The following is a 144,179-nucleotide window of genomic DNA, read 5'->3' as shown; positions in this document are numbered from 1 at the left end:
CCCCAGTAGTTGCTGCGCCTGATAGTAGCCCCCTACACCAAAGTGGCAATGTGCCTTGTTTGGGGTGAAAATGTAATAAAAAAAAAAAAATTAAGACAAGATTGTTTTTCTTTTAAAATAAATCTCACTTACATTTCGTTGTCATTAAAGCCATTTGAAATTTTCATAACCGATTAAAAAGAATCGGCGATTGGTATGCAAAATAATAAAACAGTTTGGGAATAAAATAGTTAACAAAATCTGTCCTATGTCATGAATGAGTTTCTACATGATAATGTTACTATTTAGAAAACCATTCTTAACATTGAGATTACATAGATAGAAATGTTGTGAAAATAACAATCAAGATGAGAATAGCAGTCTGAATAATCAGAATTATCAATCCTCATTTCAAAAACGTAAGACTTGTAAGACTTTAAATGAAGTAAAAAAAAAAAAAAAAAAAAAAAAAACGACAATGCAACAACAAAAGACTTTAAAATAAAAATATACTGAGACTAAAAAGTTGAAAATAAATTTTGAATTTTAGACAAAAAAAAAATTTAATAAAATTTAGACTAAAAACTTTAAAAACAAAACTTATTAAAGTGTTGAAATATAAAATAAGCCTTTAAAAAAATACAAATCAGATTTGGGATTAAATGATGGTTTGGGGCAGGCACGTCAAATTCAAAGTCTCCTTAGGGCAATAGTAAGTGATTTGTATTGTCACGAGGGTTGCAAAAGTTGACCATAACCAGCTCAAACCAATTTTTTTCACCAGCAATATTTAAAACTCATTGCTACCTGTAAAAATGCATTTTGGGCCTTTATTTTTATTTTTTTTTTTAAATAAAACTAGCAATGATGAAAATTTTAGTAAAAAGGTTTAAAAGAAAAATATACTTTAATTTTTTGAATAAAGGCTGTTAAAAACAATTGAAAAAATTAAATTTTATCACTAAATTCATATTTAAACTATAAAAATCTAAATACATTAAAAAATATACTTATGTGACCAAAATTAATGACCAATAAGTGGCTTCATGCTTAATTTACAAAAAAAAGCATAATTCATCTTTCATAAATTTTTAAATAAAATCATTATTTTTTAGAGACAGATTCAACAAATAGTTTTTTTTACCGCATTTTTAAAGGGGGATAATTCTCAAAATAACTGTCTAACTTAAATAAAGGATGGTAGCACCCATAAGCTAAAAAATATCATTTTAAAAATATAAAAACTACACATTAGAATAAGGAAATCTTAGTTAATTCTAGTAGTTAGGCACACTCATACAAAAATAAATATAAAAACATTTCGCCTAAATTATTATTCAGCTTAGATTTTTTTTTTTTTTGTAAGACTTGACTTGAATGAAAATTATTTCTTCACTTCTACTGCATCGAAACATACCAAACTCCATGCAAATGAGTCATGAGAGAAAGGAAGATTATTTGCGTGGGCTGCAAACATGTTTACGATAGGCCACATGCAGCCCACGGTCCGCTTGTTTGACATGCCTGGTCTAGGGACCCAAAACAGGATAATCTTGCCAAATATTATTTAAGCTGGTGTAATTTATTTGAAGCATTGTGTGTGCATTTACAGATAATTTATAGAACATTTGAATGCTTACCAAACACTGTCCTTGAGTGTCTAAGGTCTCAGGAATGAGTGTAGTGAGTTGTAAGTTTTGGTTTTAGTTAATGGTACCAAAGTCATTATATATATATATATATATATATTAGTTTTGATCTCACTACTATATACAGGGTGTCCGTAAAGTTACTATACAGACACCCTGTAATATATTAACGGTACAGTAAGATATTGTATTAAAATATTTATTTGTAACAAAATAAAACTGTATAGTAACTTTACGGACACCCTGTATATTAGCTTCAATATAATAATCAATAGAGAATTGTCTCTACAATAATGAATACGTAATCTACATGAATTAAAATATATTTAAGCATATCTTACGACTGAGCAACACCAGGCAGTCTGGTAATCTATATATCTATAAAAGTGAACGTGTCTGTCTGTGTGTCTGTCTGTCTGTGTACATTTCCCTACGCAATAACTCTGTCAATTTTTAGTCTATAGACTCGAAATTTGAAATACCGGGTACTGAGATTTGGGAAAATCGATGTGACAGGTGTCAGCCAGAAATTTGGCTGTTAAGGGGTCATATTTCAACGATTTGACCTTTAAGAACTCTACCAAACTCCTCCGACAATTTTTGGTCTAGACACTTGAAATTTTAGATATAGGTTCCTTGAACATGGATCTAACTTAATAAAGTGATTTGAGCCTGAAACAATAAATTTTAAGGGGTCATAATAGGGGTCAAAGTTTTAAAAAATTAACCATTTTTTTTGTTTTTTTGCTTTTTTGCACAGCATACACCTCCAAACACCCGAGCAAGGGGTCAAAGTTCAACGATTTGACCTTTAAGAACTCTACCAAACTCCTCCGCCAATTGTGGTCTAAACACTTGAAATTTTAGATATAGGTTCCTTGGACATGGATATAACTTAACTTGATTTGAGTCCAAAACAATAAATGTTAAGGGGACATAATAGGGGTCAAAGTTTTAAAAAATTGACCGCTTTTTCTTTTTCTTTTTTTTTTTCTCAACATACACCTCCAAACACCCGGGCAACGCCGAGCTGAAATACTAGTTGTTGATAAAATATAAAATTCACAAGCTATTCTGTAATCCAATAAGACCAAGATACGAATAAATTGAAGTCTATGCTCGGTTGTCTTCCAGGTTTGTTTTTTTGTTTTTAATTAAAAAAAAGAAAAATTTTTAAAATAAATCGCTTTCAATCATATGGCTGCAAACGTGCACCTCTGCACTGCAAGCATATTTGGACACAACTGATTTTGGCAGTTCAGAAATAATCTGAGGATTATTTTGAAAGCATTAGCTTTGAATATTTTTCTTTTACTTGAAAGTAACCACTTATCAAGGCCAGGAGGCCACTCAAGGATAAAGATTAAAGTGTTAGGTAGTCTGTGAAACAACTCAGTGATGATCAGTAATGGCGGAACTTAGGTAGAGCTTAGTTATTTAAGAAGAGAGATCAAAAAAAAAATTATTTACATTGAACTTGAAATTGACCATGTTATAGTCAGTCAGGAAGTAGCTCCATGGTATAGTGTTCCACAGATGGACAATTCTAGGAAAAGAACTTTGCCCATAGAATATTTAATTCTAAGCATGGATAGAAAATAAAGAAATTTGTTGACAGTTGTTATAACTAAATGAGTGTTACAAACGTTTTACAGGGTAAACCATGGATTGGAGCTCAGGCGAACACCTACCATGAGAGTAATGATAGAGTAGAGATAGACTTGCAATGTCTCTTCCGTGAGAAAAGGCAGTAGGAAGGCGAAAAGGTAGTCATTCACTAAATTCCAAAGACAAGACAGAAAAGGGTACGCTTAGAAGCTCCTCCCTAGATGTCGCAGCAGTACTCCATCTTGGATCATATTTAACTCTTGTACACATAGAGGATAGTGTTGGGAGTGGGATACTTTCTGAAGTGGTAGAGTGATCCAACCATTTTTCCAGCGATTCTGGCAATGGACCTGATGTAGGTTTTCTATTTCAAGTCAGAAGTGAAGATTAGTCTCAGAAGTTTGTCAATGCAAGGTAAAGCAACAAACAATTTTTTTAAATGGAGTTTTTTTTTTTTTAAATAGTTTGGTGAGGGTGGTCCGTTTAGGATGATAACTATTGATGAACCAAACTCTTCTCACATATTAAATGATAAAACAAAGACTGTTGAATATTCAACTAAGACTTGGTTGATAAGTCAGGCATCACACATCTACTACTGGATCATTTATCATAATTTTTGGAATTTATACTAATTTCCCCACGACATGCAAATACATAATGTTATCACCTGAAATATGTTGGTTTTAAAAAATCATCAAAGTAAACAAGTACCTAATATTCCTACAATAGATAAAGACGTTCATACATTAAAACCTTTATAAGGGGAGATAATTCGGTTTGTTGATTCTATTTTGCAGCATATTTTGAGATTGTGGAATGCTAAATTCAGTTATTTTGTTAAAAATGGTTATTTTAATTTTTATGTCTATAGGATACCAGAATTATCTGATCATTTTGAAAAATTCATGGAACTTGCCCAGAATTTCCTCTTATGAAAAAAAACAAAAACAAGGAAAAATGTGTATGATGTACCTATCCGTGACAAAGAAAATATACACCAAAAACCATGTAAATTGATCAATAGTTTTATTTTTATGAAGAGAATCATCCAAGTTTTTTCAATGCCCCCTCCCTATATTAAAAATGGCTATATGAAATCTCAATTTGAAGTTATCTCCCTGATTCTTTCAAACCGTTTTCATGATGGAGTCACAAGATCGTCGCTCATAGTTTAGGCATAAAATTTGATTTTCTTATTTGCACGATTTTTGGTGTACGATATTTTCTTTCTATCACGGATACATACATCATAAACATTTTTCATGAGGGAGAATTCAGGACAAACACCAAATTCCCCGAATACAAAAACTGAAATGTAATGAAAACTGTTCTAGACACCAAAACTCTCAGAGTCTAGATGAAACTTCATTAAGTTCTTCACCTACTCTACAGACCAGAGTTTCCCAACCTTCAGGACACCATGGAGCGAGCCCCTGAGGGCAATGGTTTTTCAGAGCACTAACAAGATAATTTCTAAAATAAATATGAAAAACATTTAACATTTTAACTTATACTTGTTCATTAGTTATTCCTGTTCATGATTTATAACCATTTTTTGTTTTTGATTAATCAAAAATTGTTTCATTTTTTGTTAATTTATTTAGTTTTTCATGAACCATCTTGAAACTCTTTACACTTCTAGTTATGTATCATATCTATTTCCAGTAAAAAAAAAAAAAATAAAAAAATAAAAAATTAAAATGTCTGCAGCCATTTAATTTTTCAATATACAGCACTTGATCCTCTTTTAGAAAGGGCTTCCAGAGCTCCTCAGTCTCACTCACAGAGCCCAAGGCTCTATGGAGCCCACTTTGGGAAACGGTGCTATAAACTCTTCATGCATGAATGTTAAAAACAGTTAATAAATAGTCGTACTTGCTACTGAATTACTTTACTAGCATCCATTGCAGCAAAATTTAAAAAAAAAAAAAAAAAATCACTTCTGTTGCATTTTGATTTTGAAATTGAGATGACATCAAAGAGTGTGGCCAAATAAAATGGTAACATATCAACCAAGGTTGAAACAAATCAATTTTTTTTTTTTTAACTGACCTTGAATCCAATAGCCAAAGCTGATCGGATCTTTAACTTGGAACAAAGCAAAGTGTCTAATCCTGCAAGTAACATAGCTGGACAGCATCGTACTGCACTCAATTCTGCCAAGTGTTTCACTATAATTGGTGGCTGAGCCGATTTGCAAACTAGAACCAACGACAATTTGTCTTTCTCCAAAAGTTTTGTTACTTCATTTACTCCAACAACAAATTCCGACCTAATCAGAAGAAAAAAAAAAGACATAAAATAAACAAATCATAGCACAACCAATTGTACAATAAAATCATGAGAGAAAACTTGATCTTTCTGGCAAACTAATTTACTGGATGACCCAACAGATGCTTTTGTGTATAACATGCCATCAATTTGATTACAATGCACCTGCTGATGGTAGTCTCCTTTTATTTTGATAAATAAAACCTGCCATGCACATTTGAAAGTTGAACTCACACCTGATGAAAGGAAGACACCCTGAAATATCCATGCGATGCAAATAAAAACATCCATGTAAAATATTGTATTTAAAAAGAAATAAATAAATATAAATATATATATATATATATATAGTTATACATATGAAATGGGTCAATAAAAGTGAAACTGTATAGCTGGTTCCATTATTATATCTTAAGTTGCATCAGTTTGAGTCCATCCGTCACACTTTTGCATTGTTCTGCCTTCTATAAACTTAAATTTCTTTTTATATACACATTAAACAATGCTTCAAGCAAACTATTCTAACATTACTTTTAATTTGAGTTTATATTTTACTTTGCTTAAATTTAACTCTAGTTCATATTATTATTATAGTATTAGTTTATAACTGATCATTCACTGGTATGTAAATTCAACATAAGATATTCAATAGTCAGCAAATATTTAATTACATGTACTTAGCATCATACAAGAATTTATAAGCATTTTTAAATGGACAATAATGACTAAACTAATGAAAGTATTTCAACATTTAAAAATGTCATTTAATTGGTTTGGTTGTTTTGTTTTACGGCATATCAATCCTTTTCGGGTTATTTAATGCAGAATCCAGTTATTTTGGAAATAGTATTCATGTTGCATCCAATTATTTTGTAGGTTTTTTATTCTTCAATCTCTTTGTATCTTCAATCACTAGTTTGTAGTGTTTGGTTTGGTGGTTTTATAGTAGATTTTATCGTTTTTGTTCCCTGCTCTGCAGAACATGAATGAGTTTTGCAACGGGTGAGGGAAAAGGGTTACAGTATTAATGTTTGGTACATTTTAAGTTCAGAAACAAGTTGGGAAGTGAAGGAGATAGAAAAAGAAAGGGAAAATGGAAAACGGGGAAAAAAGACAGGTTGTTTTTGTTTTTGCAGAACACAAGTTTTGCAAAAGGGAGCAGAAAAACAAAAAGCATCAATTAGGTGCATTTCGTCTCAGGAAACCAATATCTTCAGACAGCCTGATCTGGTATCACCAGAAAATGTCATTTAATGATTAACCGAACAGCATGTAGCGCAACATCAGTTTGTTTGCTTACATTACACCTGCAGGTGTTAATCTCCCTTTCATTTTGAGATTATATCTAATTTAAGTCACAGGCAAATTCAAATGATAAATGTAAACATTGGTCTATTTCCAATTTCCTGCTTAACATGACTGTTTCAGTTTCTAGCAATCCCTGGTGGTTTACAGACATGGAAGGTGTATAATTAATGGTTGAAAAGTGTATTACTATTACTGGTTGACTTGGTCGACTGGTTTCTCTGCACTCGATTTGATCAATTGCCAATACTTCTGTTAACCTAGGTACTAATAAATTATTAAGATGAAATCAGATGGTACAACAGAGTGGCTAATTCAATTCTGGTATCAATGGTGAAAAAATTGCTGATGCATTTCCATAAAAAAAATTCTCCATCTGCAAAAAAAAAAAAAAAAAAAAAAAAAAAAAAAAAAAAGCACTTGCAGTTCAAATTCAAACTTCACTCTACCAGCTCCTCTCCATCGTCATGATTCAAGGGAACACTTTAAGTCTACCAAACATGTAGGACATCTGATCAAAAACGCTTGTTATAAATTTGACTGTTGAAAAAGATTTTCTCAGCATTATCCGGGATCAAAAACTCTTAAGATTACAAAATTACTTTTAATAAGTGATATATAATATCGCTCTTCAGAGTATTGTCTTAATCAACATTACAGATTTTCTTAATATTTTGACAGAAAGGGATAAGAGAATAAATTAGGAATCTGTTCTATTTTGCGTTGTCTAGAACCATAAATTGTAAGATTGCAGTAATACTTTTGGTAATTAAGAAATTGGGTAGAATTTGATTATTTAAAGACAATAGTCTAAATAAGAGTTATATATATATATATATATAACTCTTATTTAGACTATTGTCTTTAAATAATCAAATTCTACCCAATTTCTATCGCTATTATTAGAATGTCTCACCGACTATTATATTATGACTGGGCAACATCGGATGTCCCGAGTAGAGAGGTGAGTGACCGACATTTGAACTGGTGAACAGGTTATGGAAATAAAGTGTTTTTCTAACAGAAAAATGTTTTGAAATAGGATTGAAATTTAATGTAGAAATAATTAAGCCAGAAATATGTAAAACAATAAAATGTTTCGAAAGATGTTTAAAAAATATTGGAATGTTTGGTTTTAATAAACAAAGATACGCGACAATAAAGCAGGTAAAGATTTTTGATTACATAGATACATGACATAATGAGTTTAGAGACACCTTAGAAAGTTAGTTAGTAGCAGTCTGTAATGGGCAGCCGAGAGAGACGGTTGACAGACTGGATTCCACCCAGCAGGGGCAAGATCTATGATTAAGACATAGGACTGTATCAGCGTTTAATCTTTCAAAGATGGAAACAACATTCAGGAATAAAAGGTTGCCGAAATAAACCCAAGGTCTGTTGTTCATGGTAGAATTTTTGTTGCAGCTTTTCATCCAACAAGATCAAAGATAAACCAAGTGTTGCATACATGTGTACATATGTACAGAATATATACACAATCCTATGGGAATACAACATGACCACCTTACACTTTCCTATGAGATATTTGCATTGCAAACAGTACTGCCTTAGGAATCCCCAGCAGATAATCGAAAATCTAAAAATTTAAAAAAAAAAAAAAAAAAAAAACTCAAGAGGAAAAAAAAAGACTAATAGATAAAAGAATATTTTGTTATGAAAAAAATTTTTTCATACCCCCCCTTATTGAAAGCATCTCATATCAATCCTCATCACCAAATTTCTTAAACCATTTTTAAATATTTAACATTAATATATTTAAACTTAAACTACAATTTTATAACAATTCATCAAATTTGGTTTGATCAAAATGGAAATATTAAATAAAATTGTTTTTACTAAGAAGTAAAAAAATATTTTCTTGTTTTAGATAAAAAAAAAGTTATCAACCTAATTTTCACAGCTACGGGATCAGCTTCCTTCAATTCTTCAGTTTTCTTCCTGTCTTTGCACACATCTGCACCGTTTAATGGCCGTAAAAATCTGTAAGTAAAAATACAATACTATTTTAAGCTTTTAGTAAAACTGTGATATTCACAAAATGGGGATTTGAGTGTTCTGTTTTACAGTATATCAACCCTCTTTGGATTATTTAATGCAGAATACAGTAATTTTGGCAAAAAAACTTTTTATGCTTCAAGTTGTTTAGATCTTCAAATATTTATTCATGGTGTTTAGTTTGGTTCTTTTGTCGAAAAAATTATTTTTTGTTTCGGCTTTACAGAATATAAGTGAGTTTTGCAAAAGGAAAGAAAAAACAAACAACATCAATGTTTGGTGCATTTGAAATCAATATCTTCAGACAGCCTGATCTGGTAACACCAGACAAAGAATATTTAAAAACTGATTAAGTCATGCATTACTTTATCGAGTTTTTTGTTTTTTACTTATCTGATCGAGTTAATTTGTTTTTTAATTAAAATCTAAAAAGATGATGAAATGAACTCTTTCTAAATTTAATATTTTTTAAATTATAATCTGGAGATATGATTTACACCGAGACATAAGGTTAGATTATAAACAAAAATTTACTCTGCCTAAAACACATCACTCAATATCTTCCAGATTTGAGATATAGATTGCGCCACTAAAGAAAAAAGAATTGGAGAGTGCTTATTTAGATTGGCACTTCTGAGGATAAACAAAAATGAAGAAAAACTTAACGTGTACCTACTTGTCACAGAATGAAGATGCCATATTCCAAAAATCACAAACATTGATTGAGTAGTTTTTTTGTTTCGAAAAATAAATTTGCTGTTTTTACTGATAGGTGAAGGCTGAAGCCATTTTAATATTCAACATAACAAAAAAAATTTTAGAATCGATATGCAACAACAAATGAAACGCGGATTCATTTTGGAGTCAAATCAGCTGCAGGTGAAAGCCATCCAAAGCGACCAAAGATGCAAACATCAGCAGGAAAGGTTTGGGCCTCTGTATTTTAGGATACACAAAGTATTTTGTTCATCAATTACCTTGAGAAAGGAAAAACCATTAATAGCAAATATTATATAACAGTATTGGTATGCTTGATTGGAGAACATGCCAAAAAAGGTCACAAAGTGTTTTCATCAAGACAACGGACAGTGTCACAAGTCAATTACAACAATGGCAAAAATAAACGAATTACACTTTGAATTGTCTCCATTTCAACCTTTTACTTCAGATCTGGGCCCCCAGTAATTACTGACCATTTGCACATCACAAAAGAATGCTCCAGGCAAAGAGATTTGGCTCCAATAAAATAACATATAATTAAAAAAAAGCTTCAACTCAATACAATATATATTTTAAGATTTAAATTATCTTTAAATTATATTCCAAAATAAAGTTTGTATAATGATGTCCAAGTTTATAGTTGTTTCAAGACATTTTCACAATCAGTTAAATAAAACAAACCAAAAAATATGTCAGTCTTTGACAGATTTGGGTTTCAACCAATCGCTGTGGAGATGAGTAGAATGATAAGCCTCTTTTACGTGCAACTTCCTCAACAGCTTTGATCTGTCAATGTCATGGCGCACTGAAGATCAGCATGAATTGGCCTTACAAGTGCCACTCCATCACCACTATTCATGGGAATGCCTTGCACCTGCCAAGCCACCAGAACATCCAATGAAACTTCAATATCTGCATATTAGTTTCGAAAAATGATAATATGGCAATTTTCATCATCCTATCAGGCAAGTTGCCCGGACCAAAACGACTCTTTCCCTTCAGAGGTTTACTTCCATGGCCTTGGGAAAATCTTCAAGTTGTAAGCTAGTGTTTTCTGTCAATAATTTTGTGTACATCTTGACAAGTCTTCCTACTTTAAAGGTTTCGTGTTTAGGATTCCACAATACCACATCACTGACAAACTCATTTTTTCTTCTGTAGCAATGTCTGGCATATCATGTTCTTTCTCTTATTATTGAAGAGATCCTGGGCAGGCAACCATACACACACAGGTTTGGTGTGATCAATTTTGATACCTCCAATTTTGTTTCATAAAGATTATCTATACATACAAGTTTATTTTTGTTAGCAATTGGAGTGTGTGAACGCTGCTTTATGTATTCAAACTCACTAAATGGTAGAGTTTTCCTTCCTTGCATACAAATGCCTGCATTACATCAACTTTTTTAATAGGATGCATTTTCTTAATTTTTATTATTTTTTTACATGGATAACTTATATAAGTAAAAAAAATAGAGATATAATTGGAAAATATGAGACAAGAAAAGTGTTCTTAAGAGATTAAATAAAATTAAAAAAAGAAGATATCAAACAGCGCCTTTTATCAGAGTGGAATCTGATAAAAAGATATTCAGTATTCCAGGAAGTGATAAAGAAAGCCTTATCAAATGAAGAAACATACTTAGTCATTGTTGCATGTCAGATTTTCTTATAATTGGTTAAACTATCAAGCTCTATTTTATCATAAAATATTGAGCTTTTAGTTGATTTTTGGAAGCTGATAATTATATTTGCATAACTGTAAAAGAGTTTTTCCATGCTAGTGAGATGCTGAGCTTTTCAAGATATAGTTCAATAATCACTTTCATGGTAATTGTCTGTATTTTTGAGAGGAGGCGTTTTCATTTATTGAGATTGTCGGACCGACTTCCTAATCTTGGTTGTTATAGTCACAACGCTTCGGCTGTTTTGCCCTCCGGCCTTCATCAGGTGTTTTGTATCGAACTGGGGAACCGTTTGTTAAGAGTCTCGAACCCAACCCTTCATAATTATTACGGTGGTACCGTGTTTGGACTCCAGCTAGGCTCTGGGACATAGTTGCTGATTCTTTGTTTTGAATGTTACTTTTCACTGCCTTCATTCAGGATTGAACTCAGCACCTTTGGGTAACTAAACTTCGATACGTCTCGGACCACTCGGCCATATGTCACTATATGTTCGATACAAAACACCTGATATAGGCCGGAGGGCAAAACGGCCGAAACGTTGTGACTATAACAACCAAGATGAGGAAGTCAGTCAGACAATCTCAATAAATCACTTTCATGGTCGCACGACAATAAAAACAAATTATTGGTAAAACTCAGTTGAGGTTTTGTGGTTGTGTGACAGTCATGCAGAATAGAAAAATGAAACCGCGTCATCCATTAATAGATGTGTGTGGTCACATCAGTCCTCAGTAACTGTCTTCTCAGCCCAACCTGCTCTCATCCAACTTTGACTACAATCTGTTTGGTCTCTTTTGGGGGACCTCTGAGCAGTCAACCATCATCAACTCCTGGAAACTGAAAAACTGTTACAAACTAACAAATATTCTAAATATATTGACTTCAGGATTAGAAATTCTATGTCCAAATCTTTTATCTTATTCAGCTACTCCCATCTGACTACCTATCCCACCGTCTCTTTGCACCTTGATGAATCATTTCTAACTATTGTTATTCCATTAGTTCCATACATGTAGGTACACGTTTTTGTTGCAAGTGAAACAGTTACATTTTCAAGTAATTTTTCCAAGTGGTGACTAGAAATAAAACGCTTATCTTCTGGTGATTGTGTTTTTACACAATCTTTCAACTGTACACTCTTTAACCCTTATCCTTTAGTGGCCTCTGGGCCTTGATAATGTGGTGACGCCTTTGTAAAAAAAAAAAAAAAAAAAAAAAAAAAAGCTCATTACCAAGTGAAAAATATCTTTTCAACCATTATTTTTTTTTTTAATAAAATGAGCAAAGTAAAAATATTTACACACAAATAGGTTTAATAGAACAATATATTCTTTTTTAAAAACAAAAGCTGTTTAAAAAAACATCTGAAGACATTTGAATTTTTATATCTTCAATTCTCAACATAAAATTTGGTGCATATTTAAAATTACATTTATTTAAAAAAAATAAATACAAAAAAAATCTTTATGATGTACATACTCGTCATGGAACGAAGATGTCATATTCCAAAAATCACATGGGTTTCATTAGTGACTTTTCTATTTGGCTAGTAAATGGAAATATTTAGTATTCAAAGATCAACTAAAGATAAATTGGTCCGTAGAGCTCTGCAGGGTCATAATGTTTATTCAAATGACCTTTTCGTACATTTGATAATTATTTTGTTGTTTCTTACATTTTTCGTCAGGTGTACGTTTTTGTCAAAATCATTTCCTGGTAGACACAGCCTAGATTTTTAACAATTGTATTTTTCTTTTTACGAGTGTTGTACCAGAGTTAAAATTCTATCATTTTGTAAATATGAGCAGAGTATCAAAACAACCATACACTCATGAGCAAAAAACAAAAAAAAAAAAAAATGGTCCAAGCGTGAAAGGAAGAAATCGATTTTAATATTTTTCTTTAAATTTTTGTTAATTGTAACTGAAAATTTCTAATTTGCAGATCAATAATAATATAGCATATAATAATAAGTGGAAAAATTAATCCTAAAAATCTTGGCAAGGAAAAAAAAAAAAAAAAAAAAAAAAAAAAAAACGAATTGCAGGGTTATGCAGTCGAAAATGATTTACAAGCAGATTTTTGATATTTTAAGAAAAGAAATGTGAAAACATCTCTTTCTGTAGTGAAGTGAATTGGTCGAATGTTCGAAGTTGAATGCTTGGTAAAAGGAAAATCTGGATCTGATCGCCCTAGAGCATCCACTTTGAAGGACAACCACAAGTTTAAATTAACTGTTCTGAATGAAAGAAAACTTATGTTGACCATAGCAAAGAATTCAAAACAAGGGCTGGAAATTCTCTTTCTAGATATACAATATCTAGATGAATGAAAGAAATGGGATTTTCTTCTAAAAAGGTGTGCAAAGAAGCCATTTTTATCTAAGAAGAACATCAATGATAAAAAGAGATTTTTCTCCTCGTGTTATGGTAAAAAAGCTACAGACTGGTTCAGAAATGTTTTCTAGTTAGATGAATCAAGATTTTGTCTTGTTAGTGATGCTCTCGATGCTCCCGAACGGTGCAATCGAAGAACTGGAGAAAGACTTTCGCCAAGTTGCATAAAAACGACAGTTAAATACAAGAATGGAAGGATAATGGTATGGGGGACTTTCACTGCAGCAGGAGTTGGGGGAACATATTAGATGTGAAAAGTCACTCAATGCAAAGGAATACATTCGAATATTAGAAACAGGACTGTTACCAAGTATCCAGCAGCTGGGAATATCCCAGAAGATTATTTTTCAACATAATACCCCGGCACACACTGCTGAAGTCACAAGAAAATGGTTTTCTGATAATTCAATTAATGTGATATTTTGGCCAGGTCAAAGCCCCAATTTAAACCCAATCGAGAATATTTGGTCCATAATATCTCGTGCATTGGCTGGAAGTACTTTATCCAATAATGACAAACTATAGGAAGCTGTGTAAAGCTAATGAAATAGCATCTCCTCTTCACAGTGTTTCACTAAAATGATTGATCTTTTAAAGAAATCAAAAGGGAATATGTTTCTATCCTAAGCATTTATTAAAGTAAATGTCTTGTTCTGTGTTATTAGTCTCATTTAAGTATCCTTGTTCAATTGTTCATTGTTCAATATAGCTTTTAGTGCAATAAAATTTATAAAATTTGTTTCGCCAAATATTTTTTGCTCACAAGCGTAGTGTAAAATATGTACATACCGTTCTAAATGCTCTAAAACTTCTTGCTGTTTTGTAAGAGTGATGCTTGGCCTATAAAAAAGGAAAAAAAAATACAATAAATCTTTATCTTTATAAATAAAACAGTAGATGCATGTACGTGAATAAATATTTAACCAATAAATTCTTAAACTATTGATCAAATAATACTGAAATTAATAATAGTAATCATACAGCAAGGATGATTTATAAAGAGTAAAATTTTTCTTTGGAAGAATAAATAACGCATATCGAAATATGTCGGCAAGTTGAAATGCAAAAATGTTCATCTTAACTTGCCAACATATTTTAACAATTACAACCAATGTTTTTTTTTTTTTTATATCTGCTATGATCATTTGCAAATTTTAATATATTCTTTTGTTTTTTGTTTATTTTTATCAATTTTATTTTTTTTTTACTTTTCAAAATAGAATTAATGTTCAAGTGTACTATCATACTTTATCTTTTCTGTTCTTGGTCAGTGAAGGAGAAATGCTTCTAGACTGAGGAAAGTTTTATTTTTTGTCTCAATTTAGAGTGTGCCTTTTTGAGGAAGATGGATTTTTCTCACATTAAAACCGGCCTTGTGTCTAACTCTGGTCTTGTTAATTAGATTTTGAAAAGTAAAAAAAAAAATATTTTTTAGAATAGGCACAAAGTCGTTTTTTATTGTGAGCAAACTGCATTTCCTCAAAGAGGGGCACTCTGGATTGGGACAAAATTAAACAATTGCCTTGATCCAGAAATATTTCTTCACTAACCAAGGGCAAACAAGAAAACATTGTATCAGAACAGATACTACATTTTAACAGTTAAATATCAAGATCACAGTTGGAAATAATTTCTTAAAAAATGAGAATAAAAATTGTGTATAGGCAATAATTAAGATTATCAAGAACGTTTATGAGTTACAATCAATTTAGTATTGAGTACTAATACGAAAAAGAAAAAACATTTACATTTTTGCATTGTAAACAATAGAAAAACTGGAATATAACCTACATCTATAATTTCAAGTATTTAGACCCAAAATTGGCACCGGTCCAACTCACTGTTCACATTGGAAAAGTCGACTTTTATAGGTTTTCAGGTATGCTTACAACAAATAAACGCCCCAACCTCCCCATGTTAAGAACGGTATTCGGAATAGACAATCCCAACCTTGTCAGCATACTTGGAAACCTATAAAAGTTGACGTGTTGAATGTGAATAAGGAGTTGAACGTAATGTAAAAATGTACTTTTTTTTTTCGCTAAATTTTTACGACATGCCCTAACTTTTTATAAACACCTCAACCTCCCCACGTTAAGAACGGCTTTCAGAGTAAAAAATCCCCAAACTCAAAAGCCGTTCTTAACATGGGGCGGTTGGATGTGTTTATACTACGCTGGGCAGGTCGTAAAAAAAAAAAAAAAAAAAAAATACTGTTTTCTTTTTTTAAGTAAAAGTGCACTATATTTCCACCCTCAAAAAAATCCTTTAAAATTACCACTATTATAGGTTTTCAGGGGCGCTGAAAACGAAAATAACGTTTAAAATTCCAACAAACAAATAGTTTCTAAGATATGAAGAAATTATAGTTTTAAAAAAATCTAGTCGAAAATCTATAAGTGATAAAAAAAAATAAGTAATAAAGCAACAAAATAAGTGGTCATGTTAAAGAAAATTGTGAAGGTGGACCTAATGTAAAAATTTACCAAAAAAAAAAAAACAAAGCCGTTTCGTTTCATTTTGATAAGAAATCACTGAGAAAAATGGAAAAAAATAATACAAAAGATTTCGTTTTGTTTCATATGTAGATTTCTGGTTCAAGGTTTTGCTGTCTTAATTTGAATTCAAGGTAAACTATTTCCTTGGGTAGAATCACACCCATGATAAGGACTCGGTCAATATTATCGCATTCCCTACCGTTTGAGCTATCGACAGGTAGATAAGAAATATTTAAAATTAAACCACTTCAAGCTACAAACGAATTTGCACATGCACAGAAGTACAGAGATATATGTTGGCAAGTTGACATGAACAGTTTACATTCCAACTTGTCGGTATACATTTCTATATGCGTTATTTATCGATCCAAACAAAAATTTTACTCGTTATAAACGATCCTTGACTTATGATTAAAATTTCCTGTTAATTCCAGTATTATGTGACCAGCAGTTTAAGAGTTTATCGGTTAAATATTTATATACACACAGACATACATCTGTTTTATTTATATAGATTTTGGTGGAAGAGTTCGGCAATCGGCGATGACTAGCAGTGTCAGAAAACGCCATTTAAAATGCATGATAAAAAATTGAATAATTCAACCTCTTATCTTTCGAAGCTTATAACTACTTGAAAAATGTAATTCAAACCCTAATTTTTTTTTTTCAATTAAAGGAACAAAGACCAAATTTTAAAAAAATAACAGGTTTAATAGCAAATTATGCAATATTTGTTTTGTTTTTTGTTAAATCGGTTTTCTTTAAAAAAATTTAAAGAAAATCAACGAATTTTAACTTACTTCGAATATAATAAATATATATAAATTCCAAAAAATCACTTACCTATAAAAAATACTAATCAATGGGTACTTTCATTCTTCATTGTTAAGAATTTATCCATATTTATATTTTATATTCCATGTCTTTTTTAAATAAAATACTTTTTTTAAGAGAGTATTAAAAAATACCGCGACATGAGATGTTTCACAATTGGAATAAAGGCAGACAAACGCCGCCTTTTCTTCAAGTTAAGAACCGGTGACCTTAAGCGCCAGAATTAATCTCCCTTTCTGTTGCCGTAGGTGAGAAATAATCCCATTTCACTTATCAGTTTTTGATAAAGAAAAAAAAACCAGTCGACAGATTTTTTACTTTTTTTTTTTTTTATTCTCTTAAAGAAATACATAAGTTTTTGATTTATGAAGTGAATATTTTTTTTTTTTTTTTTAATATCGGGTTTGTATTACTGTACACATAGATTCGAAAAAGTTGTCAAAAAACAAATATATAACAAATAAATGTTATCAAAGGCAAGATAAGTTACTTTTCTACCAAACTGGATATAATTTTCGTGTTTTTATTCAATTTAACATGTTTATTCAGCTCGAAAAGCATACAGTGTTTACAGATGTATTGGAAAATTCAAGATGGCGGCCGATTCTCTCTTTAACACGGTAAGTTTGGAAAAAGGTGTAATAAATAAAAAACCGGTTAAAATACTGTTAAAAACTCGCTCAATATATGTTACCGTGACATAGGTTGACATATATTCGGCGGGTTTTTAATAGTATGTTGTATAGTTTTTTATTTATAACACCTTTTCCCAAACTTACGGTGTTAAAGAGGGTGTGAGGAGTAGGAGACGCCATCTTGAATTTTCCAATACATCGGTAAACACTGTTTTTCGAGCTGAATAAATGTTACATTGAATAAAAACACAAAAAATATATCCAGTTAGCTAGAAAAGTAACTTATCTTGCCTTTGATACCATTTATATATTTGTTTTTTCGACAACTTTTTCGAATAAACCCCAAGATTATAGGTATTACTTTAAAAAATTCAACGTGTTTTTTTTTTGTTTTTTTTTTTTTTTTTAAGGTTTTAAACTTTGGACTTTACAGGTAAATTTGCAAATAACTGTTCTTTTTTTTGTTGTTGTTTTGAATTAGCTTATTTTATTTATTGATCTTTTATCTTCAATTTGTGATATATAAATTTGAGGTAAGAAAATTAATTTTCATTTTAATAGACATTTCAAAATGGGGAATGAATTTAAAAAAAAAAACAAAAAAAAACGCTTGTCTAGAATATTATATTCGATTTATTGAAGAGAGCGTAAAATTTCACATTGAACCTGAAAATATCTTAAAAATTGAACCAATAGAAAATGTATTTCGCTAGAGGGGCCTCCGCGCCTCCGGCCTCACTCGAGTACGTCCGCCATCAGTGTTTTAAACTAGGGCCGGCTGAAGCAGTGAAGCAGAAGCACGAAATAAATAACAAAAAAATTAAACTATATAATGCTTACTTCAGAAAGAACTAATTACTGCGTGCCCAGTGCCCCAGTGTACTATATAAACACACTCAACCTCCCGATGTTAAGAACGGCTTTCGAGGTTAGGGGTGTTTATTCCGAAAGCCGTTTTTAATATGGAGAGGTTGTGGGTGTTTATACTACACTGTGGCACGTAGTAATTAGTTCTTTCCGGGAGTAATCATTATCTAGTTTAATTTTTTTTTTTTTTTTTCATGCTTCGATTACAGTTTAAGATATTTTCGGCGATAAACTGTGTAGTAGTACCAAAATTTTAGCCGCGAAATCGGAATAGCGGCGTCTAATTCAGATAATTCAATAACACCAAAAATGTTTAATCCTAATCTAATCCTTTGCATACTTGTGTCGTCTGCCTTTTTACCATTTTTCTTTTTTTTGCCGGCTTTCAAATCATAAATTATTTTGGCCATTCCCGGGACTCGAGATTACCCGTCAGGCGACTGAAATGCTATTAATGCCCATAGATTACAAGTACGGAATGTTTATTTATTCCGACATTAAAAAATCACGTACGATAAATGCGTAAAAATACATTAAAAAAAACCTGAGTTTCCGAATAAAACAGACACGTTGGCGTTTAAGTCATAGCATTCGCTGAAACCACGTGTCTTATTATTGCGTATTTTTATTTAATGATGGGACACGACGAGGTTTAATCAAAGAATTTGTAGAAAAATAATAAGAGAAAGTTATTAAAGTTAACATAATTACCAGGCAGTTTTAAACGGGTTTTGTAAAACAGCTTTTATGGCCGGTTTCTTTCGCTTTTCGGCTTTTTCTCTTAAAGTTTTCTTTTTGGAAGTATTTAATGGAACAGGTTTCGCCATTTTGAATAGGGAGTAACACTTCCGGTGTATGCATCACTCACTTAAAAACACTTCCGGTTTTTGGTCGAATTGAGTTGTCTGTCCTTGTATCACGCCCGTTTTCTTTTTCTTTTTTCTCTCTCTCAATATATATATATATATATATATATATATATATATATATATATATATATATATATATATATATATACTTTCTATTTGTTTTACATAAGCATTAATATGCCGCTACACATTCATGAGCATGTTTCGGTTAGTTAGTTACAAGTAATTAGAGACCTCTTCAGGCGATATTGCTTAAGACTAGGTACGTGCAAATAGGTGTTGGAGGAAATTTTGATACCCCTAACAGAAAACTGCGAATAAAATATAAAAACTTGTAATTTCTCTTTTTAAAGTGAGGTGTTTATTTTCTGTATGAAATAGTTGTTTAAAAAATAATATAAATATTATTTTTTATTTAAAAAAAAAAAAAAATAGTGTTTACAATATGCCGGCGTGCCTTCATGCAGCCATTTTTTTACGTAATAAAATCAATAGAATTTTACAAGTTAAATATTTTTCAATTTTTAAACTTTTAAAATCTATGAAAATTTTTCTATTGGTTCAATTTTTACGATTTTCAGGGTCAATGTGAAATTTTATGCTCTTTCCAATAAACCAAATATAATATTTTAGAGAAACGTTTTTTTTTTTCAAATTCACCCCCCCATCTTGAAATGTCTATTAAAATTTTAATAATTAATTTATGTGCCAAAATGTTATGTATCACAAATTGCAGATAAAAGATCAATAAAGAAAATATTCTAATTTAAAACAAAAAAAAAGAAGAGTTTTTTGGAAACTTACCTGTAAAGTCCAAAGTGTAAAACCTTCTTTTATTTTAAGAAAATCACGTTGATATTTTTTTTTTCAATGAAAGCTCATATTATGCTTACATCATCAAGTAAATACCAGACGCTGATGGCAAATATTTCTATTTCATTGAATGTTTTCGTTTTTTAGATATTTAAAAAAAAAAAAAAATTAGTCGATAAAGAAGTATTAAAATATATCAATCAAAAACTTGTGTATTTCATTAAAAGAATTTTTTAAAATCGATGAAGCGGATTTTTTGTTCTAGGGGAAAAACTTATAAGTGAATGTGCGTTTCTTTTTTAAATACGGAGGATGAAAAATACTAATTTGGTTAACACACACAATAAAAAAGAGACATTATTTATATCCCTTGGACAAATCCGTATTTCATAAATTTCATTTTAGCAGGAGCAGCTCTTTACAGCTTCGCGCAAAACATGTTGCGAAAATGCAATTTTCTACGACCCTTGCTTTAAAAAATCCTTTTATTTAAAAAATACATGGAATTTAAAATATAAATATGGATAAATTCTTAACAATTAAGGATTTAATAGTATATTTTTTTAAGTAAGTGATTTTTTTGGCATTTATATATATACATATATTTATAAGCAAGTCAAAATATGTTGATTTTCTTTATATTTTTTTTAAAGAAAACAGCTTTAAAAAAAACAAATATTGCATAATTTGCTATTAAACCTGTTATTTTTTTTTAAATTTTGGTCTTTGCTCCTTTAATTAAAAAAAAAATTAGGGTTTGTATTACATTATTCAAGTAGTTATAAGCTTTGAAAAAATAGTAAGTTGAATAATTAAAGTTCTGATCATAATTTTTAATGGCCACTTTCTGATACACTCTATGCCAACGCTCAAAATGAATAAACATTTTGACCCCTCCCTCTACTTAAAAATTCACCAAAAATCAGGAAATCAACCAATTTTAATTAAATTTTCAGTATTTATCAAATAATGATCACGAAATATATTGAACTTATTATTTTTATTTAAATCTTAGCGGAAATGTATTATTTTGTTTAAACAAAAAATACCTTTAATAAAGTTATGGTTTTCAGTAGTAAAAAAAAAAAAAAAAAAATGAATGAATTTATTTTTGCTTTTTTATGAAAATAAAGCATCGTAAATTGTAACAATTAAAAAAGATTATTTAATTTTTACAGGAACATTAAGATAAAAGCCCCTAAAATCTGTATTAATGAATTCGATATAACTCGAAGAAAAATGAATTTCTCGAACTACCGATATTATCATTGAATTAAGCATTGTTTATTTAATATTTTCACACAAAAAATTATAATAGCAAAAATATTTCTACTTTTTTTTTTAAATTACAGGTTTCGCATAATTTTTATATGTAAGATTTTAATATTTTATTTGTTTAAATAAATGTGAAACTTTTGGCGTAACATAATTTTTATATAATACTAGACTACCCGTGACCCGTTGGGTTAGCATGTTATATTAGCTATGGAATTAATGTATGCATAATTATTGAATACAAAGTAAATATGTATAAGATTGTCAATTAGTTGACAGGTAATTAATTCTTGTGGCTCCAAGTACTCAACTAACAATTGTAGTTTCTTTTTTTTTAAGGAACTATAAGTGTTTCTGTCTGCAATGATAAATGAATTTATAATCAACTAGCAGGACCCGTGTAATGGCGTTGTATGGTAGAAGTATGCCCCCCCCCATCCCACCTGTAAAAAAAAAAATCAATTAAACTACCGGTGTCAGTGGGAACTACTGTCGGCCCAGAATAAAAGCGGACACTGGCGTCCATGGACAAATGAATGTACTGTGGTGAAGTATACATAGTATATATGTGGTATATTTATATATTGAAGAGTTTAGCTTCCAAATAAGTGAGTACATTTTCTAATGATTTGTTCCAATTAAAAAAAAATTATTGAATTTTATGAAAAGAAATATGTAGAGTGAATAAAATTGTTGGCAAAAAATGAGTTTGTTTTATTTCATTCAATAAATTTCTGTATTTTTATTTTGGCATATGTAATAGAAATCAATCTCACAAACGACCTCATGTTTGCTTATCCTGCAAAAGTGTTTTCTTAGCCTGCAAAAGTGTTTATTTAGCCTGCAAAAGTGTTTGCTTATCCTGCAAAAGTGTTTGCTTATCCTGCAAAAGTGTTTGCTTATCCTGCAAAAGTGTTTGCTTAGCCTGCAAAAGTGTTTGCTTATCCTGCAAAAGTGTTTGCTTAGCCTGCAAAAGTGTTTGCTTATCCTGCAAAAGTGTTTTCTTAGCCTGCAAAAGTGTTTGCTTATCCTGCAAAAGTGTTTGCTTATCCTGCAAAAGTGTTTTCTTAGCCTGCAAAAGTGTTTGCTTATCCTGCAAAAGTGTTTGCTTAGCCTGCAAAAGTGTTTGCTTATCCTGCAAAAGTGTTTGCTTAGCCTGCAAAAGTGTTTTCTTAGCCTGCAAAAGTGTTTATTTAGCCTGCAAAAGTGTTTTCTTAGCCTGCAAAAGTGTTTATTTAGCCTGCAAAAGTGTTTTCTTAGCCTGCAAAAGTGTTTATTTAGCCTGCAAAAGTGTTTTCTTAGCCTGCAATAGTGTTTATTTAGCCTGCAAAAGTGTTTGCTTAGCCTGTAAAAGTGTTTGCTTAGCCTGCAAAAGTATTTGCTTAGCCTGTAAAAGTGTTTGCTTAGCCTCCAAAAGTGTTTGCTTAGCCTGTAAAAGTGTTTGCTTAGCCTGCAAAAGTATTTGCTTAGCCTGTAAAAGTGTTTGCTTAGCCTCCAAAAGTGTTTGCTTAGCCTGTAAAAGTGTTTGCTTAGCCTGCAAAAGTGTTTATTTAGCCTGCAAAAGTGTTTTCTTAGCCTGCAAAAGTGTTTATTTAGCCTGCAAAAGTGTTTTCTTAGCCTGCAAAAGTGTTTGCTTATCCTGCAAAAGTGTTTGCTTATCCTGCAAAAGTGTTTGCTTAGCCTGCAAAAGTGTTTGCTTATCCTGCAAAAGTGTTTGCTTAGCCTGCAAAAGTGTTTTCTTAGCCTGCAAAAGTGTTTATTTAGCCTGCAAAAGTGTTTGCTTAGCCTGCAAAAGTGTTTATTTAGCCTGCAAAAGTGTTTTCTTAGCCTGCAAAAGTGTTTATTTAGCCTGCAAAAGTGTTTGCTTATCCTGCAAAAGTGTTTTCTTAGCCTGCAAAAGTGTTTGCTTATCCTGCAAAAGTGTTTGCTTATCCTGCAAAAGTGTTTGCTTAGCCTGCAAAAGTGTTTGCTTATCCTGCAAAAGTGTTTGCTTAGCCTGCAAAAGTGTTTGCTTATCCTGCAAAAGTGTTTTCTTAGCCTGCAAAAGTGTTTGCTTATCCTGCAAAAGTGTTTGCTTATCCTGCAAAAGTGTTTTCTTAGCCTGCAAAAGTGTTTGCTTATCCTGCAAAAGTGTTTGCTTATCCTGCAAAAGTGTTTGCTTAGCCTGCAAAAGTGTTTGCTTATCCTGCAAAAGTGTTTGCTTAGCCTGCAAAAGTGTTTTCTTAGCCTGCAAAAGTGTTTATTTAGCCTGCAAAAGTGTTTTCTTAGCCTGCAAAAGTGTTTATTTAGCCTGCAAAAGTGTTTTCTTAGCCTGCAAAAGTGTTTATTTAGCCTGCAAAAGTGTTTTCTTAGCCTGCAAAAGTGTTTATTTAGCCTGCAAAAGTGTTTGCTTAGCCTGTAAAAGTGTTTGCTTAGCCTGCAAAAGTATTTGCTTAGCCTGTAAAAGTGTTTGCTTAGCCTCCAAAAGTGTTTGCTTAGCCTGTAAAAGTGTTTGCTTAGCCTGCAAAAGTATTTGCTTAGCCTGTAAAAGTGTTTGCTTAGCCTCCAAAAGTGTTTGCTTAGCCTGTAAAAGTGTTTGCTTAGCCTGCAAAAGTGTTTATTTAGCCTGCAAAAGTGTTTTCTTAGCCTGCAAAAGTGTTTATTTAGCCTGCAAAAGTGTTTTCTTAGCCTGCAAAAGTGTTTGCTTATCCTGCAAAAGTGGGTGCTTATCCTGCAAAAGTGTTTGCTTAGCCTGCAAAAGTGTTTGCTTATCCTGCAAAAGTGTTTGCTTAGCCTGCAAAAGTGTTTTCTTAGCCTGCAAAAGTGTTTATTTAGCCTGCAAAAGTGTTTTCTTAGCCTGCAAAAGTGTTTATTTAGCCTGCAAAAGTGTTTTCTTAGCCTGCAAAAGTGTTTATTTAGCCTGCAAAAGTGTTTACTTAGCCTGCAAAAGTGTTTGCTTAGCCTGTAAAAGTGTTTGCTTAGCCTGCAAAAGTATTTGCTTAGCCTGTAAAAGTGTTTGCTTAGTCTCCAAAAGTGTTTGCTTAGCCTGTAAAAGTGTTTGCTTAGCCTGCAAAAGTATTTGCTTAGCCTGTAAAAGTGTTTGCTTAGCCTCCAAAAGTGTTTGCTTAGCCTGTAAAAGTGTTTGCTTAGCCTGCAAAAGTGTTTATTTAGCCTGCAAAAGTGTTTTCTTAGCCTGCAAAAGTGTTTATTCAGCCTGCAAAAGTGTTTTCTTAGCCTGCAAAAGTGTTTATTTAGCCTGCAAAAGTGTTTTCTTAGCCTGCAAAAGTGTTTATTTAGCCTGCAAAAGTGTTTGCTTAGCCTGTAAAAGTGTTTGCTTAGCCTGCAAAAGTATTTGCTTAGCCTGTAAAAGTGTTTGCTTAGCCTCCAAAAGTGTTTGCTTAGCCTGTAAAAGTGTTTGCTTAGCCTGCAAAAGTATTTGCTTAGCCTGTAAAAGTGTTTGCTTAGCCTCCAAAAGTGTTTGCTTAGCCTGTAAAAGTGTTTGCTTAGCCTGCAAAAGTGTTTGCTTAGCCTGTAAAAGTGTTTGCTTAGCCTGTAAAAGTATTTGCTTAGCCTGCAAAAGTGTTTGCTTAGCCTGTAAAAGTATTTGCTTAGCCTGCAATAGTGTTTGCTTTGCCTGTAAAAGTATTTGCTTAGCCTGCAAAAGTATTTGCTTAGCCTGTAAAAGTGTTTGCTTAGCCTGCAAAAGTGTTTGCTTAGCCTGCAAAAGTGTTTGCTTAGCCTGTAAAAGTATTTGCTTAGCCTGCAAAAGTGTTTGCTTAGCCTGTAAAAGTATTTGCTTAGCCTGCAAAAGTGTTTGCTTAGCCTGTAAAAGTATTTGCTTAGCCTGTAAAAGTGTTTGCTTAGCCTGCAAAAGTGTTTGCTTAGCCTGCAAAAGTGTTTGCTTAGCCTGCAAAAGTATTTGCTTAGCCTGTAAAAGTATTTGCTTAGCCTGCAAAAGTGTTTGCTTAGCCTGTAAAAGTGTTTGCTTAGCCTGCAAAAGTGTTTGCTTAGCCTGTAAAAGTATTTGCTTAGTCTGCAAAAGTGTTTGCTTAGCCTGTAAAAGTATTTGCTTAGCCTGCAAAAGTGTTTGCTTAGCCTGTAAAAGTATTTGCTTGGCCTGCAAAAGTGTTTGCTTAGCCTGTAAAAGTATTTGCTTAGCCTGCAAAAGTGTTTGCTTAGCCTGCAAAAGTGTTTGCTTAGCCTGTAAAAGTATTTGCTTAGCCTGCAAAAGTGTTTGCTTAGCCTGTAAAAGTGTTTGCTTAGCCTGCAAAAGTGTTTGCTTAGCCTGTAAAAGTATTTGCTTAGCCTGCAAAAGTGTTTGCTTAGCCTGTAAAAGTATTTGCTTAGCCTGCAAAAGTGTTTGCTTAGCCTGTAAAAGTATTTGCTTGGCCTGCAAAAGTGTTTGCTTAGCCTGTAAAAGTATTTGCTTAGCCTGCAAAAGTGTTTGCTTAGCCTGTAAAAGTGTTTGCTTAGCCTGCAAAAGTGTTTGCTTAGCCTGTAAAAGTATTTGCTTAGTCTGCAAAAGTGTTTGCTTAGCCTGTAAAAGTATTTGCTTAACCTGCAAAAGTGTTTGCTTAGCCTGTAAAAGTGTTCGCTTAGCCTGTAAAAGTGTTTACCAGCAGAAAATGTAGAAAAGAAAAGATAAGCATAATTTTGTAGGTCGTTCATTGGTGAACATATGTCATTAATTTGCATATGTACAAAATTGGTAACTGTTAAATGGGATGAATTTTAAAGCAGAGGTTGAGTGGAGTTTTTTGTTGGACAGCTTAGAATGAGAACAAACGGTGGAAGATAATATTGAATACACAGGGATTTATTGCAAGTTGAGAGAAGAAAGGAAATAAGACTTCCGTGCGTTGTATTGACTAGAGGACGGTTTGACACTGCCAGGACTAAATATTTAGAGAGAAATATAGGGACTCCTTCCTCTAAAGATCTTGCGATTGTGATAATGTTGCTTGTCAATTGCAATGTAGCATTTTATTATCATGACTGAATGTGTCTAAAACGGTGTTCGAATGCTACAGAAGACAATGGCTATTAGGTTAGATGTTTTGAATTTGTATGTGGCATCTGTTGTTGCAAACCTATGATACTTTGGTCCAGAGGAGGATTTCTGCAGTTATTTTATTATAGAGGAGATAAACCTAGTTTTACCTAGATTGCCAATATATTAACATTAACTAGAACGGTAACTTAAACATTAGTCAAATGATAACTTAATAAATGCTGAAATTAAGAACTTAGTGAGGTACTTTTTCCGAACAATTCGGACAAATCCACTCTGCGAGAGTATCCTGTTATTTCACCCCAATACAGTCAAAATGATACCAACTGTCATAGACATCACAGCATACCATAGGAGAAGAACAAGTTGGGCAGAGGAAAGGACTACCTTCTTCCATAAATTCTGCTGAAGATGATGCAGAAACACCCTTTAAATCCAGGGGAAATAAATTCTTCAATAAATGAACCTGTTGGCATCCATCCCTTAATACACAGGCCCAAGCAAACTTTACTATCGTTCCATTAATAAGTCTAAGTACCTTGCCTAGATTCCAAAAAGGATCGAGTTTTATTTTGAGATTTAATTAACACAATTTCTCCGACGAACACCTTCTAAGGGTGATCACCCAATATATTAGCATCAACGTTTCTTAAGGTCAACAAGTAATCATGGGGCCATATTTTTCTGAATTTTTTCAATATATCTGTGTCTCAATTTCAGAGATTGCAAAACTTTTGCTCTACTACGTGGATCAGGACACAACTCATCCAATCCATAATTATTGACCAACAAACGTGGGTTACAACCAGTTTGTAAAAAATGATTAGAGGTTAAAATGTCAAGACCCCCTTCAAAAAGCAGTAATATATATAAATGGTCGATCGTTGATTGCTTTCTTTCATATTTTTTTTTTACAAGGTAGTCACCACTTATCAAGGCCTGGAAGCCACTCGGGGATAAGGATTATTGTGTGTACAGTACGTTAGTTTTGGAGATCTGATAAAGTGTCTTACTTAAAGAGGCGGTTCATCAGGAATTTGTTCACATTGGACTTGAAGACATCCAGGTTGTAGTCAGGTGGGAAACAGGCAAACGGAACAGAGTTCCACAGGCGTGCACTTCTAAGAAAAAAGCTTTTTTCATGGAATCTACGTTTTGATTTTGGCACAGATAAGGAGTGGGGAAAATTTTTGACAGTGGTTTCAGCTAGGCGGGTGTTTTTCGTGAAAGATTGGCGAGGGGGGACCAGAGATTGGAGTTCAGACGAGCACCTGCCATGGTAGTAACAATAAAACAATGACAGGCTCGCAACGTCTCTCCTGTGGGAGAGAGGTTGCAGGGAAGAGAAAAGGACATCACCCACTAAGCCACAAACTCTATTTTGTACTCTGTCAAGGCAAGATAGGCTGTTTTTAGCAGCTCCTGCCCAGATGTGGCAACAGTACTCCATCCTTGGATGTACTTGGCTTTTATACAGATAGAGAATTGCATCAGTAGTGAGATATCTTCTGGAGCGGTAGAAGGATCCTACCATTTTTCCAGCGATCTTGGCAACTGATTTGATGTACGTATTCTATTTCAGGTCAGGGGTAAAGGTCAAGCCTAGAAGCTTATCAAAACATGGAGCTTCCCCTAGATGAGAGCCACCCATATCAATTGATGCCAGATGGGGATCAGAGAGTTGATGATGTAAAGATAGGAGCTTGGTTTTAGATGCATTAAAAGTAACCAGCCACCTCCTCCCCCACTATACCACGTGCTCAAGATCAGAGGAGAGAGAATCTAAAAGAACTTTGTCATTTACAGCCTTTGATGTGTTGCCATAGATGGTCGTATCATCAGCATAGATGTCAATGAATGTTTTAAGTATGTGTTTTAGGAGATCATTGATGTAGATCAGGAAGAGAGTTAGGCCTAGGATGGACCCCTGAGGGACTCCAGCATTAATACGGAGGGCCTCTGATTTCTGCCCATCAACTACTACTCTTATGAGCCTATCGGAGAGAAATGATTTAATGATTGAGAAAACATTTCCAGTTATACCGTAGCTGGAAATCTTGTGAAGTAGGCTCTTATACCATACTTTATCGAAGGCCTTTGATATGTCAAGAGCAATTGCTCTAGAGAGGAAGCCTTTGTCAAGAGATTCACTAATCCTATGAGATATAACAGTTAGCACATCTACTGTAGATCTGGCAGAACGGAAACCATATTGCGGGTCACTAAGAAAGTTATTTCTGCTGAGGTGGTTGACTACTTCTCTATTTAATATGGATTCCAGCAACTTACTCATGACACACAGGAGACTTATTGGTCTGTACTGAGAGGGAGAGGACATCACCTGAGTTCTTAAATACAGGGCATACTGATGAGGTTTCCAGGGTGTTGGGAAGCACTTCTCTTTAAGGCAATTCTTAAAGAGCTATGTAAGTATGGGGGCAAGTTCTAGTTGAAGCTTTTTCAGCACAATGATTGGAATGCCGTCAGGGCCAGTTGCTTTACTGGAATCAAGGTTCTTGATTAGCTTGGCGACGGCATGCACAGATATTTGTATGTTGCATAGCATGTTGTCCGTTATAGGAGGAAATACGGGGAGTTGGTGGCCTTCGTCGCATAGGGTAGAATTAGCTGCAAAGTTCTTGGCAAATAGTTTGGCCTTGTCTGATGCTGAGGAGATGACCTCAGGTCCATTGATGATGGTTGGAATAGAACACACGCTTCTTTTCAGGATCCTGTTTGCTATTTGCAAAAACTGGTGGGAACCAAGCCGCTGCTCAGTTACTTTGAATTTAACGGACTGAGCATATAGCTCTCTTGCATTTTTTACTATTCTTTTGCAGTGGTTGCTAGCAGTCCTGAAGGTAGCTTTAGCCTCAGTGCATCTATTACGTTGGTAGCTATGGAAAAAGTGATTTCTGTGCGCGATGGCAGCAGCACATTCTGGGGAGAACCATGGCTGGCTGTTAGGTTTTTGTTGGAATTTTTTGGATGGTATGAATCGGTCTATGCCTACAATTAGCAATTCGGTCAGGTCAGATACTATGGAGGACACATCTTTTTTAAACATGGAATGCAGTGGTAGATCGGATATAAGTGTACGGAAGCTGTAGAGTATCGATATACAGTACGGTGGAGGTACATCTCCAGACTTATTGCATTTCGTTTTTATCTTAACTCATACAACTGTGTGATCAGAAGATCCCAGAGGAGACAGAACGGAACTTGAACATAGCTCAGGGGAAGTTGTGAGAAAAAGGTCTAGAAGGCTAGCATACTGACTGGAAATATTGGGCACTCGGGTGGATTCGTGGACAATCTGGGTGAGGTCATAGGCAATGGCAAAATCATGACAGAACCTCCCCTCATCATCTGTCTTGTTAGAGTGGGTCAGCCATTCCACATTGTGGACATTGAAGTCACCACAAATGTGGATGTTAACTGAAGGGTGAGCAGACAGGATGTGGTCAATTTTTTCAGATATGCTCTTAACGATAGTAACTCCGCTGTTGTGGGGGTGATAGAGAACGAATATAAATGCAGTGGTGTAAGCAAGTGCAACCCGGAAGCACATATAAGGTAAATTAGGGTCTTCTCTGGAGATATCACTACCACATGAAAAGCCATCTTTAATGTAAACACATATTCCACGTCCATGGCGGTCTTGGGGGTCAGATTTAGATGTTAAGTTAGAGAATTCTTTAATTATGAATTCGTCAAGGGAAGCGGTCGGCCTAATGCCAGTTTCACTTAGGAAGAATATGTCCGGTTTCGTCTCCTGTAATTAGGTTTAAACCTCTGGAAGGTTGGAACGTAGACCACTGATGTTGGAGAAGGAGACATGGTAGTAGGGGTCTATGTTGGAGGATGGGGTTCTAGGTTTACATGTGTTATTTTTCTGGAGGTATTTCATGTTGAGGATTGGGAGTTGTGGAACAGGTCGACAGACTTGGTTAGAGCAGGACAGAGAGGGAAAGTAAGAGAGAAAAGGAGAGGAAGATTTTTTTTTTTTTTGTAGCACATGATAAGGTAAAGCCGTAACAATTTACCCACTAGTATGGCATTGAGAGGTCCCACTCGAAACTACTGCATGGTCCAGAGTCCATTCACCAAATGGCAATACAGCAGCCCCAGTATTTTCCCCCTGCTGATAGGACGGCCTCCTTAGTGGTTAATCCAAGGTTCGGGTCCCTGACTATCAGGCGGATAACGTCAGCCCAAATGAAACGTTTACCTCCAGCACCCTTACTAGTGACATGGCCACAAGGATAGACATAGGAACAGAAAATTTCCGACATCTCAGGCTACTGTTCACGAAGTACTGTCGTCCTGTAGAGCAGCTTTTTCTTCACCATTTGTCAGAAACATCACTCATTGGAAATGAGGACTGAGGGACAAATAAGAGGAAGCGAGAGTTACGAGAACTGCCGATAACGTATCCACAATGCGTTGTCTACTCTCCATTAAAAAAAAACAAAAAAAACGGGGGAGGGGTAAGGACTTATAAATATTTACTTAGTATAAGTCCGTCGCTTTAATTTGAAATCTCAGATATTCGAAGATAAATTCTCCTCCCATAATTACGAATGAAAAGATGGAATAAATATAGGTTACTGTAATTTCCATTTAAGAGTTCATTTTTTTCTTCTTCCCAAGAGATACTTCAAAGAAATTATGACAATTTATCACTGAAATAATTTTAAAGATACCGGTCCGGTGTTTCCACGTGTTCAGAGATTCATTAAACTGGTTTCTTCTCTGTCAAAAGGCATCTATTACGTTGGAAAGTTTTTCACTCACTGACACTCGTCATTCGAGTTTCGCTGCCATAGCGAAAGTGGGAGAATTGGTTATGGTGGGAAGGATCTTTTCGTTTATATTTATAGAGAGAGTAAAGCATTAATCCTAACTTTTTTTTTTTTTCTTCTTCAGAAAGGATACTTAAGTCAAAATAGTCAACTTTCTACCTATTAATTTTTTCAAACATTCATTGTTTTTATCATCCTCTCCCATGCACCTCTTTGCCAAGCTGAATAAAGAGGGATGGTGAGATGACTAATTGAAGTTGACCTAAGTTTTTCCTTGAATTTCTTCCAAAATGAAGATTTTAGATAATATGATGCCAGATGCTAAAAAGGTCTTGTCCGAATAGACATGTGTAGGAACACCAAGCAGGTAGGTAAACCTAATACACGTCAATAGAAAAGATTTATTGCTCATATCTGTTAATAGCTCCCAATGGATGGCACATAAACTCAGCAGATGAACAACAAGACGTACATTTTCACATCTTCATCATTGTATTTTACCAAAAAATGACCAGTAAAGTCAATATCCACTTGTGGAAATGGGTGAACAAAATTTGTCCACTGAGTTAGTAGCTGAGAACCTGAGGATGCTTTATAAGGCAACAAATTGATTTTATTACAAGTTATACAATCACGGGGAAATTTCTTTACCGATTGCTTCCCTTGAGGAATCCAAAAACCAGATAATCTAACTTAGAAAGAATTGAATTGGTTCCTTGATGGCAACAATTTAAATGTGCCTCTTTAATAACCAATTCAGTCAAAAGATAATGTTTTCCTAAAAGTATAGGAAATTTAACTTCAAAAGGGTGAATATTGGAATTCTGTATACGTCCTTTAGTCCGCAACAGACTGTCCTTATCAATAAACAAACCAAGAGTCGATACCCTTGGAGGCATAAACTTATTAGAAGGTTGGTTCAAATATTCAAACTTATAGGGAAATTCTTCCCTCTGTATACAGTAAAAGAGCAACAATTTAGCTCTCTGTTTGGTGTCACAACTTATCACAGAACAATTTTAGATGCCTGTACAAAAAAAGTCTGGAAATTTATTACAGGGACCTCATATCTATATTTTTAATGGCAATCTTTATTTTTTTTAAAACTCATGTTCATCCCTTACAAAGCATATCGCCACTTGGACATAAGGGGCTATTTGGGGCCATATTTAGGAAAGATTAACAAGATATTTATGTTACATTTAAACTTCTGCATATCAGTACAGCCAGGGAAGCAGGCGGGAAATTCCAAAGTCTAGCTGTTCGAAGGAAGAAACTATTAGAAAAGAAAGCTTTCTGGCATTTAGGGACAACAACAGTGAGGGGTGAAATCTTATTGCTAAGTGGGTTTGTCGGGGATATGTACATCGAGGGATCTTAACTAGTATTTATAATTTTATTATATTATTTTTATATTATTTATATCTTATTTTTATATTATTATTATATTATTTTTATATTATTTTATATTATTTATATATTATTATATTATTTTTATGTTATTATTATATTATTATATTATTTTTTATTATTTATATATTATATTATTTTTATATTATATTATTTATATATTATATTATTTTTATTATATTATTTATATATTATTATTATTTTTATTATATTATTTATATATTATTATTATTTTTATTATATTATTTATATATTATTATTATATTATATATTATTTTTATATTATTATATTATTTACATATTTTTATATTATTATTATATTATTTATATATTATTATTATATTATTTTATTTATATATTATTATATTATTTTTATATTATGATTATATTATTTATATTATTTTTATATTATTTATATTATTATTATTTTTATATTTATATTATTTATATATTATTATTATATTATTTATATATTATTTTTATATTATTTATATTTTATTCAGTCATGAGAGTTATTTACCTTTATGTTTAAATAAGTGTCACCTTGAGATTGCTAATGTAGTTTGATCAAATTAGGGCCAAATCTGTAGTAAATTCAGAATTTGTCATTTGATATTGTTGGGATTCTCATTTAAAAAAAATACCAAAATAACAAAAATTCTACAAAATAGTTCAGTTCATGCACAAATAAAACCCTAATGTCTCAACACTATCTTAAAAGTCTGCCGCCAACACACGTCCATCTCACCCCATTGCATATTTCTTTCTATGCTCAGCCACATGCCGGCTGTAGCCAGCCATTCCTCGTCTTCGATTTTACAAATCCCTCTTTTCCTACAATACATTTTACTTCTCTCGATCAAGTGGTATCTCTTTTTCTTGTGCTATTTTTTTGGCTACTGCTGCTAATATCTTACAGCTCCTGCTGATATTTTCCCCACATGCTCATATATGCTCTGTTACATATGCGTTTGTTTATTCAGTTACTTGTTTCTTCCTTTATAGAATTTTGTCAGTAATTGTCAAATTTATCAATTATCTCATTGCAATTTGTTTTTAATTATTCAAACTATTTTTATCGAGTGTTATTCTCACAATGTTTCAGTTGATATGATCTTTAACTTCTTCAGGTGTATCTTGTTGAACTCGGGAATCTTTCTGTCAATCTCAAGAATCTGCACGGTATTTCCAACAAAACATCTTATTTAATCCACACGGATAGCAAGCTCTCCCTCTGTCAGTCATGACCGAGTAGAAGTCTTAAATAATTCGCAATTGTATGCATAGTGGCTTGGGATTGGACCATTCCTGTAACAATCTGGTTCATGTTGATTTTGCAGTAGTTAAGTTCTGCGCAGTTCTAGGAGGTCCATCTTCCCAGGCTTTGCCTTCTCTCTTTGAGCAGGGATTAGTTAATTGCTAATCGCCTGAGGTGCTCTCACAGGGTTGCTCAAGCATTTTCTGCAGGTAAGAGTGCCCCTCCTCAGTTCCACTTTCTGACTGATGTACAAGTTCTTGTAGTGGAAGAGAACTAAATAACTCACCCGCACTGAGGATTGAACCTTCAACTTCCAAAAGAATCTCACAACTGAATTTTACCTAGTACTTTATCCATTACACCACAGGTTTTTGTAGATAATTCTAGGATGACTTAAAGTGAAGATTAGAGAGGCTAGAAAAGATGATATGATTCCATTTCCGTTTGATGAAAACCGGTTTCCTTTTTTTGCTGCAGACCATCTACTAGTTGGCTAGTTGCGTACAAATCCCAAGAGTGATAGGAGCCTTCTATCGTGTCTGAAAGTGACACGTTCAACACGCGAGATCGGAAATGCACCACTGTACAACTCATGCTCTCTACCGATCCAAGTTATGACAAGACCATTGCCAGCACCCTCAAAATGCATCGCTGGATTACCACAAATAATAGGAACAGAACATGCCCAGAGTGATGAAAAAGTTTCCGGCCAGTTACGGTCTTTGGTGTGGTTTCAAATGAGAGCATCATGCCACCTCAAATTTTCGAAGTTGGAATGAAAGTCAACACCAAAGTGTACCTAGATATGCTGAAGAGTGTGGTGATCCCCTGATGCAATCAGGTGGCCGCAGAACTCGGCGTCAACCCACAAGTCCAAAAGGTACCCGGGTTTGGCTTCAGGATTGCTGACTTTGGTCCGTTTTTTCACCGCCTCCTCTGATCTGAACCTACTGGACTACTCCATTTGGTCATCTATCAAGAACATCACCAACATGATCTCCCACAACACCAAAGCCAGCCTGACCACTGCCATCTGCCGAAGCTTGTGGAAATGGTATGCTCCGAGTTCCAGACACATTGAGGCAGTGATTGGGGCTACATTGAATAGATTGTACAGTGATTGGTGGCTACATTGAATAGATTGTACAGTGATTGGTGGCTACATTGAATAGATGTCAGCTCTACTAGATAATCAAGTTACCTGAATTGATTTTTCAATAAAAGTTTTAAAATAAATCTAGTGTTGTTTTCTTTAGGGCAACAACTATTGCTCCATTTTGTAATTATTAGTTGTTCCTGGATCTACAATCTAACTTTACTCTAGCGAGGAAGAAAGTAAATAGAAACAATTGGGCCAGTTAAAGAACACTCTTGAACAATATGTAATGGGGATGTTAGGATTATGAGGGACAAATATTATCTAGTTGGAGCATGTGATTAAATTCATGACTGGCCACTTAACTTTTCCATGGCTGAAAAAAAAAAAAAAAAAAAAAAGACACAAACAGGAGCAGCAATTGTTTCAATCGGCAAATTGTGGTATTGTCAAGAATTAGGATGCTCTGGTGTGGGTAATTTTCTTGCATGGTAGTGGGAGCTCACCTTTGCAACATCCACAATGTATTCAATGTATTTGTTTAAATTCATGTTGTCTGTGAATGTTAGGGTGAGAAGTTTGAAAGATTTTCTTTTAGGTAGGGTGTTATTTGACATGGCAATTGGTTTTGGCGCGAAATGGATAGAAAATACTTTTTAACAAAAAGGAAGTGACCAAAACACGACTTGACCATTACGAGATTGGACACAAAAATGAATATCTCTCTACTAGGTTTATTAATACTGGTGATCTTGAAAAGGCGTTTTAAAAGAATACAACTGTATCTACAAGTAAGGTTCTAAGCAAACTTTAAGGCTGGACTTGAGAAAAAAAAAAAAAAAATTGGTTATCCTCCGGATGTTTTTCTTACTACAAAGGAAATAAGCAAAGTAACTTACCACCTGACGTTTTTTTTTAGAATATAAACTAACATAGTGACCCAATATTGTCTGGGATGGAATGATCAACAAATGTCTCACTCCCATATTTTTATCGTGATAGAAATCGGTGAAGTTGATTATTTTTCAATCAAACCGATTAATTGCTTGCTCTAGTTGGGAACCCATTGCGAGGCAACTGGAGGAAGCTCCACATGCCTTTTATGCCTCCCTACAGTACAGTCTACATTGCATTACTGTTGATTTCATAAGATTATTTTTTTTTTTATATAATGGCTTTAATTAAAGTTTAAAATAAAAAAAGTCAAGTATCACCCTCCAATTATGCTCTAAATAGAAACGTTCATTTCGAATGAACCATCATACTGTGGATTTTAAATGTTGAGCCTTTCAGCGTGTGTGATAATAAAACTTCAAATGCACTTGTGACATTAAGATGTTAACTTTGGTTAAAAATCGCTTGTTCCTTTTATTAGATTATCGGTACTTACAGAAAACATTGACACAATACCTATTTCTTAATACTGCCAGGCACAAAGTACCTTTGTGTGAAATTTCATAAATCGCCCCAATGGGTTTTAAGTCCATAGAGAATGAACTGACAAAAGTTCCTTTTATATGATAAAGATTAAGCATTTTTATAGGAAAGATTGATCCTAAATTTGCTGTCTGGAAAATTGAGATTATAAATCCGGCAACTGGCCATGAGACTAACATGCATCAATAGACAAAAGGTGTTTATCCACAAGAAATTCGTGTTAGACCTCATCATTAGATTCATAATTAAAATATATGCAATTAACTGGTTTGAAATAACCAGCAACTGTATATTTTTAATATGATCACGAAACAAACACCCAAAATTCGACAATATGTCAAGCATAATGCAGTAGTTGAAGATGCATTGTATGCTAGGGTAAAAAAAAAATTAAAAAAAAAAAAAAATTCTTATAAAATTTGATTAAATTGCTAACGTCAAGTTATTGAATGCTTTTCAAATTTCTGTTCAAATGACATAAGTAGGTAGGATTGTAGTTTTTTAAACTTTATATTCTTTCAGAAGTGGGGAGCCAGCCGAGAGATATAAAAAAAAAAAAAAAAAACGATCAAATTTTAACCCAATCATTGCTCTGAATGAATTAACCTTTTGCAAAGCAGTTTCCAAACTAAGGTGAACTTTTTTAGTCAATGATGACTGGAACCAAGTTAAGAGTTGTCCAATTTGCCATCATATTCTGAATTTGTTAAAAAGGCACTTAAATCTATACACAAAGTTGAGTTTTTATTCCATTGACATTAAAAGCCTACTTTTTGTTAAATTCAAATGAACATTAATATACTCAGTCATGGATATGCAAGTGACTGCAATGTTAACTAATTTGCATAGTCTTGAAAAATGAAAATTCAATTTGTTTATTGGATTAGTTTCATTTAAGCTCAGTTCTATTCATGCATATTTTCCACATGGTGCAAAATTGCATAGCATTTAAACTGAAGTTCTAGCACATGCATAGAACAGTATCAAAATTCCTCAACTTTTACTCTATGGACTCTAAACTTGGGGATGTGGAAATGTGGAAGAAATTCGATGTGGTTTTTAGCCGGCAAAAATGGTTACTAAGCGGGTCAAAATTGAACTTGGCAGAAGCAAGTTGCTTTAACAGTGTTTTTGTATGTAAATGTACATTTATGTTAAATGTGCTAAAATTTCTTATCTAGTGATGTACCCTAGTCAATCCTTAATGGTGCAATACATTTTAACACAACGTCTTAAGAAATTTGCCCCCCTCCCCCATTTCAATGAAAGGTATTTATTACCATTACTTAAGGGGGTGGGGGAATGCATTGCACCATGTAATTAACAAACCCTGCCCTCTCAACGTGTGCTTGAAGTCTCATACTTGTCCTGTTTGGCATCCACATATGTTCCTGTCGTTTGCTGTTCACATGTGACCTTTTTTTACTCTTGTGTGGGGGAGGAAGTCAAATTTATCTATATTTTATTGAAACAATAACCCTTTTGGTTCAAATATTGAAATTGATAATTCTAAACAATTTATAGACTAAGTGTTAAAAAATTTCAGTTTGCTTATGTAATTTGATGTCATTTCCTCAAATAATGATACAAGAATCTAGTTTTTGCTCAGAGTATTATACCCTTACACAACTTTATAGAAAGCCAAGCAAAGAAAATTCTAATATGGAATAAGAAATCAGTAAATGCAATTCTGATAAATATTGCTAAAATCTTATTTTTATAAGAAATGCAAGTTTCAAAATTTAAAAGGACATGCTAAAATTGCAACATGAATGTTGACATTTCTTACATTTGAACAGTAGCTGAAGGAAAACATTCAACTTAACTGGTTTATCAATGAATTATTTTTGGGCCCAACTATTAAAACAATTGGTTAGAATTTGCATTAGCAATTTAAAATATAGCTAAGAAAGGAGGTGTGCATTTAAACCAATGGATACATTTAGACTATGGAACTTGCCATGTAGAGTTCACAAAACTCTTGAGTATTGTTGATAAATATGTGAACTTTAAAAATTTTATCCAATAGAGAAAATAATCTTTTACAATAAGTATCATTTGGGTATTAAAATGACATGTTTGATGTGTCATAAAAATCATTTTTTTTTTATCTTTTGGATAATTATTCAAATTTCTAAAGACTCAAGTTTTGAATATAAGTCACTAAAAAAATATATAGCAGCCAATTCGGAATTAAGTTGTGCCTAATAACAATCACTTATGTTTGAAATACAAATTTAAACAATTTTAAAAAGGCACTGAGAATTATTTTTAATTTTACTATAAGGATCATTCAAAATATTTGTATTCTTCCAAAAGCAAATTTTAATTTATTTTTTTTTAGCAAAATGGACATATTCAAAGTACTTACAGTAGAATTGAACTAAAAGAGTTTAGTTTGAAACAAGACAAAAAAAAAAAGTTGCTAAGAAATTTACGCTTAAGGCAATCTCAACTTTTTCATTTTCTTTCATATTCCTGGAGTATAGATCAAGATTAACATTTGATTACCTAATGTTAAATTTAATCTAAGAACAAAACTACTGCCCTAGCAAAGTGTACTCTGCCTATTCCTTTTTTGTTAACCAATTACATTTATTTTTAAACGGAAACTCCCAGAACATAATTTTAATAAGCATAAATGAGCAGCATTTCTATTTAATATTAACCATTTCTTAAATAGACGTAAAAGTTGTTGCATGCGTTAAGATTAAAACAAAACAAAGTTTTTAAATTGTACAGGTTTTATTGTAGCAATCACCAGTTAAGCCTTGACAGCATATTTCCTGACCTTCCACAACATCCTTTTCCTCGCTTGTCTATGTGTGATCAAGGATTGTTCATGTGGAGTCATCAGTCGTCTCATGGCACGAGTTTTCTTGGGACGCAAATCCTTGGGCTTGAATTTTCTGCCACGGTAGTATTTACGAAGATGCTCCTTCTGTGTTTGATTAATGACAGTCAAGACACGGGCAATCGACTTGCGGACAACACGACTGGAATATTAAAAGACAGAATATTAACTTGGAAAACAAGACAGAAAGATTACAAAATTCAGTGTAATATACAGTTATAAAATAGAATAAATCTAATAGCAACTTAGATTAGACTAAATTTTTAAAATACAAAATTGGTTAACAAATACACGAGTACTTCATTCTTTTTAATTTAACATTGAAACAATTTCAATTAATTGAACAGTGTTCAACTATTGTATTTATTACATTTTCAGCATTCCAATATTAGTTTTAAGCATATTTAATTAAAAAACTGTAAACCCAGTTCAACCTAAATAGACAAAATACAGCCATCTTTGATGTATTATATACTCTTTAGGAAACGAAAATATGCCAAGTCATTTAAATTTATCAAGTAGTTTTTTTTTTATTTTTAAACGATTAATGTGAGAGCATTAGCATTACAAGGCTATCTAGAAAGATTTGATTATCGAGTTATTTTTTCTTAGGTTCAAAATAAAACTACTCTATTCAATTTACGTGATTTTTGGAACATGACAGCTTTATCCCATGATGGGTACATACAAAGATTAGTATTTTTTTTAAAATACAATTGAAAGCTAATACTTTTATGCATATTTGCCAATGCTTTCATTCTCCATTATGTTTGTGAATACAAATTATCAAATACATTTAAACTTCCTTTGAAGATTGTAATGTTGGGTATGGGGCAGCCAAATCAGCTGCCAACATTGCCCTGCTTTTTATTGAAACCAGCCGAGAGTTCTTTTTAGTATCCTTGTTCCCTTGAGTGCAATTGTCTGGATCTCTTTTGCACTTGGTTCACCAGGAATATTAGTTAGGTAGGACTTCAGGTTCTTCATAAGCCCTGTGGCACCTATACAAACTGGTAGGACATCTTAAGATTCCACTTTTTCATATATGTGAGACCTTGATATTTGGTCTGTTTCTCCCTTTCAGCTCTGTTCAGATCTATCATTAGGGACACTCGACCAAGGTTGCTACTGACATTCCATATAACTATCTCAGGTTTGACAGCAGCATTTTCAAGGTAGGTGGCTGTAGGGATATTACATGGTTGTAATGTATGGTATACAAATCATTTCCAATGATAGAGAAGGTGAATTAAAAAGAAAAGTGTAAAAACTTACATTTTAGACAATTTTGAAGCTTGACCTCCAGTTACTTTCGCAACCCTGAGATGAGCAAGTTCCTGTGTAAAGAAAAGCATTCAGGTTAATCTTAAATAAAAGTTTACTGCATAATTTGTACATATATGAAATAGTCAACCTTTTAAACATTTGTACAAGTAAAGTTTTAAGAAAACTAAGGTTGATAATTGACAATTTTTGTCCAAATCTTTTTACTAATAATAAAATAAAAAAAAAAAAGTTGATATTTGCTAAAATAGTGATTTTAAAATAAAAATGCAATTCCATACGTAAAAGATTTCATATTATTGGACATGGAAATTACTGGAAAATATACAAGATTTGAGGATATGCAACTTCATATATCCATTTAGAACATTTAACTAGAAAAAAAAAAAGTGTACGGTTCTTAAATCTATCAACCAGTTCTTTTAACTTCAGTGTAATTTAGAAGATGGCAAGGACTTAAAATTATAGATTAAAAACAAAAAATTTGATTTTCCTTGTCTTATTAACACAATTGCAATTTGCAAAAGTTTATCATAGAAAAACATTTAAGCTTAGATCACGTACATTTGATAAATTGTTTTTATGACTAACAAAAGTGGATAAAAAAAATACAAAATATTACCCAAGTAAATATTGTACACCAAAATTTATGTGGTAGATTTTTAAAAATTCAACTTTTAGCGATATTGCTTTATCGTCAGCATGATTACGATGATTAAAAGCTATTTCCTTGATCTTAAATGCTGTGTTTGTACAACTACAATTTAGCAGATTGAATATAATGCTATGAATTTATATACAGATGATAAACATCTTTAGTTAAATCTAAAGAACAATTTAGAATTAAAATCTAAATGGTATTATGATCGTATTAACAAACTTCAGATGATGCATACACACAAAAAGTTTTCATCCAAAAGTTTGGAAATCAAGGTTCATCCAAAAACTGAACTGGAAAGAACGACGAGCAAAAGAAAGTAAAGGCATTTAATAAACATTTAAAAAAATATTTTTAAATTCCATTTTCACCCCAAACAAGGCACAGTGCCAATTTGATGCAGGATGCTACTATCGGGACATATAGTTACATGTAGGGAAGTGAGCAGCAAGATATGTTTACATTACACTTTAACTTTTGCATGTCAATACAGTTGGGAAAACAGAATCCCAGAAGGGAGTTCTAAAGTCTAGCAGTTCTGGGGAACAAACTATTGGAGTAGAAGGCTTTCTTACATCTAGGGATCTGTGTAGAGGGTGGGATTTTGCTTGTTGGGGGTATTTACATAGAGGGGGGTACAAGTGCTTGTAGTTCAGAGCATTCACCATTAAAATACTTGCAGAACAGGCAGAGATGCAACATTTCGTTGATGGGACAGAGGTTGAAGCTTAGACAACTCCAGATGAAGATATTAGTAGCAGATGCACCAGCCCAAATGTGACAATACTCTATACATGGTCGAATGGTGGCCTTAAGGTATAGGATACTTTCAGGCATAAATAGCTTTCTAGCACAGTAGAGAGAGCCCACTTTCCTCACAGCAGCCCTAGCAATGCTCTCAATGTATCTGTCCCAACTAATGTTCTCTGAACATTAGGTTGAGGAGTTTAAAGGAAGTACTTTCAGGTAATGTATTTTTAGCCATACCTATTGGTGGTTGAGAAGGTTTCTTGTAATTATTGAAGGAAACAAGCTTAGTCTTGGCAGCTTTGAATGTGACCATCCATTTTTGTCCATTTAACCAGATTGGAGGTTCTCTATTTCCATGTGTTTATTTGTCCCCCCCACCTCAGGCCTGTTATAGAGCATGGTGTCATCAAATTTACCCATCTCAGAAACCTATTTCATCAGGGAGGTCATTTATGAATATTAGGAATGATAAAGGTCCAAGGATAAACCTTGGAGGTACTCCATTTATATCACTGTTTAGATGTACGACCGTTGATGACAACCTGGGTTCTTATGTAAGGATTTAATTGTTAAGTTTTTGTCCAGTGATACCGTATGATCTGATTTTCCTGAGAAGACCATCGTGCCATACCCTGTCAAAAGCCGTGTTTGGTATATATGTTCAGAGATTACAGTTAGGATATCTGCTGTAGAAGGAGCTTGCCTATATCCATATTTGGCGAACAAGCAATTGCCACAGTTGGTGCAAGATCTTTTATGGTGGACATTATCAAAACTTTTTTTAGGTCCGAATTATATTGGCACATTGTCTGCTGAATTTAAGACAGACAGGTGTTCAGGATTAGGCAAATTGGAGATGCCCGGTACAGGTTGTGTTGCTCTACACCGAACCCGTTCAAAGTCGTCTTTAGGCCACAGCATTCCAAATGTGGACAGATTAGGGACTTATATGGAAAAATGTGCTAGGTGTGTCAATTTCTTGGGAATTTTTTGACACCCTTAAAACTGCAAATAAAATATACAAAACTTGTAATTTCTTTTTAAAGTGGTTTGTTTAATTTCTTTATGGAATATACTTACAAAATAAAGTTTAAAAAATTTTTTTTTTTTTTTTTTTTTTTTTTTAAATAAAAAGTGTTTACAAAGTGCCTGCGCGCGCTCATGCAGCCATTTTTTCTACGTAGTGAAAAGAATTGAATTTTATGAGTTAGATTTTTAAATTGAAAATTTTAATATGGGTTCAATTTTTACAATATTTTCAGGTTTAATTTGAAATTTTATGCTCTTTCCAATAAACCGAATATATTCTAAATAAACGTTTTTTTTTTTTTAAAAAGTTCACCCCCCCCATTGAAATGTCTATTAAAATGAAAATAATTTTCTCACCCAGATTTATATATCACAAATTGAAGATAAAAGATCAATAAATAAAATCTAATTTAAAAAGTTGTGCAAATCTACCTGTAACGTAAAAAAAAAAAACTCCATAAAGAAATAAAATTAAATAAAAGACTCATGTATTCCTTTAAGAGAATAAAAGGAAAATTGTAGTGGAATTTTTTTTTTAAAACGGCAAAAACTAAGTAAAATGTGATCATTTTTCAAGTGCGGTGGTGGCCTATATTTACTAACTTTTGTTTACTAACTTTTGTTTACAAACACATGTAAGAAATAGAAAGGGAGATTAATTCTGGCTGGCGCTTTTAGGCCACCGAAGTTCTCACCTGGGAGAAAGGGAGACAAACGTTTGTCTCCCTTTCTTCCAGGTGTGACTATCTGATATCGCGGTATTTTTGAAGCCTTACTTGAAAGATTTAAAAAGTACATGGAATATAAAATTCCAATAAATTCATAACAATGAAGAATAGAAGTACCCATTGAAATATTTTTCTAGGTAAGCGATTTTGGAATTTATATATATTTATTATATTCGAAGTTAAAATTAGTTGATTTTCTTGAAATCTTTTTAAAAGAAAACCAATTAAAAATAACCTTGCATATTTTGCTATTAAACTTATTAAAATTCAGTCTTTGCTCCTTTTATAAAAAAAAAAAAAAAAAAAAGGTTTAAATTACGGGTTTGTATTACTGTACACAGATTCGAGAAAGTTGTTAAAACAAATATATAACAAATGTTATCAAAGGCAAGATAAGTTACTTTTCTACCAAACTGGATATAGTTTTTGTGTTTTTATTCAATGTAACATGTTTATTTAGCTCGAAAAACATGCAGTGTTTACCGATGTATTGGAAAATTCAAAATGGCGCCCGACACTCTTTAACATGGTAAGTTTGGGAAAAGGTGTTATAAATAATAAACTAGACAAAATATTAAAAAACACCGAATATATGTCAACTTATGTCACGGTAACATGAGCGAATTTCTAACAGTATTTTGTCTAGTTTATTTATAACATCTTTTCCTGAACTTACCGTGTTAAAGAGAGTGTTGGGCGCCATTTTGAATTTTCCAATACATCGGTAAACAGTTTAAGCTGAATAAACATGTTACATTGAATAAAAATACGAAAAATATATCCAGTTAGGTAGAAAAGTAACTTATCTTGCCTTTGATAACGTGTTATATATTTGTTTTTTTGACAAATTTTTCGAATCTATGTGTACAGTAATACAAACCCTAAATTACATTTTAACTAGTTATAAGCTTCGAAAGATAGTAAGTCTAATTATTCAAGTTTTTATCACGCATTTTTAATGGCGATTTCTGACACTGCTAAAGATGTGCCGATAGTTGAAAGGCGTGTTTGATGCTTTGACTTGGACAGGCTTAGTGAAGGACAGCTTTTGGTCAATAAGATCTCTCCTTAGTCTCATCCAGAGTGCAGCACTAGCAGTATCAGAATTTTTTGTGAAAATAGCGAATAATTCCACCCCATCTTTCCAAGCTTATAACTCCTCGAAAAATGCAATTCAAGCCCTAATTTTTTTTTTCAATTAAAGGAGCAAGGACCAAGATTTCATTAAAAAAAAAAAAAAAAAAAAAAAAAAAACGTGTTTTTTTTTTAAAAAGGTTTTAAACTTCGGACTTTACAGGTAAAATTCGACGAGAACACGATGTCCGTTTTTTTTTAAATTTGAATATATTATGTATTGACCTTTTCTCTTCAATTTGTGAGTAAATAATTATGTACTTATCCGAGTCGAAATTAATTATTTTTAGACATTTACAAAATTGGAGGCGTGAATTATTCGACCCCCTGTCTTTCCAAGCTTATAACTCCTCGAAAAATGTAATTCAAGCCCTAATTTTTTTTTCAATTAAAGGAGCAAGGACCAAGGTTCCATTAAAAAAAAAAAAAAGAAAAAAGAAAAAACAAATAACGTGGTTTAAAAAAAGGTTTTAAACTTCAAACTTTACAGGTAAAATTCTACAAGAACACGATGTCCGTTTTTTTTTAAATTTGAATATATTATGTATTGACCTTTTCTCTTCAATTTGTGAGTAAATAATTATGTACTTATCCGAGACGAAATTAAGTATTTTCTTTGTAATAGACACTGGGGGGGGGGGGGAACCGTGAATAAAAAAAAAAAAACGTTTGTCTAAAATATTATATTCGGTTTATTGGAAAGAACATAAAATTTCACATTGACCCTGAAAATATCGTAAAAATAGAATCAATAGAAAAATTTTGATAGATTTTTAAAATTTTAAAATTTAAAAATATTGAGTTTAAAAATTTAAAAATATTGAGTTCGGAAAATTCATTACTGTTTAAAAAAAAAAAAAAAATATTTTTATTACTTTTAAAACAACTGTAATAGTTTATTTTGGAAGTATAATCCATAAAGAAAATAAATAACCCACTTTTAACAGAGAAATTACGAGATTTTTATATTGTATTCGCAGTTTCGTGTTAGGGGTGTCAAAAATTCCTACAAAAATTCTGATACTGCTAGTGCAGCACTGCAGCAGCAACTATTGTCACATGGTGTACGAATGTTTGGGATTGTTATTGACTATCATGTATCGTTGTACACTTGAGTACAACATAACTATTATTAAAATGAATGTGGCCTGGTTATCCCACTGAGGACTTACCTGCAAAGTGCTTTTTAGGAATATTACTAGGCATGTCAGAAACTTTGTGAAAAATATTGAATAATTCGACCTCCTTTCTTTTCAAGCTTATAACTACTCGAAAAATGTAATCCAAACCCTATTTTTTTTTCCTCAATTAAAGGAGCAAAGACCAAGGTTTCATTTAAAAAAAAAAAAAAGTTTTAAATTTGAATATTAATCTTATCTTCAATTTGTGATATAAAACTTTGGTGAGTAAATTACTTTTTAATAGACATTTCAAAATGGGAGGGGGGGGGGCATGAATTTAAAAACGTCTAAAATATTCGGTTTATTGGAAAGAGCATAAAATTTCACATTGACCCTGAAAATATCGTAATAGAATCAATAGAAAGATTTTTATAGTTTAAAAAATTGAATACTGAAATCGTAAAATTCAATTAAATTCATTAGTTAAAATTTTTTTTATACAACTTTAGTTTATTTTGGAAGTATAATCCATAAAGAAAATAAACCACCCACTTTTAAGAGAAATTACGAGTTTATATTTTATTAGCACGTGACTACAAAAATTGATACACCTGGAGTATTACCCCCAACCACATGTCACGAACGGCTTTCGGAATTGAACATTCTTTGCAGGTAAAGTTCTCAGTGGGATAACCAGGCTACATCGACCTTTTTTCTTGCGTTGATTTAAAAATACCTGTGGTTTTTGCTTACAAAGTGCCAACTAAGTTGGAACAAGAAAAAAAAGCCCGACTGGTCAGTCTTAAGTCACTCGAAAATCCAAATTGATATTTTCGTACGATTAATGATAATTAGCTGTAATTCTGTATCAAAACTTCAAGTGACACTTTTCCTCCGTTCTAACACTTGTAAACTAAAACATGCTTTAAAAATAAAGTTAAAACTTTTAGGTTAATTTACGATATATTTACATATAAATCGAAAATTACTGTAATATTTTTTTTTAATTCTGATTTGATCTGAAGGTAAAACCAGAGTAGTTGTGGTCTGGTAGGCCAACACAAACTTTAGAAAGTTGTTTTGTGTGCTGAGAACGAATATCGCATTTAAATTTGGGGCCAGCAACTAGTTTTCCCTAATATACACTAGCATGTGTAAAATACTTGTAATTTCTGAACGCAAGACAAAGACAGTCGATTAATAATCACAACAGAAGTTTAGATACAAATCTCCTTCATACATGAAACATGCGGAAAAGTACGCTTTTCAGTATCATGAAAACTAGTTGCTGACCCCAAATTTAAATACGATATCCGTTCTCAGCACACCCGACTACCACTAGAAAACTTTAAGTGTGTGTGTGTGTGGGGTACTAATATTCGAAAAAATATATAACACGTTATCAAAGGCAAGATAATTTACTCTACCTGCAGGTTTAGTGATTTTACTTTAAAAACGTAATCGATTCGAAAATAATGTTTATCGGTATATTTGAAAAAGCAAAATGGCGGTGTGCTTGCTGTTGAATACGCCAAGTTTGGGAAAATGGGTTCAAACTAAATTATACAAAATACTGTTAAAAACTTAATGTTACCGTAACATAAGCGAACATATTCGGTGGGTTTCTAACAGTATTTTGGGCACTTGTACAGTGTAATCAAACATTAATGGAAAATATCGTAAAGGTTATATTGTACGTTTCCGTTTTGAACTGAAAAAAAAAAAAGAAAAAAGAAAGAAACTGAATTTGATATAGCGCTGTTTTTTTGTTTTTTTTTGTTTACAGCAGAACACCTTTATGACAGCGTGTTGAAGGTAGACATCTTTGAATTTTATGAACACGCCACGGGGAGATAACTCCATTTAAAGCGCCGACACTCCCCTCCACATCTTTATATATAAAAAAAAAACTTTTGCTCGGTATCTTTTAACAGCGAAAAATAGAAATTAAGTTAATTTTTTTTTTGCGGGGGGGGGGGGGGGGGCTTCATTCCATAACGGATAGATGGAATTTAAACTCGGATATTCATTTTTTAATGTCTTGATTAAACTGTACAAGTACCGTATTGTGTAATTTTTTTTTAGTTCGAATTCATTTTCCAAACTTCAATAGCGAGCACTGACACCGCCATTTTTCTTTTCCAAATATACCTATAAACACTATGATTTTCGAACCAGTTAAGTTTTAAAGTGAGTAAAACCACTAAACTTGTGCAGATAGGTAGAAGAGTAAATGGGTTTGTATTTCTGTACACAGATTCGAAAAAGTTGTCAAAAAACAAATAAATGTTATCAAAGGCAAGAAATTACTTTTCTACCGAACTGGATATAATTTGTGTTTTTATTCAATTTAACATGTTTATTCAGCTCGAAAAGCATGCAGTGTTTACCGATGTATTGGAAAATTTAAAATGGCGGTCGACTCTCTAACACGGTAAGTTCTGAAAAAGGTGTAATAAATAATAAACTAGACAAAATACTGTTAGAAATTCGCTCAATATGTTACCGTGACATAACTTGACATATTAGGTGTTTTTTTTAATAGTATTTTGTCTAGTTTATTATTTATAACACCTTTTCCCGAACTTACCGTGTGAAAGAGAGTCGGACGCCATTTTGAATTTTCCAGTACATCGGTAAACACTGCATGCTTTTCGAGCTGAATAAACATGTTACATTGAATAAAAACACGAAAAATTATATCCAGTTTGGTAGAAAAGTAACTTATCTTGCCTTTGATAACATTTGTTATATTTGTTTTGACAACTTTTTCGGTAAATATCCAGATACGCTACTACAAAACGCCGACCACTCTAATTTGTTTTTTTATAGGTAATTGAGGTCGCTGACAACGAATCTGATAGTCAAACTTGGGGCAAATTTACCGTTTGCATAGTATTAACCCCTGAACCCACGAACTACTGTCCACCATTTTGCAGCTTCCGTTTATGCTACGCGCATGCATGCACGCTGTAGCATAAACGACGGCTTCACCAAGCAAACTACGTTGGGGGTGAGGGGATTTTTTTTTTCCAGGACATAGAATTTTCTAATTTTCAAAAATACATTATAGCACTTTTTGGGTGGAAAATTTAAAATTAGCTGAAAAAGAAATAAAACAAGAAAAGGAAAGCACTCCAAGTTGGAGTAGGAGGGGGGGGGTTAATTTATCTGGTTTTTTTTTTTTTTTTTTTTTACCTGGAACATAGAATTTTCAAATTTTCAAAAAGTAACGCACCGACATACCAATTAGAACACCATTTAACATTTTCCGAAGATTTTACTGTGTACATTGGGGGCATGAGCGGGGGGGGGGATGTGATGTTGGGGCGCGCGCGCCCCAACATCACATCCCCCCCCCCGCTCATGCCCCCAATGTACACAGTAAAATCTTCGGAAAATGTTAAATGGTGTTCTAATTGGTATGTCGGTACGTTGAAAAATGTTTAACTAAACTGCAAAAGCACATATTAAGCCACATAAGTTCTATAATTGAATCCCCCTCCCGCAAAAAAGAATGAAAAACAAAGATGTTTGGTGCTTATGTTTTTGTAAACCACATTAAAAACTACGCGAGACAAAAAAAAAAAAAAAAGTCCAATTTGTTGTACTTTTCTTTAACTGTAAGTCATTAAAAAAATGTCAGTCCGTAAGTTTTTGGTACGCCATGTGAGAAGGCAGTTTGCTAGATGAAGCAAGCCGTCGTTCATGCTGCAGCGCACGCGCGTAGCGTAAACGGAAGCTGCAAAATGGTGGAAAGTTATTCGTGGGTTCGGGGGTTAATACCATGCAAACGGTAAATTTGCCCCAAGTTTGACTATCAAATTCGTTGTCAGCGACCTTAATTACCTATAAAAAAGCAAATTAGAGTGGTCGGTGTTCTGTAGTAGCGTATCTGGATATTTACCGATTTTTTTAAACACTTTTTCGAATAGTTACACAAACCCAAAAATAGCATGCACACATACTTGTAGGAGTACAAGTTTCTGATTTTGAACAATAACAGTATTGAGATTCTATCACTAAAACGTTCAGAAACGCAATGGCGATTTCCGACACGTGTGAAAATACATTAACGCTGCAAAGTATTTTAAATACAAGCGATACTTACATTTTTTAATTCTTTGACTTGAGTTTTCAATTCATCCTTTCGTTTTCCGCGGAGATCCTTGGCTTTAACTTTAGCCTGGAATTTAAAATTAAGAGTTTATGAATATTCTATGTTAAACACCTTTTCCAGAAATGAATATTCATCTTTTTTTTTATGACTAAACATACACACCTTTCATTGAAAAGTTGTGTTGGAAGTGATTTTTCAATTTAATACACATAGAAAATATGACGTTTAATAAATCCTTGCAATTTATCACAAATATATTAAACGTTTAAACAATAAGAAAAATAAAACCCATGTTTTACACTTAAATGCACGCGGTTTGAAACGAAGATATAGAATGGTATTTCAACATTAAAATTAAACTTAAGAATAGATCTATATACGAAAATTACATAAATCTATAATGGAAGTGATAAAGTAATGATATAATAAAAAATATGCTCGAAAAGGTAAAACTATTTAAGAGATTAAGACAGATAATAAAATTCGGAGAAAAAAATACTAACCATCTTTATTGGAGTTGAACTAGGAAAGGAAGTTCGAGAGTTTTGTATCACGTGATTAGCTGCATATCCGGTATAACGATATTAGTACTGAAATGAGAAGTATTTAACACAATTTTTTATTTATTTTTTTTTTCTAAAATATTTTCACAATATTTCATAAATTATGAAATACTTTTTAAAATAAAATCTTAATAAATTTCTATGAATAGTAATTATAAAAAAAAAAAAAAAAAAAAAAAAACTTCCGGTATGTATTTTCTGCCAACATTATTTTCTTTTTTTTTTTTTTTTTAAATTAAAATACAACTCGCTCTCTTTAAAAACTTTTTGCTTTTAAATTTAATTATGTCATGATATTTAAAATAAAAAATCAAATATAAAATATTTCACGAAATAATTTATATTTTATTTTGTACTTTTTTTATGGGTCGTACTAAAAATGTACGTCTACTTTATGTCCGTCTAATTGCTGCTGCTCCTGATGATTATGAAGCAACTTCTTTAAAGCCACTTCCGGTTTTTGACAGTGGAAATTATCGTGTGCTATTTAAAAACAATATATATATATTATCTTTGTTAAAAAAATACAATAATGTTCGGACAAGTGATCTTTTCCTAAGAATTTGTAAAATACAATAACAGATCTGCATAAAATAAAATTAGAATTATATTTAGTAATTTACACTACTTTTGGAGGATTAAAAAACAAAAAAAGAATCGAGTTTTCGACCATTCGCATGCTGTTTGTTTTGTTTTTGCGTTAAACATTTTTGTTAAAAAATGCTTTTTTTTTTATTTATCTTTTTATTTTCAGAATTAGGGAAATATTTAAAAAAAAATAATAATAAAATACGAGTCAAAAGTAAAAAGGAAAACACTCTGGCCTACAAAAATGCCCAGACGGTCCCATCGACATTTCCAAGTACGGGCGCCTCGGGCGACTAGCAGTTATCGAAGTATTCTAAAACGGTTTTTAGTCATATGTCAAATACATAGAAAAAGCAAAAAAAGCGTAACGGAAGATTAGGTGACTACTGACTCGGTGTGAGCAAATAAAACGCTATTGTTTCAGTTTTTTTTTGTTTTGTTTTTTTCACTGTTTTGTGTTCGTTTTTAGTATTACATTATAATACTTATAAAAATATATCACTTTATGAAATATTTATTTATATTTGGCAAGGTTGACTTGAGATGTCCACAAGATAGCGACTGAACGAATGTAAAAAATGAAAATGGAACGGAACGCACATTTAAGCGAAACGAGATTATCGCGTCAATAATAATAAGCGTGTATTAATTTTTAACTAATCTATACTTGTTATGAATATGTTAAAAAAAAAGACACAGTAGTGTTTACTTTTGTTTTTTTGTTTTTTTTTTGTTGTTTTCTTAGGGGTTTTGGGGTCGCTGTTGTTGTCGTTGTAAATTTACCGTTTGCATGGTATTAACCCCTGAACGCTTGGACTACGCACGAGCGCGCGGTAGCATACACAAATTTACATTGGTCGTCGCTCGTCAACAAGTACTTTTCCTAATATTAATGCGTGCGTGTTGTTTACACTGGTCGCCATGTGTTGTTTTCGCGCACGCAAAAACAACACATGGCGACCAGTGAAAACAACACGCAATACACTGGATAATAAACGCATTAATATCAGGAAAAGTACTTGTCATCACTTTAAAGAAAAGTGTGGAGGTTGACCTAATGTAAATTCGTTTATGCGCTCGCGCGTTGTCCCAGGGTTTAGGTGTTAATACCATGCAAACAGTAATTTTGCGACGGGCTTGAATATCAGATTCGTTGTCAGCGACCCCAAAACCTCCTTAAAAAACAATTGTTTTTGGTTGGGGCTATTATGGTATTAAACGACATATTTACCTTTTCTTTTGGTTGGTGTTTATTTTTTCGACTAGTCTAAGTTTTACGTAACAATTTAATAAAGAAAACATACAGAAAGAATGAAATGAAATAACTAAGAAATGTTTTTTTTTTTCTTTTACTTTGGAAAAGTCAACTAAACTAGTTTCGCATAAATATTTAATCAACAAAAAAATACCGTAAAAATTAAATTTCATGTTCCATCTCTGCATAATTACCAAAAGAAAACAATAAAGTAAAAAAAGTAAAAATTTTTTTTTTTTTTTTTTTTTTTTTTCGAAATAGAACTTAATCAACAGTCGAGTTTTTTATTTTTATTTATTTATTTTTTTTTGTAACAATTTTGTTTTTAAATACTGGAAATCTGCATGAAATAAAAATAGAATCAGTTTTTCTTTCTTTTTTTTTTTTTTTTTTTTTTTTTGTAATTCTTATGCCCAAAACAATAAGCAATCGCTTTCGCGTCGGCATTCCCCTGTAGGCGACTAATAGATAATCCCTTTTATCATTTTTCTAAAACTTTAATCACAAAATTATAATGTTAGATAATCGAAATTGTCCCTTAAATTTGAAGAAAACTATTTGTTTATTTTTACGCTAGTTTGATTTTTAATAGTAGATCCCCCACCTCAAAAGCAAACAAACAACCCCCCCCCCCCAAAAAAAAAAAAAAAAACAAGCAGTGTTCATCAAGTTGCTTCATTCTACAAAATTCTCGGGCAGAAATATTGCGTTCAAATCTATACGTACATAGCAAGCAATCTATACGGACATAGCAAGCAATCTATACGTACATAGCTAGCAATCTATACGTACATAGCTAGCAATCTATACGTACATAGCTAGCAATCTATGTACGTATAGATTGCTAGCTATGTACGTATAGATTGCTTGCTATGTCCGTATAGATTGCTTGCTATGTACGTATAGATTTGAACGCAATATTTCTGCCCAAGAATTTTGCAGAATAAAGCAACTTGATGAACACTGCTTGTTTGTTGTTGTTTTTTTAGAGGTGGGGGATCTACTATTAAAAATTAAACTAGCGTAAAAATAAACAAATAGTTTTCTTCAATTTTCAGAGACAGTTTCGGTTACCTAACATTATAATATTGTGACAAAAGTTTCAGAAAAACATTAAAAGGGATTATCTAGCTGTTAGTCGCCTAGGGCGTCCCTACAGGTCAATGCTGACGCGGCAACAATTGCTTATTGTTTTGGGCATAAGAATTTAAAAAAACAAACTGATTCTATTTTTTATTTTATGCAGATTTACAGTATTTAAAAAAAATTGTTAAAAAAAAAAAAAAAAAAAAAAAAAAAAACTCCACTGCTGATAAAATTCTATTTGGAAAAAAAAAAATAAACGAAAACAAAAAGATTTTTTTTTTTTTTTTAATTTTTTTTACATAGGCATAACCACTTATCAAGGCCCAGAGACCACTCCGGCAATAAGGGGTAAGAGTGTACAGCAATTAATTGGAGAATGTAGTAATCGTCAGTAATGGAAATTCGGTAAATTTGTTAACAAGTGGAATGGCTCATCAGAAACTTGTTTACGTTGGACTTGGAGACAACCATATTGTAGTCAACTGGAAAGCAAGAAAACGGAAGACGATTCCACAGGCGTGCAATTCTAAGAAAGAAGCTTTGTTTATGGAATCTACGTTTAGGTTTAGGCACAAATAAAGAGTGGGGGGGGAATTATTGATAGTGTTTTCAGCTAGACGAGTGTTTCTTGTGAAAGTTTGGCGAGGGGGACCATAGATTGAAGCTCAGTCGAACACTTTTCATGAAAATAACGATACATCAGAAACAAACTTGCAACATCTCTTCTGTGAGATAGAGGTTACAGTGAAGAGAAAAGGACATCTCCCACGAGGCCATGAAGTCTATTTTGAACTCTATCAAGGCAGGACAAGCCCTTTCTAGCAGCTCCTGTGAACGTATCTGGCTCTTATATAGATAGAGAATTGCATCAGCAGTGAGATATCTACTGGATCGATAGAAGGATCCCACCATTTTTTCAGCAGCCTTAGCAACAGATTTGATGTACAAGTTCCATTTAAGATCAGGAGTAAAGGTCAAGCCCAGAAGATTGTCAAAACTTGAGGCCTCCCCAAGACGAGAGCCATTCATTTTAATTGATACCAGATGGGGATCAGAACGTTGATGATGTAAAGATAGAAGCTTGCTTTTAGATGCATTAAAAGTAACCAGCCACTCCTTTCCCCATTGTACAACGTGATCAAGATCAGAAGAGAGAGAATTGGAGAGAACTTGGTCGTTTACTGTCTTAGATGTGTTACCATAGATGGTAGTGTTATCAGCAAAAATGTCTATGATGTGATTTGTAAGATCATTAATGTAGATCAGGAAAAGAGTTGGGCCAAGGATGGACCCCTGAGGGACTCCAGCATTAATACTGTGAGCTTCTGATTTTTGCGCATCAACTACTACTCTTATGAACCTATCAGAGAGAAATGATTTAATAATTTAGAAGACTATAAGAGAAGTTTTTACTTTTTTATTTCATTGTTTTCTTTCGGTAATTATGCAGAGATTTAACATGAAATTTAATTTTTATTGTATTTTTTGTTTATTAAATCGTCATGCGAAAGTACAGACTAGTTGAATTAAAAAAAATAAATGGAAAAATAAAAAACAAATATTTCTATGTTATTTCATTTCATTTTTTTTTTTTTTATGTTTTCTTTATTAAATTGTTACGTAAAACTTAGACTAGTCGAAAAAATAAACACCAACCAAAAGAAAAGGTAAATATGTCGTTTAATACCATAATAGCCCCAACCAAAAACAATTGTTTTTTAAGGAGGTTTTGGGGTCGCTGACAACGAATCTGATATTCAAGCCCGTCGCAAAATTACTGTTTGCATGGTATTAACACCTAAACCCTGGGACAACGCGCGAGCGCATAAACGAATTTACATTAGGTCAACCTCCACACTTTTCTTTAAAGTGATGACAAGTACTTTTCCTGATATTAATGCGTTTATTATCCAGTGTATTGCGTGTTGTTTTCACTGGTCGCCATGTGTTGTTTTTGCGTGCGCGAAAACAACACATGGCGACCAGTGTAAACAACACGCACGCATTAATATTAGGAAAAGTACTTGTTGACGAGCGACGACCAATGTAAATTTGTGTATGCTACCGCGCGCTCGTGCGTAGTCCAAGCGTTCAGGGGTTAATACCATGCAAACGGTAAATTTACAACGACAACAACAGCGACCCCAAAACCCCTAAGAAAACAACAAAAAAAACAAAAAAACAAAAGTAAACACTACTGTGTCTTTTTTTTTTAACATATTCATAACAAGTATAGATTAGTTAAAAATTAATACACGCTTATTATTATTATTATTATTGACGCGATATTCTCGTTTCGCTTAAATGTGCGTTCCGTTCCATTTTCATTTTTTACATTCGTTCAGTCGCTATCTTGTGGACATCTCAAGTCAACCTTGCCAAATATAAATAAATATTTCATAAAGTGATATATTTTTATAAGTATTATAATATAATACTAAAAACGAACACAAAACAGTGAAAAAAACAAAACAAAAAAAACTGAAACAATAGCGTTTTATTTGCTCACACCGAGTCAGTAGTCACCTAATCTTCCGTTACGCTTTTTTTGCTTTTTCTATGTATTTGACATATGACTAAAAACCGTTTTAGAATACTTCGATTCGCCCGAGGCGCCCGTACTTGGAAATGTCGATGGGACCGTCTGGGCATTTTTGTAGGCCAGAGTGTTTTCCTTTTTACTTTTGACTCGTATTTTATTATTATTTTTTTTAAATATTTCCCTAATTCTGAAAATAAAAAGATAAATAAAAAAAAGCATTTTTTAACAAAAATGTTTAACGCAAAAACAAAACAAACAGCATGCGAATGGTCGAAAACTCGATTCTTTTTTTGTTTTTTAATCCTCCAAAAGTAGTGTAAATTACTAAATATAATTCTAATTTTATTTTATGCAGATCTGTTATTGTATTTTACAAATTCTTAGGAAAAGATCACTTGTCCGAACATTATTGTATTTTTTTAACAAAGATAATATATATATATTGTTTTTAAATAGCACACGATAATTTCCACTGTCAAAAACCGGAAGTGGCTTTAAAGAAGTTGCTTCATAATCATCAGGAGCAGCAGCAATTAGACGGACATAAAGTAGACGTACATTTTTAGTAAGACCGCTTTTTTTATATGTTGAAACTGAGGCTAACTTCCGGAAGGTGAAGCTTATTTCCGGGGCGTGCTTAAAATTTTCTTGTCATTTTCTGGCCAACATTGCCTTTTTCTTTAAAATAAGAAAAATTGGTTTTCCTATAAAAAAAGGAAACCGAAAGTACACTTAAAAATATCAAATAGCAATTAGTACGCCATGTCGAAGAATACGGGTGCCTGTAAGTTCCGGAAAGTGGACGTCGATCAGTTCGATGAGGACAAATACCACGACGAGGTGACAGAAGAACAAGAAAAAGGACCCAATGTTAGCGAAGTTACCAACCTTCTCAATTCGTATCCTTTAAACTTATTTATTTATTTTTAAACTACAAGTAATCATTTATGTATATTTTTTATAGATGGCCCAGTTGCTACAAGCTTTAATATTTAATGTTTGTTTGTTTTTGCGTGTGTGTGTCAACAACAAAAAAAAAATACGACCCCTCTTTAAATTTTTGTAGACATTGTGAAATAAATACGTTTCGTTTTTATTCAAAATTTAACCTAATAGAAAAAAATACATATATACAGACAAATCTTTGTATCTACTCGTCACGGAGTGGAAATGTCATTCTAGAAATCATGTAAATTGATCAAGTAGCTTTATTTTAAGCGATTAATGTGAAATTGGTAGCATTACACGACACGGCTGATCTCAAATTTGAATTATTCTGAACTTATCTGCCCTTGTATTTTTTTTCTCTCTCTCTCTCTCAAGAGTGTTGCGAGAAAACTTGATCAATTTACGTGGTTTTTGGAATATGACCTGTTCATTCTTTAACGGGTACATATAATGATTTGTATGATTTATTTATTTATTTTTAATTAGGTTGAATTCTAAATAAGAAACTAAATACTAATTTCATAATTTTATCACTCGTTAAAAATCTCCTAAATCGTCTCACGATTTTATATTTAGATTAATAATCGGTACTTATGCTGAATACGGACCGTGCTAAAATAATGACGTTATTTAGAAATCCATTCTTAACATGGTGAGAAGGGAGGCGTTTTGTAACTATTCTTTATTTACACTTAAAAATTTAAGAAACAAGATACCGTAGAAATTGAATTTAATTAGAAAAGCCCTTAAAAAAATGGCACTTCAGATTTTGCCTAAATACCGATTAATATTTTAAAAAGAAAAAACTTATTCAGATGATTTCAAAGGAAAAACTCCACACCTTTATTTCAACGCAAGCATAATTAGAATAGGCGTTAATGCCGAACTTGATATCCATAAAAACCGATGAGAGGAAAATTAAAATGTGAACTAAGAAATACTGTCAGTTTCAAATGTTTAAGTTTGTTTTGGACGAAACACATCCTGTTTGTAAAAATAAATAAATAAAATACTCTGTTCACAGCATCATTTTCTTGAAATAGATGGGCGTTATCATTTATTTTTGAAATTGTTCTTTACAGTAAACTCGTTATAAAATTAAGAAGTTGAATAAAATGTTTGGTTTTTAAATAGTGGAAAAAAACATAAATTTAAACGGAAACATAAGTAAACGTACATAATGTAGTTAACAAACGAAAATTCGGGGGGGGGGGGCGTTATATCACGGCCACCGAGAGTAAGAAGGAGGCCTGTTAACTGAAAAATGGCTGCAGGCAATGTTGGTAAGATGTCAGGCTGTCAGTACCATATGAGGGCCATTTGAAAAAGAGCAATAAAACATTTTTAAAAAGAAACACAGTTCGATTAATACTGAAACTGATGAACTTTATTCAATATAAAATATAAATATTACCTATGTAAAATTAATTTTAAAGCAATATACAATTTAATACTGATAAAACTGAATTATGAATTTAGGGAATAAACAATTAAAGAAACATTAAACACAAATATCTTTTGGCCTTCGGAACAAGATCACAGTGTAGTATCTGTTTTGATGCTGCACTTTACCTTTTCTGTCCTCTGTCGGTGGAGGAGAAATCTTTCATGACTGAGACAATTTTTATTTTTGTTTCTATCCAGAGTGCCCCTTATTGGGAAGCTGGATTTTGCCCACAAGATTATATGTTGAAATATTTGAATAACTATTACTTTAAATACAGAAATTAATGTTTTGGTTTTCTGTTCTTCTATGTCCATTTTTTCCCCATGTTTTTCATCAAAATGTGTAGCGCGTATTAGTTGTCTCACAGGTCATCATCAGTGATCGCTCACTGGCAGTAACCTGTGGTGTTCCCTGGAGATGAAGTGACAAGTCTCCCCAGATTTCCAGTGTTCTTCTCCACCTCTTGACCACTTGTGCAGATGATTGCATGTTATCGCAACAGCCGTTGTCACTGATTTCTCGTTGGCATCGGCCATTGGTGTTTCCTGGGGTTTGGATGACAAAATGTCTCCCCAATGTACCAGATTTGAACTGCATACTTCCAGTGGAAATTTGGTTAGTACTCTCCCACCTTGGTCTTTCCATCCTCCCTAACCCTTCACAACAAGTTGGAGTGGTACCAGTCGATGTCATCTACACCAGTTTTTTATTATTGCTATTATTATGGTAATAAGAGTGCTTGTGCACTGTGCAGTGTATGCACATGTATTTTAAATATTTCCAAGTTAAATTAAATTTTGGGTTTTTATTACTGTACACGTGGATTCGAAAAAGTTGTCAAAAACAAATATATAACAAATAAATGTTATCAAAGGCAAGATGAGTTACTCTTCTACCTATCTGGAAAGGTTTTTAGTGGTTTTACTCACTTTAAAACGTGTAATTGTTTCGAAAATCATGTTTATCGATATATTTTATTTGTTATATATTTGTTTTTTTGACAACTTTTTCGAATCTGTGTATAGTAAAACTAACCCGTCATGTAAATTATTTACAGTTAAAATCTTATAAAAAACAAAAACTTGAAATTTTAAATATATTTCAAAGAAATAAATTACACCCAGTGCTAAAATATTGAAAATTCACTAATCGTGAAAAAAAAATAAAAATAAAAAAAATTGCCATGAAAAATGCTAACTATTTTGGAAATACTCAATGAAAAGTTTTATTTTTTATTAAAACAATGAACTGAAAAATATTATATAAAAATTGTTTGTTTTGCAGTAAAAAAAAATAAAATGAAATATTTGACTTTCTCCAATAGAAATTAAAGGTTCAAAAACTAGTTCACTTACTATATTTTGTTAGATTAAAATTCTCTCAATGTGCAATTATAATAATTATTATCCAAATGGAGAATTGTTTTTTCTCTTTAGAACATACATGGACAATCAGTAACACATATTGGTAGCCATATTTTTCTGCCTATTAGCGTGACCACGTGGTTGAATACCGGAAGCTATCTATACCTACAACTTAATCAGGAAGTGATCTTGCGCTGTCATATGCATCGGCCTGCTTCTTACTCTCGGTAGCCACAGTTATATACACACACACAACAGATAACTGACTAAACAAATAAAAATGTAGTTTTTCTACCAATCTATATGCTTTTAATGTTTTGAAACTTTTCATTTTAAATAATCGGCATACCTGAAGAATGTTGCCCCTTCTCTATTTTTTTATTTTCGTCTTTTTTTTTTACAGCAGATTATTATGAAAGGAATACTAGTTTACCAGATTATAAATAAATGAAAAAACAAGTCGATATTTGAATATTTGTAAGTTCTGCTCAGTTTTAATGCAGCGTTCTAGTAAATCGATCACCCGTTTTAAAACCACTAAACGTTCTTAGGCTAAAGTTTATCTGTTTTAAGTAGTTTAGCCATTATTTTTAATTTCACATTTTTAAAATAATCTTGAAAAAATGTAAATTGCTTATAAATGCTAAATTTGCGAAATTGCGCCTAAAAACGTTGGGTGGTTCCAAAATGGGTGATCCATTTACTAGAACGTTGGATTAGAAACTGAGCACCTTCTACAAATATTTAAATACTGACTTTTACTTTCATTTTATTTGATAATTTGGTAGAGTAGTGTTCATCTGATAATAATTTGCTGAAAAAAAGACGAAAATGAAGAAATAGAGAAGAGGACAAGATTCTAAAAGTCCGCCAAAAACTCTTTAACTTATTCAAAATTAGATTTCGTTCAAAGTTTTCTTCACCACACAAAAGAACAAAACATGACAGCTTGTCACTCTGTTGTTAATGGGGCTTCATTCTTGAAAATAAAAGACTTGCCCTACCACTAACCCTAAGTCCGAGTATCCCCCCCCCCCCCGATTTAGTATCAGTAGTAGGGTAAGTCATTTTATTTATTACTAGGGTGGCGGGGTGTCCGATCTTGCATGATTGTAAAATATGCTTAAATCTATTTTAATTCATATAATTCATACAGATTTCATATTTATTGTTAGTACTGATTGCAAAAGTTCTTAAAACATGACTTCAGCTAGAATTGAAACCAAAAAATTTAGCACTTCAGCCGCGTTCCTACCATTTGAGCTATCATTAGATAGATAAGAAAGATTTAAAATTAAACCACTTCAAGCTATGAAGCAAGTTGTGCAAAAGTGATAATAGAAATATATGTAGGTAAGTTGAAATGCAAAATGTTTTTTTCAACTTGCCGACATATTTCTGAATGCATCATCCAAACAAAGATTTTACTCATTATAAACCATTCTTGGTGTATGATTACTATTTCCTGTGGTTTAAGAGTTAATCTGTAAAATTGGGTTGGTGCATCTGCTACTATTCTCTCGCTCCTGGGCAGTGTTCAAAAGAGTCACCAACCTGATTGGTCTTGAACTGTTATCTCAGGTTTGGCCTGTGTCTCATTGACGAAATGTTGCATCCCTCTATCTATTCTACAAATATTTTAATCGTGGATGCTCCGATGAACTACAAGCCCTTGTACCCCCTCAACATAAATATTCCTGACAAACCCGACAAGCAGCAAAATCCCACCCCTACACAGTAGAGATCCCTAGATGTAAGAAAACCTAATATAATAGTTTCTTCCTCCAAACTGCTAGACTTTGGAACTCCCTTCTGGGTTCCTGCTTTCCAACTGTATTGACATGCAGAAATTCAAGTGTAATGTGAACAAATATCTTGCTGCTCAACTCCCTAGATAGTATCCCTGCAACATATGTCCCCGATAGTAGCCCCCTATATCAAAATGGCACTGTACCTTGTTTGGGGTGAAAATGGATTTAAAATATATATTCACACTGAACCTGATTATTTTGAACTTTCCGGAATCACACAACTGAAGAGGAGGACACCCAAGCTGCCCAACAGATGATCAAGGTAGAATTCAAACTGATAGTGAAGATAAGCAAGGTAACCTGTCTATGACCACTCATCCGAGGAAAAAGAAAACTATTAAAAGTTGAGCTGGAGTCTCTTGTTGAAAAGAAACAAATTTTAGCCAGAGCTCAAGAATTCCGCAACGGCACCAACGAGATTTATAGCAGTTTACATAAGACCTGACCTAACTAAGAACTAATCCTCAAAAAACTTGCACGCCTAGTTCCTGATAATCCAGAAGACCTCCACTAAGCATTGGGTCATCATACTGAACAGGATCATAGAATAAACACCTAATCCAGATCTCACAGCAAACTCAAAGAATATAGATACCACCATGGCAACAAGCTCGGACAGCACACACCATAAGAAACCTTTCTCTGTTTAGAACAGGCTAAGTTCCCACACCATTAATGCCCCCACAATAAATGTTTAAGTTATGCCTGACTTGAATGGAAGGACCACCAGGATCTATATTACTACCAATTTTCTTATTGACCCATTCACCCTAACCTCACATTTTTTTTTCTTGTGAGCTACAAGTGCTACTTGATTCTCTTTAATAGAAGAGATCAAAACCTTGATATGGTCTTAATACGCTAGTCAGGTAACTGACCTATTCTTAAGATGCATGTAGACACACACTTATGTACATCTACTGTCTTGTTTATTTAGATTTTAAGGTATCCCCCCCCACCTCCGACACACACACAGTTAAGCCACAAGTGACCATTTTTGTTTTGTGTTTGAAAGGGTTTGGAACAAAATCTAATTTAAACAAAAAAAATTTTTTAAATAGTAACAGAATGTTAAAAGTATGCAGGTCGGTTGAAAATGTAATTTTAATGTATTTGGTAAAAGTTATTTGTTGTGTATATATATATATATATATATATATATATATATATATATATTTTTTTTTGGATTTCTTAGATGTTAAGTACACTGCACATTTATAAAAAAAAAATGCCTTGTTAGTCCTTTTACATATTTTACTTCATAGTAGACGATAAGCTGAAAGGCAACAATACAAAATGAAAACCAGGTTCCTGAAGCGGAAAAAAATTACATTTTTGCATTGCGAGCAAGTGCCTCACATTTCTTAATCTCCAAAAACAATAGTGCTTCTATACAATATAAACTTTTATCAAACTAACCCTAAAACTTAGAATAGGGTAAACCAAAATTAAAAATATAAAATACTGTTTCTAGTAAGAAAGGTGTGTTCTTATGGAAAGTCAATGCAAAAAAAAATTACAATAATTACCCCCCAAAAATGTAAATTATAGTATTTAGTTTACATTGACACGGTTGAATATAAAAGATACTTAATGTTTATTAAGCACTATCTTTTTTTTTTCTCGCTTCAGTAATCTTGTTTTTATTTTGAGTTGTTTGCCTTTCAGCTTCGTTGTCTGATTTTTCATTTGTCTGTTAAAGCGTCTTTTTAATCATAACATAACAAAATACTTGGGTCCAAACAAAACTGCGCTTGTGTAGATTAATGTTTTAAACAAACCAACGCATTTCTGGGTGAAAACATTACTTACATGCCATGTCGAAGTTAGTATAAATTCCAAAAACGACAGAAAATGATCCAATGCTAAATATATTTTTAAAAAAAACATCCACTATTACATTCTGAGATTTTGTTTAAAAGTGGCAGATCCTTAAGTCAAGGGAGATAAGTTAGCCTGTCATACTGAATTGGTAGCACAACTCTTCCACATTAAAACCTAAAATAAATAAAATTTGAAAATTCAATAAATTCTATTTTTACTTGCAATTTTTCTACTGGATCATTTTTCATAATTTTTAGAATTTATACTCATTTCAACATGACACTTAAGTACATATGTTTTCACCTGAAATGCGGTGGTTTCAAATATCAATATTCTATACAAGCGCCCAAAACTAAATACTAGAAAACATTTGTTCAGTGAGTTCCTCTCGATACAGCCCTGCCCTCTTGGCACTTAGAGAAAAAAATGTTCAGTCTCCCGTCTTGTATCCTGTTTGCTCTCATTTTAATTCCAAACTAATTGCCCATAACAAATTATTTGCTTTGCTTTTTTATTGTTTTTTGTATTAACTGAAAATAGTTTTAAGGTGCACTCCTAAAATGTCCATTTTTGTTGGTGTGATCGGATGTGTGTGTGTGTGTGTGTGGAGGGGTGATATTTTGAGCCAATTTTCACTGGATTTCATCCTGTATTTGTCAGTTTGCATCAAAATTATCAGTAGGAAGATTAAAAAAAAAACAAATGCTAAGAGTGATTCTCTCTCTCTCTCTCTCTCTTTCTCTCTCTCTCTTTTTTTCCTCCAGAAAGTGTTTTCTTTTTTCTGTATTTATTATTTAAAAACATTAAAACTGTAGCATTTTGTAGTACAGATAACACGAAAAAGCGGTGACATTTATTAGGTGGATTTCTACCAATATTTTAATTTTTTATTTTTTGAGCAATTATTGAGATTACAAAGATGACCGTTTCATGTCTGCCATTTTTTTCTTGTTCTAACATAACATTCGACACTACTTGTTTCAAACTAAAATGCTTTAAAATAAGTTTAAAAAAAAACACCAAAAACTTATACAGTTAAGTAGAACTTGTCTTTTTGTCTTATAATTTTTTTTTTTAAAGCTAGGCATACATACACATGCAACTTTCTTTTTTATATGATAGATTTGTTAGTATATTGTTCTAAAAATGTTTGGTTTAACTGACCATGCCATGTTCAAATTGACAGGCATGATACATAATCTCTATAAGCATCAAAGGATATCAAAAAGTGCTAACAGAAAATGAAGTATTACTGCTTTCTCCTCAAAAGATCACTTTTAATCCAATTTTTAATGGTATTTGCTAACTCTGTTCAATGGCGTAAAGTTACTACCATTAATAGATTTATGAACGACACGCCCTTATCTCTTTTTTTAGCATGTTCCTTCTGATGAAGGCCATTCTATGATGAATGGCATTATTGTTCCATCTATTTAGTATATATTTAAAACCATTTATCAAACTAGTTCTTTTTATCTTTATATATGATGAAGCAAGAAGTGGAAAAGATGACTATTTCAAAAAACAGACAAAAAACTTCTTTTTTTTTTTTTTTTTTTTTTTTAAATAACTGAAAAAAAAAGTGAGATGATTTAAAAAAAAAAAAAAAAAAACTTAATATAATGTGTTTGGATTAATATCCTCATTTTGTTTATTTTATTGAGAAAATAACAATCAAGATGAGAATCCTGGCTTTCGTTTAGTCTTGAAAGACAATTGATAACTTCTATAAGGTTGCTACGCATGTAATTGTGAAGCAAGGGTTGTGCAATCTTCAACCAAACCTCTCCGGAATTTGTAACATTGCAGTTACAAACAAAAAAATAAAATAAAAATCTGGGTTGGCATTTTTTCTTTTTATCAAAAGTTTTTATTACCATTTCTTGTCTCAACATCACTTAAGGCTATCTCGCCCGGTGTACACTTTTTTTCTTCCTCAGACTGCACCCCGGCCACAGCCAACCCATTCTTCAACTTTACACGTCCATTTTCTTTGACATTACACGTTGCTTCTCTCACACTTTCTAATTTGCATATGTGCATTTTTTGACTGCTGCTGCTTATCTGTTCATAAGACAGCCATCCTTTGCTGCTGCTATTTTCCCACGTGCTCATATGCACTGTTATATGTTAACACTGCTTAGTGACAAGAATACCGAGATAAGTGGAGAGCATATACTGAACCTGGTATCCCCAAATTGTCAATCATTTATTATTAGCCAGATGCAACATTGCTTAACTATGGTGATCTAATGAGAACTATTGTGTAATGTGATTATGCTGTATGATGAGAATAATAGTCCAAATAATACAAATTATCGATCCTCATCTAAAAAATTCCAAAACTTAAATGAGTAAATTTGAACAAAAATAGAATTTTAAAGCTTTTACCAAAAACACTGAAATTTATAAAATGAAAAGATTCTTTAATATGACAGATGCGCGAGAAAATTGTTTTAGTTAAGGATCTCAAATGAACCCCAAATGTCGTCTTTTAAATTTTAATTCAAGCTTTCTATTTGGCAGTTTGAAAGCTTCAAAATGGCTCTGAAATTTTTGGTGCACAGTAGTTACAACACATGTCAACCATTTTCTTAATCCATTAATTAAATATTTTTGTTACTAAACTAAAACATTATTTTGCATGCCACTGTAGTAAGAACCCGAATAAAATCATTTAAACATTAGTTATAGTTTAATCAATAAATTGCTATATTTTTATAACTCAAATAAAAAAAAAACTTTGAAAGAAAAAAAAAATTGTAAAAAACTCCTGAATCAACATTATCTAACTTCACCCAACATGTAGTTATTCTGTGGCTCCTTATATTTGCTGTTTGTTGTTGCTGAACATCGGTTATTTCTTGTGAATCTGATAATTATTTGTTTTCCCTGATACATTTCTAATTAGAATTCTTTATAAAAAGACATTAGGTACTTATGAGAGGGACCATGTGAAGGTTGCCAACATCCTTAAGTGAGAGTGTTTATGTGAAACAAGTTTGATTCGAACCTAGCATGCTCAGATTGTCTGTGTTGATTTTAAACCAACTATCACCAGACAAATGCCATCCCTCGTGTAATTGATGTTAGTAAATGTAGACAATTTTGTCTCTTGTATTAGTCGTTCGGAACAGGGTAGGGTCTCTCGTACAAACATCATCTGTTGCTCAACTTAAAATTATTGCAACTAAATTCTCATCTATTATATGAAAGGCAGTTGTTTCTGTATGTCCAGCTAAAGTCAAAAACTAAAAAGCAAATGCCCACAAAGTTGATATGTTCGGTGTTGCTCAGGATGAATAATCTTTATAAAAAATATTCATCCTTTGGTGGTCGAGCGAGTGAGGGTAGCCATTTCCAACCTTTATCCATTAAAGGGCGAGGTGAATGACTTTTTCTTTTTAACAAGAATGTCATCACTCATCAAAGCCTGATGGCCACTCAAGGGTAAGGATTAATGAGCATAATGTAGCCACTGAGACAATGGCATAGTGATTGGTAGCGATGAAAATTGGATAGAAAAATTTTTTAAGGGAGAAGTTCAACAAGAACTTGTTTACATTGGACTTAAAGATGATCGTGTTGTATTTAGCTGGAAAACAGGCCAGCAGAACAAAGTTCCACAAGTGAGCAGTTCTAGGAAAGCTTTGTTCATGGAATTTGCATTTAGATTTAGGCACAGGTAAAGTGGGGGAAATTGATAGTAGTTGTAGCTGGATGAGTGCTTGTTGTGAAGGTTTTTGCAGGAAGGGGATTAGAGCTCAAACAAGCCTTTTTATTTTCAATATATTAAAATTAGAAGGAAATTGGTTGGGTGGATGTGAAAATGAGGTAAAAGAGGGGTGTGCGGGGAAATGGAGAAAGATTGAAAAGGGTACTTAAAAGTTTTAATATAAAGATGTTACACACGCTTTAATCTCTTCTAATTTTTTTTTTTTATGGCCCTGAGAAACATCGAGCAGCCCTGCTAGTATCAAATATAAAATGCAGAATGTCTCGAAAAATCCCACTTTGAATGAGAAAACCTTTAAGAACATAGTTAAATGTAATTGAAGAATCATGTTCGCAAATGTTCAAACTAATGGCCATTATTGTCTGATGCTGATAACATGCATCAAGGGATTCGCAATCATCACAAAAGCAATAAAGTTCATTCGTTTGAGACAACCAGTATTTAAGTGAATCCTCACAAAGTTAAGCTATACATAGTACATTTTTATTGGGAGTAGTAATAATTTCTTTGTGGTGTTTTTTTAAATAAGGGCTTCAAAGTTAATAGTCCAAACATGAGGGTTCGACTTAACCTAAAATGTTTTTCCATTACTGAAAACAAATGCTGTTTATCAAAAACTGCAATGGCCAGACTGAGCTATAAAATCGACCCAACCATAACATTCACTTGGCCTTCGGGACAAGATCGAAGTGTAGTATCTGTTCCAACAGATACTGCAAGCAAAGACCATATGTGGGGGTAACCCCACATATTAGACCTTGATCAATGTAGGGGCAACCCTTCATACCAACAGTTACTATCCAGCTCCCCTACTCCCCGGGGAGTTGGTCCCCATTTCCCCTTCACTCCTCACATTAAAAATCGGCCTTGTGCCTAATTTGCTCAGTGGGGGAGCAAATAAATACCTCAAAGTGTAGTATCTGTTCTTCAGATGCTGCACTTCAATTTCTTGTTCTCTGTCAGTGGAGAAATCCTTCACGACTGAGACAATTTTTATTTTTGTTCCTTTTCTCCACGTTAAAAAACGACCCTGGTGTCTAACTCTGTCCCGTGGGGAGGCATTGTAAATAGGAACCATCACTGAATATAAAGAGTAGCATACAATGTAGCAATATCCTGTCTGCCCTCTACTGCCCAACCAGTGCCGCTTGAAAAAATCTTGCAAAGTTCAGTGATAATGAAGAAGTTGAAACCATCATATAACCATGTGCTTCAAAGACAAAGAATTTATATTGTTTTCTTCAGACTGTCTTCTACATTGATTTATTTCAACTGCATTTTGTTCGATAACCCCTCTCTTGATTTTTTTTTTCTTTTTTAGTATATTCTTCATTTTCTCAAATGTAAATGATTATTCTTGATTATTTAAATAAAAATAGATTGTGCCTGAGTAATATGCTTGAAGAAAGTTGAAGAACACATTGACCAAAACATAAACTATGAATATCAAGATTGATGAGGACAATGAAAAATGATTCTTAGCTCTGAAATTTCTTTGCTTTATCATGACAATGATTCCATGATATTTAGATTGCAATTGAACCTACTAAAACCCCCCCCAAAAAAACAAACATTTGTTAATTAAAAATAACCTTTTGAAGATATTAATTTATAAACAAGTTTTAAGTCTGAACCTAAAACAATTTAGTCAGTCATGCGGTTTAACACTAGCATTTATTTAGAAACTTCAGTCTAATAATCACCACATATGCTTCATTAGTATTAATGCAATAAAAAAATATATATTGACTCCCACACACATATATAGATATGTGTGTATTTACTAGTGGAAAGACCTGATTTTTTCCGGGATAGAATGATTAATCCTGTGTCATTTTGAACCACAGCCTCGTATGTACATACATGTATAGCAACTTCCTGTCGCTTGATCACTATAGATCATCTGAATTAACATTAAGCTTTATTAATATCGAAATTTCCTTTCATTCCAAGGCAGTTGATGGTGGCCTAGAGTTTAGGTTCTCGTTAGCGACGCCAAAGGTGGCTTAGTTGCAGGGATTCAAATCCTTTGACAATCATTACTTCCTGCACTGATGATTGCGAAAGCATGAAACACTAGTGTCAGTAAATATAAAAAATAATTATAATTATACATATAGTTTTGAGAGTAGGGCGCAAGGATGTATTCAGTATTATATCAAATAATTACATTAATTGAAATAGATTTATATTCTTTGACCCCCCTAGAGACACACTTGGCATTTACCAAAAATGAATGAGGGTCTAAAGCATTCATTTCATTAACTCCTATCTTCAAGTGTTTTTTAGTCTTGATAAGTGGTAACTCATGAGTATTTAAAGAAAAAAAAAATGTTTCTTTTTTATTGATGCCATGCGCAAATGTAGATTCCATGATAATGTTATATCCCCCCCCCCTTTTAATCATATTGAAATATACTTACCCAGATAACATAGGTAATGTAGTTTCAGAATCTATATGGTCATTTGGGAATGAGGAACAAATCTCCAAAACCATTGGAAGGGTTTGTTCACAAACGTTGGAACTACAACTTTAGAAGATAAAATAGAATCTCATATTATTTGGATTATTTGAACTACTGTTCTCTTCTGGGTGTCATTTTTACGTTTTTTTGTTGATGTAACCTCCAACCTTCAAGTGTATTTTATCGAACTCTGGAATTTGGACAGAATTTCAAACGGAACCCTTTAGTCATGGCAACAGCATGCTCTTGTTCCATCAGCCACGACTAGATAGAAATCCTAAGCAATTTGCAATTGTATTTTTCAGTCATCCACACTGAGAATTGAACCTTCAAAAGAATATCTTTTTTACGATTAATTTTTCCGAGTACTCTAACCACTGTGTCATGGGTCCTTGTAAAAGTGACCTTTTCCTGAAGGTTGAAGGTTCAATTCTCAGTGTAGGTGACTGAAAAATACAATTGCAAATTGCTTAGGTCCTCTATCCAGTCATGACTGACAAAAACAAGAGCATGCTATTGTCAAGACTTAAAGGGTTCCGTTCGAAATTCCATCCAAATTCCAGTTTAACAAGATACACCTGAAGGTTGAGGGTTACATCGACTGAAACGTTGTAAAAATGATACTCAAGATGAGAACAGTAGTTCGATGAATTCACATAATACAAATAACTAATCCTCATCTAAAAAATTCAGAAACATAAAATAGAATCTGTTGAATGCAAGGATTAAAATCACAACATTCAAATTTCTGTTTCTTAGCTTAATATTTGAATGCCATTGTAAATAAAATGTGTTAAAATTATTTTCAATAATAAAAAAAATTATTTCATTTGTTTTTATGACTCATCTATTTCTTTAACTTCAGACAATTCCCCCCCCCCCAATATAATGTGTGATTCTAGGGCAACTGGATTTATTTTTTTTATTTTTATTTTTATTTTTTATTGCTCATGTCTTAATGATATCTTATTTCAGTTTTGTATATTTAGTCTATTCATGCTTATGCCATTGTCTTCTACTTATAATTTAAGGCAAATGGCGTACATCAGTTGTTAGTGGGGGGGGGGGTGTTGATGACTAATAGAAAGTTAGATAATGAATTGACTTCCTCACTTGTTGATTGTTAAAACTTTTTTAGTTTTTCATTTTTTCATACAATCATCTATGCAAAGATCATGCCTTAATCTTCATGATGGCACATCTGTGTGTCCATTTGTAACAGAACACATGAGTGTGTATGAAAATAGCAGCAGCAGTCAAAGGATGGATGGCAAACGATTGTATTAGCAGCAGGAGCAGTGTTCGATTCGAATGCGTATGCAAATTAGGAAGTGTGCACAAGCTGGTGCGTTAAGAAAAAAAGGTTGTGGTTGGGGAGAAACAAAGTCAACGCTGATAGATGGACGTGTAAAGTGAAGGCAAGAATGGGCTGGCTGTGGTTAGTGTGCAGTCAGAAAGAGAAACGCAAGCCAGATGAATTGGACATATGGCAGAGACTTTTAAGCTGGTGTTGACACAGGGAGAAAGAAAAATGGTAATAAACGGCTTGAGTTAAAAAAGAAAGGCAGTCAGATTTTTGTTCTTTTTTCATGGTGCCAGACAGCGTGGGGGTCCAAGAGAGGTTTGAATTGTAACAAACACGGTTTGAGCATAACAGCCACGTTACATATAAGCAAATCGATAATCTGCATTTTAGATTTGCTAAAATGTAGGCAAACGAAATATTTGTGACCTGTAAATGTTGCAGCGATCAGCACTGATAATGCCTGATGCTTCATTCAATTTTGGGAAACAAAACTTTCCTTTAGCATCTAATGTGAGCCTAAAAGACAGGCTTAGATCTGATGATCTTAGAAGATTAAATCTGGACAATATAGAGTGATGTGTGAAGAACATAAGACACTTGTTTTGGTCACAAGAAAGAATGGATGAGAATTCTTTGGTTAGTAGGTAAAGAATAGTTGTGCTAGCAAAGTTGGCATCTGAAAACCACAAAAAATATGGAAAGATCTGACCAGAGATAGATTAGTGTAGAAGTTTTTTTTTTATTTTTTGTTTTATTACATTTTCACCCCAAACAAGGTACATGGTATAAGGGACTACTATCAGGGACATAAGCTATTGGGGATATTATGTAGGGAGTTGGCCAGCAAGATGTCGGTTCACATTACACTTGAACTTCTGCATGTCAGTACAGTTGGAGAAGCAGGGACCCGGAATGGAATTCCAAAGTTTAGCAGTTCTGGGGAAGAAACTACTGGAGTAGAAAACTCTTACATCTAGGGATCTCTACTGTGTAGGGGTGGGATTTAGCTGCTTGTTGGGTTTGTGGGGGCACAAGTGCTTGCAGTTCGTCAGAGCATTCACCATTAAAATACTTGTAGAACAGGCAGAGGGATGCAACATTTCGTCGGTGGGACAGAGGCTGAAGCTTAGATGCCAGTTCAGGGCCTATCAAGTTGGAGACTCTCTTTTGGACCTTGTCTAGGAGTGAGACTAGTAGCAGATGCACCAGCCCAAATATGACAACAATACTCCATACATGGGTGAATGGTGGCCTTATAGAGATATAGGATACTTTCGGGCATTAGTAGCTTTCTAGCACAGTAGAGAGAGCCTATCTTCCTCGCAGCAGTCCTGACAATGCTCTCAATGTAATTGTTCCAACTCCTGTTTCCTTTGAACGTTAGGCCGAGGAGCTTAAAAGAAGTACTTTTAAATAATGAATCTTTGGCCATTGCTATTGATGGTAGAGGTTTCTTGTAATTTCTTGTAATTATTGAAGGAAACAAGTTTAGTCTTGGCAGCATTGAATGTGACCATCCAGAAAGTCACTTTCTAAAAAGCAGTCCAACACATACCAGCCTATAAAGATATTAAGCCGAATATGATGTTACTGTCTTAAAAATGTCCTGTATCATTTTTTATCATACATGTTCACGTGAAGTAGTCAAGTGACTTTAGTTGTAACTTTTAGTGTGTCTTCATAATGGATGCAAATTCCCATAGAGGGCGCCATAAAATTGTAATATTGTGCTTGTTTATGGCATTATTTGGTAATTAACATTATTAGTTGAACTAAATTTCTTTAAGGTAATATTTGATCCATATTAATAAAATTATTCTATCTAAATAGCTTCCAAAACTTCCAATTTGTTTTTTATGAGAATTTACTAAAACATTTTAAAAACAGTTTAAATACTTCCGAATTCTTTTAAAGTTTTGATGAGTTACAATAATTTTTTCTTCCAAATGTTGACATTAGATTAAAATAATTGATTGGTATATGAAGAAACAGAAATGCATTTTGGTAGATTTAATTTTGTAATTAAATTACTTCTTACATAGGATTTTAAATTTGCTTTAGTTTATGCTTTTATTTTTTGTCTAGGTGTCTCATGCTGAGGTTAGATGTGAAAATAGTTGACAAAAATTGAAAATAACATACAACACTTCTGCACTATTGGGATGAGATTTTGTAGTCGATAAATGGAGTTTTCAGGAAAAAAAAACAATGGTTTTAACTGATTTTTTTGTCAATTCTAATAAATTCCAATGGTAGCTTCCAAATTATGCAGTCGAAATTACCTGAACATTACTGAATTGTTAAACATAACTATAATCGTGTTAGCAGGTGAAAATTGCTAGTGTCATTTTTATTTCAAAATGGAAAAATTACCTCCCTTTTGAACTCTCCTGTGTCTTCCGATCATTTTCATCAAATTCTCTTATTTTCTTTAATAAATAATTTTATTGATTTTCATATTTTTGGATATAATCATTATAAAAAAATTTCTACCTTATCAATTTTCGTAATTTTTGGCTATAATCATCTTAAAAATATGAGGAATATGTAGATACCATTATTTTCATGTGAAATTCATATTACAACTTCTAAAATTGCGTCCCACTAGTGTAGAAGTCGCTAACATACTTTTATAAACTAAAAACTTCAGAATTAGATAATCCAGAATGCATTTTGGTTTCTGTTGCATTTTTGCTTTCAATAAATATTTGATTAATAATAATCCAATCAAATTTATGCTTACATGAAGTGTTATTTATTTCATAATTTTATGAATCTAAAAATTGTGTGTGTATGTATGTGTATGTATATATATATATATATATATATATATATATATTATATCTATAAAAGTGAACATGTCTGTCTGTCTGTCTGTGTACATTTTCCTACGCAATAACTCTGTCAATTTTTAGTCTATAGACTCGAAATTTGAAATACCGGGTACTGAGATTTGGGAAAATCGATGTGACGGCTGTCAGCCAGAAATTTGGCTGTTAAGGGGTCAAATTTCAACGATTTGACCTTTAAGAACTCTACCAAACTCCTCCGACAATTTTGGGTCTAGACACTTGAAATTTTAGATATAGGTTCCTTGAACCTGGATCTAACTTAATAAAGTGATTTGAGCCCGAAACAATAAATTTTAAGGGGTCATAATAGGGGTCAAAGTTTTAAAAAATTAACCATTTTTTTTGTTTTTTTGCTTTTTTTGCACAGCATACACCTCCAAACACCCGAGCAACGCCGGGCACCCCTGCTAGTATATATATAAAATCAAGAAGTAGAAATTAAGTTTCCAAGCTAAAAGCTTTTGTAAACTTAGAGAGAATAGAAATACTAATATAGTAATCTTAACCAAATAAAAAAGCTCAATACATCCAAAATAGGAAATAGAGCTAATCATAAGAAACAAAATTAAAGACTGTAAATAATAATTTACAAGAAGAATTTATTGTTCAACAGGCTACTCAAAGAAATATTAAGATTTCTAAAAATTTTCTTTTTGAGTATCCTGTCAATCTATAAATTCTTGTGAAGTATAATTTACAGTCTTTAATTGTATTCTTATGTATGTATTATGAACGTACAATGAAGGCAATGCAGCACTTTTGGGTCATTATCAGGAGGAGTGGCAAGCACTCAAATTGTGTCCACAATAGCAGTGGGCGGACAAGCAACCTCTTAAAGATTGTTTAACCTTCTGCTTGAAGATAAGCAAAATGATGACTATATTGTTTTTATTTATCCAACTAAACAGGTTTTTGCTTCATATGCTAAACTTTTCCTTTTTATATCGGCTAAAAAAAATTTTTACCGCAACATTTTTTAATTATTCTTATATTTTGTTTAGCAAATAATATACTGGAACAAATTTTATTAAAGACGTGACTTTTTGTAATATTTCTAGTTTCCATTTTACGGAGAAGCAATTAACAGTAAACAATTTTTTAGAAGCAACAGTTACCTGGCGTTGTCCGGGTTCAAATGTGGTATCACATCAAAAGATATGAAGAGTTGATGTTAATCTCAACCTTGATGTTGTCAGCTTGATATTTTAACAACTGAACTATTCAAATATATAAACTAGCGTTTATAAATATTCCGATGATGTCAAGTATCACGGCTCAATTGTGCTTTAAACAAAAACATTCGTTTTGAATGCGCCCCTGTTTTATCAAAGAACTTGTTAATTTTTAATAGTCCATAGGGAACAAACTTTAGCACACACACACACACACACACACACACATGCACACTGTGCCTGTTATATATAAGTAGATATAAAATAGTTTTTAATGTAAATACGTTGTTAAAACAAAATAAATTTTCAACTATTAAAAGAATTTCCAACGCTGTTAAGTTTAGAATTGGAACTTTTTCGGGTGTAAGAATAAAATAAAATTATGGCAAAAAAAAAAAACGGTTCCTTTTATTTTTTACTAGCATTACAGCCCGGGTGTTTGGAGGTGTGTGTTGAACAAAAAAAAAAAAGTGGTAGTGGGAAGTCAGGCTCGAACAGTACCGCGAAGGAGGAAAAGAATAGGAAAAAAGCATGACATCTTTGCTGTTATGACCACTGCCAAAGCGGAAGTAACATAGATTTTAATTAAGGCGAGACAATCGAAAAGAGGGGATGACTTTCGAAAATATCGGTGAAAAAAGTGACCCCTTCCTGTAGAAAAGTGCCCAGTTGAGGGTGAAGAAATTAATGTTTTTAGCCAATTTTTCGGTATTTGTCGTCTGAAGGGTCGAGCTTCTAAACTGTACTGATCTTGTGAAAATCCGTCGCCTCTGTGGAAAGTTTTAGGCAGACATGCAATCATACATACATACATACATACATACATTTATATATTGGTAGCTCAAATTTTCGACCCAAACCGATTAAAAAGCTTGCCCTATCTCTGAATACCCTTTATGTAAAATTTCAAATGTTTAGACCAGAAATTGTCTGAGTAATTTGGTAGAGACCGCAGAGGTCAAATTTTTTAAAACTTTGACCCCTATTATGACCCCTTAACATTTAAGTTAGATCTATGTCCAAGGAACCTATATCTAAAATTTCAATTGTTTATACCCAAAATTGGGGGAGGAGTTTGGTAGAGTTCTCACAGGTCAAATCGTTGAACTTTGACCCCTTACCAGCCAAATTTTTGGTCGAAAACGGATTACAAAGATTTTCCCAAATCTCAGTACCCTGTATATCAAATTTCGAGTCTGTAGACTTACAATTGGCAGAATTATTGTGTAGGGACAGACAAACACACATTCACTTTTATAGATATATAGATTTGATTTTGTTTAAAAAAAATCTTCCACTGCTGGTAATAATAAAATAACCAATAGTTATTTATTTTAAACTGCCAGTAAAACTAAGATCTAAAGATCCGCTCCATGCCCCCCCCCCCACAAGTGTGTTTTTACATTTGAGAAAATATATGTAGATTTGACATGTGTTTTTATGGTAATCGGGGGGGGGGTAACAATTTTATAGGTAAATATTTAGATCTACAAAGAATCAGAATCAGAAAAAATATTGGAATCGTCCCATCACTTGTTTAAATATCCATTTATTTTAATAATTGCTTGATATAATATTTTAAAACATGGCATGTATTATAAATCTGATGTGAAAGCTATAATTATTTGTTTTAAGGTAATATTTTAAGACCTATTTATAAGAAAATTAAAATAATTTAGTTTGTAGAATATCAGACTGAAATCTCAAGGTTTGTTTCGATTTCTGGTCATAGCAACCACTATATTTGTTGGAAATTTATTTAGTATCAGGGAAGGGGGGGGTAGCCAGCATTGTCCAGTCATAAAATATGCTTAAATATATTTTAATTCAAGCAGATACTTAATATATAAGTACTGATTTCCAAAGTTTTTTTCTTTTTAAATACATAAGTGCCATCAGCCAGAATCAAAAACATTTAGTACTCCAGCCGCATTCACTTCTGTTTGAACTATCCACAGGTAAAAGATTTAAAATGAAACCACTTCAAGCTATGGATGAATTTGTACATGTGCAAATGGAATAGAAATGTCAGTAAGTTGAAATGAACATTTTGCAATTCAACACCCCGACATATTTCTGTATGTGTTATTCATCCATCCAAACAAAGATTTTACTCATTATAAACCATTCTGGGTGTATGATTTTTATTTCCTGTTAATTTCAGTGTTATGTGACCAGTAGTTTTAAAGTTTATTGGTTAAATATTTTTACACACACACACCTACTGTTTTATTTATATAGATTAATCCAGTATTTTCCAGTTTCTAAAATAAGTTGTTTGTTTACAAAAATTATGGATGATTAACAGACACATACACACACAAAAAATGCCCCTATATTGTGTGTTTGTGTGTGTAATAATTCCAGGTTGAAAATATTCAAAAGGTTAGAATCATTGAATTCCAACAAGGGTCATTGATAGTGCTCAATGAAAGAGAGCAAATTTATAATTTTTTATTTTCTTTATGTAAATATAGTTATATCTTGCTATGATGTGCAGACTCTTTCAATCATTATTGATCTCATCAGGCAAGAAAAAAATTTGAAAAAAAAAAAGAAAAAAAAGTTGAACTTTTTATAATTTTAGAAAATATTTTACCATGTCTAACATATAGTATGGTTTAAAGGTCTTAACTAAGACCTTTTAACCATGTTATTCGTTAGGCATAATAAAATATTAACCCAAAGACTAAATGTTGAAGAGCTACAAAGATGGGAGTGGTACCAATAAAACGAGCGACTTCTTGTGCTCCAGAATCTATTTTTCTACATAGTCACTACCATTTTTATTGCAATTTGGCCAACCTCTTTTGATGCCTCGATTGTAAAAGTCCAGAGCGCACTTTATCAGTCACATCTGTCAGATCGCCATAACGGAGTTTGCAAATACCTTCACTGGAAGATATGTAAGAAACTCAACATTCAGTGTAGTAAAAACTCCTGGGAACATATACCCGAACGAACAGTTGGGAATGACAACTACACTATTCACTATGACTACATAATCCCTACTGCTACATATCTTGAAAACGCAGATGTTAAACCAGATATAGTGATTTGGGACAGAGCAAACAAAAAAAGCGACCGTAATAGAGGTCAGTGTACCCAATGATACAGGGCTTAACAGAGTTGAGAGGGAAAAGATAACAAATGATCAAGGACTTATGTATGATATGAAACGAAATTGGAAATTAAAAGACGTTTCAATTATACCAGTCATCATAGGAGCAACTGGGCTTATGAAAAAGAACTTTAAAAAGTACATAGCAAGCATACCCGGTGAACCAAGTGCAAGTGAAATACAAACGATTGCACTGAAAGGAACGGCTAGAATCCTGAAAAGATCTCTTGGTTGGACTCACTAAAATAGGAGTAAATGTCAGACATCTGGTTGGATGTCCCATCCCCTAGAAGAAAAAGTTTAAGAAAAATGAAAATAAAAAAGAGAAATTGACAAACCCATTTCCTAATTTTATCAACCTCAATTGCATTGGCTTCGTAAACGTTCAACAGGTGAATGTTGATTGGTTCAATTTTTTCTGCATGAAGGAATTCAATAACACGTGCCAAGGGTTGTTTTCTTAAGTCTCACACTGTCAATATCTGCAACAGAAGTAAAACTTTTAGTTTTTGGGTTAAAAAATAGGAAGCCTTACTTCTGGAATAACCCTCATATTTTGGGCCACTCCCACACCTCCGACAAAGGAAGGATTGAACCTAGTAATTCATTCCCATTTTTCCGTTTTCACTTTTCTCAATAATCACACCTTGGATTTTTTAAAAATTTTGCACAAATATTAGTCATAGTGAAAATAAATTTTTGCCAGAAGACCTTAGAGGTCATTAAAGAGGTAAAATTGTCCCAAAATCGTTCATCCGTTCATTGGTTCACACTTTTCTCAATAATCACTTAAATTCTTTTTGAAATTTTGCACAAGCATTAGTCATGGTGAAAGTAAATTTTTCATTCGTGGAAGGGGTCCTTGGATGCTCAGCTTGTTCTGATAGAAATTTAAAATCACAAATTTTAATACAGATTGAGAAATGGAAAATATTTTCGATGATTGTTATCTGCATTTGAACTTGAAAGATATGGAGGATTAACTATAGACACCCACCATGTACCACATATATAAACATGCATAGTCATCTAGCTTCCTGTGAACCGTCCGTCCGTGCTTGTGTGATCTTGTCTTCGATTAGGTAATTCCAAAAAGGGATGACCTGTGAATTTATGTGTATATGCACATGGCTCAGTGTCTAAGGAATGAGGATGGAAAGTTGTATGTTTTGATTCTAGATAATGGCACTCGTCATATATATATATATATATATATATATATATTAGTTTGGATCTCGCTACTATATATTAGGTTCAATATAATAATTGATAGAGAATTATCTCTATAATAATAGATATGCCATCTGCATGAATTAAAATATCATATTTAAGCAATTTTTATGACCGGTGGAAACATCGAGCAACCTGCTAGTGTGTGTGTGTATGTATATATATAATGTGTGTGTCTGTATGTTGTAGAGTTTCTTATGTTTAAAAATACTCATATTAGTATTGTCGACTGGACACAAAAACGCAAAAAATGCTAACACTGTATACAATAACATACTAAAACCAGTGTCTGCCTAGGCTGTATCTGCCCAGAGGAGCAGGAGGTATGGGTTTCTCAGAGATTGACCCTCAACATCGTGCAACTTATGAGCTCCTAAAATTCCAACCTAAAAATGGCGCATGAACACCATGAAACAAGAGCCAGCAGAATTACACCCATCACGAAACTGGCTAAACATTTTGGGCAAGACTGTCTTTCAAATGAGATAGAAAATAATTCTGCTACAGAAATAGCTCAAAAGAGTCGCCAAAGATACACGAAGAACTTTCATTGCAAAAAATGGGAAGAATGGACCAACCAACAGCATGACAAGTATTTTCTGCATGAATTCACCCACGATATATATATAGATAGATAACTAAGGCTCCAAAGATTGGCTGAAAAGAAGATCATTCCACTACAATCAGGAGAGAATTATAATGGCTGCCCAAGATCAAAGCTTGATGACCAATGCTTTTAAGAAAATGAGTGGTTTAAGCAATGACAGCAAATGCAGGTTCTGCCATACACAAGTAGAAAGTGTGAGTCAACTGTAAGGTTCAGCTGAGGGATGGCTATTATATGACCCGGCACAATGGAATGTGTAAATATCTCCATTAGACGATCTGTAAAAAGTTGAATATCGAATGCAGCAGCAAATCTTCGGAACATATACCAGAAAGAACAGTCGGAAATATGTCGTACGTTATCCACTATGACTATGCAATTCCTACACTTACGTACCTAGAAAATGGAGCCATAAAATCTGACATAGTGATATGGGGCAAGGTGAAAGAAGCAACCTTAGTAGAAGTCAGTTTCGCCAATGATGCTGGGTCAAACAGAGCTGAAAGGGAAAAGATAGCGAAATACCAAGGTCATATGTATGACATGGAAAGAAACTGGAATCTTAAGATCTCTCTCATTCCAGTTATTATCGGAGCAACGGATTCGTGAAAAAGAATTTCAAAAACTACACAGCAAATATACCTGGTGAACCAAGTGCAAGACATTCAGACAATTGCACTTAAAGGACAATCAGAACCTTAAAAAGATCTCTTAGTTGGAATATCTGCGCGGATGAATTTTTGGTATTTGGTGGGATGCTCCATCCCTAGCTTGAACAAATTAAGAAAAATAACAAAAGTATAAGAACATGAAATAATTTGTACGAGATGTACATACCCACGTGTCTTGTATTGTTTGTCTTTTGTTTTTTCTTATTTTCCTTAATTCCTTTGTCAGTGGGAAAAATACAGATGCCTTGACACACCTCCTGAACAATCCACCAATGGTTACTAAAAACAATGTTGTTAAGGTAAGTTATCTTCCTTCCCCTCTTTGTACTTATGCATTTCTTTTGTGGATCATTTGAAAGGCCTTTTTTGTGATGGACACTAAAGGGGGTATTATATTATTTTTATTTTATTTTTTATTGGAATCCTTTGAGATAATTTATTTGGACTTTTATCCTCATTTTCATAACTGTCTTTTCACCAGGTTTTGGCCAACTCATCCTTTGACCTTCTTCAGGCAGGTCAACAGCTACAAAGCAAGTAATAGTATGTTGTGTGGTTGGGGTCTTTTTAAGATGATGAAGGGAAGATAGAGAAGAGAGAAGACATTTATACAGTTCTGTAGATTCTTACCATAGCGACTCCGAGAGGGTGATCAGTTCTTATATCAGAAGAGGAGGGGACAACTCCTTACTTAGATGGAGAGGGGGACATATTACTTAGATGAGTTATACACAAAGTTTATTATAAGATGATTACACATTACCTTTAATTTGGTAGAATGATGACACGAAGATGGCAGTTACAAAAATATGATATTCTTTATTATCGCTCGACCGGTCGAAATGATGATGACATCCAGGAATTCAAAGTTGTTTCTACATCTTTAAAACTTTCTCCCTCGCTTCCAAAGGGACTCTACTCTGACCATCAGCTCTGTCTCCTATCTTCGTCTCCAACTCTGTCCATCCGTCTCTCCAATCTCACTAAAACTAGCAAACTATATTGAGAATTCATTTTCTGCTATGATGTCATGTATGGCTTCAAAACGTGCCACACACACGTGGAAACTCACGTGGCCTGAGCATGTGTGGTTCATACATGTCCAAACCATTTCTGCAGACAAAGAATTCTTACTAACCTATTTTTCGACCTAAGTTATTTTTCAATATGTTTTTAATTTGCTATTGTTCGTTATTCTCGATGACCTTATTTTAATACAGTTTTCATAAAAAGAATTGAACAATTAAAATTCCTTTTACAACAATATATCTAACTATGTGAAACTGAACAATGTGAATTCCTTTCTGAATCTATTTCCGAACCTTGCTTACAAGGTTTGAATCTCGGTCTATCTAATGTTTTTCTTACTTTTTTTATTATTATATTTTTACCCCAAACAAGGCATATTGCCAATTTGTTGTAGGGGGCTACTATCAGGAACGTGGGCATCAGGGGTACTGTGTAGGGAGTTGGGCAGCAAGATGTCGGTTCACGTTGCATTTGAACTTCTGCATATCAGTACAGTTGGGGAAGCACAAGTGCTTGCAGTTTGTCAGAGCATTCACCATTAAAGTACTTGTAGAAAAGGCAGAGGGATGCAACATTTCGTCGATGGGACAGAGGCTGAAGTTTAGATGACAATTCAGGACCTATCAGATTGGCGACTCTCTTTTGAACCTTGTCTAGGAGCGAGAAACTAGTGGTAGATGCACCAGCCCAAATATGACAACAATACTTCATACATGGGCGAATGGTGGCCTTATAGAGGTACAGGATACTTTCGGGTGTTAGTATCTTTCTAGTGCGGTAGAGAGAACCTACCTTCTTTGCAGCGGTCCTGGCGATACTCTCAATGTAATTGTTCCAACTCATGTTTCCTGAGAGCGTTAGGCCGATGTACTTTCAGATAAAGAGTCATTGGCCATTGCTATTGGTGGTAGAGAAGGTTTCTTGTAATTATTGAAGGAAACAAGTTTTGTCTTGGCAGCATTGAATGTGACCATCCATTTATGTGCCCATTCCACTACAGATCGGAGGTCATCCTCTAGTGCTTCTGCCATTTCTTTAGATATGTTCATTTGTTTTCCTGTTGTGTCTGTTATAGAGTGTGATGTCGTCAGCATATATACCCATCTCACAGGCAATTTTGTCAGGGAGGTCATTTGAATATTAGGAATAACAGAGGTCCCAGGATAGACCCCTGATGCACTTCCGCATTTATATCGTATTGTTTAGATATATGACCGTCGAGGACAACCTGGATTTTTCTCTTATCTAAGAAGGATTTAATTATGTCATGTATTCTTTCAGTGATACTATATGATCTGATTTTCCTGAGAAGACCTTCATGCCATACCCTGTCAAAAGCCTTAGATATATCTAGAGCTACCGCTCTACCTTCCCCCATTTTGTCCAGTGACTGGTATATTCGCTCTGAGATTACAGTTGGATGTCTGCTGTTGAATGGGCTTGTCTAAATCCATATTGTTGGTCAGTCAGAAGTTTAGCATCTGTAAGGTGATGGACTAGAGCTTGGTTAATTGTCTCAAATATTTTGGCGAAAAGTGGGAGGAGGCTAATGGGGCGATAATTTACTGGGTCAGTTCTTTCGCCAGAATTCTTGAAAACATTAATTTCTTCACTCTTAACTTGGCACTTTTCTACAGGGAGGGGTCGCTTTTTCGCACTAATATTTTCCAAAGTCATCTCCTCTTTTCGATTGTCTAGCCTTGAACTTAAGCAGTTTTCCAGCAGGCAGGAAAGCAAGATTCATTAAGGCATTTGTTGTAAAGTTTGGAGAGAACTGGAGCTACTTCAGCGGAGCACTTTTTTAATAGCACAGCCAGGATGAGATCAGGTCCACATGCTTTTGCAGTGTCAAGATTTCTTATGATGGCATACACCTGAGAAGGGGTGATTTTCAGATCATCTAGTGTGTCGTCTGTCCGCAAAGGAAAGTCAGGTAGGGGTGGTCGGCAGGGTCCAGTGTGGAATTGGAGGCAAACCGACTGGCAAGCATGTTAGCCTTCTCAGTTGCAGAGCAAACAGCCTTGTAACAAGTGATTTGTATCGTATGCAAACACACACACACACTAATGACTTAAGCATTAAATGAACTTAATACCATAAGAAATAATGTCTTTGTGATGCCATAATTTAATGTTAGTAACAGTTATAAAGGGAAATATTGGATTCCGGAATATGAAAATTTTCAGAGCTCAGCCAATCAGTGGATGGACTTTGGTGAGGAAGCCTTTATTATTTATGAATTGGAAGTTAGAAAGATTGTTTGGTCTATATATGTATTAGCTAGTTACAATCGGTGAAATTGCAGAATTTGTGGAACATGTAGAATTCGTCCCAGTGACAACTGGTAGCAGTGGTAGTACTAAATATTTAGAGAGAAAAATAGGGACTCCTTTCTTTATAGATGTTGCTCATAGGCTGCATTGTAGTATTTTAATATTGTGATTGAATATGTCCAAAATGGTGTTCAAAAGCTACATAAAATTGTGGCTATTAGCCTAGACTTATTGAATTTGTGTGTGGCATCTGTTTTTGCAAACTTATGATACTTTGTTCCAGAGGGGAATTTCTGCAGTTATTTTATTATATATGGAGATATATGTATATACACATGCACAAACACCCTCGAGTTTTTTACTTTGTGGACATCTCAAAGCTGTTAAGCTAATCTATATATCTATAAAAGTGAAAGTGTCTGTCTGTGTACATTTCCCTACACAATAATTCTGTCAATTTTCAGTCTACAGACTCAAAATTTGATATACAGGATATTGAGATTTGGGAAAATCTTTAATCGGTTTTCGGCCAGAAATTTGGCTGTTAAGGGGTCAAAGTTCAACGATTTGACCTTTGAGAACTCTACCAAACTCCTCCGCCAATTTTGGGTCTAAACACTTGAAATTTTAGATATAGGTTCTTGGACATGGATTTAACTTAATAGCTTGATTTGAGCCCAAAACAAATGTTAAAGGGTCATAATAGGGGTCAAAGTTAAAAATGAATTGACCTCTGCGGTCTCTACCAAATTACTCAGACAATTTCTGGTCTAAACATTTGAAATTTTACATAAAGGGTATTCAGAGATAGGGCAAGCTTTTTAATTGGTTTGGGTCAAAAATATATATAAATCTATGTATGTATGTTTGCATGTCTGCCTAAAACTTTTGACAGAGGCGACGGATTTTCACAAGATCAGTATCGTTTTTAAGCTTGACCCTTCAGATGACAAATACCGAAAAATTGGCTAAAAACATTAATTTCTTCACCCTTAACTTGGCACTTTTCTACAGGGAGGGGTCGCTTTTTCGCACTAATATTTTCCAAAGTCATCTCCTCTTTTCGATTGTCTAGCCTTAATTTAAACCTACGTCATTTCCGGTTTGGCGGTGGTCGTAACAGCAAAGATGTCACGTTTTTTTCCCCCGTTCTTTTCCTCCTTTGCGGTATGGGTTCGAGCCTACCTTCCTACTATCATTTTTTTTTTTTTTTTTTTGCTCAACACACACCTCTAAACACCCAGGCAATGCCGGGCACCCATGCTAGTGATCAATAAAATAGATATCATCTATATATCTATGAAAATGTCTGTGTGTGTCTGTGTACATTTCCCTACACAATAACTGTCAATTTTTGGTCTAGAGACTTGAGATTTGATATGAGGAGTATTGAGATTTGGGAAAATCTCTTTAATTGGTTTTTGGCCAGCAATTTGGCTCTCAAGGGGTCAAAGTTCAATGATTTGACCTTTGAAAACTCTACCAAACTCCTCTGCCAATTTTGGGTCTAAACACTTTAAATTTGAAATGTAGGTTATTTGGACATGGATCAAACTTTATAATTTGATTTTAGTCTACCCCCCCCCCCCCCCCCCCCAAAAATGTTATGGGGTCAAAGTAAAAAAATTTGACCTCTGCAGTTTCTACCAAATTATGCAGCCAATTTCTGGTCTAAACATTAGAAATTTTACATAAAGTGTATCCAGAGATAGGGAAAGCTTTTTAATCGGTTTGGGTGAAAAATTTGTGCTGCCAAGGCGTCAAAGTTACAAGATTTCACTTTTGCTGTGTCTAGCAAACTACTCAGCCAATTTTGGGGCTAAGCATTTGAAATTTATACATAATGGGTATTTAGATATGTGGCGACCATTTTAATCAGTTTTGGGGGGAAAATTTGGCTGCTAAAAGGTCAAAGTTGAAAGAGTTGACCTTTGCAGAGTCTTCCAAATTTCTCCGCCAATTTTTGGTCTAAAGACTTGAAATTTTAGATGTAGGTAACTTGAACGTGGGTAAAATTTTGTATTTTGATTTGAGACCAAAATAATAAATGTTAAGGAGTTAAAATTGGGGTCATGGTTAAAAAAAAAAAAAAAAAAAATTGACCTCCGCGATCTCTACGAAATTACTCGGACAAATTTTGGTCTGAACATTTTGAAATCTTACATAAAGTGTATTCACATGTAGGACAAGTTATGAACAGTACATAGAGCCTGAGCAAATCCGGGCTGAACTGCTAGTTATGTATATTTTTATGAAAACCTAGATGATGTGTGACTTCTGAGACTCTGTGTGTTTGTGAGAGAGAAAGAGTGTGTCAGTCAGTTTACTTACCTATGGATGGGTGAAATTAATTTCTCAGTTTTGCAACACTTATATACCCTTCCAAAGATTAAAATCTAAATATAACGCTATTAAATTTATTTAATATGATTTAATCTATTTTTTACCAGCTATAACTGACAATATATAAGACCGTCTTTTTTCCTTTTCTATTTGCAGGATAAAACCACTCCATTAGCCGTCAAAGTCCTCAGTTCTTTCCGAAGCAGTGAAATTGAACCGGCCATCAAATCGCTGGATGAGAAACAGATTGACATGCTTATGAAGTACATCTATTATGGCTTTGAATGCCAAACCGAAGGAAGCAGTGCAATGTTATTAACTTGGCATGAAAAAGTAAGGAACTCTACATTTTGGTTTTTCAATAAAATGTTATATTCTATAATAAACTGATAGTTGAATATTTTTTTTATCGTTTGAGTTTTTCATAATCCCTTCCTCCCTACACACACTGCTTATGATCACGTGATTATTTGCTGGAATTTTAAGGTTTGTCTCTTCAGATTATGTTTTGGAATTTCAAGTGATGTTTTTTTTTTTTTTTTGTTTTTTTTACTGATTGTAATAATAGTAGTATTAAATTTTTCCTTTTAGTTATATTTATAATATTTACACAAATGTGTTTCATCTTTTTAAAGATTCTCCAGTATTGTTTTATCCAACCTCAAGATCAAATCTTTAGTTGTTACTGACTGTGAAAGTCCAATGTCTTAACTGTGTCATCCTGCTTGCTCATATAATGTAGGAGAAATTGCATTAATTATCCTAATTGAATTTAGTAGAGGATATATATTGTCTAATGACTTAATGGTGAAGTCACTAAAGATTAATCTGAGTTGCCATGTTTTTTATTTTTATTTTTTTAATAGTAGCTGGAATCTGACTTTGTATTATTTGATAACTATAAACAATATAGTATGCCATTATCACTTTGACATATCAGTTCTCGTTAGATCAAAGTTAAGCAACATTAAGTCTTGTCAGTACCAAATTTTTACATGCTACTTACTGTATCACATCTGGTGCCACATCTGAGCAGAATAAGCTGCTAGGACCAGCTTATTCTGCCTTGACAGAGTTCAAAATAGACTTTGTAGCCCTTTTCTCTTCCCTGCAACCTCTTTCTCACAGAAGAGACATTGCAAGCCTTTATCATTATTTTCATGGCAAGTGCTCGTCTGAGCTCTAATCTATGGTCCTCTCTTGTCAAACTTTTTCTGAAAACCCCCGTCTAGCTGAAACCGCTATCAATAATTTTCCCCACTCTATATCTGCCTAAACCTAAATGTAGATTCCATGAACAAAGCTTTTTTTCTTAGAAATGTACACCTGTGCAACTCTCTTCTGTTTCCCAGCTTTTTTAGCTATACCAACTGTTCGTTTTGTAGTTTTGAGATTTAGTTAGACAAGCTGACACAGATTACTTCCTTTTACATAATAGATGATTATATACACCATTTGTTTTCACATTAGAAAAAAATTTTACTTTTTTCTTATGTTTGACAAAAACTAATAAAACTTTCTTTTTTTTTTTTTTTTTTTTTTTTTGTAGGTGTTTGCAGTTGGTGGCTTGGGATCAATAGTACGAGTGTTGACAGATCGCAAGAGGGTATAATATTGGTGAATAATGTAAGCAACAGTTATGGCAGCCCTTGTGACGGAACGGCAACACTTTTAAGTATCCAAACATAGTAGTGTGTTGGTTTTACAACAGCACCACTGCTCATATTATGGTCAGAGGAATTAAAAGAAGAAAAGAGCTAACACATGAAGAAGGGGCGGGGAGAAAGACGCATAATCTTTTCCTATAAAAGAATCTAAATCTTGTATTTCAAACGAAGAACAAAACGAAAAGAACAAAAAAGTTTAAGCATTTCAGCTGTTTGGGCTGTTGTCTGTAGAAATGATTCGGACCTTGTTTGACTACTTAAGTTATCTATCTTCTGTGGTAATTGATAGTGTGAATGAATGAGGAGTCTCTTTTTTTTTTTTGCAGGATTCTTTTAGAGCTGAACAAAAATGATTGCCTGATATTTGAACTCTTTAAACATGAGTGGCCAGTTATTTTCAATTGCTAATGGCTTTATTGCTGAAATTTGATTGGCTAATATTCTGGCTGCCATGTTTATAAACATAAGCAATAGAACAGCCAATCAGAAGGCTTGTTTCATCTTATCTTTGGATCTGCCTATTGAGAGATTCTCTCAATATGTTGCAAATGTTTTGATGTCTTTGTTTTTATCAAGTTCATATACAGGCTAAATGGCATTCAGAAGCTTGTGTGTTGAAAGCGTTAACAAACAGAATCAGTCTCCATTTTTTTTTTTTTTTTTTTTTTTTTTTTTTTTTTTTTTCTCAATGACCATCTGCATTTGTTATGAGGCTCTGTTTTTGTTTCATCCAACAACTGAAACTATTTTAAAAACTTTTTTTTTTTTTAAATCATAATTTTTTTTCTTCTCCCTGTCTTTATATCCTCTCCCATTCCTCCTTTTTTTCTTTTTGGGTCTGGGGAAAGCAAAATGGAAAACAACTTTGAAGAGGTTGTTTGATACTGTTGCTAAATTTGCCCAATATTAAGAAATATAAAAAGTTATTAAAAAAAATATTTACAAAACCAAAACATTTGGTAAAAAAAAAAAAAATTTTATACTTTACCTATTTTTCAGAATTACAACCATATATATATAATATAATATATATATATAATAGCTATGGAATAATGAAGCCAATCTAATGAAAATTTAAAAAACAAAAAAAAAAGAAAAATCATAAATTTTTTACATGTTCAACATTTTGTCTTTAAAAACGTTTTCAAGATGACTGTTGGGAAGAAAAACAAGTCTTTGAACAATTAAGATGAAATGTCGAACATACAAACAATTTTTGATTTTTATATATACATCCACACTCTGATCATCATTAGATGACATTTTCATTGTCAATCTTTAGGCCAATTTAAGAATTTTTAGGCCTTGCATCTTAATATTTAAAGAAAAAACTTACGGAATCAAATTATCTTACAGCTTGCTTTATTAAAGGCTTTGTTAAAAAAAAAAAGAAAATCCAAATGGAAAGATTATTAATTAGAAATATTTAAAAAAAAAAATTTATTTAAAAAAACAATAGTCAAATTTAAATCCCCAAACTTTTTGTTGGGAGCTAAATTAATACCTTGAATCGCTCCCAAATGTCCGACAAAGCACACACACACACACACAGACGGTTATCAACATTGAATAACAAATTCAACACTTACCAGATAATAAATTTATTTTGGTCTTCTTGAGTCTAAACTGTTTAGTATTACAATTTTTCTTTCTCTTTCAACATTTACCAGAAGTTGTATCAGAGTAAAAGCTATGGCTGAAGTAAATTTATCTGACAAGTGTTCAGTTTATCTTGTAACCTTAAAAGATTTTTGTTGTTGTCCATAATTCAATCTAATTAAAAAACAAAAAAAATACGGAAAACTTATGATGTACGTACCTGTCACAGAACTAAGATGTCATATTCCAAAAACCATGTAAATTGACCAAGTATATTTTTATATATAGAAATTTTTTTTTTTTTTTTTTAATGATTTTTAGCAATTTTACTAATAAATTTTATCCATTACAAGGCTGATTTGGATCTCTATAATTCCAATTGAATTGTCTCCCTTTATTTAAAACCACATGGTGGATGAAAACGCAAATTTGTTTACTCATAATTTTTTTTCTTTAAATACTTGATAAATTTATGATTTTTGGAATATGATGTTTTTGTTTGGTGACGGGTACGTACATCATAAAGATTTTATATTTTTTAAAATTAGGTTGGATTATAAATAAGCACCAAAATTTGTTCTGTATTTTATGCACATTGAGCTCTCTATTCTGAAATATGTAGTTTACACACACACACACACGTTTTGAAAATATATATAGCAGTTAAGTTACACAGAATTTTGTGTTTCATCTGCATGAGGATTCGTCAGGACTATTGCATGGAATTGATATTACTGCATGCTTTTATATATTCATGTGGTGCTGAGTTTGCTAGTGAGCCAATCAGATTCTTTGTTATTCACACATCCATGTATCTCAGTCAATGGAATAATGTAGATATATGAAAGCATGCAATAACCTGACGAAAACTCACAAGGATGAAACATGGAAAATTCTGTGTAGCTTAATTGCCATATATATTTTCAAAACTTGTTACCTAGCTCTACCTGCATATCGAGCACTGAAGTAAATACTGAAAATAGATACATCAAATAGTGTGTGTGTTTATATCTAAATATAATTTGATATTGAGCAAGAATTTGCATTAGAATCTAAGCTAAAACTAAACTTCAATTTGATATATGTAATAAAAATTAAAAATGTTTTATTTTAAGAGTAATTTTCCGTTCCTTTCACGGATCATAATGACACCGGTTATTCTGATAATCTACTAAATAAGTTGATAAACCAACCAATTGATGTGATAAATTTCTTAGTATCAACAAATTAAATCAAGGTTTTTCCATTTCTATATTAAAATGAAAAAGAAAATATCTTTGAATTATTCTTAAACAGTAGAACTGCCACATAATGAAGGAATATAGTAATTGGAAATATAACTGGTCTTGTTTGGCAAATGTATGGCAATTACTTTGCCAACTGGGCTGCAGTTTCAGAACTTGTTTTGAATAAATATACAGTTTTAAAAATAAAGTATCCAAAACAAATTTTAAAAATCTTACTCACCCCCCCTACCCACCCACCCAGTCCCCAAAAAATGAATTTGGACTAAGAAAATTATTGTAATATGATTTTTTTTTTTTAAGTGAAAGAGACGTTTTATCAAGTCAACTTTTTTTTTTTTTTTTTTTTTTTTTTTTTTTTTTTTTTCAATAGATTTTTTTTTCTGAAAAGAAAGGCTTAAACAATTGCATGACCTTTCTATGATTAAATAAAGATTTTTATAAGAATGTTATTAACTTAATGCAAAGATGTTCTTTTTTTACCTTTCCTTTTTTTTTTAAGAATTCAATCTGATTTAATACAGAAAAATCTTTAATGTCTGGTGTATGTACCACTCATGGAACGACAATGTCATATTCTAAAAGCTACATAAATTGATAAAGTATTTTTATTTTTTATTTATTTATTTTTTTTTTTTTTTAACTAGGAAAATCAAATTTTATAAAAAGCGAGACTGGAGCTAAAAACTGCCATGTTGTTTTAGAATGTGTTAGAATTCAAGGATAACTACATTTGATTACCAAGATTTTGTTTTGTATTCAAAATGATTAATTGCTATTTTTATTTATTTTTTTTATTTAAGTTAAAAAAAAAAACTACTTGATTAATTTACTTAATTTTTGGAATATGAGATCTTTGTTCCATGATAAGTATGTATATCAGGTTTTTATTTTTATTTTTTTATTTTATTTAAAAAAATTTTTTAAGGTATTATCTCCTACAAATGACTAAACATGCTATAAAAAGAAAATGATTGTGTTCTATTTCAGGTTATCAATTCAAGTTGTACTCCTGAATCTTTCAGACAATTTGTTCCCTTTTTGAGAAATTGTGAACTACGTGATTTTTGGGGGTAGAAGCTACAAAATTTCAATATTGCAATTAGAAAGGGAAAACTTTTTTGTTAATATTTATGATTAAAAGTGATAAGAAGGAAGAGGGTGATTTGAAAAAGAAAAGTCAGCTGACCGGTTTCACCCTCACTTGTCAAGGGATTGTATCAAGAAACTTTTATAAAAAGGGGGGAAAAAAAGAGGAACGAGATATATAAAACCAGTGTTATATATACAATGGTAGAATGTTTTTATAGGTTAATTACGTTTAAATTTAAGAGATTTTCTGTTCACAAAGTGAGGGTCGTTTTTAAATGAATGCAATCTCCAAGAATTTCAAATGCAGTTTTGAGTGAGCATTGTAAATTTTGTTTTATTGTAATTTTTTAGATGAATTAATTTCTATTTGGATTACTTTTCTCATCTCGGATGTTACATATTTAAAAAAAAATTTTTTTATTTATGTTGTATAATTTCAAGTCTGTACCGGTTTTATATTATATTTTGCAATTTTTTTAAATTAAAAATTGATAATTTGTATAAAATGACAACCAAGATGAGAATAGTAGTCCAAATAATACTAGTTCTTTCCAATTTTCTGCAATCGGACATATCCTCAACTGTAAATAACAAAAGCTCTTCGGTACTTAACAATCACTTCAACGTGAAACCAAGCACCTTTTTTTTTTTTTCAATTTCAAATAATGTTAATCTTATTGCTGCATCGTTAATCAACAAATTGTTTTTCTGTTTTCAACTAAGAATTTTAGGTGCTTCTTAAAAATTTACAGCCATTCATGACAAAAAAAAGAAAAAATTTCTATGCTGTACATACCCATGATGGAAAGAAAATATTGTACATCAAAAATTATGTAAATTGATCAAATGATTTTCTTATTTAAAAATAAAACCAAATTTTATGATTTAAATGGCAATTCTGTGACCCTATCTTGAAAACTGTCTAATGGAACAAGGAAGATAATTTCAAATAATTAAATTCGCTTAAAAATTATTTTCTTTATAAAAATAAAACTACTCGATTAATTTGATTTTTGGTATACAATATTTTCTTTCTATTACAAGTATACACATAGATTTTTTTTTTATTCTATTCTTTTTTTTTTTTTTTTAATAAAGAGAATTCTGGACAAGTGCCAACTTTTACTTACTGTATTATGCTATCACAAGTGTGACCATTCTCCTAAACATGATCCCAAATAGTAGCCCTTTACAGCTAAGTGGCAATATGCCTTGTTCGGAGTGAACACAACTAAAGAAAAAAAAAATTACTGTTGTCCAAACAAGGCTGCTGGCAGCTGTGATAAGTTTTAAAACAATAAACATTAAATAAAATTGAAATTCTAAAATTTTATTGTTGTACCTCCACCTTTTGTAAAAAATAAGATGGGTGGAGGCAGTAAGTATCTTGCATCCTTTTTTTACCATTTCCACTATTCAGCAATTCCCTTTGCGTTCTATCTATGCTTAAAAAACTAAGCAAAAATTCCATGAACAAACCATTTTCATAGAACTGCTCGTCTGTGGAACATGCTTCCCAGTTGACTATAACATGGTCGTTTTCGTCTCCAATGTAAACAGGTTCTTGATGAGCCTTTCTATAAAATATATGAACTTACCCAATTTCCACCATTACCAATCATCACGATATCCATTTATCTTTATTCTTGAGTGGCATCCTGGCCTTGATAAATAGTGACTACATGGTAAAAATAAAATATATAAAAAATTCTTTAGTTGACGAGAAACATTAGAAAATGTTTACAGATATATTCGTTAAAGATGTGGTGGAAGCTCAAAGAAATGGTCTGAAAGAATACCTGTGCCATCATTTCTTGAGAAACAAATTTCTTTTTGGATTGTTGGTAAGGAAGAATTTAGAAATCAAAATTTTTTTTTTTTTACAAATATATAAAAGACTTATAAAAGACTAACTGAAGTATTACACACGATTTCACAAATTTTCCTCCTTTTTCATGTCAATTCAACTAAGGGGGTGGGGTTAATTGTTGAATGTTTTAATAGAATCCAAACAATAATGCATCTATATATATAAAAGCGAAAATGTATGTATGTACGCTTTTCTTCGATGTCCGCGAAAGGCTTCTTTCAGAGAAGTGCTCGCTCGGTTCACAACTTAAAACTTTTTATATCATCTATAAATTGTAATATCTCACAGTTAACCACGGAGCTCGCCTGTCTATTTAATTTTATTGACTTTCAAACGTTAATTATTCCACATTTCCCGCATCGGCACGCGTTACATTCGGTTTTCTGTATAAAAAAAAGTGAAACTCGACCCTAATCACAGGCCCAGAGCCAGTGGTCTCTAGAGAGCTAAGTAACGTTTGGTTAATGTCGACTTTGTCATATTAGACGGTAGCTTTCGAGACGAGGGAGCGGGTTTTTAAAAACAAACAAACCGATTTATTGACCTCATTAAAAACTGTCCCGCACAAAATGCTAACTGCTGAATAGCTATCGCCGTCACGTCAATCAAAAACGCGCATCTGTGTTTTTTTTTTTTTTTTTTTTTTTTTTTTTCACACTTTACTATTTTCCAACTGTGCGTCGTCAAGGCTTTTTTTTCACGGGCACCTTTTTTTTTGTTTTTTTTTCACACACCTACAAACACCCGGGCAACGCCGGGTACCCCTCCCTAGTTATCACTAAAACAAAAACTTATTGTAGTTTACTTAGAATTAACGGAGTTGGCTACAAAGTTTTTGTTACTTTCTTTGTATTTGAATGTAAAAGTTTGTTTTATTTAAATAACTGATTAATAATGTATTCACTCTTGTTTATAACTTTTTTCAAATATTCAACAAGATTTTCAATATTTTGTTAGTAAAAAAGCAAAAAAATGTTCATTTCTTTTTTCTGAAAATTTTAATGACATAAAAATAAATATTAAAAAATCATTTGAAAATAGAATTCTAAAATAAAAAATTTGAAATCTCTCCCCTCCCAAGAATATGGAAATTCAGTTGCCAACTCTATGCTTGTATACATATGTAAGTATAAGTGTAATAATTAAAAAGAAAATTTTAGAAACCATGGATTTCTTTTTTTAATTTTGAAAGATTTCTGTGAAAAACTTCTAAGGATCCAACACAGAAAATAATGATTTTGATTTAATGGAATTTGTCACCGTTTACAAAATTAAGCTGGATTCAAATCCAATTTGATCAAGTGTTCATTTATATACTAACACATTTCTCCTAGTTATGGCTAAAAATAGCATCTTGTGTTCAATAAATTGTATACAATGAATCTTTAGGACCAAAGCGTAGTATATGTTCTGTCCTTGATCAGTGAAAGAAACTCTCCTTAACTGAAGGTCCTGGATATGACCTAAAACTTGCGGGCTTTGGGGAGTGTGGAGCCACCCTTTAATTGCCACTGCTCCCAGGTCTACTCTGACCCGGAGTGGTAGTACCTGTTAGGGTCCTAACTATGGGTTAAATAGAATCTGACGTAAAAAAAAATAATCCATTAAAAATCGTTCCTCAAAATAACTAGATTCGGCATTAAATAACCTGAAAAAGGTTGATATGCCGTAAAACAACCAACCAACCTTGACTGAAGCACTTCTAATTTTCATCCTCATTCCAGGGTACCAGTTTTGGAGAAGCTGAATTATTTCCTTACATTTAAAACTGACTTTGTGTCTAACTTTGCCCTCATAGTGAAGCAAATAAATAGAAACTTAGGTTGATTTTATTTTTTAACCGAGCTAAGCAAAATACTGTTTGGAGCAATACATTTTTAAAACTACTTTATTAGAGCAAAACTTTAAAATCGAAATATTGAATTTCAGGTAAAACATTGTCATGGTTCAATAATGAATATGGCCAAAAATTATAAAATACATTAAATTAGAAAATTAATTATTAATGAAAATAGTTTTTAAGGAAAATTAGTGAAAATTGAGTTTTGCTAAAAAAAAAAAAATAAATAAATAAAAATAAACGAATTCGAATTGTAATTATTTTCTAAAAACCTTGAAAATCTTAGGCCAATTTAGCAAAACTCAATTTTTGCTAATCATCTTCGAAAACATGCGCTCTTTTCTAAAGCGAATACATCCAGGTACATGTCTTGCACCTCAAATCTGAGGCGAGTAGTTTTCTCCCTTGGCAATAAATTATTGTTTACTCAGACGTCTGTATGAGGCGCCTTTAATAAGTTTCCAGAATTTTTCGTATGGGCACTTTTATTGATAGTACACACATGAAACTCTAGTACCTTTTAAAGTAATCTCTGGCTACAATGTACTTGTATCATTCCAACAACTTCTGGATGGCACCTTGAAAGTCCTCATATGGGCATGTCAATGACCCTCGGCATAGCCGCTTTCATATCCTCAATTGTCTCATAACTACAGCCTCTAAGGTTTTCCTTGAGCTTATGGAATAACTAAAAGTCACAGGGAGCAAGGTCTGGACTATAGGGAGGATGAGGAACTGTCTTGATGCCAATCTTGGTCAAATAGTCTGACAAGGATGGAGTTGTGGACTGATGCATTGGGACAAACTTTGCACAAATCTTCCGCATCCTTAGTTCTTCGCAAATAATTGTGTACAATTCCCATACAAACATCAAACTGTGCACTTACTGTCTCTATATAGACACACAACAGTCCTTATCCATGAAATTCTTTATTTGGCTAATCAACTTTGGTGTTCTGACTTCCTTACTCCTGCACATTTCACCATCCTTCACAGACTCCCTACTTTTCTTGAATCTCTTATGCCACTCAAAAACTAATAGTCGATTCATACAAGATGGTCCAAAAGCAGTCTGAAGCATTCCATGTTTCTGTGGCATTTTTTCCAAGTGTCCTCACATCCAGATTACAATTTTGAAATTCACCAGCTGTGACAATCAAGCTTTAGTAGGTTGTATTCCAATTCCTGCTGTAGCTGTTCATTTGAACCTGAAATCACAAAAATTGGTCAGTCATCTCATATGATATGTAGAAATAACATAGTGAATTTTCAAGAGTCTACAACAATTTTAAATGTCTGTACAAAAAAGTCTGGAAACTTATTCAAGGCACCTTATATCATTTTCTTCAACGTACAGATTCATCTTAGTCTGACAGTCTCGTGCATGAATATAAAAAAAACTTTCTTCCACTTTTTTAAAAGTCGTCTGCTTCCATATCCAATTGTGCTTTTTCATTTGCTCATTAACTTGATTAGTGCTCAGCATAGTCTGGCGGTTTACGTCTGCTGCCAATCGAGCCTGAGCCAAGTTTTATGGAAATCAAGGTCAGTATATGCAAGAGTACTTTTTTCTTTTTTTTTTCTGGATTTGTATGAAAGCAGGAGTTTATTGATGCACTTTCGATCATTAGATCACTGAAGTTAAGCAACGTTGAACTGGTCATTACTAGATGAGAATACCAGGTGCTGTATGTAGAACATCAACACCTATCAGCAAAACCTGTAAAAACCTAATGCTGTCATTTCACCTAACTGAAGTATACATGCGACTGGAAACCACTTGTGAATTTAATATTCCCTTGACACTTTCTCCTTTGCCTCTGAATACCACTGGCATGGCTGGCAATCCTTGGACAAACTATGAAACTGCAGTAAAGTGTTAAAATGAACCATATTTGTTATTGTTGTAAAGGTTTGTCTGAAAGAATATTTAATTCAAAATGTCTGTTCTGTTAATTTGGTGCTTGTGCATTTTAAGTCGATATCTGAAACATTAAAATAGTGGGTGCTTTATTTAGAATTAAACATTAAAAAAAAAAAAAAAACTAAATCATAGAAAATATTTTTAAATCATTGAATGAATATAATCAATTCAAGCGATTTGTGGAATAAGTAGTTTTTTTACATAGCATTTTTTAAAAAAAAATTTTAGTAGGAAATTGTAGCCATTATAAGGTTGATTTTGATGTATCTCCCCCTTATTTATAAAACATGGCTGTTCAAAACATAACTTTCTTATAAATTAGGTTTTCTTAGTTAAAAAAATACTTGATTAATTACATAATTTTACGTATATATCTCCATGACGAGTACGTACATCTACATCACTTTTTCTTTTTTTTTTTTTTTCTTAAACATTTTTCTGTATTTTTGTTTTGAAAATACATCAGTTCTCAAATATCAATAAGTGATTTTACTTAAAATCACTAGTACATACATGTCATGTTGAAATTAGTAAAAAAAAAAATTTTTAATTGCAAAAAATGATCACATAGAATATCTACTAGAACTATTTCTTACAAAAAAAATATTGATTCACCATTTTTTTATTTAAAATGAAGGTTAACAAAACAAGGGAGATAAGTCAGCTTGTCATATGGAAAAGACAAAATCACTAAAACTGCATTATTCAATAAATTCTTTTCTTTTTATTACTTGATAATTTTTTGCAACTTCTGAAATTTATAATTTCAACATGACACGTAATTACATAATAGTGTTTTTACATAAAATGCATTTTTTTTTCTAGATATTCACTTATACGCACAAGCATTGTACAAAGAACAACTCCTCTGACCAATCCTGTCTCCTTGTTTTTGGGTTTGTTCTGTTTATGTAAGAAGGTCGTCTCTGCTTCTCTTATTCGATTACTATTTCCTTTTTGGTTAGAAGCCAAGTGTTGTTCTAATAAGATAGAAAAGAGAAAGTGTCGTCAGAAGAAATCCTACAAGATTGAGGCAATTTTTATTTCTGACCCAATCGAGAATGCCTCTTTGGATAGCTAATTTTGTTCACATTAAAGAAACAGAAAACAATCTTGTTTTAACTCAACTCTCATGTGGAAGCAAATAAATAGAGACTAGTGTTTTGTTTTATTTTGTTTTTTACTTGGGAGTCACTACTTATCAAGGCCTGAAAGTCACTCGAGGATAAGGGTTAGTGAATGTAAGGTGGCAGTGTAGTAATCGTTAATGGTTTAAATTGGGTAGAATTTGGATTATTAAATGGGGACAGATCAACAAGAACATGTTTACATTGGATTTGAAGGCTACCATGTATTCAATGGGGAAGCAGACTAGTAGAACAGTGTTCCACATGCAGGCAATTCTGGTAACTTTTGCAGCATTGAGTTTTATGCAGAGAATGCAAAAAGTTTATTTAATTTTCACTCTGCAAAACAGCAACCTTGTGTGATCCTCTCATGGGGAAATAGATCGCAAAATCTGTTTCTCTCTTTTTCTATAAATGAGGTGATAATAGTGAGGCAAGATTTGCACAATTCTCAGCTGTACATCTAACATTGTTTAAGTCTAGTAGCAAGAAGAAATTCAAGACTACCTTAAGCAATGCTGGAATAGGCAGAGAAGGAACATTATTGAAGAGATTTCCTTCTATAGACTAGGCATGTCAAACTTAGCTGTGTTTATCAATTTGTGTATTTATGAGAACCATGTGCGACTAATTATGTCATTTAATAAACATTAATGCAGAATATTTTTGGGTGTATATCAAAAATTATGTAAATTGGTCAAGTTTTCAAGATGGCATCACAAGAATTGTTGTTTGGAGTTTAGCCATAAAATGATTTTCTTATTTAAAAATAAAACTACTTCATGTGACTGATATATTTTCTTTCCGTCATGGATAATTATATAATACTGACTTTTTTTCATGGGAGAAATTCTAGATAAGCATCCAGTAGATATATAAATATATATATATATAGATATATAAAAGAAAGTGATAGTTCTGCCATTACTGACCAGCAGAGTTTACCATTGTTAACTAAGAGAAGAGTCTATCAGGCACTGTTTCTTATAACTTTTTATATACTCCTTAGATTATAATATCTATGATTTACGAAACGAGATCGTGCCTATCGTTTATTTAAGCGGCTTTTATTTTATAAAATTCATGCTATTCTGTCCTGCATGTTTGTTTGGCTTAGTATAAATAAAGTGAAACTAATTGAAACAAAATCAGGGACATCCAGAAAGCAATGAGTTTTGATCAATGCGGTGAAAACCCGTCATATCAGGCAATTGCTATTCATTTGAACATGCCCCTTTTTATGAGGGAGCTGGTTTTCACCCAACATCTTAGGGAAACAAAACCAAAAAAACTGCCTCGCAGCCAAAGTTAAAGTGCAGAATTTCATTCCCTTATGGTGTGATGTTTGACCTCATTAAGTTTATGCACCTATGTGAACTCATTTACTTCACTTTTTAATCATTTAATTTCAACTATTCTTACTTCTCTGCCCTCTTAGTGTTGTGGTAAGATGTCAGGCTTTCTTTTTCACCTTCGCCTCAAGGCTTCGGGTTTGAGCCTACCTGCCTACAGAAACTTTTTTTCTTTCGTTTCCAAACACTGGGCACCCCCGTTAGTCTATAAAGGGCAAAAATCTGTTTAGATGTATGCATGTATGTATATCTTGCACAAACTTTCAACAGAGGTGACGGATTTTTACGAGATTGGTATCATTATGATGCTCAACCCTTCAGACAACAAATATAAAAAAATTGGCCAAAACATTAATTCCTTCCTCATCAACTAGGCACTTGTCTACAGGGACGGATAGCAAAAAATCATTCCTTCATGGCAATTTAGCAAAAAAACATTCTTTCTTGAATTAGTTTAAATATAAAAAAAAAAAACATCTACTTTCGCTCACACGGTCATAGCTCAGTTGGTATAGTAGCAGCGTTGTTATCTTAAGATTGCACGTTTGAACTGAGATGTCCGATATATTTTCTTTTTCGATTTTTAAAGTTTTAATATTGAAACGGTTATTTATGCCATCTTTTTTCGTTCATTTTTTTATTTTTCCATCATGTTTGCCGTTTTTTTGTTTTTGTTTTTAAGAAGTTTTAACGTCGTTTGCTTATCTTTATTTTGCATCATGTTCGCTGTTTTTTTTTATATAATATTTAAATAGGGTTATTACGTTCGCTTCTTCTTTATTTTCCATTTTGTTTGGATTTACCCCCCCCCCCACGCACACACACCTCACCACATCCGGGCAACACTGGGTACCCCCGCTAGCCTATAATATAAATCTCACCTGTTTGTTTAAATGTATGCATATATGTTTGTATGTCTGCCTAAAACTTTCGACAGAGGTGAAGAATTTTTACGAGATCGGTATCATTTTGAAGCTTGATGTCTCCGACAAAGAACGAAAAATTGGTCAAAAACATTAATTCCTTCACCCTCAACTGGGCACTTTTCTGCAAGGAGGGGTCGATTTTTTGCAAAACCTTTTTGCAAGTCATCGTATCGGCTGGATTGACTTTGCCCAATTTTAGCATTTCGAACTTCTTCCGGTTGCATCATGGAGTAAGGATAAGATGTTTTCTTTCACTTTCTTTTCCACCTTCGAATCACAGGTTCAAGCCTGCCTCCCTGCCTACTATCACTTTTTTTTTTTTTTGCTCAACACACACCTCCAGGCACCCAGGCTAGTATTAAAAGAAAGAATGATAGTTTTTAGATTAATATAACGACAACCATTACACCGAGAAAAAAAACAAGCTGCCGTTTTTGTTTTTTTTTTAATTAAAATCTATTAAGATCCATTTCTGAACAACTTTTGTTGTTTCCAGAAAGATAAAACCCTAATTTTTTTATATTAAAAGCAGAATGATATAATACTTTTTCTATAATTTTTAATAGAATTTTATTTTTTAAATTTACAAAAAACATGCTTCATTCAATATTTTGTAGTTTTTTGCCAAAGACGTAAACAAAATTTAAATATTTTTTTAAAGGTTTTTGAATCGATTAAATTAATTTTTTTATGTCTAAATAAGATTTAAGAGGATTTGCTATAATATTATACAAAAATATTAAAATACTAGAATATATACCTAGTGTTGTCCAGTATTAAACATAACGTTAAATTCCTTAAAAAAAAAACTTTTAATGGAAAGAAACTGAGACATGTGCATGCGAGTATCATGTTTTTTCTAAACAGTTCACTTATTGTAACCACAATTACTCAAGCTGAGATCGAAACCAAAACCTAAAGACAGTGAGTCAAGTGCAATAACCATTAGGTCAGTTCCACATAATCTTTAAAAAGTGCTTTGAAACCTACTTATTCTTAACATAATGTGAACGATTTGTGCATGTGGAATTAAACAAAAAAATAAAAATTGTGATGACCTCTCCCAAGTATCAATTTTTCAATTTTGACCTCTTAGTAGCCCTTTTTTCTGGATGAAAACCAAAACGTTTTCCAGATGTCTTCGTTGAGTAGATAGATTGAGAAATGTCTTTGCACGCGCACGCACACACACACACACACACACACACACACACATTCTCACTTTTATAGAAATATAGATAAGTACCTGAATTTCAAATAATTACATTTTTTTTTTTTTTTTTTTTTTTTTTGCAAGTTGAAAAATTCCCTTCACACATAGATTAAGATTTTTAAAAGTATGGAAGCCTGGACGTATTTAAATATTTATTTTAGTATTTCCATGAATTTGAAAATTTTCATGTAACCAAACAGACAATTTTTCTTCTTTTTTTTTTTAATAATTGAATAAAATTATAATTCCAAATGCCATTTATGGTAAAATACTTCATTTAAAAAAAATAAATACATCCATTTATTTTTAGCTTAATATTTTTTTTCCTTTTCGCTACTTTCGGCCACCATACATTACTATATCTCACGTAACCAACAAATTGCAGGAACAATTATTGTAACTGTTAAACTTCAACAGTGGTATATATATTTTTCTTTTTGATACAGATTCTTCAAAGCATTCCCTGTTTAATGGCATATTGGAAAAATTAGTCTTTTCTAAAAGAAATTTTAAATTTTATTTTTAAAGATTCAAAAGTAGTGTTTTTTTATAAAAATAAAAAAAAATATTTTTATATGCTATTCTGAAAGGCAATAATTAAGAACAAATTTCACACTTCAAAAGATGAAAAATTAAGCACATTCAAAATTTAGATGTTCTATCTCAGAATTTGAAGCACAGCTGTTTTTTTTTTTTTTTTTTCTGCAATCTTCGCCTCGTTCTCTACAGGAAGCATTTGTTCAGTTCCAGATATATATCGATTATGAAAAATAAAATTATACCTTTACAAAGTCCATTCTTCACTTAATAATCGGTGACAATTTCATATTGATTAGATAATTAACTGATTTTTGGTAGATTTTTTATAGAGATTCAGTCAAAACAAACCCTAATTCTAACCTTCCATTTTGTCCATCTCTAGATTCGTAGATGTAGAATAGTTGAGGTAGCAAGTTCAATAATTTTGCTGCATTCATGAATGCAAAGTTACAAAATTTTAAACGGCAACAATTTATATGCAACAAATAAATTTTGCCATCAATAAAATATTATGTGATTTTTAAGTTGAAAGAAACATTCTGAAATCGTTCATTCAGCTTAAATGATAAAAACTGTAATTTGGGTTATTAAATGGTGAAATACAGTATCTTTTATGCAAGTTGCTGGACATACCTATCTTATGAGGAGGAAAAGTGGGTTCATACCCAAACAGTGTTATCGAGAACATTATTTTACAGTCGTTTGCAAATTTCCACCACTTGATGGTATTCCTAACCATTTTTGTAATCCTGGCATGAACATGTTTCAAGATGTTTAAAAAATTTTTTTTTTTTTTTTTTTCACCCCATCTTTGAATCAATCGACTGAAAATATTGCAACAGGTTGACTGTGAGACTAAACAAAAAAAAAAAAAAAGCGAACTTTCTTTTAAGTATTTGTATATAAATGTATATTCTTGAACTCTCTTCTTTTTTTTCTCTTTATCAGTTCTATGTGTGCAGACTTTTTTTTTTTTTTTTTTTTTTTTTTTTTTTTCAGGGAGTCTTGATGGTTCTCTTCTTCTCTTGAAGGGAGCCTTGCATTTCATCTTTATGATATATTTACCCGTGACAAAACAAAAATATATTTAAAAAAAAACAAAAAACAAATTCATCAAGAAGTTTTATTTTTAAATAAGAAAATCAAATTTTATGAGTAATAGAAAAGTGACTGTCTTGTCCACCATTTTGAATATAATCTTAAAAAGGGAGATAACTCAACATAATTCAAACTCAAAAGATTTATGTTGTAATGCCTACAAATTCCCATTAATTGCTTAAAAATGATTTTATTTATCAAAATAAAACTATTTAATCAATTTACATAATTTTTGGCACATGATATTTTTGTTTCGTTATGGGTACATACATAATACAGATATTTATTTTTGTTTTTCATTATAGGGAAAATTCTGGACAAAAACTGATTTGAATAACTGATGACATGTTTTTTTTTTGGGGGGGGGGAACAACATTGTAGCAAAAGTAATACTCATTTCTAGTTTTATATTCTTCAATTTATAAAATAATTAGTAGGCCACCCGGCATTGCCTGGTTAGAATTGAAACCAAAACGTTCAACTTACAATTTGCTTTTTTCCTTTGACGTTTGCAAGGCTAAAAATTAAAACATGAACCCATAGCTATTACGTTATGCATGCATATTCATTTGACCTTCACCTGGCAAATTTCATTTTTTAATTTGTACACTTTCATACTGATTTTCCCCAGCTAAAACCCAAATATAAAATATTACATGGGTTCGAATACCCTATATATTAAGTTTTATGTTTGTAGACATAAAACTGACAGGAGTTTGGTTGGCAAAATTGTTTAAATAAAGATATATACGCATACATAAATATATATAGAAAGAGGTTTGTGTTTACTATAACCTTTTTACGCAAATATTATGCAAGTATAAATCATGTAGAATATCTGTATGAATATAATTACATGTAATAGTTAACTAAAGATGATCATACCATAAGAAAATGGAAAAGATGAATGCCATTCCATGACCCATACATGATAAAGTTCTATTTTCTTTCTAAATAAATAGAAAAAAGCTGTTTTAATATGAATATCAACATATAAAAAAATAAAAACTAATTTATAGGAGTATAGATTCAATTCATCGTTTGGAATTTGAAAGACGAGCATTGATACGAGTAAACTGGATTCTTCCAATTTATTTTGTTAATGAATTTTTGAGACGAGGATTGATTATTCATAATATTTAAATTTTTCAGACTACGGTTCTCATGTGTATTATTCATCGGACTCTTTAGTGTGATTTTCACATCGTTTCGGTCGATATAACCTCCGACCTTCTTCAAGTGTATCTTGTTGAACTCGGGAATTTGGACGGAATTTCGAGCGGAACTCTTTATTTACTTCACGGGTGTAGTGTGCTCTTGTTCCAAAACATTGACAGAAACATTCCCGAGTTCGACAAGATACACCTGAAGAAGGTCGGAGGTTATATCGACCGAAACGATGTGAAAATCACACTCAAGATGAGAACTGTAGTCCGATGAATAATAATACAAATAACCAATCCTCATCTCAAAAATTCAGAAACTTCATACTATTCTCATCTTTATTTTCAAAATGTTTTGGTCGATATAATCTCCGACCTTCTTCAAGCATATCTTGTCAAACTAGAGAATATTTCTCTCAAACTCGGGAATCTGCATGGAATTTCGAACAGAACCTTTTATTTAATTGATGGGAGTAGCATGTTCTGTCAGCCATGACTGGGTAGAAGTCCTTAATAATTTGCAATTATATATTTTTTTTGTATTTTTTTTTTTATTCTTTTTATTTTTAGTGTCGCCTGCACTAAGGATTGAGCCTTCAACCTCCAGAAGAGTATAACTTACAACTGAATTTTACCAAGTACTTTATCTATTTGCGGGAAATTCTAGTATGAAATTTAAGAGCCTTAAACTGATTTTTTTCTTTTCTAGATGTACAATCTTTCTTGGTTAGGCCATCCTTAGTTTCGAGGATCTCATTTTCTCGTCCGAACATCAACCTTCCTGCCTAATTCTCCTGCAATCTCAATCCCAAAGCCATTTCATTTGCCAACGATTAAGACAGTTTAGCTGTCAGTCCGTATGTTTTTATATGGTCTCTCATCCTTTTCTATCATCACCTCAGTCTTGTCCACCAGCATATCATCGATATAAGAGCATTGCGTCAACACGGTCTTAAGAACTACCGTCAAATTCTAATAGTCACTTACAGGAACGAGTCCCAAAAGAATGCTTGAATGTTCTAACACATCTCTCTATTCATCATCCCAAACAACATCCTGTCAAATATGTCATCATCCTGCAACATCTAAGTCTTGATGAAGAAAGAATAAACTCTAAACATTTCTTCTTTTATACAGTGTGCTTCAAATTCTTGGAGGCTTCTTTGTATTTTAAAATCCTTTTCTTGTTTATTTTTGCAACTAAATAAAACAATTATTGTACTTAAATATTAAGGGTAGTATTAACCTAACTAGACTTTTTAGCCCGTTCACTTAGAATGAGTGCTTTATGCAAAGTCGATAGTTGAATATGGTAAAATTTCTGCTCAATTTTGCATTAAATACTATTAATCCTTAGCTATGTGTCGAACGGATACAATTATACTTAGCTTGCTGCAACTTATAACAAAGGTACACGCAAAATCTCAGCCTGATCGGCCCAGTAGTTTGTGAGAAAAAGTAGAATTTGAATACTAATTCTTATTTATGCCTATTAATCCTTAACTGGAAATTGAACACATGCCATAATACTTAGTTCGCTGCACCTTATAACAAAGGTCCATACAACATTTCAGACAGATCAATCTAGTAGTTTCTGAGAAAAAGTGAGACAGATAGACAAAGAGAAATATGATAGAGGATATTCTTTCTTGGGAAGAAGTAAGGTGCTATGTTCTTTTTCTTTATAAGGAATTGATTAATTTTCCTGTGTTTTCTGTTTATCATAATTTCCAATTATAATAAACTGAAGTTGATTAACCATTGAATAAAATTTACTATTATTAGCCTTCCATATATTAATGATGACATCTCTGAAGACACTGTTTTGAAAAGAGTTATTATTAACGGAATTGTACTTAGATGATTTTTTTTTTTTTTCAACCTTCCTAGTATAACTGGTTTATTTTGTACTGAATTATTCAGTTACTATTTCTCAGAAATAAAATACTAACTGAATCGTAAAGACTTTTGTGTCTTATGTTGATCTTTTCTTCTGCGTTCACTGACTGATCATGGATTGATCATGGAGCTCACCATCTAAAATGAACGTAACTTTTGCAAAATCTCAAGTGGCTTGCCATCACAGTATGAAACCTTGTATCCAAGAAGACATTGCTTTATTCAGACTACTAAGGGAGGGATGTCCTACAAAAGATTTAGGGGGATTCAATTATATATAAGTTGAGTTTTTTTTTTTTGGGGGGGGGGGTTCTCGCTCTGATATTGATATTAAAAGTTTTCTTTTTCTATTTGAAAATTATTAAAACAAATTTAATATACTCAGTCATGGATATGTGAGCGACTGCAATGGATGAGACTGGTTGTAGACCACCAAACAGTCAGCATGACCTTCTTTTGGTGCAACTCTAGCTTTGGGAAATGTAGTGGAGCTTCGTCAGCATCTAACCACTGAGCTGAGTGTTCCCAGTTCTCGTAAAGAACCCACTTTTCATCACAAGTCACAACCCAGTTGAGAAATGGGTCGTTCTTGTTGCATAAAAGAAGGGAAGATGACACTTCATAATGTTCTTTCTTTTGATTGTTGTTCAATTCGTAAAGCACCCATTTATCAAGATTTTTTGTCTTTCTAATTTCTCTCAAGTGATTGGAAATCGTCATGTACATTACGTCTAATTCAGAAGCAAGCTCTCAAACAGTTCTGCATGGACTGGCTTTGGCTAAGGCTCTTAATTGATCATTGTCAATATCTGATGACTATGCTCATCATCTTCAATACTCTGGTCACTACCACAAATTTCTTAAACCACCATTGTGTTGAGTGTTCAGCAGTGGTTCCTTGAGCAAATGCTTCATAGATATTGAATCCAATCAACAACGGGTACTTTTGCTAGTATATATATATATATATATATATATATATATATATATATATATATTCAAGCAAATATTATTAAATACAACGGAGACATTTTGTCTTATAATTCTTTTTTTTAATTTTTCAATTTTTCGTATTGTCTTTTTTGTTTCAAAATCAAAAATATTAATAAAGGATCCATACATGTTGCTGTTACGAGCGCTTTCGATTCGTCCACGAATCATCATCAGGTGTTAAAAATGCAGGATTGCGAAAATGAGGATTAAAAATGAAAACTAAAATATATATATTCAGTGATGAGTTAAAATAAAAGTCGATTAAGAATAAAAGTCGATTAAAAATTCGAGTGTTAAAACCAGCAAGTTCGTAGACACCATGTACGAAGTCCGTCCAACACGGACTACGCAAGACATTTCAGAACGTTACTACTTTTTTGAAATGCAATTTCATTTATATTAGGTTAAAGAGTTCTAATGTACGACGCTTCAAGAATCTTTAATTTTTTTACATTATTTTCCCGTTGTATAATTTTTGTGTTGTCAACGAGGACCTTTCTAACATTGGAGGGGGGACAGCTATGTTCTTTTTTTAAATGTTTGTAAATCGCGCTTGTGTCGTTAAGGTGCATAGTTATTCGCCGGGACAACGTTGTTGTTGTATGCCCAATGTATGTATTATTTTTGGAGTTACATTCTCCAATAGAGCATTTAAATTTATACACTACATTGGTTTGCTCCAACGTTTTTATCGCCGGTGAAGAGTTGTTTTTAACCACAAGGTTTTGTGTTCGAAATTTCCTATAATAGATAATAAATTTGATTTTAAAATTACTGTCAACAGGCGTCAAGTATCTTCGTATAATATTTTTTATTGCATTTTCTTCGATTCTGAAATTAGGCGTCATTTGATTTTGGTAAAATATATTAATGGGGTTTGCATTGCGGTGTTGGCTAACATTATTATTCTGGTTATCGGAAGATTGTAGCATTTTTTTTATTTGTTCATCAACAATGTAATTGGGGAAATGATTATTGATGAGTACTTGTTTAATGTTTTTTATTTCAATTAGCAATGCTTTTTTTGTGGAGGATATCATTTTAGCACGATTTAGTAAATTTTTTATTATGGCTATTTTGTACCTTTGTGGACACTCACTTTTAAAGTTCAGGAGGCTAGAGTTTATGCTAGTTGGTTTTTTATATACAGATGTATTACAAGTGTTATTAGACGTATCAATAAGGACATCAAGAAATGGAATTTTATTGTTATTATTTAACTCTACTGTGAATTTTAAAATTGAATTTTCTTGAAAGAGGTGCTGTAATTGGTGTATCTGTTCATTATTTTCAGCTAAAATGAGAATGTCATCCACGTAGCATACATAAATTGGGGGTTTTATGTTGTTTTTAAATATTTTGTTCTCTAAGTCAGCCATGTAGAATTCACTTAGGGTTGGTCCGAGGACTGATCCCATTGCCACACCGTCTATTTGAGTATAAATGTTACCATTGTGGTCATAGAAGGGTACTTCTGTAGTGCAAATTAGTAACAATTTTTTAAAAACTCTTTTGTTAATTTTAAGTGGGGGGAGTGATGGATTATTATAAATGTTCTTGATAATTATATCTATTGTTTCTACTACAGGTACATTTGTAAATAAACTTTCTACGTCAAGGGAAGAAATTATTTTGTTTTCTGGTTGCATTGATTTTAATATTTGTATTAGTTCGTGTGTGGACTTAACGCTATATTTACTAGGAATATATGGGCTGATAAGTTCGTTTAGTGTTTTTGTTAGGCGATAGATGGGAGTCGGAATTTGGGATATAATAGGTCGGAGAGGGAAATCGGGTTTATGTGTCTTGACTGTGCCATATAAGTAACCAGGTTTATAGTCTCCAATTATTTTAGGGAGTTGAAAATTACCAATTTGTGCATTGTTAGCTGTAATTAGTTTATTGACTTGCGTTTTAAGTGTATTGGTAGGATTCTTACTAATTTTTTTAAATTTCGTATTATCATTAATAATATTTTTAAGTTTTTCATCATAATCGGATTTATTAAGAATGACGAAAATATTGGATTTATCAGCTTTTTTTATAACTATATTAGGGTGGTTACGTAGTTCTTTGGCAGCATTTTTTAAATCGGTAGTAAGTATCGAGTTGTGTTTTTTATAGAATCGTGTTTTTATAGCTTCCGCTTTTAGGATATCTCTTAACCCAGGGTGAGTGGTGATTTTGTTTTCTTTTTCTAGGTTAGTAATGCGTTCATAGAGTAATTCAATTTCGGCTTTTTTGTTTTGATGGTTGAATTGTGGTGTGAGGTGACAGTTAGGTCCAAGGTTTAAGAATTCTTTTTGTGCGTCTGTAAGTTCGTAGTCTGAAAGGTTAACGTAAAATTGTGTGTTAGTAGGCAGTATGATAGATCCATGGTATAGGGAATTAACTTTTTTTTGGATGATCAGTCGATGAGAATGTTCGTAATTCGTGGTGATGTCAGCGAGTCGTTGTTGGAGTTTAGTGTATTGGTCGTTGGTAATGTGGTCCTTCAGTTATTATATATATATATCTGAAATATATTTTATTTCCTTATAATATATGCCAATCCTTATTTAAGAAGCTCAATGTAATTACAGAGCAATATAGTGAATAAATGGCATAATGGAAACATATTATAAGGTATTTATAGTTTCTCTTCCAATTTTCGGATTTTAATAATGTCAAAACGCACTTTATTTCCTTTTGACGGATTGATTATTGCTATTTCTTCTGATGAGTTAAGGGCAAAATAAATTCACTAATTGATATAATAATTAAGTGATTGATTTTACGCTATGAAACTGATACTGTCAAGAATTGTAAATGTCAACTGAATCAAAACAATAAATTATAAGATGGTCAACATCATGAACTTTGGAATATAGTCTTTTGTCATTTTTCACTATATATATATATATATATATATATATATATATATATAATGGCGATCACGCAAATTAACCTATTCGAGCATGGCCTACGTAAATAGAAGACCGTTCCACTATACTCGCGTGATCTGCTGACGTCACAAAATAAAGTACACTGGCCACGGTTAGGCGATAGACGACTTTTATTTATTTTCTATTTCAATTCTCAAAGAAATTGCCGAGGGATTTATAAAACTGGTCCAAAACTGAATGCATTTTTCGTTTCTGAAAGATAAAGAATTATTTAACATTTGGACACAAGCAATTAAAAGGGAGTTTTTTTGGGGGGGAGGGGGTCCCACTGTAATGTAGTTTTATTTTTTAAAAGTGTATGTAATTATTAATTTCAAAATGCACCCGTTTTAAAACAAACTTCGTAATAGTCGTCTATCGCCTAAACATGGCCACTGTACTTTTTTCCGCGATATCAGGTTACTTTTGTGGAACGATCTTCTATTTACGTAGGCCTCGCTCGAGTAGGTGAATGATGAAGCAACCATAGCAACGACAAAGCGGGAGTCAAATGTGTCACGTGATGAGAACTCTTCAGCAAAATAAAATTACTTTTTCATAATCTTCCTGTTATTTATTGGTAAGCTTATTTTTGTTATCAACCATTATTTTTTTAAATATCCAGCCATGCCTAAAGTTGTATCTCGGAGTGTTGTCTGTACAGACACAAAGGATCAAGAAGAATACCAAGGAGAAAAGCCACTGTATATCTACTATTGCATCTGTGGACAAATGTCATTAATCTTGGGTAGGTACAAAGTTTTTGATGCGGCATGTCACACTTTTTACTACTTTGCAGTCTTTGTTGGCTAAGATTGCATGTAATTAAAGTATACAGAATAGGGATCCCATTATCGCCGGCATATCCCAGGTAGGTTACGTAAATCGTCGGGAGGTGCCGATTTTTTTTTTTTTTTTTTTTTTTTTCCACCGAAAACGATGGCCAATGAATTAATGAAAGAAAGATATTTGTACAGTGTGCACTTTACGGACAGTGCTGAAATAACGTTATTATTTAGAAAGCCGAGTATTTTTCAGTATAGCCAACAAAACGAAAAATTGGTTATAATAATAAAAAAAATAATAAAAAGAAAGGTAAATTTTTTGGTATTATTATACAAACACCGTGACAGCGTTAGGATTAGGGTTAGGGTTTAGGGTTAGGGTTGGGGTTAGGGGTAGGGGTAATTCGCTGTCACGGTGTTTGTATAGTTTTACCAATTTTTTTTTTGGGGGGGGGCTTTTCGACCATGTTGAAAATGGCCACAAGTAATCACATAAGGAATTGCTTGATATCTGGAAAAATACTTGTTTACGGCAAATTTAAATGAGATATTTCTTTTTAGCATACCCGAAAACTTATAAAAGTTATCATTTTAAAGGTGATTAAGGTGGAAAGTTAGTAAAAATTTACCAGAAAAAAACAAAAACATACAAAAACCAAACATATAACAAACAAATATTACTAAAGACAAACTAGGGATAAAACTTGTCGAGAGCGCTCTGTTTTGGGGGTTGTTTTGAAAATGGAACGGAAATTTAAATTTCGTTTCGTTTTAATCCTTTTTTCTTTTTTTTTTTTTTAGCAGACGAAAACTTGTGAGACAAAAAGAGTAAAGAGTTCCCTTCGTAAACATTAATTAATTTTTAAAAGATTAAAACGATTAAAATTCCATTATTTCAAAATGTTCCGTGACAACATAGATTTTTAATTAATTGTGTTAAATTTGTTTTTTAAATATTAAGTTTTAATATAAACATGGCTCTTGTCAACTATTTTATCTCTAGATTAAAACCGATTTGAAAATATTATTGCACAAATATTAAGCATTTTGTAGCCCCTCCCCTCATATTTTGTTTGTCTCTTTTTACCGAACAAAATATGGAAGCCGTAGTTAACCAAATGAACATTCAGTAAAACCGTATTTCATATTTAATATACAAATGTTTATAATATTATTAATCATTAAACTGTGTAAATCTTAAAACTTAACAAAATTATAACAAAGATTAATTATTAATTGCAGTTTGAAGAAGATAAACAAAGATTTTAAAAAATCATTAAGTTGCTTCTGCTTTTCCATAGTTCGTATAGTTAACACAAGTCTGACGTCATGGAATCCTGTTTTCTTTTTTTCACATTGTTTTGGCAGTCCCTAGTTTTTGGGTATGTTGACAATGAAGAACGGCTTTCGGAAGAAACACCCCTAACTTCCCCATATTAAGAACGGTTTTTGGAATAAACGAACTACAAGATCTTGTACCCCCTCAACGTAAATACCCTCAACAAGCAGCAAAATCCCACCCCTACACAGTAGAGATCCCTAGATGTAAGAAGGCCTTCTACTCTAATAGTTTCTTCCCCAGAATTGCTAGATTTTGGAACTCCCTTCCGGGTTCCTGCTTTCCCAACTGTACTGACATGCAGAAGTTCAAGTGTAAAGTGAACAGACATCTTGCTGCTCAACTCCCTACATATTATCCCAGTAACTCATGGCCCCGATAGTAGCCTCCTACATCAAAGTAGCACTGTGCCTTGTTTGGGGTGAACTGGGCCCAACTCTCTTCCTGATCTACATTAATGATCTTACAAATCACATCTTTACATCATTTGTAGACATTTATGCTGATGACACTACCATCTATGGTAGCACATCAAAGACCATAAACGACCTAGTTCTCTCTGATTCTCTCTCCTATGATCTTGAGCACATGGTACAATGGGGAAAGAGGTGTCTGGTTACTTTTAATGCATCTAAAACCAAGCTTCTATCATTACATCATTAATGCTCTGATCCCCATCTGGCATCAATTGAAATGAATGGTTCTCATCTTGGGGAGGCTTCATGTTTTGACAAGCTTCTGGGCTTGACCTTTACTTCTGATTTGAAATGGAACACATACATCAAATCCGTTGCCAAGATCGCTGGAAAAAATGGTAGGATCGATCCAGTAGATATCTCCCTGCTGATGCAATTCTCTACCTATATAAGAGCCAGGTACGTCCAAGGATGGAGTACTGTTGCCACATCTGGGCAGGAGCTGCTAGAAAGGATTTATCCTGCCTTAATAGAGTTCAAAATATACTTCGTAGCCTAGTAGGGGATGCCCTTTTCTCTTCCCTGCAACCTCTTTCCCACAGAAGAGATATTGCGAGTCTGTCTCTGCTTTATTGTTATTTTCATGGCAAGTGCTTGACTGAGCTTCGATCTATGGTCCCCCTCTCGCCAAACTTTCATGAGAAACACTCATCTCGCTGAAACCACCATCAATAATTTCCCCCACTCTTTATCTGTGTCTAAACCTAAACGTAGATTCCATGAATAAAGTTTCTTTCTTAGAATTGCATGCCTGTGGAATTGTTTTCCGTTTGCCTGCTTTCAAACTGACTACAATATGGTTGTCTTCAAGTCTAACATAAACAAGTTCTTGATGAGCCGTTCCACTTGAGTTAACAAATTTACCTAATTTCCATTACTAACGATTACTACATCATTGTCCCATTAACCACTGTACACTCTTTAACCCTTATCCTCAAGTGGCCTCTGGGCCTTGATAAGTAGTGACTCCTATGTAAAAAAAAAAAGAAAAAAAAAGTCTGAGAAAACAACCGAAACGTAAGAAAAGTGAACAATAATTTATTAACATAACGTGAATTTTTAAAAAATTTATTTTCAGAAAATAACATTTTCAAATTATGCAAAAAAAAAAATGAAAACCGGTTTTTATCAAAGAGAAACGAAATCTTTTTTAGGGTAATATTTTTATTGTTCCACCCTGTATATGTTTTTCTTCAAAAATATCAAAGAGTAGAATTTTGACGTTGATAAATAGAAATCGGCAAAAGTTTTTATGAGATAATGAAAATTGCATACGTTAACATTTGCACTTCTTTCTTCAGCAGAGTGCAACGCAAAAAGAATGATACAATAAAACAAAACTAATTAGTATTCATCGCTCGTGGTAAGCTAAGGTACTTTTTCAGCTTCACGCCGCCCTTAAAGTGATGTTGCGTTGATGTCAGATTCTGTCGTCATAGCTGAATAAGTTATAACTGTATAGGAAACACTGTAATGAAATCTCGCCCAGAAAAATATAGTCGCCATCTTTATAAATAAATCCATGGAAAATAACTAATTCAAAACTTACTAGTTAAAGGATAAGAAACTATTTTTTTTATTTTTTTAAAATAATTTAAAAAAAAACAAACATTTATCATCAAACCTTTCCAAGCTAAAAAAAAAAAATGGCAGAACTTGTCAAAAATAGGCACCAAGAAAATGGCAGTTCTCATAAAGTCAGTTCCGATTATTGATGGAGAATCCTGATTTGGACCAGAAAATGACCAAAGTAATTTATGATTTGAAAGTTGATTAAAAATGTAAAAGGCTGATGTGACTAAGCATGTGAAGGGTTAAAAAAAAATTAACTCCCTCAAAACAAAAAAATTGAAACAAAAAATTTTGCTAAGAAAAAAAAAATAGGCAGTTTTTAAATTGTGAACTGTTTCGATAATTTCCGAGATTGACTTAAGATTCTCTGTCATTATTCAGAACTGACTTGATAAGAACGGGAATCCTTTGGGTACCCATTCCTTACAAGTACCAAAATGGTAAAATGTCTTTATTTTTTAATTTACCCTAAAGTAAAAGTGGTTCCCTGTCCCTTAACTATAAAGTTATGAATTTTAGTATCACTCTTGGACATGTTTATGTAAATGGTGATTATGTTTTCATTTCAGTATTATTGTGTGTACTATGAAACTTCTATAACTTATTCTAGATTTTTTTTTTTCTTTTTACAAAAATATTATCAAAGTAAAATCAGGGGTGTTTATTTATAAAGAGATACATGTGAAATATGGCAGTTAAAAAAAAAATAACAGGAAAATTATGGATATACGAGGTGACTTAAATAAGTTTCCAGACTTTCTTTTGTACAGGCATTTACAATTGTCGTAGACACTTGAAAGTTCAGTATGTTATTGCTATACATCTTATGAAATGACTGACCAATTTTTTGTGATTTCAGATTCAAATCGACAGCTACAGCAGGATTTTGGAATACATGCTACTAAAGCCTGCCAAGCTGGTGAATTTCAAAAATGCAATCTGGACGTGAGGACAATTTAGAAGAATGATATGCAATAAAATTCTGTTTTAAACTTCGAAAAAATTCCACAGAACCGTATGGAATGCTTCAGACTGCTTTTGGGCCATCTTACATGAATCGAATATCAGTTTTTGAGTGGCATAAAAGATTCAAGGAAGGCAGGGAGTCTGTGAGGGATGATGAGGTATATGTGAGGAGTAAGGAAGTCAGAACACAAGAGTTGATTGGTCAAATAAATGTAACATGGTGCATATGAGCACATGGGAAAATATCAGCAGCAGCAAAGGATGGCTGGCTAGTAGCAGCAGCAGCCGGAAAACGCGTATATGTAAATTAAGAAATGTGCATGAGAATTAAAAGGAAAAAAGAGAAAAAATACACCACATGGTCGCAGAAAGACAGTCAACATTGAAGAAAGTGGATGTGTAAAGTCGAGGACAAGAATGGGCTGGCTGTGGTTGGCATGCGGTCAGAAGAAGGAGAAACATAGACCTGTGGCAGCAAGAGACTTTTTAAGTGGTGTCAAAACGTGAGAGCAACAGTTATAAAAACTTTTGTTAAAAAAGAAAAAATGCAGACGCGGATTTTTATTCATTTATTTCCAGTTTTATTTTTATGAATTACTAAAGTAAAGTATGACGGCCACATTACATAAAGAATTTCATGGATAAGGATCATTGTGTGCACGGTTTGATGTCAGTGTGGGAACTGTGCACACAATTATTTGCAGGAAACTGAAAATGTGGAAGATTTGCGCAAATGCACCATTCACAACTCCATCCTTGTCACAGAGTATTTGATGAAGATTGATATTAAAACAGTTCCTCACCCTCCTTATAGTCCAGACCTTGCTCCCTGTGACTTCTGGTTATTCCCTAAGCTTAAGGAAAGCCTTAGAGGCTGTTGTTATGAGACGATTGTGGAGATGAAAGAGACTGTGACATGGGTCATTGACACGTTCACACAAGAAGTCTTCCATGGAGACTTCCAGAAGTTGTTGGAATGTTACAAGTGCATTACAGCTGAAGGAGATTACTTTGAAGGGGAATAGTTTCATATGTGTATTATTAATAAAAATGCCTATACGAAAAAAGTCTGGAAACTTTAAGTTTTCCGGCTGCTGCTGCTACTAGCCAGCCATCCTTTGCTGCTGCTGATATTTTCCCATGTGCTCATATGCACCATGTTACATTTATTTGACCAATCAACTCTTGTGTTCTGACTTCCTTACTCCTCACATATACCTCATCATCCCTCACAGACTCCCTGCCTTCCTTGAATCTTTAAGTCACATTGTACTTATTAGTTGACAGTATTAATGTACAGAAAAATTCTGGAAAATTATCGAGAAGAATTTTAATAAGAAATTAAATTATTATTCAGACTCAACTAAAGAAAAACTTTCATAATTTTAAAAATTTGTGTTGCATCATTGAAAAAAACATTTGCATCATTGCAAAAAAACATTTGTAGTCATTTTTTTTATTTTAAATGTTCAAAAAAAGTTGTCTATTATTTTAGATTGTCCAATGGATAAGCTTCCTTTGCGAAAGACGGACGGAGCCAGAGTTATTGACAGCCAAAAACATGCACACAAATTGACTTATGACCCTGATGATATTGTTTATTTGAGAAGGTAAGTAAGAATTAGATTGTTTGGTATATCTTGAGAATAGAAGTGGTAAAATAGAAAGTATCCACTTTGTTATGGCTGCCACATCCAAAACTGGAAATTACAAACTGGTGTAAATCAAAAAGAAAAATCCTTTTTATTTTAGGCTGGATTTTATTATTTAAAAATTTTTTTTTTTATAGCATTATGACTGATCAATTCTTTTTGCTATTTTAGACAGCTGGCAACAGTATCTTTTCTTTATTTTTCCAAGCAGGTCACTGCTTTTAAATGGTCTCAAATAGTAGACCCTTACATCCAAGTGACGATATGCCTTGTTTAGCATGAATGTAAGGAAACAAAAAAAAAAAAAAATTAAAAAAGGAAAGAAAATTATGATAGAGATAAAGATTAGATTCTTCTTTTTAAGAAGTCACTTTTGTAAATAATATTTTATATAAATGTTATTAATGATAAATTTCTGTTTTTATATATATACTAGACTACCCGTGACCCGTTGGGTCAGTATGTTATATTAACTATGGAATTCATGTATGAGCGTGACACTTTTGACGTAAAGAAAATAGTTTTTTTTTGACATAACAGAAACATTTCTATGAAAATATATTAAAATGAAAACTCACAGACAGTTCACTCAAACATGAAAAAAAATCCTCCCTATTCGTGTAAAGTTACCTATTTTTCCGAATAATCGTTCAAAAATCGAAAATTAAACATGATTTTCCTACGAATCGAATGCTGATGAAAGTCATTTAGCAGCAAAAACGCACATGAACCTACCGATGAGAAATATAAGAATGAAAAAGTCCATATTGGAATCCTTCAACCAAGTTATAGAAACTTAAAATCTAAAAAAAAAAATAATTAATGAAACCTGAAGCAAAAAAAATAAAACCTAAATAAATAAAATAAAATAAAACTAATATTGAAACAGATTAGTAAATGTGTCAACAAATACACCGTTCTCACACAACTATTTTGTATCTAGAAATGTAATATATGGGTTAATGTTTATGCGCACATGTGCAACCGGATGTCGTAAACCGGAAAGTGGGTTACATCACTCGTTACAAGGTCATTTGAGTTTTATAATTATATATATATATATATATATATATATAAAAGCAAACAGTTAATAAAACATATTTAATCTGGAAAGGAAATACCTGATAAGTGGATAGTCCTTAATCTGCGGTGTTTCGAAGAAATGCTTTCCTTTTCATCAGAGGGTAGGAATTAGCATTTTATTTATTTATTTATTTATTTATTTTTTTTAGTTTATTTTATACTAGCAGACTGTCTGGCGTTGCCTGATCATAAAATATGCATAAATGTTATATTTTGATTCATACAGAAACTGAGACATGTGAATGTGATTATTATATTTTTTCTAAACCGTTCACTTCTTGTAAGTAAAAGAAAAATACTCAAGCTAAGATCGAAACCAAAATCTAAAGATAGTGAATCAAGTACGATAACTATTAGGCCAGCTTAACATGATCTTTAAAAAGTGTTTTCAAACCTACTATTCTTAACATAAGGAATCTCTCATGTGACCGATCCATGCATGCACATTCGTGAAACAGTTGTCAAACATAAAATCCGATGACTCCCCCCCCCCCCTCAACGTACCAATTTTTCAATTCTGACCCTTTAGCAACTTTTTTTTTTTTTTTAGATGAAAACCGATTAAAAAGTTTTCTACATGTCTGAATACCCTATATACTAAATTTCAAGTTTGTTAGATCAAAAGTTTGAATATATAAGTTGAGAATTGTCCCCACACACATATCCTAACTTTTACAGATATATAGATTAAGGAAATGCAAATTTCCTGTTGATCCCAGCAAAAATCTATATTTGAATCACAAAATGTAAATGAAGTTAAAAAATCCAAATTTTTGTGTTTCAGACCTGGAGGAGTTGAGAAGCAATACCGACAAAAATGTAAAAGGTAAGAACTTTTGTAATTCTTGTACATCCATCTTGTGAATTTTAAACAAAATATCACAAACATTTCTACTCCATTAACTCTGTGATATCTCCTGAGATTCTTTTTACTTTATTTATTTTTTACACATCACATAAATTCTGGTGTTATCAGATCAGACTGTCTGAAGATATCAGTTTCCTGGCCTAAAATGCACCAAATATTGATTTTATTACTCTTTTTTTTCTCCCCCGTTCTCTTATCAAAACCCAGTCATTTTCTGCAAAACTAAAAACAAAAATGACAATTTTTCTCTCTTTCCCATTTTATTCCTCTCGCAATGAGACCAACAGTTTGCCATGATTAGCAATCCATGACACTTAAGGGCAAAATAAATTTATTTAAAGACAATAATACATTGTTATTGATTTCTAAATTTCTAAACATAAAGCCTATTTTTGTTTTTTGTCTCGTCTTTTTCAGATGTGGTTTGTGGTTATATTATCATCATCAAGGAAAGAGTAACGTGATGTTTATCGTCGAAGATGCACTGAGGAAAGCAGGCGAAGGTGTGAAGACAGATGTCTACAGTCAAATTTCCAAACCTAAAAAAGTAATTTTTCTTTTGTAATTTTTTAGCACATCTTTTTATAGGCTATATATCATTTTAAGCAATAATTCTTCAACTTGAACCATTTTTTGTTTTTTAATATATATACACGCTAGCATGGATACCCGGCGTTGCCCAGATGAACATGAAGTTCAGTTTGGACAGAGCTGCTATACTAAGCATATTGAGCACTTTCATCAGTACCCGCACAAAATGACGGAATCGCCCCCCCCCCCAATATATATATAGTAATATTATACAAACACCGTGACAGCGAATTAACCCTAACCCTAACCCTAACCCTAACCCCCTAACCCTAACCCTAACACGGTGTTTGTATAATAATACCAAAAAAACTACCTCCTCACCAGATATTTCGGCAGAAGGGATACGAAGAGAAGTAGCTATTCTCCGGATCTCCCCCACCCCAAATAAATGAATCAAAGCAACTTTTCTTTCAATCAAAATAGGAGCAAGTTCACGTGTGACCGAAAAAAAAAAAAAAATGAGCTGCGGCAGCTGGGTTCAAACTTGAATGAAAAAGAGGAAAAGAAGGGAAAAAAGTGGCTAATGAACTAGCTGTCACGGCCACAACGACTTATGACGTCATGACGCTGCAAAATAACGTTTTTAAACAGTTTCAGTTTGCTACGGGAAAATCGCAATGCAAAAACTGACACCCCTTGCAAAAAATGGTTCAGTTGGCCACCACAGAATTAATCTTTTTTTCTAATCTTCACATATTATTCATCCAAGGTTCTTTCACATGATACCGGGTTTGACCTGGTCTGATGCAACTGACAAAAGTTTTTAGTAGACACACACAGGTCTCCTTTATATAATAAATGGAGATCTTCTATATATATAAAAGGCAAAATGTGTGTGGCCATTTCGTGTACGTCTCGCAAAGGCTTTTCTAGCACACGGTCCGGGGTGGGGGGTTACTATTGCTTACAACTGTTTATATAGGCCGTAGATAATAATATCTAGGATTTGAGAACGCATGTAGCGTATAGATTTATTTACGTCGATTTTTACAAAATTATTGCTATTTTGGCTTCTCGCATGTTGATCAGGCTTTTTCGTATAAAAAGCAAAACTAATTCAAAACTAAGTAAGCGTTCTTCGGCATCGTGCCAGGAAACGTCCAGAAGCAATCAGCTTTGATCAATGTTGTATATCAGACAATTGCTATTCAATCTGGACAATTGGGAGCTGGTTTCCCCCTCCCCAACATCTGTTGGGGAAAAAACCAGTCAAATTTGGGTAAACAAACCCAAACGCTGCCTGGCAGCAAAAGTTAACTGCGTGACTTCTATTTGACCTTCTTAATTAGGTCAAATCGAAGCAGCAGAGTTAACTTTTATTGCGAACACCTGTTTTTAATAGTTAAATAAATAAATTCAAACGTGTCTCCGTTGTATGTCACGGTGGCCCAATGGTTAACGTCGCACTGTTTTTTGTTTTTTTTCACACTTTAATTTCCAACTTTGTCTCAAGGATTCGGGTTCCGTAGTTTTCATTTACCCAAAACCACACACACCTCAAAACACCCGGGAAACGCCGGGTACCCCTCGCTAGTCTAACATAAATCTCAGTCATCTGTGTCAGTCTTTGTGTGTGTATGTCCACTAAAAACTTTTGTCATTCACATCAAACAGGCATGAACCTGGGTATCATTAGAAAGAGCAATCTCTCGGACACATAATATCGACAATGAGAAAAAATTGTCAATTATTTCATGTTTTTGTTTGAAGGGGGCTCAGATAAAACTGTTGGTTTTTGAAGCTGTTTATTAATCCCACATGCGCGAACAGTCGATTTGTTGTTTCATTTTAAAAAGTTAAATTTGCAATGTCATAACATCTGTATCATTGTGGTCCGATTGATAACGTGTTCACTTACGAATTTAACTTTAGTAAGTTTGTGTCCAGCATGTGACATTTTTTTTCTTTTCTTTTTTTTTTTTCCTGCTTACGAAATTTTGTTTTCGCTTTCGATTCTAGCTGATAGCACCCAAGTCCTGTATTTTTTTTTTTATTGACACTATAAATTAAAATATCATATCTGTGGAACTCTGTTCCGTCTGCCTGCTTCCCACCGGACTACAACTTGGATGTCTTCAAGTCCAATGTTAACAAATTCCTAATGAACCGCCCCCTTAAGTAAACACTTCATCAAATCTCCACACTAACATAATGTACTTGCAATAATCCTTATCCCTGAGTGGCTTCCGGGCCTTGATAAGTGGTGATCACTGTGTAAAAAAAAAAAAAAAAAAAAAAAATGTATTTTACGACCGGGCAATGCTGGGCATCTCCACCCCAGTAGTATTATATGTAGTATAAAGTATATAAAGAAATAATGACAGTGTTCAGTTATATTAGTAAAAGCATAATATATTATTTATTTATGACACTATACAATTATATGTGGATCAGCTGTTTATACCAGAGGTTTCTGAGACAATCAGAAAATCAAACCTGTGAGCTTGAATATTGCATTTACCTCTTCTTCTATAGCTTCTTTTTTGCATATCTTTAAAGCACATTGTCATAAAAAATAGTCTCACTTTTTTGCACAGTTATCTGTATTAATGTTGTACTCTGCAAATCTTTTGAGTTGCACCTATTGGGCAGTAAGAGTACAGACAATGGTTTGATCAGTTTTGTAACCCCGTCTAGTTATATCAACTGTTGATCACCCAATTCCTGCTTTCGAGAAGTTGAGTGTTTTTCCACTGGAGTCAGGATGCTTTTGAACTGTACTAACATGCAGAAATTTAAATGTAATGTAAACAAACCTCTTGCTGCACAACTCTTTACTTAAGATAACCCATATATTTGGCCTCTAATTCACAATTTCATTGGAAATGTGCAATGTTTGGAGCGAATAAATGTTTAAAAATAATTAAATAGTCAAGGTCAATACAAGGACTTCCTTTTCATGAGTTACTACACCAAGATGTAGGGGAGGGCGCCACTCTTTTCCCAAGAATCCTCCACTTATCTTGATCCTGACCTTATAATGAGTATTGAATATGAATACTGAGGATTGAATCTTGATCTCTTAGCCCATTAGCAAATATTTTTATCATTACTTTTTCTATTACGATAAATGCAAAGTTGTTATTAAAATAATTACAATTACGAAGATTGAATCAAAGACAATAAAAACTATTTTTACTATAGACTGCAATGAATCGCAAATCAATAAAACAAGATGAGATACTTTTTTTTACAAGAGATTCATCACTTATCACAGCATATTCTTTTCATTATTTTGACTCTTGAGTGTGTATCCGTTGATATCTTATTGCTTTTATGTAGAGTGATGTGGTTCTCGGTTGATTAACTGTGTCGCATATATACTCGAGAGTCAAAACAATCATAAGAATATGCTGTTGACATAGCACTAATGATAATTAATATTTTTTAATGTTTTTCGTTTCTTTGGGGGGGAGGTCATGTTTTTTTTTTTTAAAGTAAATGTGCACTTTAGGTGCGTAAATTATTATTAAGACATTGGTGGCCTTTTTTTTCATATTACTCTTTTTCCGATATTATTATTTTTCTTTTTAGAATCTGTCCATTAGAAATATGTCTCTACCTAAATCAGGAGCACAAAAGAGGAAAGAAAAGAAGAAATGTGACAATGAAAGAAGAGGATATATTTTTTTCATCCTCATTTTACTTAAACCTTTTTTTTCCATGGTTACATTAGACTGTAACGTTTAATGCTACTAAGACAGAAATACTCTCAACTCATCAAGCAGCAAAATCCAACCCCTTCAGTGTAGAGGTCCTTAGATGCCAGAAAGCTTTCTACTCTAATAATATCTTCCTTCGAATTGCGAGACTTTGGAATTCCCTCTCTTTTTTCCTGCTCCCCTGACATGCAGAAATTTAAATGTAATGGAAAACTTTTCTCTCTGCTCAACTCCCTTCATAATGCCTCTGTAGGCATAGCCTCACATGGTAGCCCCTTATGTTCAAGTGGTAATATGCCTTATTTGTGGTGAATAAAATCTAAAAGAAAAAAAAAGCAAACTTGTAAATGTCATCTTATTTGGATTCTTCGGACTACTGGTCTCATCTTGAGTGTGATTTTTTTCACGTTTCGGTTGATGTGACCTCCGACCTTCTTTAGGTGTATCTTGTAGTGATAGGACGATTCCAATATTTTTCCCGATTCTGATACAATTACCAGTTCCATATTAAATTCCCGATTCCAATTCTTTATAAATCTCTAAATATTTTATCCCAATTACTGTAAAAACACATCTTATATGTGTATATATTTTCTCAAATGTAAAAACACATTTGTGAAGGAGGGGGGAGGGAATCTATAGATTTTAATTCGACTGGAAGTTTAAAATCAATAAATATTATTGTATTATTACTACCAGCAATTAAAATTTTTCTTAAACCAAAATCAAATTAGAAAAATTAAAAGAATGGTTTTGGCATTGGAAAATAGGTACAAATTTTTCCAATTCTGATACCCCAGAAAGTTAAGATTTTTTTGATTCTCGATTCCGATTAATCATCCCAACACTAGCATCTTGTCAAACTCTGTAATGTTTCTCCCAAACTTGGGAATTTTGAAAGAATTTGGAATGGAATCCTTTATTTATTTCAATGGTGTAGCATGCTCTCATCCCGTCAGTTATAACTGGATAGAGGTTAGTAATTCGCAATTGTATTTTTTGGTCGTCACACTCAAGATAAGAGCAGTAATCCAATGAATCCAAATAATATGAATAACGAATCCTCATCTCAAAAATTCAAAAACGTCATTTGAAAATGTCAACACGAAAAATAAACAGTTTGCTAAATGAAGCAAGGAAACTTGCATAAAGTTTGAGAGAGAATTAAATTTTACCAGCTGAAGAAAAATTGTTTCCCCCTTGACGTACATTGCTATCAATTTTATGCGAACAATAAAAACTGATAAACAATTTCTTTTGCAGGTGACGTTAACAAAACACACTAAAAATATGGGCAAGTTCAGTTCTGTGACCGTTTCGACAGTTGATGAAGAGGAAGAAGAAATTGAAGCGGTAAGAGAAACTTCTTTCTATAAATTTGTTCTTAGAACATTTTATAATTTGTTTGTATCGAATATTTTTGTTATTTCGTTCTCATAACATCTTATAACAGAGATGTGGAGAGGCGTTATAAAATGTCGTTTCAAAGTTACATGGATGAAAGCAATCTGTGGCAGAAAATTGTTGAGGTTGATTTTTAAACAAATGCAACGGCATTTTTTTCATGTTTTTAAACTGTTTCTTTACTGAGTTTTATAATTTCATATTTGGCTGAAGAAGACAACAGGAGTTGCAAGAAATTCCAATCTTGCAATTGGAAAAGAAAAAAAAAATAGCCGTAAGATAGCTGACTAGAGAAAATATTAGCAGCAGCTGTCTTAGCACATATGCAAATTAAGCAAATGTGCACACACTGATGTCACAGAAAGGAGGAGAAAAAAAGCACAAAAAAGGATGTGATCGAGCAAAGCAAGCGATTGGACGTATTTTGATTCGAGTGCGGCAAGAGAGAAACTGCGCTGCGTGGTCGAAAAAGTGGAAAGGCAGGTGATGAAAAAGATGTGTGCATGAAAGGGTGTCTCGACCGACATGTTTGACACATGAGTAATATTTTGAAACATGGTGAAGCACGTTGTTGGAAATTACTGGAATAAATGTGTCTTGTATTCACCTAAAACAAAAATGCTGAGTCATATTTTTCATGGCCTTCCTTGTTTATTTGTTCCTGCGAAGATACCAGATAACATGTGGGTCCGAATGGATGAAATGTGCCAACATGGTTAAAGTGTAACAGCCACGTTGCATTCATACTTTTAAATATTTACTACTAGCAGGGAAACCTGACGTTGTCAGGGATTGAATGATGATCAACAAATGTTTCACCCTCCAATATTTTTATTGTCATCGAAATCAGTGAAATCACCCATTTTTCAATCAAATCGATTGATTACCTGTTCTAGTTTGGGACCCATTGCAGTGCACCAGAAGGAATCTTCACATGCCTCCCCGCAGTGACTTAGTCCATAATACTCTGTAGTCTACATTGCACTGTAGAGAATCCATTGTTGATTTTATAAAATTATTTTTTATATATAATAGCATGAATTAAAGTTTAACATGCAAAAGTCAAGTATCATGCTTCAATTGTGCTCTAAATAAAAATATTCATTTCAAATGTGACTCTGTCATATCAAAGAACCTACTGTTGATTTTATATGCCTGGCCTTACTGCTTGTGCAGTTATAATAGCTTGAATTTAAGTTTAAAATGACAAAAATCAAGTATCATGTACAGTTGTGCTCAAAACAGAAATATTCATTTCCAATGCGCCCCTGTCATATCAAAGAACATACTGTTAGTTTTATATGTTGAACCTTTCGGCTTGTGTGGTAATAAAACTTAAATGCCCTTATGATGTTAGGCTGTGTAAGGTGTTAACTTTGGTCAAAATTGTCTGCTCTTTCTTTCATCAAATTATTTTGATCATCAATACTTATCGAAAACATTCTTATACAAAACCTATCTAAGAACACTGCCAGGTACATAAACTACTTTTGTGTGAAATTACATAAAAATTGGCCCAGCTGTTTTAGAGTCTATAGGGAACGAACTCCCTCACAAAGTTCCTTTTATATATTAGTAGAGATAGATATTTCAAATCGAAATTAAATATTTAAATATATTAACGGAAGTAACTTTGTAAGCAGAAGAGATTTTGAAGTAGAATTATCTGCCCCTGCATTATAACCAAACAAATGGGGACATTTAATGGAGGTTCACACAGCAACAGACAATTCAATTCTTCGTTTCAAAATCATTTCTTTTCAGTTGAATAACAAATAATTATTATTGTTGATTTACGTAGTTTTCATCCAATTATTTCTTCATATTTGTGTCTTACCACTCACAAAATCCACTTTTTAAACAAATACTTCATTACAGAACTAAACTGAGATCAGAATTTGAGTAATTCTTTTAACCATCACAAAGAATTGTTATTCAAATTGTTTTTTTGTATTTGTTTTCTGCAGAAAGAGATTGCTGATTCTTATGCTGCCAACGCCTTAGTGATCGAGAAACAATTGCTGAGAAAAGGAATGAGCAAAAGAAAATTGATGGAACAGGTGAGTGTTGCATCATCATCATCATCAGCATCTTGCTGTACCTATTCCGAATTGCCCAGATGTTTTTTAATTTCAAATTTTTTGTAACAACACAGACATAATAGAAGTAAATAGACACCTTTTATTATCATTAACAATTGACAACAATTAGAACAGGATTTGAGGAGACGATAGTAAAAGTTAGAATGCAAAAAGTGTAGGGAACATGAGCTGGAACAGATACATTGAGAGCATTGCCAAGGCTGCTGTGAAGAAGGTGGGCTCTCTCTACTATGCTAGAAAGCTGCTTATGCCTGAAAGTATCCTGTACCTCTATAAGGCCACTATTTGCCCATGTATGGAGTACTGTTGTCATATTTAGGCTGGTGCATTTGCTACTAGTCTCTCACTCTTGGGCAGGGTTCAAAAGAGTTGCCAACCTGATAGGTCCTGAACTGTCATCTAAGCTTCAGCCTCTATCCCATCGACGAAATGTTGCATCTCTCTGCCTGTTCTACAAGTATTTTAATGGTGGATGCTTTGACGAACCACAAGCACTTGTATCCCCTCGATGTAAATACCCTCGACAAACCCAACAAGCAGCAAAATCCCACCTCTACACAGTAGAGATCCCTATATGCAAGAGAGCCTTCTGCTCTAATAGTTTCTTCCCTAGGACTGCTAGACTTTAGAACTTTCTTCCGGGAGTCTGCTTTCCCAACTGTATTGACATGCAGAAGTTCAATAATGTGTAATGTGAACAGACATCTTGTTGCTCATCTCCCTTCTTAATATCCCTGCAACTTATGCCCCGATAGTAGTCCCCTACTTCAAAGTGGCACTGTGCCTTGTTTGGGGTGAAAATTGAATAAAAAATTTAAAAAATTAACTAAAGATCATTGTACCAGTTGCTCCCATTCAAAAAAAAAAAAAAAAAAACGAACTTGACACAAAACAGATTATAAATATTAGAAATGATGGAAACAAAACAAGACATACTTCCAATCAAAATATAAACCATGGCACAAAAAATAATCCATACCGGATTGTATTATATATTTTTTTTTTTTTTTTTTTTATTATTATTGGAATCCTTTGGAGTAATTTCTATATTTATTTGAGCAATAGTTGGCTGAAACATGATGAAACAACAACTATGAAAATGAGGATAACTGTCCACAAATAACTCATCTCAAGATTCCAATAAAAAAATAATATATAATACCATTCGGTACAGACCTGACGATGGAAAACCAAATAAGAACGAAAACTTGGATTTATAAGACAAAAAAATCCAATCTTGATTGCCCTCTGGAGCCCGTAGCATAGTGGATAAAAGCATTAAATCTCTGTGGTTCCAGGTGAGCAGTCTCTGTAGATAGCAGTTTCAATCCTACCCAAAGCAGGTCAGAGGATTAGTTGGCTAAAATGTGGTGAGACAACAACTATGGAAGGCAGTAATTACTGGGGATATAGTTAAAAGACTCAGCATTCCTATCCGTTCGTGGTCAACAACCTGAAGAAAGCCAGATGATGAGTTGGCCAAAACGTGATGAAACAACAACTATGAAGATGAAAATAGCAGTCCGTAAATAAATAATAAAAAAAAAAGTCATCCAACGTCATGGTTTAAAAGTGAATCTTAATGAATTGCTTTTATTATTAACAAGAATTTCCCAGAGTTATTTGTCTCCAAGAAACAAAAGGCAAAATCAATATTAAAAAGTTTCGGATATTCAATCACATTCATGATACTAGACACAGGATTGCCTTGTCAGTAGGACTGTAGAATATGCTGACTGCCCCCCCCCTCCCCTGTAGAGAGTAAAAGTCTCTCAATGAGTCCACCTGTTGGCCATGGGTGGTGACCCGTGATGCCTTAGGACGGAATCCTGGTGGTTGAAGGACTTACAGGTCAGGTTTAAGCACCTCAACTTCCCTAACACATCACTTTGGTTAGACGGGAGGTCAGAAAGGCCCGATCTGATCGATCAACTCGTCACGTCATATAATCCACCCCAAACTTAACAAAATACTTATCCTCTACCCACTTAACAATATCGCCAAATATATAATGACAAGTGATGGCTAAGGGTCAATCAATTGATGAGACCAAAACTCTTCATATCTGCTAAACAAATTAATTTTAAATAATTTAGTGAACAGAAAGTGCTTAAGATTTTACTGACCAAAAGAGAATGTCTTTCATGTAGCCCCGATATAAGCAAGGCGAATGGGTTTCCCCCTTGCTATGTTCCAATTATGGACTCCGAGGTGGGTATGGAACATGATAGATAAAAATGAATAAATTATTTATGGAAAACCAAAATAAAAACTAATGTCTTTTAGGCGCTAAATACCGGAAAAGAAACCATTCAGATGTCTCTGATCTCTCCAGTTCAGAAGACGGGAAAATAAATAATGGAAAAACCTTACCATCCACAAAAGAAATAAATTTCCCAAGATTCCTGATTATGGAAAATAAAAAAAAATTGGTGAGTTACCATTATTCTTAATAGAGAAACTACTAAAGAACAGAAGCAATCCTAAAACAATAAAAAAAATAAGATGGAAACATCTTCAAATAAGTCACCAACGAGAATGATGCCCAAAACTTAAAATGGATAAATTCCATGAATACAAATGCAGAGTCTTCCCACATGAAAGACTGAATATTTCTAAAGGAGTGTTCCAATGTCAAGAGTTATCTCTAGCAATGAAAGAAGAAACAAAAAAGGAACTGAAAAAACAAGGAGTGATCAACCACATACGTATAAATATTAAAAAGTTCAGTAGACTGATTGCGACAAATACATATATACTAACCTTTAATTCTCTAACAATATCAAAAAAAAGTTAAAATTGGTTATTTAAATGTGAAAGTAGAGCAATATATATCAACTCCTCTAAGATGTTTTAATTGCCACAAGTATGGACATCACAAGGAAATCTGCAGAGGAAAAAAAACATGTGGAAAGTGCGGGTATAGAGAGCCAGACCACTCAGAGGAAGAGTGTACCAATGAATTAAAATGTACAAACTACAGAGAAAATTATCCTGCACATTCCAAAATATGTAAACTATATGCAAAGGAAATAACAGAAGTAAAACCTAAACGAGACATAACTTTCCTAGAAACGAGGAAAATAGTTGAAACATATTTAAAAAATGAAACATATGCTGAAATAATAAAAAACACAAACAAACCACATCAACACAATGAATTATACAACGAATTTAAAGAGGTTAAAGAGCTAATAAACTAATCTCATTAAACCACAAAGAATGATCAAAATTCCCAAATAGCCTCAAACAAAAATGGCTATGGTTCAAATAAAACAATAGTTCCGTCTGCCTGCTTCCCTCCAGACTACAACTTGGATGTCTTCAAGTCCAATGTTTACAAATTCCTAATGAACCGCCCCCTTAAGTAAACACTTCAGCAAATCTCCTCACTAACGTAATGTACTTGCAATAACCCTTATCCTTGAGTGGCTTCTGGGCCTTGATAAGTGGTGATCACTGTGTAAAAAAAAAAAAAAAAAAAAAAAAAAAGATAAGAATCCGACTACAACTGAAGCACCTTAAAATATATCACAGAAACATGCAAAACAATTAGCAGAGGCCAATAAAACCAATAATAAAATAAAGAACACTCCAAGAAACTCAAATAGACGTGCAAAATAGTTTCCAAATATTAGAAATGATGGAAACTGATCACAATACAGAAAATATTAAAACAAAAACAAATCCAAAAAGACAAGAAAATAATGAACAAGAACCCAAATCAATTTCCCAACCTAAACCAAGATCTACTTCCAGACTCAGACAAAGAAAAGAAAAATCTCGACGCGACCCTCAACCAAACACACAAACGCCAACAAAAAAAAACTCTACCTCCAAAGAGATGCAGGTCGATTAATTTAAAAAACCTCATCATGCAAACAACCATGGGACAAAAAATAATCCAATGAAACGGTCACGGTTTGAAAACAAATATGAACGAACTACTTCTGCTATGAACACAAGAACACCCCACAATAGTTTGCCTTCAAGAAACCTTCCTGAAACAAGAAGACAACATCAATATTAAGAACTACCAAATATTTAATCACACTCATAACTCTGAGGGCAGGATCTAGGGGGTGGGTAACAATTCTAGCCAGAAAAGATATACCCCACAGCAAAATAAACAACAACCAACATCCAAGCAATTGCCATTAATGCAACTTTATATAAAACAATGTCGGTATGTTCTCTGTATATCCCACCGAATGATAACCTGGATAAAAATGACTTGAAAAACTAATCAACCAATTACCTAAACCTTTTATTAGATTTTAATAATCATAACATCCTATGGGGATGTAAAGACTCTAATAAAAAAGATAAAACGTTGGAAGAGCTTATCGATGAAAATGATATATGCTTCCTTAATGATAGTGCACCTGCGCACTTCAACCCAACTAGTGGAAACCACTCAGCCATTTACCTAAGCTTACGTTACCCATCAATACATATGGACTTTAACGAGAAAGTATATGACGACACTTGTGGCAGCAATCATTTTCCAATCTTGATAGAAGCCCAAAATCCAACAGTGAAAAACCTCCCTGATGGAAACTAAATAAGGAAATTTGGCAAATATTCAAAGAAAAATGTAGGAATAGATTGAATCACACCGAGACAAACAACGACTCGGTAGAATATTTCACAGAAACACTAACTGAATTAGCAAACGAATGTGTCCCTAAAACCTCAGGTAATGGTGAATAAAAGGAGAGCCTCACTTTCAAATACACTTGAAGTTGGCACTCGTGTTTCTAAATTCAGGTATGGAAACGCAGAATCAATACAATTTCCAAATATATTTTATGTTAATTTTTTTCACCCCATTATAATAAAAAAATATATAAAAATGTCAACTTTTTTATCAATTATTTTTATTTATTTTTTTAATTGCATATCTTATAGATATAACATTAACTTAATTAAACAATTAAAACTGTAAAAAAATATGACACATTCGTAGTGTTTTTTCATGCTTCTGTAAATAAATATATTTAAAAAATATCTAAATAGTTTGACAAAATATATAACATTAACTTAAATAAACATCGTTATTTGAAAAAATGTACGATTAAAAAATTGATAAAAATGTTTGCGTATTTTATATATATTTTTATTAGAAGAGCGTGAAAAAAATAAACAAAATTGAAAATTGTATTGATTCTGTGCTTCCATACTCCAATTGAGACACGGGTGCCAACTTCCATTATGTTTGAAAGTTAAGGTCTCCCTTTATTCACCATTACCAAACATCAGCACCTAACAAGCCCTGGTTTTACAACAAATGTCAGGAAACTGTCAAATTGCAAAAAGCGGTTTTAAAGAAATTCTAAAAATAGCAAATCACAATTTAAAATCAGATTAAATACAAACTAAACAGAGTTAAAGTTAATTAAAGGTAATTAAGGCAGCTAAAAAAGAAAGCTGAAAAACTATGCCAGCAAATTGAATCCCTCCTCGGAATCAAGGGCCATATGGGAGATGATTCGAAAATTGCAAGTAAACATCAAACAACACCAATTAAACACTTTCTTAAAAATAACTCTAAAGAAACTGATAAAAAGGACATAGCAGACTTACTAGCTGAAACCTTTTCCCAAAATTCATCCAATCAAAACCATAACACAAAATTTATGACAATTAAACAAAATGCTGAACAGCACAAACTAAACTTTAAATCGAAAAACCTAAAAGATTACAATAAACTTCTTGCATTAACTGAATTAAAAGATTCTATTAAAAGATCCCACAATACGACCATAGGACTAGATGAAATCCATTATGAATTCTTACTACTCCCTACAGAATCACTAAAATTACTACTGAGAACTTTTAACAAATTATGTAGAGAAAGTGAATTCACAGACTTATGGAGGCAAACCGCAATAATAGCAATCCTTAAACCAGTTAAAGGCAATTCAAACCCACAAAACTATAGACTGATCTCATTAACCAGCTGTTTGTGTAAAAAACAAACAAATTGGTTTGCTGTCTTCAATCCAACAACCTTGTCTGCAACCTATCATGCAATCTGACTGGAGACAGCTATAAGGGAAGCATTTATCAGGAATGAGCACCTATCAGCAATCTTTTTCGAACTAGAGAAGGCTTATGACTCTACATAGAATTATGGAATAATGAAAGATTTGTGTAATTTGGATTTAAAAGGCAGACTTCCACAATTTATAAAGGGATTCTTATCTGACTGCAAATTTAGGATTTGCATTGGATCCACTTTCTCTGACACCATGAGCCAAGAGGAGGGAGTCTGTCAAGAAAGCATATTATCCGTGACAGTATTCAATGTTAAAATGAACAGCATAGTGAAATGTTTGGACCTTGGTGTTGAGGGATCCTTCTATGTAGATGATATCCTGGTGTACTGCAGATCAAAATATATACACACCATTGAATACAAACTCCAACAATGCCTAAACAAACTGGATGAATGGGCAACAAAAAATGGACAGATTTTCTCAATCAAAAACTAAATGCATACATTTCTGTCATAAGAGAAAACTTCACAATGACCCTACAGTGAAATCCCTACCGCAGATGAACACAAATTTCTGTGACTAATATTTGATAAAAAAAAAAACATTCATCAGCCACCTGAAGAACCTAAGAAATAGTTGCAATAAAAGGCTACAACTACTACGTGTAATAACACACACAGAGTAGGGAGCAGACCAAGAAACTTTAATGAAACTATATAGGACATTTATTGAGATTGTCGGACTGACTTTCTCATCTTGGTTGTTATAGTCACAACGTTTCGGCCGTTTTGCTCTCCGGCCTTCATCAGGTGTTTTGTATCGAACTGGGAACCGTTAGGAGTCTCGAACCCAACCCTTTATTATTATTATGGGGGTACTGTGTTCGGACTCCAGCTAGGCTCTGGGACATAGTTGCTGATTCTCTGTTTTGAATGTTACTTTTCACTGCCTTCGTTCAGAATTGAACTCAGCACCTTTGGGTAACTGTAAACTTTGGTACCCCCGTAATAATAATAAAGGATTGGGTTCGAGACTCCTAACAAACGGTTCCCCAGTTCGATACAAATAACCTGATCAAGGCCGGAGGGCAAAATGGCCGAAACGTTGTGACTATAACAACCAAGATGAGAAAGTCAGTCCGACAATCTCAATAAACGAATACACCTCATCTCCAAAATACAGACAATTACTATATAGGACATTGATTAGATCTAAACTAGATTACGGTAGTTTTATATATCAATCAGCTAGAAACTCTTACCTAAAGATTTTAGATCCAATCTGCCATCGAGGCCTGAGATTAGCACTCGGTGCTTTTAAAACGTCTCCAGTTGAAAGTCTTCATGCAGAGGCTAATGAGATTCCTTTAAATATAAGGAGTCATAAACTGGGTGCCCAATATTACTCTAAATTAAAAGCATACCCAAATAATCCAGCGAAATTATATTCAATCCAAAATATAAGGATTCATTTGAAACAAAAAGAAAAGCTATAAAACCTTTTAGTCTTCAAATGGAATCAATACTACGGGAATCAGAAAGGCCTGTTGAAAATATCCAGGAACGCATTCTACCTGAAACTCCACCTTGGATTCTCCAAAAACCCAAAGTAATTCTAAAATTAGCAAAAACCTACTCTAATATCTACTAAGAAAAAAAAGACGTTGATATTCTTCTGAAATACTTTGACCATCTACAAATTTTTACTGACCGATCACACTAGAGTGGCATTTTAAATAGAACAACTCTAAAAAAGGCCCAGCAGAAACTTCAGCAGTAAAAATGGAACTATGTGCTATCGACCTCGCTCTCAATATCTTAGAAAAAATAAACATAAAAAATTCCTAATATTTTCAGATTCCCTCTCCGTTTTAACATCACTAAATAACAAAAACACTTAAACCCTCTAATCATCAAACTTCTAAACAGAATCAACTCATTATCTAAACACAAAGAAATAATCATCTGCTGGATTCCAATATTGGATTGAATTAAAAAAAACAAATTAGTAGACTTAACAGTCAAATTCACTCTAAACTTGAACCCTGATACAATTAACATTCCCTACACTGACTTTAAGCATAAAATCAACCATTTTATGCAAAATGACAGCAATAATGGAACAACAACACAAACAAAAAACTGTACCAAAGAAAACCCATACTGGAAGAATAAAGATCAACTCTTAGAAAATCAAAGGAAAAATTAAATCTAGAATATATATTGGCCATACAAAACTCATGTACTCCTGCATATTTAAACAAGAGCAGCAACCACAATGTCCATTCTGTCAGAAAACGTGCACTATCAAACATCTTGTTGGAGAATATAGAGCCCTTGATACTATTAGAAAAGAATATCTTTAAAAAAAACTGCTTGGACGAAATTTTCTCCTTTTTGAAAGTAACAAGACTATTCTCAAAAAAGGGAAAAGTTTGTTGGTTTTTTTTTTGGGGGGGGGGCATTAAATACATTAATGAGGTTTGATATTCTGGTTAAATATCTCATCAAACTAACAAAACAAAAATAACTTCTCTCTACAAAACAACTCACCTAAACCCTATGAATAAATATTTGAAGATATAAATACCTTGAAGCCCAAATATATATTTTTTAATGGTTAAATTCAACATAACCCCAAAAAGATTTTGAAAAAAAAAAAAAACGGTACTTAAAGATATTAACAATCTACAACAAAAGATATTTTTTTCAAAATCACTAGATTTGACATTAAATAACCTGGAAAGGGTTGATATGCCGTAAAACAAAACCAATCTAGACACAGGACCTCTGGAAGGGTATGAGTTCTAAACAGAAATGGTATCCGTCATAGCAAACTGAATATCCAAACCAATATTAAACTAGTTGCCGCCAAGGCCACATAGAATATCCAAACCAATATTAAACCAGTTGCCGCCAAGGCCACATAGAATATCCAAACCAATATTAAACCAGTCGCCGCCAAGGCCACATAGAATATCCAAACCAATATTAAACCAGTCGCCGCCAAGGCCACATAGAATATCCAAACCAATATTAAACCAGTCGCCGCCAAGGCCACATAGAATATCCAAACCAATATTAAACCAGTCGCCGCCAAGGCCACATAGAATATCCAAACCAATATTAAACCAGTCGCCGCCAAGGCCACATAGAATATCCAAACCAATATTAAACCAGTCGCCGCCAAGGCCACATAGAATATCCAAACCAATATTAAACCAGTCGCCGCCAAGGCCACATAGAATATCCAAACCAATATTAAACCAGTCGCCGCCAAGGCCACATAGAATATCCAAACCAATATTAAACCAGTCGCCGCCAAGGCCACATAGAATATCCAAACCAATATTAAACCAGTCGCCGCCAAGGCCACATAGAATATCCAAACCAATATTAAACCAGTCGCCGCCAAGGCCACATAGAATATCCAAACCAATATTAAACCAGTCGCCGCCAAGGCCACATAGAATATCCAAACCAATATTAAACCAGTCGCCGCCAAGGCCACATAGAATATCCAAACCAATATTAAACCAGTCGCCGCCAAGGCCACATAGAATATCCAAACCAATATTAAACCAGTTGCCGCCAAGGCCACATAGAATATCCAAACCAATATTAAACCAGTTGCCGCCAAGGCCACATAGAATATCCAAACCAATATTAAACCAGTCGCCGCCAAGGCCACATAGAATATCCAAACCAATATTAAACCAGTTGCCGCCAAGGCCACATAGAATATCCAAACCAATATTAAACCAGTTGCCGCCAAGGCCACATAGAATATCCAAACCAATATTAAACCAGTCGCCGCCAAGGCCACATAGAATATCCAAACCAATATTAAACCAGTCGCCGCCAAGGCCACATAGAATATCCAAACCAATATTAAACCAGTCGCCGCCAAGGCCACATAGAATATCCAAACCAATATTAAACCAGTCGCCGCCAAGGCCACATAGAATATCCAAACCAATATTAAACCAGTCGCCGCCAAGGCCACATAGAATATCCAAACCAATATTAAACCAGTCGCCGCCAAGGCCACATAGAATATCCAAACCAATATTAAACCAGTCGCCGCCAAGGCCACATAGAATATCCAAACCAATATTAAACCAGTCGCCGCCAAGGCCACATAGAATATCCAAACCAATATTAAACCAGTCGCCGCCAAGGCCACATAGAATATCCAAACCAATATTAAACCAGTCGCCGCCAAGGCCACATAGAATATCCAAACCCATATTAAACCAGTCGCCGCCAAGGCCACATAGAATATCCAAACCAATATTAAACCAGTCGCCGCCAAGGCCACATAGAATATCCAAACCAATATTAAACCAGTCGCCGCCAAGGCCACATAGAATATCCAAACCAATATTAAACCAGTCGCCGCCAAGGCCACATAGAATATCCAAACCAATATTAAACCAGTCGCCGCCAAGGCCACATAGAATATCCAAACCAATATTAAACCAGTCGCCGCCAAGGCCACATAGAATATCCAAACCAATATTAAACCAGTCGCCGCCAAGGCCACATAGAATATCCAAACCAATATTAAACCAGTTGCCGCCAAGGCCACATAGAATATCCAAACCAATATTAAACCAGTCGCCGCCAAGGCCACATAGAATATCCAAACCAATATTAAACCAGTTGCCGCCAAGGCCACATAGAATATCCAAACCAATATTAAACCAGTTGCCGCCAAGGCCACATAGAATATCCAAACCAATATTAAACCAGTCGCCGCCAAGGCCACATAGAATATCCAAACCAATATTAAACCAGTCGCCGCCAAGGCCACATAGAATATCCAAACCAATATTAAACCAGTCGCCGCCAAGGCCACATAGAATATCCAAACCAATATTAAACCAGTCGCCGCCAAGGCCACATAGAATATCCAAACCAATATTAAACCAGTCGCCGCCAAGGCCACATAGAATATCCAAACCAATATTAAACCAGTCGCCGCCAAGGCCACATAGAATCCCAAGATTTGCAGCTATACAAAGTTTTTTAAATCTACTTCTAGACTGGTCTGGAATATGACTCCTCTGAAACTGATGATTCTAATGCTTCTTATGTACGCGTCATACGTAAATGGTTGGTAAATTGATATCCAAAACACAAAAATTGTCAATTAGTATAAAATATTGATGCTTCAAAATTTTACTGCCATTTTGTATGGCTTCTAACAGCATTAATAAGCGATAGCATCTTTTCATTGCACGTCAGCAAAATTTCACACTTAATACGCTTGTGTGATACACAGACATTCCCACCTCCACCACCACCACCACCTCAATGTTTGGAAGTGAAAAAAAAGAAAGAAAAGATGATCAGCAGAACATGTAGAGGAAGCAAGATTAGTAAAAAAGACAGGGGGGGGGGGAGGTGGTTCAGCAAGGCACACAAAGGCTATCTAAAATAGGATTGTTAATCAGGGTGCGGCGGTGACTGGGGCAAAAGACCGGACATAAAGATTGATATATTTAGTTTGTTTATAAACAATTTAGAAGTGGAGGCGAGTTTTGCGACAGTGACTGAAAGTTTACTGTTTTTTGTTCGCCGACAAAGGAGGGATTGGATTTAGTAATTCACTTCTGTTAGTCCATTCATTTGTTCGCACTTTTCTCAAAAACCACGCCGTGGATTTAAAAAAAATTTTTGCACAAACATTAGTCATGGTGAAAGTAAATTTTGGTCAGAACAGATTTTCCAGGATAACTGCTTGCTCCCCCTACGGTCCATTATAGGAGTAAAATTGGCCCCAAATCATTTGTCCGTTTGTTTGTTTGTACTTTTCTCAATAATCACGCCTTGGATTTTTAAAAATATTTTGCACAAACATTAGTCATGGTGAAAGTAAATTTTTCACTTGTGGAGGGGGACCTTGCATGCGTGGCTTGTTTTTTTTTGTTTTTTTTTTTATACTTGTGAACCAGTGTTTGCTCTCGACAGTCGCTAATGTGTGAGAGACAATGACAAAGCCAAGACGAGATTGGAAAATAAAAAAGAAAAGGACTATGGTACACAACATTGGGTTGGCGACTGGAGCACATAGTTTCATAGATGAAACAAGCACTAGCTTATTTGCGGGACAATTTTTAAAGCAATTTTATGGATGAAAAAATTAAATGGTATAGAAATTACTGAATTTCTTAAAATGCTGAGGTCTGTATTTTGGCCCAGTTTTTTTTAAAAGCATTATTAAAGAAAAATATCCAATGAAAAATACAAATTTGGACACTAAATTTTCATAACTTTTGATCCAGTAATGATATTTGCATAATTAAAATATTTTGAGCTTCTTTTACACGGCTCTTTTCACCCAAGTTGATAAAATAATTAAAAAGAAAAAAAAAATCAACTGGTAATGTTACTCCTTGTATTATCCCTTCATCATGGAGAAAGAGTTTGTGTTGAACTTTTAGTCTGACCAGTTATGCCAATCTCAGAAAAAATATAGGGAAAAAAAATTGTCCGTGTTTGTATGGGACATGTAATGCACAAAATGTTGACAATTGTAAAAATGAGATTCAAGATGAAAACTTCTAGAAAATAGCTAAGATCTCAGAAACAGAGATGGTTGAAAACGCTGCAATAAAATCTCAAGATGGCAAGATTTCATCCTAACCAAATCTTTGTGTTTGATAAAAGAAGTCCTGTGTGTATTCTTATCTCATGTGGGTTAAACACAAAAGAAAATGATAATCAGTGGCTCAAATAGTAAAAATGTAACAATTATATTTTGTCTATTTACTTCTCTTGTGTACACTCATGAGCAAAAAAAAAAAAAAAAAGGGCCAAACAAATTTTATACATTTTATGGCACTAAAAGCTATATTGAACAAAGAACAATTGAACAAGGAAACTTAAACGAGACTAATAACACAGAACAAGATATTTACTTTAATAATTGCTTAGTTAGGAAACTAAAGTTAGGATGGAATCGCATTCCCTTTTGATTTCTTTAAAAGATCAATACTTTTAGACATGCTCTCAACCAAAGTGGAACACTGTGAAGAGAAGATGCTATTCCATTCGCTTTGCACAGCTTCTCACAGTTTGTGATTAATCTCAAAAGTGCTTCCGGCCAATGCACAAGATATTATGGACCAAATATTCTTGATTGGGTTTCCATGAACAAAGCCTCTTTCTTAGAACTGCACGCTTGTGGAACTCTGTTCCGTCTGCCTGCTTTTCACCTGACTACAACCTGGATGTCTTCCAAGTCCAATGTAAACAAATTCCTGATGAACCGCCCCCTTAAGTAGACACTTTATTAAATCTCCACACTAATGTACTGTACATGCAATAAACCTTATCCTTGAGTGGTTTCCGGGCCTTGATAAGTGGTGACCACCTTGTAAAAAAAAAAAAAAATATTGGGCTTTGACCTGGCCAAAATATCCCATTAATTGAATTATCAGAAAACCATTTTTTCTTTTTTTTTTCGACTTTAGCAGTGTGTGCAGGTGCATTATTATGTTAAAAAATAATATTCTGGGATATTCCTAGTTTCTGGATACTTAGTAACAGTCCTGTTTCTAATATTCGAATGTATTCCTTTGCATTGATTGACTTCTCACATCTAATAAGTTCCCCATATCATTATCCCTCCATTTCCCTGTTTAACTGTCGTTTTTATGCAACTTCGCGAAAATCTTTCTCTGGTTCTTCGATTGCACCGTTCGGGAGCATCACTAACCAGACAAAATCTTGATTCATCTAACCAGAAAACATTCCTGAACCAGTCTGTATCTTTCTTGCCATAATATGAGAAAAATCTCTTTCTATCATTGATGTTCTTCTTAGATAAAAATGGCTTTTTTGCACACCTTTTAGAAGAAAATCACATTTCTTTCATACATCTAGATATTGTATATCTAGAAAGAGAATTTCCAGTCCCTGTTTTTCATTCTTTGCTATGGTCAACATAAGTTTTCTTTTGATCCTTTAAAGTTGATGCTCTAGGGCGACCAGATCCTGATTTCCCTTTTATCAAGCATTTGACTTCTAACCTTTGACCAATTCACTTCACTGCAGAAAAAGATGTTTTCACATTTTCTTTTCTTAAAATATCAAAAATCTGCTTGTAAGTCATTTTGGACTGCCTTAATCCTGCAATTCGGTTTTTTATATCCTTACCAAAATGTGGTCTTACATTTTTAGGATGAATTTTTCCACTTATTATTATATGCTATAATAATAATGATCTACAAAATAGAAATTTTCAGTTAAAATTAACAAAAATTAATGGAAAAATATTAAAAAATCGATTTCTTCTTTCTTCCACTCTTGGCCCATTTTTTTTTTTTGCTCATGAATATGTGTAAGTCACTTTATTTTTAATTAGGATTGAAGTCCCCCCCCCCTTTTTTTTTTAAAATAAATTTTGAACTTAATTTTTATATTGATCCTTTTCTTAAATGTTTTTTTTTCTTTTAATTATTCACAGGCTGAAGAAGAAGCAAAGAAGAGACCAAAAGGCACTTTGATAGACAAATGAAAATGTATAAAAAGTTTTGAATACTTATTAAATTTACATGCAAATGTTAATGAACAACAAAAAAAACAAAAAACTGATACATCCATTGACATTGGAAAACTTTTCTGGAATTTTATGTCAAAATCAACTCGAGGCATTTGTGGTGAGACTAAGAGAGAAAAAAAGAAAAAAAATATCTCTTCATTCTTAATGAAGATGAGGAACTAAAAAAGTATTAATTTTTGGTAAAATTACAGTATAGTTAACAACCCAAGATATGTACAAAAATTAAATTTTACCAAAACACATTAAAAATTTAATTTTCTACTCATCTATATACTTTTAATAATCTGAAACGGGTTTCAAGTTATTAATTTATTTCGGACTATTATTCTCATCTTTATTAGTTGTTGTTTTCATCTTTAATAGTTGTTGTTTTCACGACGTTTCGGCCAATTATTCCTCTGGCCTTCGTCAGGTGGTAACCGCGACGGATAGGAACTACCACCTGACGAAGGCCATAGGAATAGTTGGCCAAAACGTTGTGAAAACAACAACTAATAAAGATGAGAATAATAGTCCGAATAAAAATAAATTAATATATTTAATGCTCATCTCAAAAATGAATTCCAATTAAGGAATAATATATATACCAATCGGTTTTCAAGTTTTTTTTTTTTTTTTTTTTTCAATTTCAAAATTAGATTCCATTCAAAGCCTGAGACACAAAATAGCTTATCACTTGGCTATTGAAGAGGCTTCATTCCTTAAAAAATGAAAAAAAAAAATAAAATAATAATCGATCACTGTTCAGAGATAATAAATTTTACAATCAGTTTCTGCACATTAAAAACATACAGATCGGTAGAAAATTATATTTAAGTACATTTAGTAAAAGTTACTTGTGTGTATATTCAACTTAATTTTCAAACAAATCACATTCAAACTGTACAAATTCCTATCATTTATTTGAGTTTCTTGTAAAATACACAACTCGATTAAATTATCTTATATTAAGATAAATAAAATATCATGGAATCTACTATATCAAATGTTAGTGCGATTTTTTAATTGCTTCTAAAACATTAAGATTCATTTTTTTTTTTTTTTTGTTATTTTGTCTCAAATGTTTTTGAAAAAGTTTTACGTGTTTGTGAATTTTTGGAGATAACTGATTATTTGGATTATTCTTAGATGTTGTTTTCATACCATTTTGGCCAATGTAACCTCTAAACGTCTTTTAAACCATAAACCTCCAAAAGAATGTTACTTAGAACTAAATTTTACCTAATATCAGGTTGGCAAGAAAGATTTATTGATCAAAATAAGCATCACCAGAATCACACTTTTGCCAACAAAAACAAGTGTATTTTTGCCAATAATATAAGAAGTCTTGTGTTCTTGTGGAGATTTATATCACTTAGGTTTTTTAAGCATTTCTTATGCAGAAAGTTTTAGGAATGCTTTCATCTTGATGGTTATCTTCATGTTTCGGTTGATGAAACCTCCAACCTTCTTCAGCGCATGTTACTCTTATGAAGTAAATAAAGGGTTCTGTTCGAAATTCCAAAGTTCGACAGAAACATTCCTGGCTTCAACAAGATACACCTAAAGAAGGTTGGAGGTTACATTGACCAAAACATTGTGACAATGACTCAAGATGAGAACAGTAGTCCGAAGATTCCAGATAATATGAATAACTGGTTCTCATCTCAAAAATTTGGAAACGTAATATTTACTTTTTGTTGTTGTAAATCAGAGATGCTTGTTTTGTTTTGTTTAATCATGGCTTACTTTCGCTATCGGTAACGGAATCACGAATCTATGAAGTTTAGTGGATCCATTATTTTTAATGTCTTTTCTGCCAGTCCTAGATTCCGAGTTGAGGAGGATGACATACCATAGTATCACAGGTGTAGATTGTTCTTGTTCTGCCAGCTATAACAAAATAAAAATTCCAACAAAAACATTTTCTTTATAAAATATATAATTTTTATTTTATTGTTATGTTGTTAGTCTACTGGAAAACACCAAAAATTATTAAAAGGGTCAATTATTATGATTGGTAAAAGTATATTTTTAGACAAAAATATTTTGAGGATGTAAAACATTATTGTCAAGTTGGAATATTTACATTTAATATTTGTCAGGAATGTTTATTTGATGTTAACTTGACAGATGGACTTTATACGAACCATAATATAAGCAAAAATATATGTGACAAAACCGAGCAAAGATCGTATAGTGATGACATAATAAAAATATAGATTTTGAGATGGAGTTATGTAGGAGTTCAGTTTTGATAGACGGATGGGGCTTTTATGACTGGATGCCCAATAGAAGTCAGAAGGGAAAGGGGGGGGGCGAC

General features: G+C 33.0%; 4 protein-coding genes across 4 annotated transcripts in view; 2 read left to right on the top strand and 2 right to left on the bottom strand.

Moving 5' to 3' along the window:
* Positions 1-19,378, bottom strand: part of LOC145247566 (uncharacterized) — a 23,777-nt gene extending 4,399 nt beyond the window's left edge. Inside the window, exons 1-4 of the mRNA XM_080109412.1 lie at positions 19,181-19,378; positions 14,425-14,475; positions 8,724-8,816; positions 5,292-5,511 (exon numbers count right to left, since the gene is read on the bottom strand). Of these exons, the coding sequence (XP_079965538.1) occupies positions 5,292-5,511; positions 8,724-8,816; positions 14,425-14,475; positions 19,181-19,296 (480 nt within the window). The 5' untranslated portion in view covers positions 19,297-19,378. The remainder of the gene's footprint in view (positions 1-5,291; positions 5,512-8,723; positions 8,817-14,424; positions 14,476-19,180) is intronic.
* A 19,770-nt stretch (positions 19,379-39,148) lies between these two features.
* Positions 39,149-50,683, bottom strand: LOC145247565 (large ribosomal subunit protein uL29-like). Its single transcript, XM_080109411.1, has 4 exons — positions 50,604-50,683; positions 50,092-50,166; positions 40,552-40,613; positions 39,149-39,418 (listed from the first exon to the last, which is right to left on the bottom strand). Exons 1-4 carry the CDS (start codon positions 50,604-50,606, stop codon positions 39,187-39,189), a joined length of 372 nt encoding a protein of 123 aa, XP_079965537.1. The 5' UTR covers positions 50,607-50,683; the 3' UTR covers positions 39,149-39,186.
* Positions 50,684-56,723: 6,040 nt separating this feature from the next.
* On the top strand, positions 56,724-89,395 carry LOC145247564 (actin-related protein 2/3 complex subunit 5-B-like). Its single transcript, XM_080109410.1, has 4 exons — positions 56,724-57,033; positions 80,915-80,987; positions 86,490-86,666; positions 87,883-89,395. Exons 1-4 carry the CDS (start codon positions 56,897-56,899, stop codon positions 87,943-87,945), a joined length of 450 nt encoding a protein of 149 aa, XP_079965536.1. The 5' UTR covers positions 56,724-56,896; the 3' UTR covers positions 87,946-89,395.
* A 21,941-nt stretch (positions 89,396-111,336) lies between these two features.
* On the top strand, positions 111,337-142,134 carry LOC145247563 (STING ER exit protein-like). The gene is made up of 7 exons (XM_080109409.1): positions 111,337-111,552; positions 117,438-117,552; positions 119,462-119,503; positions 119,963-120,092; positions 125,062-125,151; positions 127,170-127,262; positions 141,782-142,134. Exons 1-7 carry the CDS (start codon positions 111,432-111,434, stop codon positions 141,830-141,832), a joined length of 642 nt encoding a protein of 213 aa, XP_079965535.1. The 5' UTR covers positions 111,337-111,431; the 3' UTR covers positions 141,833-142,134.
* The last annotated feature ends 2,045 nt before the right edge of the window (positions 142,135-144,179 follow it).

The sequence above is a fragment of the Euprymna scolopes genome, chromosome 25 (genome assembly GCF_053919585.1).
Source record: "Euprymna scolopes isolate OS-2025 chromosome 25, ASM5391958v1, whole genome shotgun sequence".
Classification (NCBI taxonomy): Eukaryota; Metazoa; Mollusca; class Cephalopoda; order Sepiida; family Sepiolidae; genus Euprymna; species Euprymna scolopes.
Note: the sequence above shows the minus strand (reverse complement) of the source record. Positions and strands in the feature narration are given on the sequence as shown.

What these genes read in the sequence shown, in the direction of transcription:
- LOC145247565 (XM_080109411.1), bottom strand. An exon ending in AAGTCAAAGAATTAAAAAAT is followed by an intron (nt 40,614 to 50,091) that starts GTAAGTATCGCT and finishes TTCTTTACACAG; the next exon opens with GAACTTGCTCATCTCAGGGT. An exon ending in GCTTCAAAATTGTCTAAAAT is followed by an intron (nt 39,419 to 40,551) that starts GTAAGTTTTTAC and finishes TTAATATTCCAG; the next exon opens with TCGTGTTGTCCGCAAGTCGA.
- LOC145247564 (XM_080109410.1), top strand. Translation starts at nt 56,897, where the DNA reads ATGTCGAAGAATACGGGTGCCTGTAAGTTCCGGAAAGTGGACGTCGAT. An exon ending in CTAAAAACAATGTTGTTAAG is followed by an intron (nt 80,988 to 86,489) that starts GTAAGTTATCTT and finishes TTCTATTTGCAG; the next exon opens with GATAAAACCACTCCATTAGC. An exon ending in TATTAACTTGGCATGAAAAA is followed by an intron (nt 86,667 to 87,882) that starts GTAAGGAACTCT and finishes TTTTTTTTGTAG; the next exon opens with GTGTTTGCAGTTGGTGGCTT.
- LOC145247563 (XM_080109409.1), top strand. Translation starts at nt 111,432, where the DNA reads ATGCCTAAAGTTGTATCTCGGAGTGTTGTCTGTACAGACACAAAGGAT. An exon ending in ACAAATGTCATTAATCTTGG is followed by an intron (nt 111,553 to 117,437) that starts GTAGGTACAAAG and finishes CTATTATTTTAG; the next exon opens with ATTGTCCAATGGATAAGCTT. An exon ending in GATATTGTTTATTTGAGAAG is followed by an intron (nt 117,553 to 119,461) that starts GTAAGTAAGAAT and finishes TTTGTGTTTCAG; the next exon opens with ACCTGGAGGAGTTGAGAAGC.